The sequence below is a fragment of the Engystomops pustulosus genome, chromosome 3, assembly GCF_040894005.1.
Source record: "Engystomops pustulosus chromosome 3, aEngPut4.maternal, whole genome shotgun sequence".
Classification (NCBI taxonomy): Eukaryota; Metazoa; Chordata; class Amphibia; order Anura; family Leptodactylidae; genus Engystomops; species Engystomops pustulosus.
This window is the reverse complement of record NC_092413.1, coordinates 233955594-234088327: the sequence shown is the minus strand read 5'-3', so window position 1 is coordinate 234088327 and position 132734 is coordinate 233955594. Positions and strand designations below refer to the sequence as shown.

The window sequence follows — 132734 nt, the reverse complement described above, 5'->3', positions numbered from 1 at the left end:
GATCACCTTTGCTGGCTGGACCATCAACTTTATTACTCGAGGTATACCCCGTTATTCCCTGTTACACCCTGTTATTCCCCGTTATACCCTGTTATACCCTGTTACACCCCGTCACACCCTGTTATACCCTGTCACACCCTGTTATACCCTGTCACACCCTGTTATACCCTGTCACACCCTCTTACGCCCTGTCACACCCTGCTACACCCTGTTATACCCTGTCACACCCTCTTACGCCCTGTCACGCCCTGTTATACCGTCACGCCCTGTTATACCCTCTTACGCCCTGTTATACCCTCTTACGCCCTGTTATACCCTGTTACACCCTATTATACCCTGTTACACCCTGTGATTCCCTGTCACACCCTCTTACACCCAGTCACACCCTCTTACGCCCTGTCACGCCCTGTTATACCGTCACGCCCTGTTATACCCTGTCATGCCCTGTTATACCCTCTTACGCCCTGTTATACCCTCTTACGCCCTGTTATACCCTGTTACACCCTGCTATACCCTGTCACACCCTGTTACACCCTATTATACCCTGTTACACCCTGTGATTCCCTGTCACACTCTCTTACACACTGTTAAACCCTCTTACAACCTGCTCTACCCTGTTATAATACCATAAAAAGAACCAGAGCGGCAAAAGATTTCTATATAAACAAATATGTAATATTCTTTATTGAAAGTACATAAACAATACATGTATAACCCTCAAATGGGAAAAAGATACAGTAAATACAGTATATGGGGGACACAAGTAGCCCCTGATGGAAAAAAGGGCAACACCGGAGACCAAAGGCTACCCCTATTAGTCCAGAGTCCAAATGTAATACAAAGTAAACATGATAGAATCAAAGTATTAGACTGAAGTACATAGGGCAGAAAAAGTGGCAGTAGTGCAGTAATAAATGTATGAACCGTACACAACACTGGAGGTACCATCCAGTGTTAGTGATGAGTATATCAAAATACTATTGCACACTTACCCGACAACATAGTGAACAGACGCTGGACAATATAGGGGGAAGCCGAATGATACACCCCAACGCGCGTTTCGCACGAATGCTTCGTCAGGAGGTGATAGCGTAGTGCTGCATCTAACCTTTTGTAGTTTCCCAAGGCATCCCTGCGTGTAGACGCGCCCACCACGTGACGCGCGCGTAGCCCTGAGGTCGCGCACCGGAAATGCGTCAACCGGAAACGCCAACCCGCATCACATGATCGGGGAGACGTTACCACGGAGACGCATCCCGCAACTGTGCACTTCCCCATGCCCGCGCATAGGCGCGTCAGCAGGATATACTCATGAGGTAGGTATTTAACAATGGTTTAAAAACACAAATTATCAAAATTAAAACATACAGTGTAAGGAATAGAAATTCATGATTAAAAAAACGGACCGCACATAAGAAGTATATGCATAATATATAACATGATCATACCCAATAATAATCATATGCATAAAGAAATAACATAATCATAGACGATGATGGTCATTTGAATACAGACGTGATCTAAAAACATTAATTAGGGTCCACCATGTATCATCTATATCCATAAAGTCTCTATAGGTCGTAATTGATATCAAAGCATGCTAATATTTTGGGGTCATGAATTTGTATGCGTGATTTTTTATGAATGTATATATTGCACTTTAGTACAGACTAACAGTGGGTAGTTTTGAATATGCACTTTACACTCAGTTTCGTCACCTTTCCATTTCCTATACACCTTTCCAGGATAAGATGACACCTTTAACCCTTGGCATCAACACTTTATTGCCGGCGCTGTCCGGCCATAGTCATTACTCACCCCCAAGCACGTTGCACTTTGTGCACTGTATACACTTTTACTAGGGCCTCCTCCCCCCCCCCTTTTTGGAATGTATATATGGCTGTACCCCTACATCCACTTTATAGTATACTTTCTATATATGAGCTATTATTCATATTTCTGTCACTAGGGTAACCTATTAGGTATACACGGGTATATATGACCGCATGATCTATTCTTGATACCATTTTGATACATATAGATTAGGTGATATCGGTCTATCTTAGAAATGGCGGTTAATATAGATATGTATGCATTGTCCCATGATTTGTGAAGCCTCAGCATGGGGTTTTCTGTCTTATTAGCATGCTTTGATATCAATTACGACCTATAGAGACTTTATGGATATAGATGATACATGGTGGACCCTAATTAATGTTTTTAGATCACGTCTGTATTCAAATGACCATCATCGTCTATGATTATGTTATTTCTTTATGCATATGATTATTATTGGGTATGATCATGTTATATATTATGCATATACTTCTTATGTGCGGTCCGGTTTTTTAATCATGAATTTCTATTCCTTACACTGTATGTTTTAATTTTGATAATTTGTGTTTTTAAACCATTGTTAAATACCTACCTCATGAGTATATCCTGCTGACGCGCCTATGCGCGGGCATGGGGAAGTGCACAGTTGCGGGATGCGTCTCCGTGGTAACGTCTCCCCGATCATGTGATGCGGGTGGGCGTTTCCGGTTGACGCATTTCCGGTGCGCGACCTCAGGGCTACGCGCGCGTCACGTGGTGGGCGCGTCTACACGCAGGGATGCCTTGGGAAACTACAAAAGGTTAGATGCAGCACTACGCTATCACCTCCTGACGAAGCATTCGTGCGAAACGCGCGTTGGGGTGTATCATTCGGCTTCCCCCTATATTGTCCAGCGTCTGTTCACTATGTTGTCGGGTAAGTGTGCAATAGTATTTTGATATACTCATCACTAACACTGGATGGTACCTCCAGTGTTGTGTACGGTTTATACATTTATTACTGCACTACTGCCACTTTTTCTGCCCTATGTACTTCAGTCTAATACTTTGATTCTATCATGTTTACTTTGTATTACATTTGGACTCTGGACTAATAGGGGTAGCCTTTGGTCTCCGGTGTTGCCCTTTTTTCCATCAGGGGCTACTTGTGTCCCCCATATACTGTATTTACTGTATCTTTTTCCCATTTGAGGGTTATACATGTATTGTTTATGTACTTTCAATAAAGAATATTACATATTTGTTTATATAGAAATCTTTTGCCGCTCTGGTTCTTTTTATGGTATTTTGAGTATATTGTTGGAGAGGCTGAATATATAGGGGTATTTTTTGGTTTTGTATACCCTGTTATACCCTGTCACACCCTGTTAGACCCTGTTATACCCTCTTACACCCTGCTATACCCTGTCACACCCTGTTAGACCCCTTCACACCCTGTTATACCCCTTCACACCCTGTTATACCCCTTCACACCCTGTTATACCCTGTCATACCCCGTCACACCCTGTTATACCCCGTCACACCCTGTTACACCGTTATACCCTTTAGACTTTAGATATGGGCACAAAGCTGGCTGATTACGGCATCACCCTGAAGACTTTGTGAACATCTTTAGATCCAATCATGAACATTTATACTCTGGAGCACAGGACCCAACCCCTACCGGAGGACTGGTTGGGAATGTTTAGCAGGCCAACTGTTTCAGAGGAGGATTTCCAAAATCTGAATGCCCCCCTCTCCCTGGAGGAAGTGCTCTCGGCTATACAGGGATGAAAATCATGTAAGGCGCCGGCTCAGATGGATACATGGGAATTTTTTTTTTTTAAAACCTCCGAAAACAGGTAGCCCCGACTTTGGTTAATTTCTTTAATGCTCACCAAAAGAACTCACCCACACCGGATGTATCTAACACAGCGTGTATGAAAGTATTACCTAAAGAGGACAAGGACTCGCTGTCCCCGGCCTCCTATAGGCCAATTTCATTCATCAATGTTGACCTGAAGCTCCTATGGAAAATGATGTCTAAAATAATGGCCTCAATCCTCCCACATCTCCTAGATCCTGCTCTGTGGTCATCAACGTACAGAAGGTATTAACAATCTTGGATGATATAAAAGCACATCCTGGAGCCCTCCCATCCCCGGCCTATAGCGATAGACGCAGAGAAAACGCTTTGATGGCTGAGTCATGTTTTTGATCATGTTGGTATTTGAGAGTGTTTAGAACATTCCTTATATCTGCGAGGATTCACTTACCCGGCTTCATCTCAGACCCTTTTGATCAAGGGTGGATGCAACAAGGGTGCCCCCTAGCGCCCTTATTATTTAATTGCCAATAGGTTTCTGCTCCAGACCACAGGGTTGGAAGGGATTAAGATTCTATTATTAGACCTTTCCTGCTGGAATTCATTAGATTACCATTGAAGGTAATCAGGTCGTCAATGAGTTGGGCGTCCATTTACAGGCTTAACTATGCTCCGCTTTTTGGAAGGATTGTAGCGGAACTGAAGAGGTGGGAATCTCTCTCGTTATCTCTGTTGGGCCGCTCCCACCTACTCAAAATTATGACCTTCCCTAAAGGTCTTAACCAATGGAAACTATCCCTTTACTGATCAAACATATAGATGTGAACTCCCTGCATTCAGTCTTTACTTCATTTATATGGGCTCCTAAACGCCCAAGAATTGCACTGCACAAGCTTCAACTTCTTAGGGAGAAATGAGGACTAGACCTCCCTGATGTGAGGGCATAATATTGCCTGCCGACTACGCCAATAGACCGGCTGAGTGATTGAGAGTGCTATTCTAATACTTCCCTTGAGGGGGTGCTAGTGAAGCCAATACCACTGAAATCATTACTACATAGTTGTATACATTTTTTAGCAAGCATAAATATGCCTCTATGGGGCCACCCAGAATTCCCCCCGGCCAATGTCAATAAAGCTTTTATTGCCTGGAGCGAGAAAGGGATAAACACAGCAGCCCAATTGCTTCATCTGGATGAACGTAGACTTACTTTTACGGAAGTTGTCTCCACCTATGATCTATGGGCCAGGGATCTCGCCTTCTGCCAAGCACAGAATATCCTGGATTCTGCGGAAAGCTCTAACCCAGATCTTCCCTCTAGATGTTATTAATATTCTCATTTCAGAGATAAGATCAGTGAACAGCGCACAGAACCCTTCCTTAAAGCTTGGGAAAAGATGTGGGATCCCGGATATTACTCCATGAATCTTACAGGGCCAAAGTGCGCACAATGGTGAGACATGAGAGAAGGATCTTGGCTTCTTACAAAAAGTAATTTATGGCTTCCATAGAGCATCTCACCCCAATGCCCCACAACGCGTGATGTCCCAAGTGCAAACTACCAAGCGCCCATTTTTATCACTGGGTCTGGAGGTGCCGAGAGACTTATCAATTCTGGCAGCAGGTGCTGACACTGATTACAGATACTTCTCTAGCAGTAGAGCCACGCCTGTCTTTATTACATTGCAATGTATTGGACTTTTCCTTTCCAGGAGAACTTCATGTGTATCTATTAGCGGCCAAACGGGCATAATGGCAAAATGCCTGCAAAACAGCCCCAGCAGGTAGATGTGGTGCAACTGGTAAAGATATCTATACAATTGGAGAATATCGAGGTGGAAAATCGTAAGGAATCAACCACAGAAATTCTTCGATAAGTGTGGAGGCTTTATGTCCGGTTTATTCTCTGATGCAGAGATCAACAACTGGTTCAACCCTTTGTTAACAACCCCTGGTACTTGAAAGAAGATATAGCAGCGATTTGGGCTCAAAGTGACAGGATGTGTGGGTCCTCACTAGGGAGCTGATAGCTAAAATCACAAAGACAATTAATAAACAGGCTGTGAGTGGCGTAGACAGTCATATGTGACCTGTGAGATGGGGTGCCAGTTGGGGTGTTTTATGTGTACAATTGGCCTACAAAGTATATGTGTAGAGATACCTGTGTGCCATTCATATATGTACTTACTGCATTTATATATTATATACAGCATACCATGATCTCAATAAAAAGGGGATTTATCAGGGAAGGCGGCTGGCCAGCAGGAATTATCGGCACGCTGACCAGGGGCCCAGCGAGCCACATTGAGGAACACGGGTGCGCCTGCAACTCAAGACATGGGTCGCAGGGACACACATGACAGGACCTCCCCCTTCGGCCACCCCCTCTTCTTTGCCTGAAGGAACCTCTGAAGAACACTACGATCCAGAATGTTGTCTTAATGCTCCCAAGACCTCTCCTCTGGCCCAAACCCCATCCAGTCAACAAGAAAGAACCGCTTCATTCTGACTGAGTTCATACCCAGGACCTCTTTCACCTCATAGACATCGGTGGAATCAGCCTCAGGAGCCTGAGGCGGTACATGGCCGGGAGAAGCTGTTCAGGATGACAGGTTTCAGAAGGGAGACGTGGAAGGAATTTTGGATGGGCATGGTGGGAGGAAAGCGAAGCTTATTGGCCACAGGATTAATGCACTTGAGCACCTCAAAGGGACCAAGCTGGGAAACTTCAGCCAGAGGTATCTAGAAGACAACCACACCTTATCACCTGCAGAGAAGACTGGAGGAGACCTGCGTCTCTTGTCGGCCCAGGTTTTGGTGTGGGTGGACGCCCGAAGTAGGGACTGCAGTGTTTCCTCCCAGATGGACTTAAGATCTTGAACCAAAAACTCCACAGCAGGAACATCAGAAGGGATAGACAGAGGAAGAAGTGGGCGTGGATGTCGTCCAAAGACAACAAAGAAGGGAGCGGCAATGGCAGAGTCCAGAGAATTATATGATAATTCTACCAAAGGTAGGAGACCAACAGTCCAGACGAGCAGAAACAAAGTGCCATAGAGGGTGCTGTAGATAGCTGCCCAGAGTCTAGTTGACCCTCTCCACTTGACCATGATATGCTGAAGAGAAGTCCAGTTTAACTTGCAGTTGATCGCACAGACACCGCCAGAAATGTGAAACAAAATGGACCCCACGGTCTGAGACAATTTGCAGGGGAAGTTCATGTAGCCAGAAGATGTGAAGGAACAGGCAAGCAAGGCATGGAGCTGACGGCACACCTGACAGAGGAACAATGTGGGGTATCTTAGAGAAACGATCCGTTAACACCCAGATGACTGTGTTACCGGAAGATTGGAGATCCGTAATAAAAGTCCACGGCTATGCGAGTCAACGGGCAACTGGATATCGGCAATGGCAGGAGCAGACCTGCAGGCTTGAGACGTGACGACTTGTTACGGGCAAAGGAAGTGCAATAACCCACAAAATCTAGAACGTCCTTGACCAGATCTGGCCACCAGTGGTAATGAAATATGAGGACGGTAGATCTCTGCAGCCCAGGGTGCCCAGCAACACAAAAGCAATGTCCCCAAGTTAGTATCCTCTTCCAAAGAGCTGGTTGGACATAGGAGGAAGCTGCCATAGGTCCACAGGAGCAGCAACAACCAGTCGTTCCAGAGGAACGATATGATGAGGAGCGTATTCTTCCCCAACAACATCAGAGACACAAGAGAGGGCATCAGCTTTGACGTTCTTCTTGGCTGGATGGAAGTGAATTAGAAAATTGAATCGAGAAAAGAAGAGGGAACAACGAGCCTGACAAGGATTGAGATGCTGAGCAGCCTGGAGATACAGGAGATTCTTGTGGTCAGTGGCCGGATAATGAGCTCCTTCCAGAAGATAAAGCTAGCTTTGGAGGAATGGCGTTATGGGCAGAAGTTCCCGATCACCAATGGAATAATTCCTCTATGCAAAGAGAAGAAGCCGCAGGTGAGGTTTCGACCTTTGGGCCCTTTCTGGGTGAGAACAGCTCCAGCTCCAACGGATGAGGTGTCATACTCCAGCTGGAATGGCTTCTCCGTATCAGGCCGTGTGAGAACTGGGGCATAGGCAAAGGCAGACTTCAGCTTCGTGAAAGCTTCTTCAGCCACCGGAAGCCAAAGTATTGGATTGCCATTATTCTTGGTCAGGGTCACAATAGGATATACAAGAGAGAAGAATTGTGGAATAAACTGCCGGTAATAATTGGCGAAATCCAGAAATCTCTGTATGGCACGTCGTTCCACTGGGCGAGATCACTGAAGAACGGCAGACAACTTGGCAGGATCCATCTGTAGTTCTTTGTCAGAAATAATGTATCCCAAGAACGTAAGTCTACTCTGGTGAAATTGGCATTTCTCGAGCTTGGCATATAACCGATTGGCCCTTAGGCGCCTGAGAACCTGCCAGACATGGATCTGATGAGACTGTAGGTCATCCAAGTAGACAATAACACAAGTGTAGAGCAAGTCTCTGAAGATATTGTTAACAAATTCCTGAAACACCGCTGGAGCATTGCAGAGTCCAAAGGGTATTACCAGATACTCAAAATGCCCGTAATGAGTGTTGAAGGCCGTCTTCCATTCATCGCCTTCATGGATGTCGATGAGATAATATGCCCCCAGCAGATCAAGCTTGGTGAAAACCTTGGCACCCCGTACGCGATCAAAAAGTTGAGTGATGAGAGGCAAAGGGTAGCATTTTTTCACCCTTTGAGGCCGCAGTAATCAATGCACGGATGGAGGGAACCATCCTTCTTGGCCACATAGAAGAATCTGGCACTGGCAGGTCAGACGACTTGCAGATGAATCACTTCTGCAAATTCTCCTTAATGTAGACTGACGAAGCAGTGGTTTTGGGCAAAGATAACTGGTATACCCGACTTCGTGGAGATGTACACGATAGCAGGTCAATGGGGCACTCGTATGGACAGTGCGGAGGCAGAATCTCCGCTTCCTTCTCAGAGTAAACATCTGCATAGTCTTTATAAGTAGCTGGAAGACCTGCCAGCTGCTTGGAGGAGTCCACGGAAGACATGGAGGACACCGGATAGAGAGCCACAAGACACTCAGTTCCCCAGCAAAGGCTTTTCCAAATCTGCCAGTTGAACACCGAAGCGTGTTGATACAACCACAGGAGGCCCAAAAGCACTGAGGACGTAGAGCAGGGGAGCACATAAAATGACAGTTTCTCCTTGAGCACCACCCCAATTTGCCGAGGCTCAGTACGATACTGGATCGGGTCATGGAGAATCTGTCCTCTGAGAGATAACCAGCGGCTTCTGTAGGCGAACCACAGGAAAGTGATACTGGGAGACCAAGGAAACATCCATGAAATTCCCTGCAGATCCAGAGTTCCGGAAGGCTAAAACTTGAACCCGGGTTGCCTGTTCCAAAACAACTGGAAGAACAGAAACATTCAGACGAGGAGATGCTTTGCTCTCACCTAGGGACGCTTCTCCTAAGAATCCTAGGTGCAGGCTTTTCCCAGACGCTGTGGACGGACTGGACAAGAAGTAAGGAAGTGCTCCGGGCTTGCACAATAGAGTGAAAGGTTCTCCTGTCTTTGTCTGGAACAGTATAGGGAATAGAAATGAGCTTTATCTACCTGCATGGGCTCCTCTGCAGCAGGCACGGAAGATGGCTGAAGTGGTCTTTGGAAGACTGGAATCAGGCAGGGTCGACGTCGGGTCCTTGCAGTTGTTCCAGATGTAGCTCCTCAGTGCGCTCAGTAAACCGGATATCAAACCAAGTGGTCAGAGAGAGGAGACCACTCAGCATAGACGGGAGGTCCCTGCAGCAGGGAGTCTTTGATCTGATCAGACAGTCCCTTTTTTAAAGTTGCAAGCAAGGTCAGCTCATTCCAATCCAGCTCGGAGGCTAAGGTACGGAACTGGACCACGTAGTCTCCAACCGAGGAGTCCCCTTGATGCAGGTTCAGCAGTGCGGTCTCAGCAGAAAACGCCTTCTCAAAGACGGACCAGAATACAATGAGGAATGCAGTAAGAGTAGCCGGATCGTTCCTGTGCTAGATAGCCACCTTAGCCCACCCTGTGGTGAACTGTGTAGGCATCAGTTTGATATGTAGGGAGCACTGAGTAACGATGCCCTGGCATAACTTAGCCTCACCATCATATTTGGAGGGCAAGGAAAGATAGGCATGCAGCCTAGGCTCAGAAGTAGACAAAGCAGTCGTAGTAACGGGTGGTACCAGAGGCACTGGGTAGCCAACATTTGATGCAGGGTGGCATGAGTTGTCCAAGTTGCTGTCCTTGTGCGGCAATCTGTTGAGACTGCGGGACTAAGATGGTGGTAAAATCAGCCAGTTCAGGTAGAGGAACCTTGTCGGGATCCATGGCCGGATCCTACTATCAGGATCAGTGGTAGTGGATCCTCTGTACCACTGCAGACGATGACATAAGCTGACACCTGGGGCCAGAGTCTAAGTGGTATCTGGTTTTGACCAGAGCCAACTGCAAAGCAAATTAGACTTGTTGCAGCATGGTACCAAAAGGTTGTTCCACAGGCGTGATTTTGTCTGCGGTGGCGGCCAAGACAAAGTACATAATCCTAAGGTAACCATACAATCGTAAGGTTGTGATCAGAGACAGGCAGACGGTCAAGACAGACAGCACAGGATCAGAGTAGGGGACGTAGTGGAAGGTCAGGACGGGCAGCAAAGGAGCAAGGTCAGGAAGGGAATCAAGTTTACAATAGGAAATCAGGATAATCGTACAGGGCATCAGACAAGCTTTCTCTAAGGCACAAAGATCAGGCAGGGGACAAGGGGCAAGGAATTTATCAGGGAAGGCGGCAGGCCAGGGCCAATTATCATCACGCTAGCCCTTTAAATCACACAGAGGTGGTGCGTGCGCCACTGGAACCCGGTGTGTGGCATAGCGGGGCACATGGAGGAACACGGGAGCGCCTGCAACCCGAGACATGGGTTGCTTGGGCTCCCGTGACAATTTTTGATCCATTCCCTTATAAAAATGGCTGGACCATTATACAAGCTCTTATACATCTGGCATCACTCCCTCAACCCCATAGACTGTAAGCTCTTGTGTCCCCCCTCATCCTCATAGGCTGTAAGCTCGTGTCCCCCCTCATCCTCATAGGGTGTAAGCTCTTGTGTCACCCCCTCATCCTCATAGACTAAGCACTTGTGTCACCCCGTCATCCTCATAGACTGTTCCCCAAAATCTGTAAAGCTACGGCTATAGAAGGAAAATATAGAATACAGCGGCACTCACCAATTCGGTGCGAAGAAATCTTTATTGAGGTGCGTACAGAGGCAGAGCGGGGCCTGGCGACTGGCCGTTTCGCGCTAGTCTAGCGCATTATGAAGCCAAATGATGGCTTGATAATGCGCTAGACTAGTGTGAAACGGCCCGTCGCCAGGCCCTGCTCTGTACGCACCTCAATAAAGATTTCTTTGCACCGAATTGGTGAGTGCCACTGTATTCTATATTTGTTTTATGGACTGCTTTTGCTCTTGCTGAGCACCACCACTCATATATTTGTGCAAGAAGGCCAATCTACACTGCCAAGATCCGTGCCGGGCTTCACTGGGGATATGCCTTAATGGTCGGATGGTGCCAGGTCACTGCTTTCTCCGTTGATCATTCTACGGCTACAGAAGGATTATTATTATTATGCTCAGCCCCAGAGGATTCCTGCATGGACTCTCTAGCTAGAAATTTCTGCTAGTTCCCTATGGAGGGTCAGTCCTGGCCCCGGGATTATTAGATGGGTACATGGCACTTTATTATTCCCAGAGGACTTTGTTCGGGGCTAACAGGATCCTTGCCCAAGATGACTTCCAGATTCCCAAGAGCGGGAGGCTGTGCCGCGTCTCCTCTGCAGCATCTGGCGGTGGCCCGGTGGGGACATCCTGCCATCTAAGGGGTTCGGACCATCATGTGGCAGCCCTGTCCTCGCTGCCAGGAAAGTTTAGATGTCTAAGCCGGAGGCATTGAATATGACATCAGGAATCCTCATGGCTCTCTCTCTCCCTTCAGAGGAAACATATATAATATATGCACATTTCTCAGAATCCTGCAGTGGAGCGACCAATGGCTGCACAGGGCAAAGTCTTCAGACTTCCCTCATCTGGTCCCTGCACGGAGCGGCCGAGTGTCCGGCCCCTTCCGTCTGTATTTCTACTATTTGGCCTTTATCCTGCATCACGTCATTGCCTCGGAGTTGAATCAGGAGTTGGCGACCCCTAAATGACTGCGGGGGGCTCGATGCTTACAGGACACGACCAGGTGATCGCGCTAGAAAAACAACACTTATTTTTATTACATTTTTATTTCTAGTGTTTTTGTCCTGTTATTCGCCCTTATCTTGTAAATGAGACTCTGGAGTGTGACCACGAGATGCCAGATGGGGAAGAGGTCCTGCCCCAAGTCAGGGGTTCCAGCTATGAAGGGGAATAAAGTCTCCTCCAATCATCTGTGACTGGAACGTACAAGCTTCATGCATCAAATCAATCTACAATGAGGTTTCTCCTCTGTGTGAATTCTGCGATATGTTGTGATCTCCCTTTAGACTTCATCCACATATAGAAGATGAAAATGGCTTCTGTCCTGTGTGAATTCTCTCGTGTCTGAGCAGATGGGGTTTATTTGTGAAACTTTTGCCGCATTCTGAACATGCAAACAGCTTCTCTCCTGTGTGAATTCTCTGATGAACAACAAGATTTGATTTACTGACAAAACGTTTTCCACATTCTGAGCAGAGATACGGCTTCTGTCCTGTGTGAACGCTGTCATGCTTTTCGAGCTCGGATTTTGTAATAAAAGTTTTCTCACATTGTGTACATGAGTAAGGTCTCTCTCCGGTGTGAATTCTCTCATGCACCGCTAGACTGGATTTGTTGGAAAAACATTTCCCACATTCCAGGCATGAATATGGCTTCTCTCCTGTGTGAGTTCTCTGGTGATTCACGAGGTTTGATTTATTTACAAAGCATTTCCCACATTCCAGGCATGAGAATGGCTTCTCCCCCGTGTGAAGTCTCTCGTGTGTAATAAGAGCTGATTTATTGGTGAAACATCTCCCACATTCTGAACAGGAAAACGGCTTCTCCCCCGTGTGAATTTTCCTGTGTGTAAAAAGATTGGATTTATCTTTGAAACATTTCTCGCATTCAGAACATGAAAATGGCCTTTCCCCTGTGTGGACTCTCTGGTGTTTAACCAGACTTGATTTAATGGTGAAGCATTTCCCACACACGGAGCAGGAGTAAGGCATGGCCCCCGTGTGAGTTCTCTGATGGTCCCGGAGACTAGTTTTAGTAAGGTAACTTTTCTCACATTCAGAACATGAATACGGCATCGCACCAGTGTGAGTTCTCTGATGATCCCGGAGACTGGATTTAGTGAAGTAACATTTCCCGCATTCTGCACATGAATACGGCTTCTCTCCCGTGTGAATTTTTTTATGTGCATAAAGGTTTGATTTGTCTTTGAATCGTTTCCCACATTCTGCACACGAGTGCGGCTTCTCCCCCGCGTCAGCTCTTTCAGGTACCACAGGATCCGCTCTCTCGTATCCCACCATGGAATTTGGACTTTCTTCTTCTCTGTGGATTTTCTGATGTCTCACAAGAACTGATTTTAAAACAAAACTTTTCCCACATTCCAAACACGAATAAGGTTTCTCTCCCGTGTGGCTTCTCCAATGTTTAACAAGATCTGATTTATATGTAAAACGTTTGCCACATTCCACACATGGACACAGGTTCTCTCCGCTGTGAAGTTTTCTATGTTTGAGAAGACTTGACCTGAGTGTAAAGTGTTTCCCACATTCCCCGCACTGGAAACCTGTGGTGACAACGTGTGACGGGTCAGGGGAAGGATTAGATGATGGATCTGGACTGTGAGGACTCCAAGGTCCATTATCAAGATCTGCCCCTGTACAGTCCTCCGGGACATCTTCATCTTCTACTTTTACTGATAAAATTATGTTTTCTGAATTCTGATTTTCTAGGAATAGAAATGAATTTCATGATTGTTTTATCAGAAAAAACTGTAACACATGAAGATTATGGATCAAAAACTAAATCTCTACCAGTGGTCTCGTCTCTAAATAATGTGAGAGCATGGAGGGATCCACATCATCAGAAGTTCCACATCTCCCCTCCCCCGCCCAGAAAACACCCAACGTGTGATCAGTGAGAAGAATGACCTAGTCCTGTCCACCCTGCGTCTATTCCTGCACAGGTCACGCCGTGACTTCTGACAACAAATCAGGTGACACGGAATCTATGACCAAGAGCCTGGGAGATATTTCCTCCATCATTCCCCGATCCCTCCGCTCCTTCACTACACATAACAAATAATCTATCGCTGCCGAGGTGTCCTCCACCACTTCCCTCTTACACGGGTGATCGCCCCTCATCCTCTCTTCTCCCTCCATTATCACCTACCTGTGGTGTCACCTCCAGGAATGTCCTCCACCACTTCCCTCTTACACGGGTGATCGCCTCTCATCCTCTCTTCTCCCTCCATTATCACCTACCTGTGGTGTCACCTCCGGGAATGTCCTCCACCACTTCCCTCTTACACGGGTGATCGCCTCTCATCCTCTCTTCTCCCTCCATTATCACCTACCTGTGGTGTCACCTCCGGGAATGTCCTCCACCACTTCCCTCTTACACGGGTGATCGCCTCTCATCCTCTCTTCTCCCTCCATTATCACCTACCTGTGGTGTCACCTCCAGGAATGTCCTCCACCACTTCCCTCTTACACGGGTGATCGCCCCTCATCCTCTCTTCTCCCTCCATTATCACCTACCTGTGGTGTCACCTCCGGGAATGTCCTCCACCACTTCCCTCTTACACGGGTGATCGCCCCTCATCCTCTCTTCTCCCTCCATTATCACCTACCTGTGGTGTCACCTCCAGGAATGTCCTCCACCACTTCCCTCTTACACGGGTGATCGCCCCTCATCCTCTTCTCCATCCATTATCACCTACCTGTGGTGTCACCTCCGGGAATGTCCTCCTCCACTTCCCTCTTACACGGGTGATCGCCCCTCATCCTCTCTTCTCCATCCATTATCCCCTACCTGTGGTGTCACCTCCAGGAATGTCCTCCACCACTTCCCTCTTACACGGGTGATCGCCCCTCATCCTCTCTTCTCCATCAATTATCCCCTACCTGTGGTGTCACCTCCAGGAATGTCCTCCACCACTTCCCTCTTACACGGGTGATCGCCCCTCATCCTCTCTTCTCCCTCCATTATTACCTACCTGTGGTGTCACCTCCAGGAATGTCCTCCACCACTTCCCTCTTACACGGGTGATCGCTCCTCATCCTCTCTTCTCCCTCCATTATCACCTACCTGTGGTGTCACCTCCAGGAATGTCCTCCACCACTTCCCTCTTACACGGGTGATCGCCCCTCATCCTCTCTTCTCCCTCCATTATCACCTACCTGTGGTGTCACCTCCAGGAATGTCCTCCACCACTTCCCTCTTACACGGGTGATCGCCCCTCATCCTCTCTTCTCCCTCCATTATCACCTACCTGTGGTGTTACCTCCAGGAATGTCCTCCACCACTTCCCTGTTACACAGGTGATCGCCCCTCATCCTCTCTTCTCCCTCCATTATTACCTACCTGTGGTGTCACCTCCAGGAATGTCCTCCACCACTTCCCTCTTACACGGGTGATCGCCTCTCATCCTCTCTTCTCCATCCATTATCACCTACCTGTGGTGTCACCTCCAGGAATGTCCTCCACCACTTCCCTCTTACACGGGTGATCGCCCCTCATCCTCTTCTCCATCCATTATCACCTACCTGTGGTGTCACCTCCGGGAATGTCCTCCTCCACTTCCCTCTTACACGGGTGATCGCCCCTCATCCTCTCTTCTCCCTCCATTATCACCTACCTGTGGTGTCACCTCCAGGAATGTCCTCCACCACTTCCCTCTTACACGGGTGATCGCCCCTCATCCTCTCTTCTCCATCAATTATCCCCTACCTGTGGTGTCACCTCCAGGAATGTCCTCCACCACTTCCCTCTTACACGGGTGATCGCCCCTCATCCTCTCTTCTCCCTCCATTATCACCTACCTGTGGTGTCACCTCCAGGAATGTCCTCCACCACTTCCCTCTTACACGGGTGATCGCCCCTCATCCTCTCTTCTCCCTCCATTATCACCTACCTGTGGTGTCACCTCTGGGAATGTCCTCCACCACTTCCCTCTTACACGGGTGATTGCCCCTCATCCTCTCTTCTCCCTCCATTATTACCTACCTGTGGTGTCACCTCCAGGAATGTCCTCCACCACTTCCCTCTTACACTGGTGATCGCCCCTCATCCTCTCTTCTCCCTCCATTATCACCTACCTGTGGTGTCACCTCCAGGAATGTCCTCCACCACTTCCCTCTTACATGGGTGATCGCCCCTCATCCTCTCTTCTCCCTCCATTATTACCTACCTGTGGTGTCACCTCCAGGAATGTCCTGCACCACTTCCCTCTTACACGGGTGATCGCTCCTCATCCTCTCTTCTCCCTCCATTATCACCTACCTGTGGTGTCACCTCCAGGAATGTCCTCCACCACTTCCCTCTTACACGGGTGATCGCCCCTCATCCTCTCTTCTCCCTCCATTATCACCTACCTGTGGTGTCACCTCCAGGAATGTCCTCCACCACTTCCCTCTTACACGGGTGATCGCCCCTCATCCTCTCTTCTCCCTCCATTATCACCTACCTGTGGTGTCACCTCCGGGAATGTCCTCCACCACTTCCCTCTTACACGGGTGATCACCCCTCATCCTCTCTTCTCCCTCCATTATCACCTACCTGTGGTGTCACCTCCAGGAATGTCCTCCACCACTTCCCTCTTACACGGGTGATCGCCCCTCATCCTCTTCTCCATCCATTATCACCTACCTGTGGTGTCACCTCCGGGAATGTCCTCCACCACTTCCCTCTTACACGGGTGATCGCCCCTCATCCTCTCTTCTCCATCCATTATCCCCTACCTGTGGTGTCACCTCCAGGAATGTCCTCCACCACTTCCCTCTTACACTGGTGATCGCCCCTCATCCTCTCTTCTCCCTCCATTATCACCTACCTGTGGTGTCACCTCCAGGAATGTCCTCCTCCACTTCCCTCTTACACGGGTGATCGCCCCTCATCCTCTCTTCTCCATCCATTATCCCCTACCTGTGGTGTCACCTCCAGGAATGTCCTCCACCACTTCCCTCTTACATGGGTGATCGCCCCTCATCCTCTCTTCTCCATCCATTATCCCCTACCTGTGGTGTCACCTCCAGGAATGTCCTCCACCACTTCCCTCTTACACTGGTGATCGCCCCTCATCCTCTCTTCTCCCTCCATTATCACCTACCTGTGGTGTCACCTCCAGGAATGTCCTCCACCACTTCCCTCTTACATGGGTGATCGCCCCTCATCCTCTCTTCTCCCTCCATTATTACCTACCTGTGGTGTCACCTCCAGGAATGTCCTGCACCACTTCCCTCTTACACGGGTGATCGCTCCTCATCCTCTCTTCTCCCTCCATTATCACCTACCTGTGGTGTCACCTCCAGGAATGTCCTCCACCACTTCCCTCTTACACGGGTGATCGCCCCTCATCCTCTCTTCTCCCTCCATTATCACCTACCTGTGGTGTCACCTCCAGGAATGTCCTCCACCACCTCCCTCTTACACGGGTGATCGCCCCTCATCCTCTCTTCTCCCTCCATTATTACCTACCTGTGGTGTCACCTCCAGGAATGTCCTCCACCACTTCCCTTTTACACGGGTGATCGCCCCTCATCCTCTCTTCTCCCTCCATTATCACCTACCTGTGGTGTCACCTCCAGGAATGTCCTCCTCCACTTCCCTCTTACACTGGTGATCGCCCCTCATCCTCTCTTCTCCCTCCATTATCACCTACCTGTGGTGTCACCTCCAGGAATGTCCTCCTCCACTTCCCTCTTACACGGGTGATCGCCCCTCATCCTCTCTTCTCCCTCCATTATCACCTACCTGTGGTGTCACCTCCAGGAATGTCCTCCACCACTTCCCTCTTACACGGGTGATCGCCCCTCATCCTCTCTTCTCCCTCCATTATTACCTACCTGTGGTGTCACCTCCAGGAATATCCTCCACCACTTCCCTCTTACACCGGTGATCGCCCCTCATCCTCTCTTCTCCCTCCATTATCACCTACCTGTGGTGTCACCTCCAGGAATGTCCTCCACCACTTCCCTCTTACACGGGTGATCGCCCCTCATCCTCTCTTCTCCCTCCATTATTACCTACCTGTGGTGTCACCTCCAGGAATGTCCTCCACCACTTCCCTCTTACACGGGTGATCGCCCCTCATCCTCTCTTCTCCCTCCATTATCACCTACCTGTGGTGTCACCTCCAGGAATATCCTCCACCACTTCCCTCTTACACCGGTGATCGCCCCTCATCCTCTCTTCTCCCTCCATTATTACCTACCTGTGGTGTCACCTCCGGGAATGTCCTCCACCACTTCCCTCTTACACTGGTGATCACCCCTCATCCTCTCTTCTCCCTCCATTATCACCTACCTGTGGTGTCACCTCCAGGAATGTCCTCCACCACTTCCCTCTTACACAGGTGATCGCCCCTCATCCTCTCTTCTCCCTCCATTATTACCTACCTGTGGTGTCTCCTACAGGAATGTCCTCCACCACTTCCCTCTTACACGGGTGATCGCTCCTCATCCTCTCTTCTCCCTCCATTATTACCTACCTGTGGTGTCACCTCCGGGAATGTCCTCCACCACTTCCCTCTTACACGGGTGATCACCCCTCATCCTCTCTTCTCCATCCATTATCACCTACCTGTGGTGTCACCTCCAGGAATGTCCTCCACCACTTCCCTCTTACACTGGTGATCACCCCTCATCCTCTCTTCTCCCTCCATTATCACCTACCTGTGGTGTCACCTCCGGGAATGTCCTCCTCCACTTCCCTCTTACACTGGTGATCGCCCCTCATCCTCTCTTCTCCCTCCATTATCACCTACCTGTGGTGTCTCCTACAGGAATGTCCTCCACCACTTCCCTCTTACACGGGTGATCGTCCCTCATCCTCTCTTCTCCCTCCATTATCACCTACCTGTGGTGTCACCTCCAGGAATGTCCTCCACCACTTCCCTCTTACACGGGTGATCGCCCCTCATCCTCTCTTCTCCCTCCATTATCACCTACCTGTGGTGTCACCTCCGGGAATGTCCTCCACCACTTCCCTGTTACACGGGTGATCGCCCCTCATCCTCTCTTCTTCAGCCTCCGATATAATATAAGTCCCATCTTCTCCCTGATTTGTCAGTACATTACAGGAGACAGGAGGAACAGATGACACAAGAGCCCCCACAATCTATGAGCACAGGACCCTCCACCCCCTGTATAGATGAGGTCCCGGGCTCTGCTCCATCTACCTGATGACTCTCTGGGACATTGGGCGTCTCCTCTGGACCGTCCTGAGGATACAGAAGATTGGGACATCTCTCTGGTGGATTTCTATCAATGATTCCACCTGTAGGAGACACAGTGATGGATACAGGAGCTGCTGGAGACCGGGTCTGTATATTACACGTTGTTCTTAACATCTTCAGTTCTAGGATTAGTTGTAAGGGTCGTAATTAGTTATAGGATCATAACAATTATGATCCAATTACTGTAGCAGGACAAGTCCTAGAGACATCACACTTTTCACCAGCCGATCATTCACTTGTGGGCGCTCCCTCCACTTTTGCCCTAACACTGATGGACACATCCATATATGTATAATCATCTCCTCTTACCGTGTGATGTGCGGGGCCGGGGGTCCTCCATCATGACGTCCTGGTACCGGTCCTTGTGTCCCTCTATATACTCCCGCTCCTCCATGGAGAAATACATAGCCACATCCTGACACCTTATAGGAACCTGACACACACAATGATACAATCATCACCCAGAACCCTCCAGTGCCGGATAATTTCCCAGAATTCCCAGCAGTGTCACCTCTCCAGTCAGCAGCGTAGTCATCTTCATGGTCAGTTCTAGGATCCTCTGCTCATGGATCAGGGAGAGAGGGGGAGGCTCTGTGATGGGGCCCCGGGTCCTGCTCCATCCTTCTCCTCCTGGCTCTTGAAGATGGCTACTGGGGGTCACAGGGGCATCTGATGTCTTCTTTACTAACGTGTAATCCTGTGTATGTAGAGACACACGGATATATTAGTGCAACATCGCCCATCGGGGCCTTTTCTTGGGCCTGGAGGCAGCCGGGGCCCAGAATACCGGAGTGGCTGGCGGTTGCATCCTAGGGCACGCTGTGGTCACGGTGCTTGGTATGGGGACCAGAGGGCTGTCCTACAGCCTGGCAGCTCTCCAGCAGGTGGTGTGTGCAAGAAATATGGAGGGAGAGGCTGATGTACTGGTTCTCCCTGGGGCAGCCCTTAGAGTCTGTAGTATGTGTCCCTGGTAGATAGATGGGGCGCCCTTGATGGTGATACAGCCGTAGCAGGAACCAGATGGAGGCAATGTTGTGCATAAAAGTAACTTACAGTTCTTTATTCGAACCAACAGCAGCAACAGGCCAAACGATGCTGTACAAAAGCTACTGGTTACTGGAGTGATCTTGGAGAGGGAACCTCAGGAGTTTGGTCACCAGTCTGGATGCAGGGGCAGGCTGGGATGTAGCTGTGTCCAATGCTGGAAGCTGCAGCTTTGTCCTGGGTAGTTCTGTGTGAGCTCACTAGAGGTGTGAAGCACACGCTGTCTCTGTCACTCACTGTGGAGTTGATATGCTGAGGCCTAGGACGCCTGTGGTGAGAGCATGTGCTCTGAAGTGATGCTCCTCTATCAGGAGCTGGGCCTTGTTAAAGAGATCGCACTGGTTTCGGACACCATATTGACTTAAGAAATCCCAGAATAAAGGACTGGCCACCATCTTAGATACAGCGGCCATGTTTGCTGACCACTGTCAAGTTAGGCTGCATTCAAACGCGGTATGCCCGCCGTGCGAGCATACCGCCGTGTGCTGGAGAGGAGGAGGTGACCCCTCCTCCCTGCATAGGAAATAGCGGCACACGGCCGCACACCAGGCAAAAGATAGAGCATGTTCTATCTTTTCCTGGTGTGCGGTGTGGAACACATGTGCAGCACCGTTCCGTCGCCGTGCCGCCATTGCCGTTTATGGGGACGTACATGCGGCCGCAAATCTGCAGACGGCAGTGTGAATGAACCCTTAACCTTATCTCCTTCTTCTCAGGGAAATTAGTATAAACATGTCTGTGAACAAGGTCTATTAGCCTTTTCTGAGAAATGTGCTGGAAAATTCATTTGGGCCAATAGCATTGCAGGATTCTATTCACGCCTCTTTGGTCTGTGATATTATGCATTTGAGAGATTAAACGAGAGGGAGAAGATCTTTACATACACAAAGAGACTGACGTGTGTCTTGGTTTGTGTCCTAGCTCTGGGGCAGTCATGAAAGAGTTAATTTGAAAGTCACCTGTACAACATGAAGGGTGGTTAAGCCCTAGATAAAAATCTCTAACATTAATTGGCGCAACTGGGTGGCCATACTTTTGTGGACATCTGACCATCGAGATGACCTCCGCAGAAGTCCAGGCGGCCAGTGACCAGAACTGACAATGAGCGCTCGGGGTAAATCAAGTCTATTTTTGTCTACCTTGACTGTCACTTCTGTTTCACTGGCTGAAAGGACTGGGTAAGGCCATCTCCTCGTGTGATATTATGTACTTTGCCTTAAATGTCCATATATAACAGTATGTTCGCCAATTGTGGCAAAGGATCACTTGTACGGTGACTGACAGAGACTGGACAGTGACGGATGGTCAGACAGTCTTTGGTGTTAGCTGAAGCTGTGAGAAGGGAAGGATTAACCCTTAGATGTCTGCAGTGCTAGTGTGGGAGATATTCTATTGTGATTGTCAGATTATCATAGTGTCTATAGTACTGTTTGACTAGTGCCAATAGGGTTGCCCATAGAGGTAGAGAGCTCAATTTGTGCACGTTCAGCGGAAACCCGCCCTGATCAGGTGTGCGTCCAGCTCTTTTCGGGGAGTCTGAAGGGCCTTGTGGGACTGTAAGAACTAGTAGTGACGTAGTAAAGAGTCAGTAAGAGAGTTGACTTGGTGTAGAGTCCGTGAAAGAGTAGTGACAGGTCAGAGTTATCTAGTTTCTTTGGGGGTCAGTAAATCGAGGTGTTGGCACTTGCTGTGTCTGTGGGGACAAGTTTGGTTGTGTTGCAGTTGTAGACATTTATGATGAGTTGTGAATTGGAATTGAGCCAGGTGCATTGCAGACAAGGAGGGAGATTGTTTTCACATCAAGGGAAAGATGCACAGAGACAGAAGGTTGTTGAGTTAGGTAGGACTGATGGAAAAGTGTAAATTGATATGATGGAACAGAAGGGCTGGTAGTTTTGTGCTGAAATGAAAAGTAATATTGACGTTTTGAAGGTTTGGGGATGTGTTAGAGGATCTGATGATTGTACAAGTGAGAAAACTTGTTCAGATTTGCAAACAGACACTTAGTGCCCAATGAGGCAATAAGGGACATTTCCAAGTTTTTGATGTGGAAAGAATTTGAGAAAAAGAGATTTTATTATATTTTCTGCCTGGAATGCAGACTCCACCCCTTTATCTGGTGGTTAGAGACGATGACATGCCCTACCATCCTTCAGTGGCGGCCATCTTAAGTTATATTCCCTTCAAGTCCCTGAAAGTTAATTGCCTATGACTCTACTCTGTTGGTAGCCATAAAGGCTGGTTGTGGGGCTTTATTGTAGGATAGCAGCAACAGATGTTTGAAATAAACGCTGGCTTAGGTGATATTTCATTTAGTTTTCAGACTTTTGCTAAAGATCTTGGAGTGTGCGACGCTGTTTGTTTGGGTGGTCTACTTAAAACTTATTTGATCCTGACAATTAGAGAAAAATTACTATAAAAAGTGTCTCTGGTACCTGCTTTCTGGAGTTTAAAGAGTTAACGAGGGTCAGATTGTGGGGGCAGCTGTGCTGGGCTCTGCCTGAGCTGTGTTATCAGTGTGTGTAAGTACTGGCCTTGAAGCGATCTGTGTTGTGCTTAGGACAGAACAGACAGTGTCAATTGTTTACAAAAAGGGGGGCTGACCGCTGCGTTTAGAGTTCTTCCTGACAATCTAAAAAGACTTGAAGAATTTGCTTGTGATGATGTGACGTCCTCCTGTGTACCCCATGAACAGACTAAGCAAGAACAAGCCACCCAACTGTATTACAGAGCCTATGACTGACTTTTATTCCTTTTTGATTAAAAACCAACATAAGTGTATCTGGATTTTGTTGAGACGGAGTCTGGCCAGAACTTTATAGATAGTTCAGAGAATTCTATATGTCTGGATGAGATACAGCAGAGACGCACACGGTAATGGAAGAGTCCCACAGGACAGCTTTAGGACACATGGGAAGTTTACAGCTTTAGGACACATGGGGGATGATTGACGTACAGAGGGAATAGAGACCAGTGTCGGTAGTTTCACAGACCACACCAAAGTGAGACTAACAAGACTTCCGGTCCCTGACGAGCCCAGCTCAAGGGGGCGGGCTTCAACTGCGGGGAGGAGACATGACTGATGTGACTGTAGTGAGTGGCAGACAGAGTTAGCGACTTTCAATATAGAACTCTCCCCTGCTAGCCCAATGATGATTAACCCATTCCCTGTCAAGAAAAAGACCCGGAAAGAACAGCCGGATACATGTAGGATGGTCCAAGACTTCTAAGCTGCCAATGAGTGTACTGAAGCCCAGTGGTCCCTAGCCCACACTGGCAGCAGTCCCCAGAGTGACATATTATTCACGGTTATTGATTTGGCAAATGTTCTCCTCTCTGTGCCCCTACATGAAGATTGCCAGTACCTATTTGCCTTTACCAGTTCAGTATTCCAGTATACCTGATGCAGATTCCCACAAGGGGGGGGGGGGGGGGACTCATCTGGCCAGTACTCCACGGCCCTACAGGGAGTAGACTTGCAGACTAGCCCCTTACTGGATGTTCTCCTTTTCAGTATGCGGAGGACCTACTGTTGTTGTTTGCCAGGATGCATTTATTGACCTTATGTGTTTTCTGTTCCAGAAGGGTTGTAAAGTTTCCAAAGACAAGTACTGCCAGGAGAAGGTGGTCTTCCTAGGCCACTGCTTCTCAGCCACAGGCAGATACCTGACAGAGGGAAGAAAGCTGGCAGTCCAGAATGTGCCCCTGCCCTGAGGCCCTAAGCCTTTTCACATGTTTCTAGGACTGGCCAGCTCCTGCAGCCTGGGATAAGGTCTGCTGCCCCCAGCTTGATGCTGCCCCTTAGTGACTAAATTGCCTTTTCCACATTTGCCCTTAGTCAGGAGGCAATTGATGCATTCCATAGCCTTAAGCTGGCAAATCCTGTCTGCACCGGCCCTAGGCACATCCCACTGGATCAAACTTTTGTTTTATTTTGCACTGAGTATCTAGGCCACAGGTGTCGAGTCCAGGAACGTGGTGGCCTCCCCAGTGGCCCACTATTAGGCCCGGTTAGACTCAGTAATGAGGGGAGCTCCTCATGTGTCAGTAGCTGCAGCCAGCAATCTGCTCAGCAAGGCCAGTGAGTTATCCTAAGAGACCCTAGATCACTCAGTTACTGTGCAAACCCCACATACCTTGCACAGTGTCCTCACCACCCAAGTACAGCCCAAGCATCTGAGCAATGACCACACAGCTCAGACTCCAGTGTGCACTCCTGATGCCCCAGATACACTGATAAGGTGCACAGCTCTGAATCCTGCCGTTCTGTCCCCAGTATTCCAGGATTCAGAGAGGGAAATAGAAGGGTGTTTAACCCAGATGTTGAGTTTTTTTCTCATAGATGGCTCCAGGTCTGCAGGAGAAGACAGACGGTTCTACACTGGATATACAGTGGTCAGTGGTGCACATGAGGTAGTACAAGCAGAACCACTCCCTCCACACAGGTCAGCGCAGGAGGTGAAGTGATGGCACTCAGGGAAGTGCTACAGCTGGTGGAAGGTAAAAGGGCAAACATCTATACTCAAGGTATAGGTCTGGGGTCTTAACACGACTATGAACCCATATGGAAGGCTAGAGATTTGCTCACCTCTGCAGGGACCCCCGTTAAGCATGGCACGCTGGTTATAGAGCTCATGGATGCTCTCTTACTTCCACAAGAGGTGGGGATAGTAAAAGTAAAAGCACACACAATGTGGTAACTCCACAAGCCAAGGGCAATGATGTGGCTGACGGGATGGCGATGGCAGCTGCACAGATGGAGCCCGGAGACTGTCCTGAAGTCTCAGCGGTGAGTCATGAGCTAAAAGTTTGATCCACAGGTGTTCCAGTCCCTGGTGGCCCAAGAGTCATCAGAAGTGAAGGGAGTGTGGAGGAAAGCTGGAGCCCAGATGCCTATGGGACCTGGATGCTGGGAGATAGGGTGTGCCTGCCCGGAGCCCTGCACCCGACAGTAAGTCAAGTAGCCCACGGACACATACACATCCAAAATGGCCATGCTAGTGCACATAAACCGCAAGTGGTTTGCCCCGGGCATTACTACCCCTGTCACTAGACTAGTGAAAGCCTTTATAGTCTGTGCCCGCCACAACCCGGGTAAGGTGGTAAAGACCCCACAGAAGGTGACACTCAAGCCGCTGTATCCCTTCCAAAGACTGCAGATGGATTTTATCCAGCTACCAAAACGTGGTACGTAGAAGTACGTGCTTGTGTGCATTGATCTCTTTCCAGGGTGGCCAGAAGCTTTTCCCATGACCAAGGCTACTGCCAGAGCCGCAGCCAAGAAGGTGGTGAGTGAGATTTTTTTTTTTAGGTTTGGACTTCCGGAGACCATAGAGTCCGGTCGCAGAACCCACTTCACTGGAAAGCTAAAGACCTGAAGCCTTGTCCCTCCTGGGTGTAGAACAGGCCCTGCACGCCCCTTGCCCTTCCCAAGTTAGTGGTGGGATAGAAAGACTAAACGGCACCCAGGAGGCCATGGAAGTAACAAGGAAACCATGGCACGAGTGCCTTCCTGCTGCCCCCATTCAGTTAGGACCACCCTTAACAGAAAGATGGAATTGGCCCCGTTTGAGATACTTTTTGGCTGTGCACCCAGACTAGGCCCCTACTTACCACAGACCCTATAGCTGATGGCAGGAAACTAGGTGGAACATGCCACACAGCTGAGCCAGGCCTTGGAAAAGGTCGGCAAAAGTGTTTCTGATTCCTTTTCAGATCCAGACAGAGACCTCAGGATGCATAACCTGAAGCCTGGAGACTACAGGTGGTAAAGAGACACCAGGGAGAGGGTCCGGAGCCTCGCTACGACGGTCCTTTCCAAGTCCTGCTGACCAGTGACATGTCTGTGAAGCTAGAGGGAAGTCAGCATGCTTCCACGCTTTCTACTCCAAGCTTACTTATTACTTGGCTGGTCTCTTCTGACTGACTGTATGCTCAGGGACACCCCAACCATGACTATCACTGTAACTATAGGACTGACTGTATGTTCAGGGACACCCCAACCATGTCTATTACTGTATCTATAGGACTGACTGTATGCTCAGGGACACCCCAACCATCACTGTATCTATAGGACCGACTGTATGCTCAGGGACACCCTAACCATGACTATCACTGCATCTATAGGACCGACTGTATGCTCAGGGACACCCCAACCATGACTATCACTGTATCTATAGGACTGACTGTATGCTCAGAGACACCCCAACCATGACTATCACTGTATCTATAGGACTGACTGTATGCTCAGGGACACCCCAACCATGACTATCACTGTATCTATAGGACTGACTGTATGCTCAGAGACACCCCAACCATGACTATCACTGTATCTATAGGACTGACTGTATGCTCAGGGACACCCCAACCATGACTATCACTGTATCTATAGAACTGACTGTATGCTCAGGGACACCCCAACCACGACTATCACTGTATCTATAGGGCTGACTGTATGCTCAGAGACACCCCAACCATGACTATCACTGTAACTATAGGGCTGACTGTATGCTCAGGGACACCCCAACCATGACTATCACTGTATCTATAGGGGTGACCAGGATGCCCCCAGGGTAGGAGACTTTACCTACGGTTGGTGCAGGTAATGACCTTCTAGAACACTGACAGCACAGGTAACCCTGTATTAGCAGTGTCTGATGTACAGGATTTGTGGGGATAGGAGAGTCAGGTCAGGCCTAGAGGCTGGGAAGGTAAGTGTACGGTGATAACACTTGTGTATTCCTTCCTCGTGATCCCCAGGGATAAGGTTGATCGGACACATAAGAAAAGGTGGAGAATCCCAAAGGATTCTGGAGGTCTGAGAGAAGCACCCCTAGATGACAACGTTTATATAGATACAGTGGGAGCACCAGGGAAGGGTCCCAGATGAGTACAAGGCCCACAATCAGATATGGGCAGGTCTAGAGTCCATTATTCCCCAGAGAGCGATGAGCAAAGATGTTGGTTGGGTTAACTGGTTGTATTGTAATCAACAGAGATTTATGAATTATATCGGAGATGCTTCCCAGAACCGCACGGCTTTGGACATGATCCTTGCTGAGAAGGGAGGAGTCTGTAAGATGGTGGGAGTGGCTTGTTGCATGTACATCCCGGATGACATCGGCCCCTATGGATCCATTACCCATGCACTTGAAGAGATTGAAGGACTGTCCAGGGACCTCAAGAGAAACTCTGGGGTGGACACTTTGTCCTTCACTTTGTAGTTGGGGGATTGGAAGGGTTTCCTATAAGTGGGGGTGATATTGGGGATTGTGATTTTGCTCTCGTCACTTATTGCGTGTTGTGTGGTCCCCCTCATCAAGTCCACCATGTCCCAGATGGCCGTCCAGGTGGTAAGAACCACGACTGGAGAAGAGCCCGGAGCGGAGGAGGATGCTGCCTGTGTACAAACCTGTGAACTATGGGAACTCAGTGATGTGAGTGTGCAGACCTGTAACCCCCGAGTGACTGGCCTCCAGGGGGTCATAGGCTTAGCCTACCTGTGGGTACCTGGAGTTTGAGGAGGTCACCCTGGACAAAGTTACAGGCCAGTAAGACTCAAAAGGGGGGAAATGTTAAAGAGATCGCACTGGTTTCAGACGCCATCTTGACTTAAGAAATCGCAGAATAAGGGACTGTCCGCCATCTTAGATACAGCGGCCATGTTCGCTGACCACTGTAAGTTAACCTCATGATTCATACTTCATTTTATGTAACGTGTTTCCTCGCCTGTCAGCCAATTCCCCCTGACATGTAATGAGAGGCCGGTCCGTCCTTCATGCTGCATTATATTATGATTCTGGAGTCACTTATCTCCATCTTCTCAGGGAATTAGTATAAACATGTCTGTGATGAGGTCTATTGTGCTGGTAAATTCATTATAGCCAATAGCATTGCAGGATTCTATTCTCGCCTCTTCTGTCTGTGAGGGAGAAGATCTTTACATTCACTAAGAGACTGACGCGTGTCCGGGGCAGTCATGAAAGGGTTAATATGAAGTCGCCTGTACAACATGAAGGGCGGTAACAGCCTCAACACTAAAACTGTCACTTCCTGTCCCGGGGTTGGTTACTCCCTCTGGTCAGGTGACCTCACTCTCCAATCACACTCCAGTTACAATAGTGAAACATCATTGGATGATAAACATTAACCAGAATTAACCCTTGCCTGTCCAGGTAGTATCTGCCGCTGCACAATTACCTCTATGTGCACCGAATGGAACAATAGGCTTATTCACATCCACTCCTCTGCCATCAGTATATACACAATGTATCCCTGGTGTATGGAGAGTCCTGGATAAGATGTGGAGCCTCCCCCGATGATAAAAATGTGGAGGCCATTACCTCTCCGCTCAGCAGGGAGATGATCTCCAGGGCGAGGCTGAATATTCTTCTGGAGATCTCGTCCTTGTCCATCCTTGGTGGTCACTCAGGAGAAGGAGCGTCTGGAGGAGAAGATGAGGAAACTGGATGAGCTGGAGGGTCTAGTACTGCGGGGCCCTCACACATACAGGGGCCACATCAGCCGGGACATCAGTGACTGAGGAGCCGCCGATTACAGGGAGACTCCTGACACTGACTTCAGGGAAAGGCGGAGCTCAGCAGTGAGAGGAGAGGATGCAGGACCTGTGATGATGTCACCACCATGTGACCAGTACAGGGGCGGTGCTCAGCAGTGATAGGAGATGCTGCAGGACCTGTGATGATGTCACCACCATGTGACCAGTACTAGGGGGCGGAACTCAGCAGTGAGAGGAGAGGCTGAAGGACCTGTGATGATGTCACCACCATGTGATCAGTACAGGGGCGGTGCTCAGCAGTGATAGGAGAGGCTGAAGGACCTGTGATGATGTCAGCACCATGTGACCAGTACATGGGGGCGGAGCTCAGCAGTGAGAGGAGAGGCTGAAGGACCTGTGATGATGTCAGCACCATGTGACCAGTACATGAGGCGCGGAGGTTTTATTTTATGCCAATTCAGGAGCCCATACTTTGTAGGCGCTATCCTCACGTCACTCTTGAGCTCCGCCTCCTGTACTGGTCACATGGTGATGACATCATCACAGGTCCTTCAGCCTCTCCTCTCACTGCTTAGCTCCGCCCCCTGTACTGGTCACATGGTGGTGACATCATCACAGGTCCTTCAGCCTCTCCTCTCACTGCTTAGCTCCGCCCCCTGTACTGGTCACATGGTGGTGACATCATCACAGGTCCTTCAGCCTCTGCTCACACTGCTGAGCTCCGCCCCCTGTTCTGGTCACATGGTGGTGACATAATCACAGGTCCTGCAGCCTCTCCTGTCACTGCTGAGCTCCGCCCCCTGTACTGGTCACATGGTGGTGACATCATCACAGGTCCTTCAGCTGTTGCAGTGCAGGTCCTGGTGGGTGGTCGGGGCTGTTGTCTCTCTGTTATCAGCCATTATCAGAGGATATATATATATACAAATATACAGCACTGGCTGCCGGCGCCACTCACACTCACACCTGCCCCCAGTGACCCCGCTATAAGGTAAGAAGACACCGGGGGAGGGGATATTATACACCGGGGAGGGGCTGAAGGGGGAGGATATTATACACCGGGGAGGGGCTGGAGGATATTATACATCGGGGAGGCGCTGGAGGATATTATACACCGGGGAGGGGCTGGAGGGGGTAGGATATTATACACTGGGGAGGGGCTGGAGGGGGAGGATATTATACACCGGGGAGGAGCTGGAGGATATTATACACCGGGGAGGTGCTGGAGGGGAGGATATTATACACCGGGGAGGGGCTGGAGGGGGAGGATATTATACACCGGGGAGGGGCTGGAGGGGGAGGATATTATACAACGGGGAGGGGCTGGAGGGGGAGGATATTATACACCGGGGAAGGGGAGGATATTATACACCGGGGAGGAGAGGTAAGGATATTATACACCGGGGAGGAGGGGGAAGGATATTATACAACGGGGAGGGGCTGGAGGGGGAGGATATTATACACCGGGGAGGAGGGGTAAGGATATTATACACCGGGGAGGGGCTGGAGGGGGAGGATATTATACACCGGGGAGGGGCTGGAGGGGGGAGGATATTATACACCAGGGAGGTGCTGGAGGGGAGGATATTATACACCGGGGAGGGGCTGGAGGGGGAGGATATTATACACCGGGGAGGGGCTGGAGGGGGAGGATATTATACACCGGGGAGGAGGGGGAAGGATATTATACAACGGGGAGGGGCTGGAGGGGGAGGATATTATACACCGGGGAGGAGGGGTAAGGATATTATACACCGGGGAGGGGCTGGAGGGGGAGGATATTATACACCGGGGAGGGGCTGGAGGGGGGAGGATATTATACACTGGGGAGGGGCTGGAGGGGGAGGATATTATACACCGGGGAGGAGCTGGAGGATATTATACACCGGGGAGGTGCTGGAGGGGAGGATATTATACACCGGGGAGGGGCTGGAGGGGGAGGATATTATACACCGGGGAGGGGCTGGAGGGGGAGGATATTATACAACGGGGAGGGGCTGGAGGGGGAGGATATTATACACCGGGGAAGGGGAGGATATTATACACCGGGGAGGAGGGGGAAGGATATTATACAACGGGGAGGGGCTGGAGGGGGAGGATATTATACACCGGGGAGGAGGGGTAAGGATATTATACACCGGGGAGGGGCTGGAGGGGGAGGATATTATACACCGGGGAGGGGCTGGAGGGGGGAGGATATTATACACCAGGGAGGTGCTGGAGGGGAGGATATTATACACCGGGGAGGGGCTGGAGGGGGAGGATATTATACACCGGGGAGGGGCTGGAGGGGGAGGATATTATACAACGGGGAGGGGCTGGAGGGGGAGGATATTATACACCGGGGAGGAGGGGGAAGGATATTATACAACGGGGAGGGGCTGGAGGGGGAGGATATTATACACCGGGGAGGAGGGGTAAGGATATTATACACCGGGGAGGGGCTGGAGGGGGAGGATATTATACACCGGGGAGGGGCTGGAGGGGGGAGGATATTATACACTGGGGAGGGGCTGGAGGAGGGGAGGATATTATACACCGGGGAGGGGCTGGAGGGGGATGATATTATACACCGGGGAGGAGGGGGGAGGATATTATACACCGGGGAGGGGCTGGAGGAGGGGAGGATATTATACACCGGGGAGGGGCTGGAGGGGGAGGATATTATACACCGGGGAGGAGGGGGGAGGATATTATACACAGGGGAGGGGCTGGAGGATATTATACACCGGGGAGGAGGGGGAAGGATATTATACACCGGGGAGGGGCTGGAGGGGGAGGATATTATACACCGGGGAGGGGCTGGAGGGGGGAGGATATTATACACCGGGGAGGGGTTGGAGGGGGGTGATATTATACACCGGGGAGGGGCTGGAGGGGGATGATATTATACACCGGGGAGGAGGGGGAAGGATATTATACACCGGGGAGGGGCTGGAGGGGGAGGATATTATACACCGGGGAGGGGCTGGAGGGGGAGGATATAATACACCGGGGAGGGGCTGGAGGGGGGAGGATATTATACACCGGGGAGGGGCTGGAGGGGGAGGATATTATACACCGGGGAAGGGGAGGATATTATACACTGGGGAGGGGAGGATATTATACACCGGGGAGGGGCTGGAGGGGGGAGGATATTATACACCGGGGAGGGGCTGGAGGGGGGAGGATATTATACACCGGGGAGGGGCTGGAGGGGGGAGGATATTATACACCGGGGAGGGGCTGGAGGGGGAGGATATTATACACCGGGGAGGAGGGGGAAGGATATTATACACCGTGGAGGGGCTGGAGGGGGAGGATATTATACACCGGGGAGGGGCTGGAGGGGGAGGATATTATACACCGGGGAGGGGCTGGAGGGGGAGGATATTATACACCGGGGAGGGGCTGGAGGTGGAGGATATTATACACCGGGGAGGGGCTGGAGGGGGAGGATATTATACACCGGGGAGGGGCTGGAGGATATTATACACCGGGGAGGGGAGGATATTATACACCGGGAAGGGGCTGGAGGGGGGGATATTATACACTGGGGAGGGGCTGGAGCGGGAGGATATTATACACCGGGGAGGGGCTGGAGGGGGAGGATATTATACACCGGGAAGGGGCTGGAGGGGGGGATATTATACACCGGGAAGGGGCTGGAGGTGGAGGATATTATACACCGGGGAGGGGCTGGAGGGGGAGGATATTATACACCGGGGAGGGGCTGGAGGGGGGGGATATTATACACCGGGGAGGGGCTGGAGGGGGAGGATATTATACACCGGGAAGGGGCTGGAGGGGGGGATATTATACACCGGGGAGGGGCTGGAGGGGGGGGATATTATACACCGGGGAGGGGCTGGTGGGGGAGGATATTATACACCGGGGAGGGGCTGGAGGGGGGAGGATATTATACACCGGGGAGGGGCTGGAGGATATTATACACAGGGGAGGGGCTGGAGGATATTATACACCGGGGAGGGGCTGGAGGGGAGGATATTATACACCGGGGAGGGGCTGGAGGGGGGAGGATATTATACAATGGGGAGGGGCTGGAGGGGGGAGGATATTATACACAGGGGAGGGGCTGGAGGGGGAGGATATTATACACCGGGGAGGGGCTGGAGGGGGAGGATATTATACACTGGGGAGGGGCTGGAGGGGGAGGATATTATACACAGGGGAGGGGCTGGAGGATATTATACACCGGGGAGGGGCTGGAGGATATTATACACCGGGGAGGGGCTGGAGGGGGGAGGATATTATACAATGGGGAGGGGCTGGAGGGGGGAGGATATTATACACAGGGGAGGGGCTGGAGGGGGGAGGATATTATACACAGGGGAGGGGCTGGAGGGGGAGGATATTATACACCGGGGAGGGGCTGGAGGGGAGGATATTATACACCGGGGAGGGGCTGGAGGGGAGGATATTATACACCGGGGAGGGGCTGGAGGGGGAGGATATTATACACAGGGGAGGGGCTGGAGGGGGAGGATATTATACACCGGGGAGGGGCTGGAGGGGAGGATATTATACACCGGGGAGGGGCTGAAGGGGGAGGATATTATACACCGGGGAGGGGCTGGAGGATATTATACACCGGGGAGGGGGCTGGAGGATATTATACACTGGGGAGGGGCTGGAGGGGGGAGGATATTATACACAGGGGAGGGGCTGAAGGGGGGAGGATATTATACACAGGGGAGGGGCTGAAGGGGGGAGGATATTATACACAGGGGAGGGGCTGGAGTGGGGGGATATTATACACTGGGGAGGGGCTGGAGGGGGGGGATATTATACACTGGGGAGGGGCTGGAGGGGGGGGATATTATACACTGGGGAGGGGCTTGAGGGGGGGGATATTATACACTGGGGAGGGGCTGGAGGGGGGGGATATTATACACTGGGGAGGGGCTGGAGGGGGGGGATATTATACACTGGGGAGGGGCTGGAGGGGGGGGATATTATACACTGGGGAGGGGCTGGAGGGGGGGATATTATACACTGGAGAGGGGCTGGAGGGGGGGGATATTATACACTGGGGAGGGGCTGGAGGGGGGGGATATTATACACTGGGGAGCGGCTGAAGGGGGGGGATATTATACACCGGGGAGGGGCTGGAGGGGGGAATATTATACACTGGGGAGGGGCTGGAGGGGGGGGATATTATACACTGGGGAGGGGCTGGAGGGGGGGATATTATACACTGGGGAGGGGCTGGAGGGGGGGGATATTATACACTGGGGAGGGGCTGGAGGGGGGGGATATTATACACCGGGGAGGGGCTGGAGGGGGGGGATATTATACACCGGGGAGGGGCTGGAGGGGGGGGATATTATACACTGGGGAGGGGCTGGAGGGGGGGATATTATACACCGGGGAGGGGCTGGAGGATATTATACACCGGGGAGGGGCTGGAGGGGGAGGATATTATACACCGGGGAGGGGCTGGAGGGGGAGGATATTATACACCGGGGAGGGGCTGGAGGATATTATACACCGGGGAGGGGCTGGAGGATATTATACACCGGGAAGGGCTGGAGGGGGGAGGATATTATACACCGGGGAGGGGCTGGAGGGGAGGATATTATACCCCGGGGAGGGGCTGGAGGGGAGGATATTATACACCGGGGAGGGGCTGGAGGATATTATACACCGGGGAGGGGCTGGAGGGGGAGGATATTATACACCGGGGAGGGGCTGGAGGGGGGAGGATATTATACACCGGGGAGGGGCTGGAGGGGAGGATATTATACACCGGGGAGGGGCTGGAGGGGGAGGATATTATACACCGGGGAGGGGCTGGAGGGGGGAGGATATTATACACCGGGGAGAGGGAGGATATTATACACTGGGGAGGGGCTGGAGGGGGAGGATATTATACACCGGGGAGGGGCTGGAGGGGGAGGATATTATACACCGGGGAGGGGCTGGAGGGGGAGGATATTATACACCGAGGAGGGGCTGGAGGGGGAGGATATTATACACCGGGGAGGGGCTGGAGGGGGAGGATATTATACACCGAGGAGGGGCTGGAGGGGGAGGATATTATACACCGGGGAGGGGCTGGAGGGGGAGGATATTATACACCGGGGAGGGGCTGGAGGGGGGAGGATATTATACACCGGGGAGGGGCTGGAGGGGGGAGGATATTATACACCGGGGAGGGGGTGAGGATATTATACACCGGGGAGGGGCTGGAGGGGGTAGGATATTATACACTGGGGAGGGGCTGGAGGATATTATACACTGGGGAGGGGCTGGAGGGGGGAGGATATTATATACTGGGGAGGGGCTGGAGGATATTATACACCGGGGAGGGGCTGGAGGATATTATACACCGGGGAGGGGCTGGAGGTGGAGGATATTATACACCGGGGAGGGGCTGGAGGTGGAGGATATTATACACCCTGGAGGGGGGGAGGATTTTATACACCGTGGAGGGGGGGAGGATATTATACACCGTGGAGGGGGGAGGATATTATACACCGGGGAGGGGCTGGAGGGGGTAGGATATTATACACCGGGGAGGGGCTGGAGGGGGTAGGATATTATACACCGGGGAGGGGCTGGAGGGGGGAGGATATTATACACCGGGGAGGGGCAGGAGGGGGGAGGATATTATACACCGGGGAGGGGCTGGAGGGGGAGGATATTATACACCGGGGAGGGGCTGGAGGGGGAGGATATTATACACCGGGGAGGGGCTGGAGGGGGAGGTTATTATACACCGGGGAGGGGCTGGAGGGGGGAGGATATTATACACCGGGGAGGGGCTGGAGGGGAGGATATTATACCCCGGGGAGGGGCTGGAGGGGAGGATATTATACACCGGGGAGGGGCTGGAGGATATTATACACCGGGGAGGGGCTGGAGGGGGAGGATATTATACACCGGGGAGGGGCTGGAGGGGGAGGATATTATACATTGGGGAGGGGCTGGAGGGGGAGGATATTATACACCGGGGAGGGGCTGGAGGGGGGAGGATATTATACACCGGGGAGGGGCTGGAGGGGGAGGATATTATACACCGGGGAGGGGCTGGAGGGGGGGAGGATATTATACACCGGGGAGGGGCTGGAGGGGGGGAGGATATTATACACCGGGGAGGGGCTGGAGGGGAGGATATTATACACCGGGGAGGGGCTGGAGGGGGAGGATATTATACACCGGGGAGGGGGGAGGGTATTATACACCGGGGAGGGGCTGGAGGGGGAGGATATTATACACCGGGGAGGGGCTGGAGGGGGAGGATATTATACACCGGGGAGGGGCTGGAGGGGGAGGATATTATACACCGGGGAGGGGCTGGAGGGGGTAGGATATTATACACCGGGGAGGGGCTGGAGGGGGAGGATATTATACACCGGGGAGGGGCTGGAGGGGGAGGATATTATACACCGGGGAGGGGCTGGAGGGGGAGGATATTATACACTGAGGAGGGGCTGGAGGGGGGAGGATATTATACACCGGGGAGGGGCTGGAGGGGGGAGGATATTATACACCGGGGAGGGGCTGGAGGGGGGAGGATATTATACACCGGGGAGGGGGGGAGGATATTATACACCGGGGAGGGGCTGGAGGGGGTAGGATATTATACACCGGGGAGGGGCTGGAGGATATTATACACTATGGAGGGGCTGGAGGGGGGAGGATATTATATACTGGGGAGGGGCTGGAGGATATTATACACCGGGGAGGGGCTGGAGGATATTATACACCGGGGAGGGGCTGGAGGTGGAGGATATTATACACCGGGGAGGGGCTGGAGGTGGAGGATATTATACACCCTGGAGGGGGGGAGGATTTCATACACCGGGGAGGGGCTGGAGGGGGGGAGGATATTATACACCGTGGAGGGGGGAGGATATTATACACCGGGGAGGGGCTGGAGGGGGTAGGATATTATACACCGGGGAGGGGCTGGAGGGGGGAGGATATTATACACCGGGGAGGGGCTGGAGGGGGGAGGATATTATACACCGGGGAGGGGCAGGAGGGGGGAGGATATTATACACCGGGGAGGGGCTGGAGGGGGAGGATATTATACACCGGGGAGGGGCTGGAGGGGGAGGATATTATACACCGGGGAGGGGCTGGAGGGGGAGGATATTATACACCGGGGAGGGGCTGGAGGGGGAGGATATTATACACCGGGGAGGGGCTGGGCAGGGAGGGCACTTACACTGTCCGTTTTTTGAGGAAGGGTCCATGTACCCAAATGCGTTAAAGGGAACCTGTCACCGCTGTTCCAAAAAAATGAAACTCAGACGGGTTCCCATAGAGCCCTTTAGTCCTAAGAGCCCCCATTTATCAACTAACACTGGTGATAAATGGGAGAACCCAGCGAGTCCACGTGGGAGGATCACCGCGGCTCGAGTCCTCGCCCTCCTCTGTGCACAGCAGCCAGCGCAGCCTCCATCTTTCCTACGTCACGCGGCTCCTTGGCTTCCTGCTCGCTGATAAGCAGTGACACAGCTGGGAGCAGCCGGTGCGCGGGACTCTGCGATGTACAGGGGGCGGGCGCGGGACTCTGCGATGTACAGGGGGCGTGTGCGGGACTCTGCGATGTACAGGGGGCGTGCGCGGGACTCTGCGATGTACAGGGGGCGTGCGCGGGACTCTGCGATGTACAGGGGGCGTGCGCGGGACTCTGCGATGTACAGGGGGCGTGCGCGGGACTCTGCGATGTACAGGGGGCGGGCGCGGGACTCTGCGATGTACAGGGGGCGTGCGCGGGACTCTGCGATGTACAGGGGGCGTGCGCGGGACTCTGCGATGTACAGGGGGCGTGCGCGGGACTCTGCGATGTACAGGGGGCATGCGCGGGACTCTGCGATGTACAGGGGGCGGGCGCGGGACTCTGCGATGTACAGGGGGCGGGCGCGGGACTCTGCGATGTACAGGGGGCGTGCGCGGGACTCTGCGATGTACAGGGGGCGGGCGCGGGACTCTGCGATGTACAGGGGGCGTGCGCGGGACTCTGCGATGTACAGGGGGCGGGCGCGGGACTCTGCGATGTACAGGGGGCGTGCGCGGGACTCTGCGATGTACAGGGGGCGTGCGCTGGCTGCTGTGCAGAGAGGAGGGCGAGGACTCGAGCCGCGGTGATCCTCCCACGTGGACTCGCTGGGTTCTCCCTGGTTCTCCCTGCTTTTCTAAGCATCGCCAGTGTTAGTTGATAAATGGGGGCCCTTAGGTTCCCATAGAGCCCTTTAGTCCTGTCTGAGTTTCATTTTTTTGGAACAGCGGTGACAGGTTCCCTTTGAAGGGACTGTTTTATTATAAGGTACTTCTTGTATAATATACGGAGGTTTTATCGGTATTATAGACTCCTATTCTCGCTCCTCTGGATTGTCAGTCTGGGGCCCCATTAGTGCTCAAGTTTTTCCTTTTCCATTGCTATATTCTCTAGTCTAGTGACAGGGGTAGTGACGCCCGGGGAAACCACTGGTGGTAGCTGGATAAAATCCATCTGCAGTCTCTGGAAGGGATACAGCGGCTTGGGTGTCACCTTCTGTGGGGTCTTTACCACCTTACCCGGGTTGTGGCGGGCACAGACTATACAGGCTTTCACTAGTCTAGTGACAGGGGTAGTAATGCCCGGGGCAAACCACTGGTGGTTTATGAGCACTAGCATGGCCATTTTGGATGTGTGTGTGTCCGTAGGCTACTCGACTTACTGTCGGGTGCAGGGCTCTGGGCAGGCACACCCTCTCTCCCAGCATCCAGGTCCCATCGGCATCTGGGCTCCAGCTTTCCTCCACACTCCCTTCACTTCTGATGACTCTCGGGCCACCAGGGACTGGAACACCTGTGGATCAAACTTTCCAACTCAGAACTCAGCGCTGAGACTTCAGGACAGTCTCTGGGCTCCATCTGTGCAGCTGCCATCGCCATCCCGTCAGCCACATACTTGCCCTTGGCTTGTGGAGTTACCACATTGTGTGTGCTTTTACTTTTACTATCCCCACCTCTTGTGGAAGTAAGAGAGTATCCATGAGCTCTATAACCAGCGCGCCATGTTTAACCCCTTAACGCCGAAGCCACTTTTCACCTTCCTGACACGGCCCATTTTTTCCGATCTTCCCTGTGTCACTATAAATGGTTATAATTTCGGAAGCTTTAACATCTCCAAGTGATTTTCTCGTGACACTTTGTACTTTATGTTAGTTGAAATATTTTGTTGGTATGTTTTGCATTTATTTATGAGAAAATCTGATATTTGGTGAAAATTTGGAAAAATTCTCAATTTTCGAAATTCCAAATGTTCTACTTTTTCCACACAAAGTCATAACAGCAAAAACCATAATGACTAACATTCCCCGAACGCCTAGTTTATGTCTCCGTGGTTCTTTATGCATACTCTCATGTTTGTAGGATGTTCTGGGGCTTTGAACGTTCGGTGCAATTTTTCACATTTTTATAAAAAACGCAAAATCCTGAGGGACCTGCTCTGGTTTCAGGTCACTGTGAGAGGCCTAAATAATAGTGACACCCCATAAATTACCCCATTATAGAAACTACACCCCTCAACGTACGTAAAACAACTTTTATGAAGTTTGTTAACCCTTTAATTGTTTTACAGGGGATAAAACAAAATCGGGGGCAATTTCGAAATTTAAATTTTTTGGCTAAATGAATGTGTTTTTCATAAAATGTACAAATTCTCATTGGATACAATACTAAAACGCTCCACAAAGTTTGATCCCCAATCCCTCCCGCATATAATAATCCCCCATATGTGGTGGTGACTGCTGTATGGGCACACGCCAGGGCATGGGGGGAGCTGCGCCATTCACAGCAGATTATGCATTGTCACTTTTTATTGGCTATACAGGCAGTCCCCGGGTTACATACAAGATGGGGTCCGGAGGTTTGTACTTAAGTTGAATTTGTATGTAAGTCGAAACTGTATATTTTATAATGGTAGATCCAGACAAAAAATTTTTTTGCCCCATTGACAATTGTAGTTCCAAAATTTTTTGTTCTAATGGGACCAAGAATTATCAATAAAGCTTCATTACAGACACCTTACAGCTGATCATTACAGTCTGGGACTATAGCAACATCCAGAGAGGTCACCAGAGGTCACAGGGGGCAGAGGGGTCCGTCTGTAACTATGGGTTGTCTGTAAGTCGGGTGTCCTTAAGTAGGGGGCCGCCTGTACAATCTTTATTTTTTTGGTAATTTGCATATATAAGGGGCTTATTATCTGTGACATGAGATGTACTTTACAAATACTTCATTTTAGTAGGTCATTAGCTTATTGATGAGATTTTATTAACTCTTAAATGTATGGAGGAAAAGAAAATTGTCAATTTTGGGTTTCCTTTTTTTATTTTTTGGGGGTCGTTCGCCGTACACTAAAAATACTATATTATCTTTATTCTACAGATCACTACGATTACGGTGACACCTCATTTATTTAGGGTTAGGGTTACAATTACTGGATAAAAACTAATATAGAGGAAATCTCATTTGTTTTTGCATCGCCATCTATTCGGAGACGTAACTGTAATATTTTTTGGTTGCCAGAGCTGGTTTAGGGCTTATTTTTTACGTGTTGAGTTGTTCTTTTCAGTGGTACCATTTTGGCGCACATAACTTTTTTTGATCACTTTTTAGAACATTTTTGTGTAGAGATTTTATGAAAAATTTACATTTTTGCCATGTTTTTCGGGTTTTGTTTTTACGGCGTTCACCGAGCGGGTCCAATAATGTTTCTGAGTTATTGTACGGATTTGTGTTTTTTTCACTTATTGCATGTGTATAGGGAATGTTTGTGTTTAGGGGACTCTAACTTTATTTAATTATTTTTATTTAAAAATTATTTTATGTAGTGTTTTTAACATTTTTATTAACTTTTACAGGTTAGCTTGATCCACTGATCACTTGTTTAAGCTCTTCTTCACATTACACAGTGTAATACCGATGCTGCGCATGCTCAGTGTGTTATAGCCGGGTCCTGTCAGGAGGCAGGGACCCGGCACACAGAGGAGGATAGCACAGCCCCGGGCACCGGCAGTCCCGGGCTGCGATCGGAGCAGCAGACCCCCCCGGTAAGCGCCGCGGGGGGGGGGGGGGTCCAATTCTTCTGAAATGCCACTTGCCAGCGCGACCGCGGCGTGTCAGGGGTTAACACCCGCGATCGGAGAAATCTCCGATCGTGGGTGTTATAGGCAGGTGTCGGCTATAATATATAGCCGACACCCGCAGCTTCTGGCCCCGGCTCCATTCAGGAGCCGGTGCCAGAAGCATGACGTAATAGTACTGCATTTTGCGGGAACGCACCTCCCGCGATGCAGTACTATTACGTCAAATGTCGGGAAGGGGTTAAAGGGGTTCCCTGCAGAGATGAGGAAATCTCTAGCCTTCCATATGGGTTCATAGTCGTGTTTAGACCCCAGGACTACACCTTGAGTATAGATGTTCGCCCTTTTACCTTCCACCCGCTGTAGCACTTCCCTGAGTGCCGTCACTTCACCCCCTGCGCTGACCTGTGTGGAGGGAGTGGTTCTGCTTGTACTACCTCATGTGCGCCACTGACCACTGTATATCCAGTGTAGAACCGTCTGTCTTCTCCTGCAGACCTGGAGCCATCTATGAGAAAAAACTCAACATCTGTGTTACTCACCCTTCTCTCCCCCCTCTCTGAATCCTGGAAGACTGGTGACAGAATGAAGGATTCAGAGCTGTGCACCTTATCAGTGTATCTGGGGCATCAGGACTGCACACTGGAGTCTGAGCTGTCTGGCCTTGGCTCAGATGCTTGGGCTGTACTTGGGTGAGGACACTGTGCAAGGTATGTGGGGTTTGCACTGTAACTGAGTGATCTAGGGTCTAGGATCAACTCACTGACCTTGCTGAGCAGATTGCTGGCTGCAGCTACTGACACATGAGGGGCTCCCCTCACGACTGAGTCTAACCGGGCCTAATAGTGGGCCACTTGGGAGGCCACCACGTTCCTGGACTCGACACCTGTGGCGTGGCCTAGATACTCAGTGCAAAATAAAACAAAAGGTTTGGTTCAGTGGGATGTGCCTAAGGCCGGGGCACATTCTGGACTGCCAGCTTTCTTTCCTCTGTCAGGTATCTGCCTGTGGCTGAGAAGCAGTGGCCTAGGAGGACCACCTTCTCCTGGCAGTACTGGAGTTTGTCTCTGGGAACTTTACAACCCTTCTGGAACAGAAAACACATAAGGTCAATAAATGCATCCTGGCAAACAACAGTAGGTCCTCCGCATACTGAAAAGGAGAACATCCAGTAAGGGGCTAGTCTGCCAGTCTACTCCCTATAGGGCCGTGTAGTATGGAGTACTGGCTGGGTGAGTTTTACCCCCCTTGTGGGAATCGGCACCAGGTATACTGGAATACTACACTGGTAAAGGCAAATAGGTCCTGGTAATCTTCATGTAGGGGCACAGAGAGGAAAACATTTGCCAAATGAAAAATAGTGAAGAACTCTCGGGGACTGCTGCCTGTGAGGGACACTCATTGGCAGCTTGGAGGTCATGGACCATCCTCCATGTATCTTTCTGGGTCTTTTTCTTGACCAGGAACAGGTTAAATCTTCCCTGGGCTAGCAGGGGAGGAGTTCTACAATGGAAGGAGCTAACTCTGTCTTGGGGAGGGTGTACTTGCTGACGTCCTCGTCCGTTAACACCCCCCCCCCCCCCTAGTCCCACCCTGTTGAGGGCGTCTCCATTTCCTAGAATGTGGCCACTCACTTCGGTCACTTAGTAATGTCTCCTCCCCGTAAGTTGAAGCACGCCCCACTTGGGTCTATCGGCTGGTACTTCCGGACTGTTGTCAGTCTCCCTCTTGTCAGTGGTCTGTGCGACTACCGATCCTGGTCTCTGTTCCTCCTGTCTTATCAGTCCCTCTGTAAGTCAGTCTGGCAGAAATGTCTCTAGTCCGTTCTATCTGCTTACGTCTCCGCTTTATCTCCTCTAGACGTATGGGATTCCCCCTTCACTTTCTCCAGCCCAGTGTTCTGTGCCATCTATAAAGTTCTGGCCAGACTGCAATGTCTCAAACAAAAGTCAGGTACAGAGGAAACAGAAGTCCAAGGTTGTGTCACAGGACTGGGGGCTTGTCCTTGCTTAGTCTGATCATGTTGGTCTTATGTGGCATACAGGGCATACTGCCTTCTGGCCTCACCAACAGCTCAGTATGGAGAAATTCTCCTCTCTCTACACTTCAAGGTCACACCCTGCCTGTCAGCTGTGAGCACAACACAGACACAGCATAAAGCAGCCCAGATTACTGGAGCCCCCGCCATCTCCCTTTTCAACATAACCCTGAAAAAATCACTTCTAAGCCACATGATTTTATTTGCAGGTGATACACGTGAAATTGGCAACCTCGTTGATCACGGCGCTGCTATGTCCAGAAGCCACTCACAAGTGATTCAATACTTTTAAAAAAAAGAACTCACCTATATTTTGCGAGTGGCTTCTGGACATAGCAGCGCCGTGATCAACGAGGTTGCCAATTTCACGTGTATCACCTGCATTTGCCTGTCGGTCCATCTTCCTGGGAGAACGGACCATCACCTGAACCTCGTGGCTGTCAGCTCTCCAGATACCCGAAAACATCGAAATACTTCTAAGAGCAGAATTGCTCACCTTTACGCTTAGACTCCTCCGAACATCAGGTGAGAGTCATTATCTTTTATCTCATCACTGTTACATCAAAGAAACACTTGAGTCTTTTTGCGCTTTTGTCTTCCCTTGACCCTCCTACCACCTCCGAGAGGAAACACTCGGACCCAGCATCTACCCACATGATTTTATTTGTAATCATCAGAATCAAATAAGTTTTAACTGGACCAGAAGCAAAACAAACAACCTCCCACTCCAAGAATTCTCTTAGCAGAAATCCGGAATCAGGTGAAATCACCGGTTGCCGGCGTTTATTCCAGACATCTTTCAAGATTCTCCAAGGGTGCTCAACCAAAAACCAGGTGTTTTCTACAACTATTATCCTCAACCAGCCTTTATGGCTGGTAGAGGATATAGGCAAGTAATTTTCAGGGACTTGAGAAAATATAAGATGGCCGCCACTGAGAATTGGAAGGGAGTGTCATCTTCAGGGGTGTGACCAGTGACATGGTCTGGGGAGAAACTGGGGGGCACCACAGTATCAAGCCTTGCCTGACTCTCTGAATCCACCCCTCTGCTGATATGGGTTAAGGGGATGCTGGTTAGGATCCTGGACGCAATTTTTTTTTCTTTTTGCAAGGAGGAAAATACATAAAATCCCTTTTCCTCAAATTCTCTCCACATCAAAAACTTTGAAATGTCCCTTATTGCCTGTCTCTTTTCTTCGATGGGCACTCTGTAGGATTCCTGTCACTCTGTCCTGGTCCGTCAGCTCGTCACTGGTCTAAGTCTCCAGTAAACAACCCCATCCCTTCCTTTCCTTTAACTTTCTTTTCCAATATCAACAACATCATGCCAACCTTCTGCCTGGGTGCGCCACTTCTTGTCTTTGAGCCAGCCACTGTTTTTATCAATTGCTGTCTCTCACCTCAGGTGATCATCTAACATAACCAAAGCCTTCAATACTTCCTTTCACTTCCTGGTGAGCAAAGTGTGACCTGTGGAATACCTGTTTTGTTCAATACAGCTCCAGACTACCCCGCTACCTATCAGTAAGTACAAATTAGAGACCTTCACACAATGTTTAAGAAATCAAGGAGATAACGCTCAACTGTAAAATCTCTGTCATTGTCCCCGAGTCTCTACTGTCCCTTACCGCATCACGGGGCCGATCCCAATCCCGGAGGAAAGGTACGTTTGTCTCTGCAAACTTCCAGATTCCATACACCGCTTACAGAACAAAAACTCAACACAGTCACAAAAGCTCGCTGAACTGCCTCAACAATCCACAATAGGGCACTGCAGACCTTTTTCTACAACATATATGGTCACTGTCAGGTCTCAAAGGTCGGTCATCTCACCTTGCAAGGGTTCTTTGCCATCAGAATGAGCCCAGAAGTGACATATCAAGGTAGACAATAAAATTTGCTTACCTTTGTAGCACCGTTGTCAATTCCATTCACAAGAGCGGCACAGACTAATATGAAGCTTGCCTAATTGGTCAGCTGTCCACAACCGAGCCCCACATTCAAAGGGCGCCAGAAATTGTAAAAGATGACCATAAGGGTCTTTGCATACACAAGGCTTTTAACCGTCCTTGTCCGCGTTGCAAAGTGATTTTCGGATTATATGAATTTTTGTTTCCAGTGCTGGAATGAGGTGAGTAACACAGAAAAGACAGAAGATTAGCTCAATACAAAAAACTGTGTATCTTTGGCACTGAGACACTTGTATAGAAAATCATGAGGCGAGTAAGTAAAAAAGCAGCAACTACAATTTGGTGTCCTGACCCAGGAAATGCAACACAAAGGAGTCTAATACTATTGGCTGTTTGCAAATACGGAAACCTCCCAGGTGTTCACCTGTATACCTTCCTCTGGGTGGTGCTAGCGAGCACTAAGTCTTTGTGTTTTCTACCTTATTTTGTTTGAACAGAAACTTAACCCAAACTTTAGTTTTCGCTATACAAGTTGTGTGAAATGAATGCTGTGTCCTTAAAATGGCTGAAAGTATGTAAGATGGCGTCCAAGACCAGTGTGATATCCTTAACAGCGGGGTTGTAGAGCGTGACGGCGGGGGCCGCGGAGCGTGACGGCGGGGGCCGCGGAGCGTGGCGGCGGGGCCGCGGAGTGTGGCGGCGGGGCCGCGGAGTGTGGCGGCGGGGCCGCGGAGCGTGACGGCGGGGGCCGCGGAGCGTGACGGCGGGGGCCGCGGAGTGTGGCGGCGGGGCCGCGGAGTGTGGCGGCGGGGCCGCGGAGCGTGACGGCGGGGGCCGCGGAGCGTGGCGGCGGGGCCGCGGAGCGTGACGGCAGGGTGTAGACAATAGACTGGTCTGTAGTTAGTAGCACTGGGATGGTCCAGGGATGGTTTCTTTTTTTATAGTTGAGGGGTTACAGGTGCGTGGGATGAGGGAAGAGGGACTGTACAAGGTAGTGGGGAAAATAGAGGAGAGGAGCCTGCACATTCTCCCTCCCCTCCATTGTTCTCCATTCTCAGACTGTAGATCTCCACTGTCTAGACGCAGCAGATCCCTGCACCACAGTCCTCCCGGGCATCAGCTCTTTTCTTGTCTTTCCTTTATATTTCCTGCACATTTCTGTCATCATCATTGTCATCTTCTCACCTTGTGCATGAGTTTTATCTTCATATATCTTGTGGAAGCTTTGTGAGGTACAGTACAGTGATGACCTGAGTGTCACAGATAATGTGGCCCCTGCATGATTTAGGGCCCATCCTCTCTGTGCAGCTGCCTCATGATGTGGCCCCTGTATGGGTGAGGGCCCCGCAGTACTAGACCCTCCAGCTCATCCAGTTTCCTCATCTTCTCCTCCAGACGCTCCTTCTCCTGAGTGACCACCAAGGATGGACAAGGACGAGATCTCCAGAAGAATATTCAGCCTCGCCCTGGAGATCATCTCCCTGCTGAGCGGAGAGGTAATGGCCTCCACATTTCTATCATCTTTATGGGAGGATGTAACCAGTCAGACATCAGGGAAGACTCCTTAACAGAGGCGATAGTGACAGAGCGGGCCCAGACCCCATTGATGGAGCAGAGAAATGCAGGATCACAAGGAAAGAAATACGTGAGAGACTACAAGGAGATGGAGTAACACATGGGAGACTGGAGGGAAACAGATGAGACCGGGCTGTGATAGGACAGGGCAGAGTTACAGGGTGAGAGGAGCTATGGGAGAGTCCACCCTGGACAATAGAACATATACCCCGGTGTGTGAGGAGTCGGAGAGTCCTGGGGGATATTCTATGTGAAGACTATTGTGTAGACATAATGGGACAAGTGTTTACTGGCGCAGCTGAGACTGGTTGGTGCTGCAATATACTGAATACCCCCTATCGTGGTATTAATAAAAGTATAAGTAAATATGGGTTATGTATATCGCGCTCCTCCAATATGATAAAATGCTTTTACAATGGTTTTTACCATTGATGCAGATTCTTAATACAAAACAGTTACAATAAAAATATTTAGGATACAACAGAAACAAATTGCCGCCCCCCAAACTCCCTTCTTGTCATCCACCAAAAAAAAAGATTTGTCTTACTGGCTCTAGGAACGGCCCAACTGCATCCCCAGAACCGGTCCTGTCCCAACTCCCGAATGTTCTTCCGTTTCCTGGGGGAGCCCAGCCACCAGCTGAGGCCTTTTGTCAGGATCAGTGGATCCTCTGGACCACCGCGGGAGGTGGAACTAGCCAACACCCGGGACCGGAGCCTAGCGGCACCTGAGCCCGCCGCAAAGCGGGTTGGACTTGCTGCGGCAGGATAGCCCCAGGACGTTCCCAAGTGTGACTAGCCCGCGGTGGCAGCCGAGGTCGAGGTACCTTAGCGGATGACGATCACGTAGTCAGGTCCAGGCACAGGGTCAGGGCAGGCGGCAGAGATGCAACGTCAAGTCCAAGTCTGTGGTCAGCAACAGGAGGTCCAGGCAGGCGGGAACGGGAACACAGGCACACGGAGGAACTTGGGAAACACGGCAACATAGGACTCAGGAGCGGGGACACACAGGAACGCAGGAATACACAGGAATACTCGCTTGGAAGTCTTATAGATTTTTATCTGGGGCTCAAACCCCTAATCATTGTAAGGCGACTTTCAAATTAAATGAGTCTGTGTCCAGCGCTGGCCTGATGAAAGCTCTAGTCCAGAGCTGAAACGCGTCGCACTGTATTTTTAATACGTTATGCATATGCTCATTTTATGAGATAAACATTTTTAACAATAATAAAAGAGATTCCTTTATCCATTGGATCTCTACGTCTGCTGTTTGCACCAAGCGCCTTCCTGAACCTCTCGTCGGGCTCTTCCTACATGCAAATACTGAAACTTCCCAGGTGCTCGCCTGGATACCTTCCACTAGGTGGTGCTAGTGAGCACTAAGCCTTTGTGTGCAGAGGGAAACACCCAAACTTAGTTATCACTACACAAAGTTATATGAAATGAATGCTGAGTCTTTAAAATATCCGACAATACGTAAGATGGGTCTGAGTCCAGTGTAATATCTTTAACATTTCCCCCCTTTTGAGCTTTGCATGGCCTGTAACTTTTGTCCAGGGTGACCTCCTCAAACTCCAGGTACCCACAGGTAGGCTAAGCCCTTACCTGCTGGACTTGTTAACTCTTCACCAGATCCCCTGGAAGCCAGTCACTCGGGGGTTACAGGCCTGCACACTCAAATTACATAATTGTGTTTCCATAGTTTATGGGTTTATTAACAGGCTGGTTCTTCAACAAGACGGTATCCTCCACACCGGGACTTCTCCTGTCATGGTTCTTACCGCCTGGACGGCCATCTGGGACATGGTGGACTTGATGAGGGGGACCACACAACACGTAATAAGTGACGAGAGCAAAATCACAATCCCCAATATCCCCCCCACTTAAAGGAAACCCTTCCAATCCCCCAACTACAAAGTGAAGGACAAAGTGTCCACCCCAGAGTTTCTCTCGAGTTCCCTGGACAGTCCTTCAATCTCTTCAAGTGCATGGGTAATGGATCCATAGGGGGCGATGTCATCCTGGATGTACATGCGACAAGCCACTCCCACCATCTTACAGACTCCTCCCTTCTCAGTAAGGATCATGTCCAAAGCCGTGTGGGTCTGGAAAGCATCTCGGATATAATTCATAAATCTCTGTTGATTACAATAACACCAGTTATAACCCAACCAACATCTTTACTCATAGCTCTCTGGGGAATAATGGACTCTAGACCTGCACATATCTGATTGTGGGCCTTGTACTCATCTGGGACCCCCCTTGGTGCTCCCACTGTATCTATATAAAAGTTGTCATCTAGGGGCTTCTCTCAGACCTCCAGAATCCTTTGGGATTCTCCACCTTTTCTTATGTGTCTGATCAACCTTATCCCTGGGGATCACGAGGAAGGAATACACAAGTGTTATCACCGTACACTCACCTTCCCAGCCTCTAGGCCTGACCTGACTCTCCTATCCCCACAAATCTTGTACACATCAGACACTGCTAATACAGGGTTACCTGTGCTGTCAGTGTTCTAGAAGGTCATTGTCTTGTTGCACCAACCGTAGGTAAAGTCTCCTACCCTGGGGGCATCCTGGTCACCCCTATAGATCCAGTGATAGTCATAGTTGGGGTGTCCCTGAGCATACAGTCAGTCAGAAGAGACCAGCTAGCAAGAAGAATCAGTAAGTTTGCAACAGTAAGTGTGGGAAGCGTGGTGACTTCCCTCTAGCTTCACAGACGTGGCACTGATCAGCAGGACTTGGAAAGGACCGTCATAGCGAGGCTCCAGACTCTCTCTCTGGTGTCTTTACCATCACGTAGTCTTCGGGCTTCAGGTTATGCATTCTGAGGTCTCTTTTTGGATCTGAAAAAGGAATCAGAAACACTTTTGCGGACCTTTTCCAAGGCCTGGCTCAACTATATGGCATGTTCCACCTTGTTTCCTAGTAAGGGCCTAGTCTGGGTGCATAGCCAAAAAATACTTCAGAGGGGGACAATCCCATCTTTCTGTTGGGGGTGTTTCCTAACTGTATAGTGGGCAGCAGGAAAGCACTCGCTCCATGGTTTCCCTGCTTCCATGGCCTCCCGGATCTCTAACTTAAGAGTGCCGTTTAGTCTCTCAAACCCACAACTAATTCGGGAAGGGGTGTGCAGGGCCTGTTCTACACCCAGGAGGGACAAGGCTTTAGGTCTTTACCTGTCCAGTGAAGTTGGTTCTGCGACTGGACTCTATGGTCTCTGGAAGTCCAAACCTGCAGAAAAATCTCACTCACCACCTTCTTGGCTGCGGCTCTGGCAGTAGCCTTGGTCATGGGAGAAGCTTCTGGCCACCCTGGAAAGAGATCAATGCACACAAGCACGTACTCCTACGTGCCACTTTTGGTAGCTGGATAAAATGCATCTGCAGTCTCTGGAAGGGATACAGCAGCTTGGGTGTCACCTTCTGTGGGGTATCATAGTATATAAGGCTGGAAGGAGACGCAAATCCATCTTACCCGGGTTGTGGCGGGCACAGACTATAAAGGCTTTCACTAGTCTAGTGACAGGGGTAGTAATGCCCGGGGCAAACCACTTATGGTTTATGAGCACTAGCATGGCCATTTTGGATGTGTGTGTGTCCGTGGGCTACTTGACTTACTGTCGGGTGCAGGGCTCTGGGCAGGCACACCCTCTCTCCCAGCATCCAGGTCCCATCGGCATCTGGGCTCCAGCTTTCCTCCACACTCCCTTATCTTCTGATGACTCTCGGGCCACCAGGGACTGGAACACCTGTGGATCAAACTTTTAGCTCAGAACTCACCGCTGAGACTTCAGGACAGTCTCCGGGCTCCATCTGTGCAGCTGCCATCGCCATCCCGTCAGCCACATACTTGCCCTTGGCTCTTGGAGTTACCAAATTGTGTGTGCTTTTACTATCCCCACCTCTTGTGGAAGTAAGAGAGCATCCATGAGCTCTATAACCAGCTTGCCATGCTTAAAGGGGTTCCCTGCAGAGATGAGGAAATCTCTAGCCTTCCATATGGGTTCATAGTCATGTTTAGACCCCAGGACTATACCTTGAGTATAGATGTTTGCCCTTTTACCTTCCACCAGCTGTAGCACTTCCCTGAGTGCCGTCACTTCACCTCCTGCGCTGACCTGTGTGGAGGGAGTGGTTCTGCTTGTACTACCTCATGTGCACCACTGACCACTGTATATCCAGTGTAGAACCGTCTGTCTTCTCCTGCAGACCTGGAGCCATCTATGAGAAAAAACTCAACATCTGGGTTAATCACCCTTCTCCCCCCCCCCCCCTCTCTGAATCCTGGAATACTGGGGACAGAATGAAGGATTCAGAGCTGTGCACCTTATCAGTGTATCTGGGGCATCAGGAGTGCACACTGGAGTCTGAGCTGTCTGGCCTTTGCTCAGATGCTTGGGCTGTACTTGGGTGAGGACACTGTGCAAGGTATGTGGGGTTTGCACAGTAACTGAGTGATCTAGGGTCTCTTAGGATAACTCACTGGCCTTGCTGAGGAGATTGCTGGCTGCAGCTACTGACACATGAGGGGCTCCCCTCACGACTGAGTCTAACCGGGCCTAATAGTGGGCCACTGGGGAGGCCACCACATTCCTGGACTCGACACCTGTGGCGTGGCCTAGATACTGCAAAATAAAACATAAGTTTGATCCAGTGGGATGTGCCTAGGGCCGGTGCAGACAGGATTTGCCACCTTAAGGCTATAGAATGCATCAATTGCCTCCTGACTAAGGGCAAATGGGGAAGAGGCAATTCAATTATCAAGGGGCAACATCAGGCTGGAGGCAGCAGACCTTATCCCAGGCTGCAGGAGCTGGCCAGTCCTAGAAACATGTGAAGAGGCTTAGGGCCTCAGGGCAGGGGCACATTCTGGACTGCCAGCTTTCTTTCTGGTATCTCCCTGTGGCTGAGAAGCAGTGGCCTAGGAAGACCACCTTCTCCTGGCAGTACCGGAGTTTGTCTCAGGAAACTTTACAACCCTTCTGGAACAGAAAACACATAAGGTCAATAAATGCATTCTGGCAAACAAAAACAGTAGGTCCTCTGCATACTGATAAGGAGAACATCCAGTAAGGGGCTAGTCTGCCAGTCTACTCCCTGTAGGGTCGTGTAGTATGGAGTACTGGCTGGGGGAGTTTTACCCCCCTTGTGGGAATCTGCATCAGATATACTGGAATACTACACTGGTAAAGGCAAATAGGTCCTGGTAATCTTCATGTAGGGGCACAGAGAGGAGAACATTTGCCAACAGGGAAGAGTTCTACAATGAAAGGCACTAACTCTATTTGGGGGGGCTTTCAGAAGAGGGGGACTGTTCTTGCTGACATCCTTGTCCATTACCACCCCCTTGTCCCGCCCTGTTGGGGCCGTCTACGTTTCTTAGAGTGGGTCTCTTTGTATTCTTATCACAAGCAAATTCCTTTAAGTCTTTTAGATTGTCAGCTCTGTTTCCCCCACTCAACAAAGATGCTTTCTGTGTGCTTCAAGGCCACTTCTCACAGACATAGATAAGACAAAGCAAAGCCCAGCTGCACAGAGATCTCCCCCTGATTAACTCTTTCAACTCCAGAAAGCAGGTACCAGAGACTGCAACACTTTTTCTAGTAATTTTTCTGCAATTGTCAAGATCAAATAAGTTTAAAAATAAAATAAACAAAATAAACAAACAGCGTTGCACACTCAAGACCCTTAGCAAATGTTTGAAATTGATGAAAATATTCACCTGCCGGCATTTATTTCAAACATCCGCCAGGACACCTCAAGGGTGACTCAGCTGCTATCCTACAACCAGCCTACAGTGTAGAATCATAGGCAATTAACTTTCAGGGACTTGAAAATAATATACTGTCTTAAGATGGCCGCCACTGAAAAATGGTAGGGCGAGTCATCTTCTCTAACCCCCCAGATACGGGGGTGGAGTCTAAGAGGGTGCTGGTCTGCATTCCAAACGATTTTTTTTTTTTTTTTAATGAGCACTCTCTAGGATTCCTGTCCCTCTGTCCTGGTCCGTCCTTTTAGTCACTGGTCTAAGTCTCCAGTAATCAACCCCATCCACTTTCCCTTGTCATTAACTCTCTACTTACATCAAAACAACCTTCTGCCTGGGTGTGCCACTTTTTGTCTTTGAGCCAGCCACCATTTACATCAAGTGCTGTCTCCCACCTTTGCACACTCAGGGGATCATCTAACATACCCAAAAACTTCAATACCTCATAACTTCCTTTTACCCACTCTTTACCTTTCCTGTGTGACACTATGTCAGTTGCCTTTTTAGGTCTGCAGTGTCCAGCTACAGTCTTACTTTGCTCACTACCCATTTTGTGGAATCTGTGGAATACCTGATTTTGTTCAAGGGCTATAGATATCCTCCGTACATACAGCTCCAGACTACCCCGCTAACTATCAGTAAGTACAAATTAGAGACCTTCACACAATATTTCAGAAATCAAGGAGATAACGCTCAACTGTAAAATTCCCGTCAGTGTCCCTCTTGTCTCTACTGTCCTTTCCGCATCACGGGGCCGCATCAATCCCGAAGGAACGATACGTAAATTTGGCCAGAATTTGTCTCTGCAAACTTCCAGATTCTATCCGCGCTTACATGAACAAAATCTCAACACCATCACAAACTTTCTGAACTACATCAACAATCCACAAGAGGGCACTGCAGACCTTTTTCTACAACATACATTGTCACGTCCAGTCTCTGTGGGTCACCGTACAAGTGATCCTTTGCCGAAATCATCGTGAACATACTATTATATATGGACATTTAAGGCAAAGTACATAATATCACACAAGGAGATGACCTTACCCAGTCCCTTTCAGCCAGTGAAACAGAACTACAGTCAAGGTAGACAAAAATAGACTTGACTTACCCCGACGAGCGCTCATTGTCAGTTCTGGTCACTGGCCGCCTGGACTCTTGCGGAGGTCACCTCGATGGTTAGATGTCCATAAAAGTATGGCCACCCAGGAAGACGCCAATTCTTATAGATTTATATCTGGGGCTCAAACCCCTAATCATTGTAAGGTGACTTTCAAATTAAATGAGTCTGTGTCCAGCGCTGGAATTTGACTAACTTGAAGAAAAGACAAGACCTGTCCTTGCAGGAAGTTAGCAAACAAGACTGATAAGTTTATTGAGGGACTGACATTTATAGAAAACCATAAGGCACTTTACATAAGGCGTGTAATTAGGAAAGCAACAACTATAATTGGGTTTTCTCACCCAGGAAATGTAACACTATTGGATGTAAGCACACAAACGAGTCTAATACTATTGGCTACATGCAAATACTGAAACTTCACATAAACCAAATGTCCAGATGTCCACCTGGATACCTTCCACTAGGTGGTGCTAGTGAGCACTAAGTCTTTGTTTGAAGAGGGAAACACCCAAACTTAGTTATCACTACACAAAGTTATGTGAAATAATGCTGAATCTTTAAAATGTCCGACAATATGTAAGATGGCGTCTGAGTCCAGTGTAATATCTTTAACAGAAGCTTTCTCTAAGGCTATGAGGCACAAAGATCTGGCAGGGGATGATGGGAGACATGGGAGGGTTAAATACCAAACAGGAAATGACCAGCACCACTCACCTGCGCGCTGGCCCTTTAAATCTGGAGACACTGCCGCACGCGCGCCCTAGGGGAGCGGGGCCGCGCGCGGGACCTAGTCCGGACGGGAGCGGGAGCCAGGAGAGGTGAGTGCACGGGAGCGGGACCGGGGCAGCGGAGAGAGACGCGGTGCACCCGCGATCCGTGGTATGGATCGCGGTGGTGCCCGTGACAGTACCCCCCCCCTTGGCCTCCCCCTCTTCTTCTTGGTCCCAAGAAACCTCTGGAGGAGAGTCCGATCAAGAATATTCTCTTCAGGCTCCCAGGATCTCTCCTCAGGCCCGAACCCCTTCCAGTCTACAAGGAAGAACCGCTTGCCTCTAACGAACTTCATGTCCAGAACCTCCTTGACTTCATATACATCTGGAGAATCAGCCTCAGGGGCAGGAGGAGGGGATTGCTGGGTGAAGCGGTTCAAGACGACTGGCTTCAGGAGGGACACATGGAAGGAGTTCGGGATGCGCATTGATGGAGGAAGGCGGAGCTTGTAGGCCACTTGATTGATGCGCTTGATTACCTCGAAGGGACCAAGGAACCGGGGCCCAAGTTTGTAGCTGGGTATCTTAAGCCGGACGTATCTGAAGGATAGCCATACTTTGTCACCAGGAGAGAAGACAGGGGGAGCTCGACGTCTCTTATCAGCCTGGGTCTTGGTACGGTCAGTAGCTCGTAGAAGAGACTGGCGGGTCTGGTCCCAAATAGCCTTGAGATCCTGCACCAGATTCTCCACCGCAGGGACCACAGAGGGAGTAGGCAGCAGGAGAGGAGGGCGAGGAATACGTCCATAGACCACAAAGAATGGAGCCGAACCAGTAGATCCCGAGTCCAGTGAATTGTAAGAGAACTCAGCCCAAGGTAGAAGATTAGTCCAATTGTCTTGACGGGCTGAGACGAAGTGGCGCAGGTAGCAGCCCAAAGTCTGGTTCACCCTCTCCACTTGACCATTAGACTGCGGATGGTAGGCAGAGGAAAAGTCAAGGATGACCTGCAGCTGGTTACATAAGGAACGCCAGAACTTTGACACAAAATGGACTCCTCGATCGGACACAATGTGAAGCGGAAGGCCATGCAGCTGGAAGATATGTTTGAAAAACAAACTGTAGTAGTAGCGGGAGATGAGAGCCACGGAGCGTTGCACCCCAGGGTGCCCAGCCAGACTAGAAGAATGTCCCCAAGACAGAATCCTCTTCCGGAGAGCAGGTCTAACATACGTCTTGCCAGGAGGTAGCTGCCGAAGGTCCACCGGAGCTGCAACAACAAGCTGGTTTGGAGAAATTATGTGCCGAGGAACTGGTTCATCTCCGGACGAAAATGAATCAGCAGGTCAAAACGGGAGAAGAACAATGACCACCGGGCCTGCCTGGGATTCAGGCGCTGGGCTGTCTGGAGGTAGAGTAGATTCTTGTGGTCAGTGTACACACAAACGGGATGGAGAGCTCTCTCCAGAAGATATCGCCATTCCTCAAGAGCAAGTTTGATGGCTAACAATTCTCTGTCTCCAATAGAATAATTTTTCTCAGCTGGGGAAAAAGTTTTGGAAAAGAAACCACAAGTCAAAGTTTGGCTCTTGGGCCCTATCTGATTGTGCACCACTCCAGCTCCTACGGAGGATGCGTCCACCTCCAGAAGAAAGGGTTTGTTCGTATCTGGCCTGGTGAGCACGGGAGCCGAGGCAAAAGCGGACTTCAACTTGGATAAGGCCATTTCAGCAGCCGGAGACCAGCCACGTGGATTGGCACTCTACTTGGTGAGCACCACGATGGGAGACACCAGAGTGGAGAAATGGGGAATAAACTGACGGTAATAGTTCGCAAACCCCAGGAATCTCTGTATGGCTCGGAGACCCTCTGGACGTGGCCACTTAAGAACTGCAGACAGCTTCGCGGGATCCATCTGGAGGCCTCTATCGGAAATTATGTAACCGAGGAAAGGAAGGCAGTGCTGGTGAAACAGGCATTTCTCTAACTTGGCGTAGAGATGATTGGCCCTAAGTCGACCTAGAACTTGTCGTACGTGTGCCTGGTGGGACTCAAGGTCTGGAGAGTAGACTAAGATGTCAGAGCCAGCCGGAGAGGAGGACTTGCGTATGAAACCCCTCTGCAGATTTTCCCTGATGTAGTCGGACATGGCTATAGTCTCAGGTACAGAAAGAGGATAGACACGACCTCTGGGAGGAGTGGCACCTGGCAAAATCTCCGCCTGCTTCTTGGAAAAAACATCAGAAAAGTCCCGATAACAAGCTGGCAGACCCTCCAAAGACTTGGGAGACAGAGTCGAAGTCCTGACGGGTAGCGGACGAGGAATCTGCATACAGCGTGAAGCACAGTTCGGTCCCCAATGGAGGATTTGCCCGGAGGACCAGTCCAGTACAGGGGCGTGATGCTGCAACCAAGGGAGACCCAGCAGGAGAGCAGAAGTGCAGTGGGGTAGCACGAACAAAGAAAGTCTCTCTTTGTGTAGAGCACCAACTTGAAGGAGTAGAGGTTCAGTGCGGAACCAAATGGGTACGGAGAGAATCTGGCCACTGACAGAGGCGATAGACAATGGCTTTTCTAGACGAACCACCAGGAAGTGATGCTGAGAGACCAGGGCAGCATTCACAAAATTCGCTGTAGAGCCAGAATCCAGGAACGCAGAAACCTGGATCAGATCATCAGAACCAGAGCCGAGCAATACGGGAATGTTCAATCTCGGAGAGGCCTCTCTCTCACCTAGGGACGACTCCCCTATAAAACCAAGGTGAGAACGTCCTCCTGGACGCTGGGGACGAATAAGACACGTCTTGAGAAGATGTCCAGGAGAAGCACAATATAGGCAGAGGTTCTCCAGCCGACGCCAGGAACGTTCTTGCGGGGAGAGCCGGGATTTATCCTCCCGTCTGGGTTCCTCAGCAGCAGGGAGAACCGGAAGCTGGGCTGGTCTTTGAAAAACCGGGGCCAATCGAAATGAGCATTGGGCCCGAGGTTGGGTATGTTCCAAACGTAATTCCTCGGAACGTTCGGAAAAACGAATATCTATCCGAGTGGCCAGAGAGATGAGACCACTCAGTGAAGATGGCAAGTCCCGGGCAGACAGAGCGTCCTTAATGTGACCAGAAAGTCCCTTTTTAAAAGATGCCATCAAAGCTGCTTCATTCCATGATAATTCAGAAGCCAGGGTTCGAAAACGGACAGCATAGTCACCCACAGAAGCGTCTCCTTGCGTTAGATTCAGCAGTGCCGTCTCTGCTGACGATGCACGGGCTGGTTCCTCAAAGACTGACCGGAATTCCGTGAGGAAGGAAGAGAAGTCAGTTGTAATGGGGTTCTTCTTGTCCCAGAGGGGTGTCACCCATGCCAGGGGCTTCCCAGACAGAAGACTGATAAAAAACGCCACCTTGGACCGCTCAGAGAAGAACTGCGACGGCATAAATTCAATATGCAGGGTGCACTGGGTGATGAAGCCTCTGCACAGTTCGGGATCCCTGTCATATTTAGACGGTAAGGAAAGTCGCAACCTGGGTTCAGCAGGAGGCAAGCAAACAGAAGGAGCAGAAGACGCCTGCTGTGGCGGATGCAGCTGAGAAGTCCAGAGATGTCGCAGCATGGCGGTGATCTGGTCGAGCAGCTGACCTTGCACGTTGATCCGCTGGGACTGTCGAGCCAGAAGCGTGGTGATATCAGTTAAATCAGGGAGTGAAACCTCAGCGGGATCCATGGCCGAATCTTACTGTCAGGATCAGTGGATCCTCTGGACCACCGCGGGAGGTGGAACTAGCCAACACCCGGGACCGGAGCCTAGCTGCACCTGGTATTCACCAGAGCCCTCCGCAAAGCGGGTTGGACTTGCTGCGGCAGGATACCACCAGGACGTTCCCAAGTGTGACTAGCCCGCGGTGGCAACCGAGGACGAGGTACCTCAGCGGATGACGATCACGTAGTCAGGTCCAGGCACAGGGTCAGGGCAGGCGGCAGAGATGCAACGTCAAGTCCAAGTCCGGGTTCAGCAACAGGAGGTCCAGGCAGGCGGGAACGGGAACACAGGCACACGGAGGAACTTGGGAAACACGGCAACACAGGACTCAGGAGCGGGGACACACAGGAACGCGGGGACACACAGGAACGCAGGAATACACAGCAACGCAGGAATACACAGGAATACTCGCTTGGAAGCTTTCTCTAAGGCTATGAGGCACAAAGATCCGGCAGGGAATGATGGGAGACATAGGGTTAAATACCAAACAGGAAATGACCAGCACCACTCACCTGCGCGTTGGCCCTTTAAATCTGGAGACACCGCCGCGCGCGCGCCCTAGGGAGCTGGGCCGCGCACGGGACCTAGTCCGGACGGGAGCGGGAGCCAGGAGAGGTGAGTGCGCGGGAGCGGGGCAGCGGAGAGAGACACAGGTGCACCCGCGATCCGTGGTATGGATCGCGGTGGTGCCCGTGACACCTTTTCAGGTGTTTTTTTTTATCTTTCTCTAGAAGTTGGTAAAGCGTTTACTTCCTCATTACTAGGAGTCACAAGACCCAACACAGATTCTTCTACTGAATTGCCCCAAGACTCTAATGACTAAATAATGTGCAAAAATGTGCAAAAAATCTGGTCCCTCCGGAGAACATCTCAAACACCTCGTATCTGCCTGACCCTCACAGTATTCAATACTCCCCATAACCACTTCCCGAAAAGGTTCCCCCACCTCCCTAAGTGCAGCACCCCAGAAAACCTACAGGCGACCCCTTGCTTCAGGACACCCCACTCCTAGAGGACCCCTAGTTACAGGCGACCTCTCTGCCCTGTGAACTCCGGTGAAGTTTCTGGATGCAATGATCATCTGTACGGTGTCTGGGATGAAGCTTTATTGATAATCCTTCCCATGACAGCAAAAAAATGTGAAAATGCAATAGTTATTGGAGCCACAATAATAAACGTACAAACCTAAAGAACCGATCTGGAAGGTAACGCAGGGGCGGGCTCTATTCACTACATTCATGCGTCTCTAAAATCAGAAGCTTCAGAAATCTGCGATCCCGCAATTGTGCAATTAACTATTTATACAAATCTGTACAACACTTTCTACCTCCAGTGTTTATCATCAGGTAGAGTCCAAAAATCCAAAATTATCCCAAATCGTACACAAAAGATTCCCTCTACGATGAAGAAATAGACCTGTAGATCCCTTCCATCAATTCAGCGCTTTCCAATACATGGAGTCTCATGTCCCGTTACCCTACACTTCTTCCCATCAGCCCAACAAATGTCTCCATAAGCAGAGGCCTCATCACTTTCCTACGGGGAGACTCTCCAGAGAAATAGAAAAGAAATCAATAGTCCCAACTATTACTCTGAGCCGAGGGAATCTAATCCCTTACAGAAAATCCTCCAAGTTCTCATCTCAATAATCTGTCTGCAATAATGCCCCCGATCCAGTACCAGAATCCCATCCGGCCTCCTAATATCAAACATACCAGAAGTGTGACTATCTCGTTCTCTGTACTGTCAGGTTACTGCTCTCCCTCTGTGGAGTTTTTTCAGTGCTTTCTCCTGAGCCTGAGGTTTTCCATTAACACCTATGGATCTGGGAGCTTTTTGGGCTCATTTGCATATGGTCTGTCATCCTGGTGGTAGATGTCCTTTAATGAGCCCCCAAAGAAAAAACTTTAACCTGAAAGCGATCCATCAGTGGGAGCAGATTATTCTGTATATAGTCCTTGTGGTCTGTTAATGCCACCACCCCAAGATATTTGAATTCACCGACCACTTTAAGGGAATACAAGTCAAGAGTCCATCTATCGGGAGTAAGTCTGACTTGTCCCAATTCATCTTGAGACGAGAGTGTCTACCGTATTCTTTGATGAGCTGTATCACCGGGTGCAAGGAGCTATACACTTCTCCAAAGAACAGAAGTAGGTCATCTGCTTAAAGCTCACCTCGTTCCTTCACGGTGCTACATTAAATCCTATACTATATTGGGAGCCATAGAGCCAGTGGCTCTATGGCCAGTGCGAAGAGATGGGGGGACAGAGGGCAGCCCTGTCTTGTCCCCCTCTCCATTACAAAACTGTGGGATAGTCTTCCATTCGCCCTAATACGCGCCCTAGTTTCTGCATATAAAAGTTGAATCAGCGCCACAAACCTAGGCCCAAAGCCCATTCTGTGCAGAACTGCCCACAAGAATCCCCACTCAACGCTGTCAAAAGCTTTGGCTGAGAGGACCGTCCTTTTTCCCGATCTCCCCAGAGGAAACCTGTACAGCAGTGTACAATCTGCGTATATTAATGGAGGTACAAACCTGGACTGACCGGATTCACAAGGTCCTGCACTACCCACGATAAGTGACCTGACCAATAAGTAATACGCCTTAAGGATTCTGGATACTTCAGGTCCTTGCTTGGCTTTGGCAGTACCACCACCATGGCCTTGCGCATGTAAGCATAAAGTTTTCCCTCCTCCACTGCCTCTTCTAGTACTTTTAGCAAATGGGACAACAAGAAGTCCTGATATATATTTTTTTTAATTCCCTCGGTAACCCATCCACCCCACGGGCCTTTGTCATTTGGAAGGGCTTGTACTGCCTCCTCCAGCTCAGAAAGCATTATTGGATCCTCCAAACTTTCTGTGGCCTGCTCCATCAGAACCGGCACATTAATTCCTACCACAAACTCCCTCACAGTGTCCGACGATACTTCCAATTTCGAGCTATATAACTGTCCATAGGACTCATAGATACCTGTATCCTCCGTTACCTCCTGGCTCTCTGCAGAGCATAAGCATTGAATTTGGAAGCTACTCACCACTGTAGGTAATAGATCCCCTGAGGCCTCACCTTCAACAAAGTATTGTTGTTTCAAAAAGAACCTCTTGTAGGAGGCCCTATCCATTAGATGGTCTTTACATAAGGCCTGAGCTTCCTCCCAGCCGGGCCCTCAATGAAATCTCTTTCTGTGTCAAGTACTCGCCTCTGTGATCCCACAGATAACTCCCTGGACTTGGTCTCATATTTAGGTTAAAGTTGCAGAGTGCAGCCAGGACATTCTGCAGTGTAGGTTCAGGGTTTGACTGCTCCTGCTCTCCTGCAGCTGTCCCTGGTGAGTTGGGAAGAGAGCTGCCCTCAGCATTTGCAGTAGCCTTATCTGGGGTCATCTGTCCCTGTGGAGGCAGGAGGCTCTGCAACTGCAAGGTATACATGGGCTGGTGGCTATGCTGGTGGAGGAGTATGAGCGAACCCGTTGAGCTTCCTCGCGGCATGCTTGTTTCTCTCCTTTTAGTTTGGGATTGTGCGTTGGTGCAATCTTGGTTGCACGATCCGCCTGCTTCCCCTTGTCCTTATCTCCTCTCCTGCGGGTCTCAGATAATTGGGAAGGCACTCAAATGTGCAGGCTGTATACCGGACACTGCCGGGCTAAGCTGTGTGGCTTCCAGCTGGAGATTGTACCAGGGATCAGCGTGCGATCAGGATAATGCACCGGAGCTGTCTCGCAGGTCAGGCCACACCCCATGATAACTACTTTACCTTCTACTTACAACAGCCTTTTTACCAATTCCAATTTACTATTATGTTATTTTATGTGACTGATCGGTTAAGGTCATCACAGTCATTTCTACTGTTGTTACTCTGGAGACTTCTTCATCAGCGGTGACGGGATTGGCTGACTTTGACGTTAAAGTGCCTTAAAGATGATAGAAATTTGAGGCTTTGTACATTTTGATACGGATGTAATTAAAGAATATTTCAGTAAAGTAAGAACAAAGAAATGCAGGTACTGTCACTGCACTATAGGACCGTATGAAGATATAGATGAAATTTGTACTGGTTTATCAGTATACACATGTAGTTCTTCAGACTGCCCTGAAAAGGGCAATTATTGATTATCCCTGACTGACCTGTCTACATCAGAATCCTCACTCGAACTTTGTTTTGACCACATGAGGATGAAGATGATATTATTCCTGCACTATTAGTCCTGCACTATTGCAGCTTATACACATGCATTCTTCAGACTGCCATAAAAAGGTCAATTATTTCAGATTTCTAGCTGTCCCTCACTATAGCAGCCTCCTCTACTGCCCTGCCCTGAAAATGATCTCCTACAGCAGTCTATCCCTCTCTATCTCTTAGATTGGTGCAGGACATATGAAACCTGCCTCCTATACAGCAGGGTCACATGACCTGCCTCTCCAATCACAGCCATGGCCATAGTGGGCCAATTTGTGGGTTCGGGTTTGCTTATCACTATATGGATGGATGGAAAAAGGTAGAAGGATTGGACAACCATGTGGCCATTTAGCCATGGACTGTGCAGAGGTGAAATCGCATTCCACTCGCTTCATACATCAGCTATATATCATATGTTTAATAACATGTCATTGTCTTTTCATATATAGGAATACACCATAGTAAAGAGGACATTAGATGATTGTGTGGCCCCCAGCAACCATCTCCAAGAATCTGCAGAATGGAAACGGGGCCCCATCACAGAGCGAGGAAGAAAATGGAGCAGGGGCTGGGGCCCCATCACAGAGCCAGGAGGAGGAGGGAGCAGGAGCTGGGGCCCCATCACAGGGCGAGGAAGAAAATGGAGCAGGAGCCGGGGCCCCATCACAGAGCCAGGAGGAGGAGGGAGCAGGAGTCGAGGCCCCATCACAGAGCCAGGAGGAGGAGGGAGCAGGAGCCGGGGCCCCATCCCAGAGCCTCCCCCTCTCTCCCTGATCCATGAGCAGAGGATCCTAGAACTGACCATGAAGATGACTGCGCTGCTGACTGGAGAGGTGACACTGCTGGGGATGCTGGGAAATGATCCAGTAACGGCACTGGAGGGGTCCGGGTGATGACTGTGTCATTGTGTGTGTCAGGTTCCTATAAGGTGTCAGGATGTGGCTGTGTATTTCTCCATGGAGGAGCGGGAGTATATAGAGGGACACAAGGACCGGTACCAGGACGTCATGATGGAGGACCCCCGGCCCTACACATCACACGGTAAGAGGGGACACTGGCCCTGGAGCACGAGTTGAAGCTTCATACTGTTTTTTGTAGGACATTGACAGTAATGTACACTGCTCCCACATCACATCTCTACACTTTACATCATTGTTACTGACAAAATGGTGGAAAATCCTGGTCCCTAGATCTTTGTTTTGAATCCAGGCATATCCTTCTGCTCATTGCTCCTAGTGTATAATATTCCAGTGGAGTGCGGCTGAGAATGTGCTGAGTGTTTCTATTGATTCTCGCCGCACCCATCACTCTCCTGCAGCTGTGCTCTAGTTCATCAATCGTTGTACCCACTATTATTGACAGATTCTCCCTCCACTCACATCAATCCTTGCTCTTCTACTTTATCTGGAGTTCCGACCCGACCACTTTCTGGGCCTGGGACTCTAATATCACAAATTTCTAATATCACAAATTTGTCTCAGCTGACTCAAGATGATCTTGTTCTGGTCTTTTTCCTGGTATTATTTTGATGTTGGGCTCATGTCCAGGCTATTCTCTGTGTTTGTGATTTTATACCACATATGTCCTTTTGGTTCTGACCCAGCTATGGTGACTTTGTTTATATTGGCAAAGTGAGGGAATGTCTCCCAGTTGCCCTTTACTGCTTAGGGTAAGTGAGGTAAGTAGGCAGTGACAGCATTGGGGCCCACTGTCTCTATTCCCAGAACTTGCATTATAGTGCTTTATTTAATGATATGGCCACTCTACAATCGTCCAGGACGTCTTGTGAAACTGAGCTTTAGTGGACTGTGTGATATGGCGGGGATCATTGTCCTTCAGCTCCATGACTGAAAACTTATCATCTTCATCTCCTAAGGTTTCCTGAAATAAGACTTTAATTATCCCCAAAGGGCAATATTTTTGCTACAGTAATACAAGTAATAAAGCACAAATCTAAAACATGTTGTCACGGGTGGTTCCATGACCCATATCACGGGTCGCAGGCTCACCCGTGCCGTGTCGCTGACTCTTAGGGCTTCTCCAGATTTAAAGGGCCAGCGCGCTGTTTATTGGCGCTGCCCTTTTCAGGAAGAGCATATAAGCCTGCCTCTTCCTGCATACCCTGCCGGATCTTTGTGCCTTGCGCCCTAGAGAAAGCTGTGGTTGATGCCTTGCGCTATTATTGTGATTTCCCGTTGAACCCTCCTCCGCTGCCTGACTTGACCTATTGCTACGTCCCCGAATCTGATACCGTGCTTCCTGACCTCCTGTCTTTCCTCAACTACGAGATTGCGGAACGACCTGGTGGTACAACCAGCAAGACCATCCTGCTTTGTGTCATCGTCCGCGGTGGTTCAGAGGATCCACTACCTCCGATCCTGACAGTAAGATCCGGCCATGGATCCCGCCAAGGTTCCGCTACCTATTCGGTCCGATCTTGCCATCATCGTGGTCCAGTAGTCCCTGCAGATTGAACACCTAGGACGGGTCACCGCCATATTGCAGCAATTGATGGCAACTCAGCTACAGCACCAAGCTCCAACGGCTCCTCCTGCTGCTCTGGTTAGCCCGCCTGCCGCTGAACCTAGGCTATGACTATCTATGCCTGATAAGTATGATGGGGACCCCAACCTATGCAGGGGTTTTATTAGCCAGTGCTCCCTGCACATTGAACTCATGCCGTCTCAAATTGTCATGGAGCGATCCACGGTGGCATTTGTCATCAGCCTCCTCTCTGGGAAGGCCCTGACCTGGGCTTCCCCTCTTTGGGACAGAGACGATCCGGTCATGACTACTCACATGGCATTCCTGGCAGAATTCCGGTTCGTGTTTGAGGAACCTGCACGGGCCTCCTCTGCTGAGACTGTGTTGCTGAATCTGTGCAAGGGGAACTCGTCTGTGGGAGAATATGCTGTCCAGTTCTGTACCCTGGCCCCGTAACTCTCCTGGAACAATGCGGCCCTGTCCGCAACATTTAAAAAGAGACTCTCCTCTCATGTTAAGGACGCTTGGCCACTTGTGACCTGCCATCTACCCTGAGTGGTCTCATCACCCTAGCCACCCGGATTGACGTGCGGGCCTCTGGCCGTACTATCTTTAGAGGAACCTATGCAGGTGGACAGAGCCAGACTCTCCTCCCAGGAAAGCTCCAGGGGATGTCAGGAGAATCTTTGCCTATATTGTGTCAGTCCTAAACACTTTATTGGGGCTTGTCCGGTCCGTCCCCAGTGTCTGGGAAACGGCAGCCCCTAGGGTTCTTGGGAGAAGCGTCCCTAGGTGTAGGAAAGCTTCTCCATGCCTGACTTTCCTGTGTTTCTCAGCATTGGCACCTGCATCCAGATCCAGGTCTCTGCTTTTGTGGATGTCACTTTAATCTCCCGGCATCATATCCCTGGGGTCCTTCTCGAGAAGCCTCTGGTACCGTTCAGCGGACAAATCCTCTCCGATCTGGGCCGGTACTTAAGGAGAAACTGTCTTCCTACTTGCAGTTATAGAGCATCAGCTCTATAGGGCAGTCGTAGGAATTATGTGGCGGCAAGGTCTCTGCCTGCTTCTTGGAGAACACGTCAGCAAAGTCCCAGTAACACGTTGGAAGGCCCTCCAAAGACTTGGCAATCACAGAGGAGGCCAAGACAGGTACTGGTAGAGAAGCCACCAAGCAGAGGGACTGACACTCTGTACTCCCAACAAAGAATTTCCCCTGTCATCCAGTTGAGGACAGGTGCATGGAGCTGCAGCCATGAAAGACCCAGCAGGAGAGACGAGGTAGAGCATGGTAGCTCTACCTCGTCTCTCCTGCTGGGTCTTTCATGTCGTTGGAGAAGAGCCGGTTCCTTAGCATATTATTTCTCTGGAACAATTGGTTGTTGCCGCTCCAGTGGATCTTCGGCAGCTTCGCCCTGTAGAGACGTATGTCCGACCTGCTCTGCGGAAGAGGATTTTGTCTTGGACATTCTTCACGCCCTCATCTCCCGCTACTACTCGTGGCTTGACTTGATCAAAGATGTTCGGGACTTTGTGGGATCCTGCAATTCCTGTGCCCGTAATAAGTCTTCCCTCCTGAAACTGGCTGGTCTCTTGCTTCCATTACTGATACCCAATCGCTAGTGGTCGCACATCGCTATGGACTGACCTTCCACCTTCCTCGGGCAATACCGTCATTTGGGTGGCGACGGACAGGTTTTCTAAGATGTCCCATTTTGTCCCTCTTCCAGGTCTTCCGTCTGCTCCCCGTCTTGCCAGCTTGTTCTTTCAACATATCTTCTGGCTGCATGGTCTCCCTCTACACATCGTGTCTGATCAAGGGGTTCAATTTGTTTCAATTTTAAGTTCTGGAGATCCCCCTGTAACCAGTTCCAAATAAAATTGGACTTTTCCTCTGCCTTTTACCCACAGTCTAATGGTCAGGTGGAGAGAGTGAACCAGACTCTGGGCTGCTGTCTTTGTCATTTTGTTTCCTCCAGTCAAGATGACTGGTGCACTTTGTTGCCATGGGCGGAGTTTTTCTAAAACTCCCTGGATTCTGCATCTGCCGGCTCTGCACCATTTATTATCAATTATGGACTGCATCCATGCCCTCCTCTTCCTCTGCCTGTGTCCTCGGACGTTCCTGCTGTTTAGGAGTTGGTACGAGATCTGAAGTCCATCTGGGAGCAGACTCTTTCCTTGTTACAGGCTTCTGCCGGAACCAAGCTCCAGGCTGACAAGAGACACAGGCCTCCTCCTGTCTTCTCTCCTGGTGACAAGGTCTGGTTGTTACAAGCTTTGTCCACAATTCCTGGGTCCTGTCGAGGTGCTGACATCAATCCGGTGTCCTACAAGCTGCGCTTTCCACCCACCATGTGGATCCCGAAACTCCCTCCATGTCTCCCTGCTCAAGCTTGTCATCCTGAACCACTTCTCCCACCAAGTACCGCCTCCTGCTCCTGTGGCTGACTCCTCCGACATCTATGAGGTAAAGGAGATCCTTGATATGAGAACGGTGAGGGGTAAGCGGTTCTTCTTGGTTGACTGGAAGGGGTTCGGGCTGGAGGAGAGATCTTGGGAGCCCGAGGACAGTATCCTGGACCATGATCTCCTGCAGAGATTCCTCTAGTCCAATAAGAGGGGGAGGCCAAAGTGGGGGTTATTGACTACGCTCCATGGCTGCCTGCATTGACCTATTGCCTATTGATACCCCGCTGCCTGTCCTGACTTCCTGCCTGTCCCCGACTACGTGTTTGGCTGCCGTTCCTGTACCTCGACCTTATCTGCCATCGCGGACAAGTCACGCCTGTGGATCGATCTGGTGGTACCATGCTGCAGCAAGACCATCCTGCTTTGCGGCAGGCTCTGTTGAAGAACGGGTGCCACTTAGACTCCGGACCCAGGTGTTGGCTTGTGTCATCGTCTGTGATGGTTCAGTGGGTCCACAGACTCCGATCCTGACACATGTAAACATAGCAATAAAAACACAATAAAACCCACTCTCTTCATTCTGGCCCCAGTAACTTGCCACCATGGTAGTATTTGCTATTAGGCACTTAAAGCTTGTGTCTAGGGCATCCAGTTACGGAGAACCATCCTCGGGAGAAGCGATTTCCCCCATCAATTCATTTATTTTTGTTATTTTACTGGGAAGTGACCCAAAAAATCTTTAGGAGTGACAGTAGAGGGTGTTATAATGTATAGAAACATTATAGGGTATCAGTCTGTTAACGTGTGGACAGAGTGGTAAATGGTCTATAGGGAAAAGGGGTCTCAATGTATGGGAGCGGAGTCATAGTTGGGTCATAGTAGAGAGGACTGGAAACACAAGTTTTAGGGGTTCCTTGTCTAGTTTCCATTTTGGTCCTCTGAAGGTTTCTCTCTGACCTTTTGTAGGGAAATTGAGAGGTTAAAAAGGCCCACAACCTCCCACCAGTGTTTTCCTGTCCCTACAGGGGTAAGGATTGAGGGTAAAATCCTCTACCTCCAGAAGGGAGTGGGGATGTGGAGCTCATACTTCACTGCTGGTACCTCCCTCAGCTCCTTCCTGGGTTCCTCCATTGATTCTGAGGTCCTCCGGATCTCCTACTGGCCACCTACTGTCCTCGCAAATATCCTGGCATAGACTTTGGTGGTCTCTGAATTATTATTATTATTAATTTCTAGAGCTCCATTAAATTAATGGTGCTGTACAATCATTAAGGGGTCCACATACACTAAAAGGGTTTTCCCACAAACAAAAGTTAGGCCCTATCCTTGCGACCCCCACAGATCACGAAAATATGGGGTCCCACCTACACTGGACTGCTTTGAGCACGGTCCGGAGTTTCTATTGAACTTCGCAGCAGTGTTTGCAGTGTTATCGGAAGGTTCTGAAAATGCTAACACTGCACCTAGTGCTTTTGTTATGGGTAACACCTTAAAGGACAACTACCACCAGATTTACTGGTGGTAGACTGTACCCACCGTCATGCTCATTACCTTCTTCTGCATCGGTTTTGGGCTCCTTTGTAAGGTCAGAAAATTATTTTATAAAAATATATAAAAATGAGCTGGAGGAGCTCTTGCATACATCAGCTGAGCGTTTCCTGGCTCCACCCGCTAATAAATTATGCACGCCCCCGTAATAAAATTTCATATAATGTCCCTCCTGCAAGCACAGAAGACAGCCGGAGACGTCTTGCGTCTCGCATGCGGTACCACTTTTCTTTGGAGACCAGCGGAGTTTCCTTGCGCAGCCGCACTGGGGTTCTCCCCCAGGAATAACCTTTTTTATGTTTTGATCGGACATTTTGGGACACAGGGATATCTAAAACATTTGTGATTTCTACTGTTTGTTTGTTTTATATTAGGTTTATTTAATTTAAAAAATATATTTTTTACTATTTTTTACACCATCTTGGGTAGATTAACCCTAGACAGTCTGATCGTTCCCACCATACCCTGCAATACTAATGTATTGCAGTATGTGACATTTTTACATAGGACTCAATACAATGTGCCACTGGCACACTGTAACGAATCTGCAGAAGCCATACAGCCTCAAGTCTTACAGAGGCAACCTATAGCTGCTCCCCGATGATGTCACAGGGAGCGCTGATCGCAACAAAGATGGCGACGCCCGCTTTCCCCTGTCTTTTAAATGCAACCAGCGTCTGTGCCCTTGAGCGCTCTTCATACAGTGTCTGCAGCTCTGTGAAATACATGTTACGATGCAGAGCACGAAGCGGTTAATGATAATCTCTATATACTACCATCATATTCCATAGCTAAAGATAAATGTTTTCTCTATTTCTGTAAATTTAAAATCCTTCAACAACAAAGCGACAGATCCCCTAAGCAGAGTCACCAAAGACCCCAACATATGGAGCCTGAATATCGAGGTCATCCAGCAAATCGTGCAGAAGCGGGGACTTCCTTTGATGGATTTGTTTGCGACAAGACTAAACAGATGGACTCTTCTCCCTGAACCCAAAGGCTTGGGGCTCGATGTCTTTCCACAGGATAGAAACCAGGGTTTGGTGTCTTTGCTTTTCCTCCACCAATCACCAAAGTCCTGCAGAAACGCTGATCAGCACTTCCATAATTATGTTAATCCTCCACGTTTGGCCCAAGAAATCTTGGTTTCCTCTCCTCCTCAAACTAGCCATAGGTTCTATTTCCCGGGAAGTGAAGATCATCTTCAGAAACCAAAGTTCCATCTTTCTGAAATGATCGGCTTGGATCCTGAGAGAAGGTTCCAGAACTAAGGTAATAAATAGACTCACATCAAACTGTAACACCTTCCATTCACCTCGAAATATGGAAAGGGGTTGTTCATGGAGTAAGGATTATCCGAATATTTCCCAGATTCTTGACTTCACAATGGAATTGAAAAGGGTCTTGAACCAAGACCCTTCTGACTGTCAAACAATAACCTCCTCTAAAAGGCTGGAGGAGCTACAAGCCCTAAATATAGGATCATTTTAAGACTAAAATTGCTTTCCATAGGTTGTGTCGGATTTTATATGATGTCAAGAAATTGTCTTGCCATGTTCTTGTGACAACTGTAAGAGAAGAGACCGGGCACGTTCTGGATGTAAGGAGAATGGTTTCGAGCCCCTGGAACCTTGTTCTTTCCTGCAAACTGCATAAAAGGATGTAAAGCGTCAACCACTTATTGATTACTAACTCTACTGAGTGATACTACGAGCAGGAAAGTATCACAAAACTTCTAGGCTCATAGAGCTGTCTCCACCTCTCGGGCTGAAAGGGCAGGGGCCTCCTCGGAACAGATCTGTAAGGCCTTGCCTATTATTTGGCAGAGGGTTGTTTTAGACTCTCTAATTTTTATGTACATTTGGGCTATCCACCACGAGCCCATATAATTCTATCCCTTCATGTCACTTCTCCGGTTTCCTTTTTGATCTGTGATCTATGTGGCCAAACCTGGTGAACTCTGCTAGGCTAGATGGGAAAGAGGCTTAGGGCTGCCACAGAAAGCAATAGCCAAGTGTTCCTACAGCGGAGGCGATAATGGGCAGCCCTGTTGAGTCCCGTTTCATATAGAGAACGAGTCTGGGAGGGTTTTGTTCATCCAGACTTGGCTCGTAGGATCAGAGTATAGGGCCTTAGACATACGTGTTGTTTTGCTGATTTGGCCTTGTAGACTAGAAGAAGAGTCTTGTTGCTGTTGTCTTGAGTCTCCCTCCCATGTAGGAATCCCACTTGGTCACTGTGTATTAACGAAGTAGAGACCAGTTGGTCCAGGATCAAGGAGGACTTTGGGATAGGACTAGAAGGACTTTGTGGTACATCTGAATTTGGCCTCGATTGGGCATGTACTGGGAAGCTAGGGGAATCTGGTGTTCCCACACTCTTAACTTAATGAAGACACTCCAGTCTTCTTGGTTGATTTTGGTGTCCTAAACCTCATGAACCAGCCTCTGTGGATGGCAATGGAGACTCCTGGAGAAATGGCCGATGCTATGGGACCGTATCCTGAAGAGCAGGGGCAAAACAACAGCCTTAAGCTTAGGCATTCAGTACAGAGAGGTAAAAGGAGGAAGTGGCACGCACTAAGGGCAGATAAACAAAGGGGAAGAACAGGAGGGTAGGGGGTAATTAAAGAAAAGATCAGGCAAAGAAGCCCGGAATGTTCTTTCCCCACCTCCCTATCCTCAGTCGTCTACCATGTCATGTGGCTAGGAGGTTTCATGGCAGTTGAACGTGTCCACAGATGCAGTAATGGAGGCCTCATTCCCAGATACACGTTCCTGTATCTGGGAATGAGGCCAGCAATGAGGCCAATTCAGCTTTGTATGCTGCCTCGAGCCTGGACTCTGATGACCTTACATCCTCCCTTGTGGGGACCACAGCCATGTGTCCACGTAAGTCACTAATATCAGCCAGAGCTCTGGCCACATTTAGAATATTTTGAGAGAGGTGCATATCAATTTGGAGCAGGGGGAGCTGGCAGCCGAAGAACGGAAAGCATCTGGTGAAGAGAGAGCGGACAGGAACGGAACCTGGAACAATGCGGCACATGCAGTCCTGATGTATTTTCCTGGCCTGTAGGGGGGACATAATACGAGCGGGTCCCCCTGGAGGGGAATAGGGTGGTCGTGGGGGACAGAATGCTCTGCTCTGATGGCCGGTGCTGTGGAGAAAGCGATGTCCCCAGGAGCAGGCGTCCAGTGCCTCATCCGGAGGTGGGGGAGGTGGATGGATGTAGGCTCCGTCCGGAGCTCAGAGCGAGCCCTCTGGTATTGGTAGTACAGGAGGGGCCATCCGAGGAGGGGAGAGATGCACGCTGAGGCAGACGCAGTGGCCATCTTGGATTTTCCCCAACGGTATCTCCACCACCGAGAAGAAGCACTGAATCCTGGGCGCAGGAGCAGCAGTCGGGGTGTCCACTGGGGCCTTGGGGGCCCTTCTTCTACTTCTTCTTCTTTATTCTGATGGATGCTCTGGTCAGGCAGACTGGTAGCAGCGAGGAGTATACATGTCCTGCCTCCTCCTCCTCCGCAGCGAGGAGTATACATGTCCTCCCTCCTCCTCCTCCTCCGCAGCGAGGAGTATACATGTCCTCCCTCCTCCTCCTCCTCCGCAGCGAGGAGTATACATGTCCTCCCTCCTCCTCCTCCGCAGCGAGGAGTATACATGTCCTCCCTCCTCCTCCTCCTCCGCAGCGAGGAGTATACATGTCCTCCCTCCTCCTCCTCCTCCTCCTCCTCCTCCTCCTCCTCCTCCTCCGCAGCGAGGAGTATACATGTCCTCCCTCCTCCTCCTCCTCCTCCGCAGCGAGGAGTATACATGTCCTCCCTCCTCCTCCTCCTCCTCCGCAGCGAGGAGTATACATGTCCTCCCTCCTCCTCCTCCTCCGCAGCGAGGAGTATACATGTCCTCCCTCCTCCTCCTCCTCCGCAGCGAGGAGTATACATGTCCTCCCTCCTCCTCCTCCTCCTCCGCAGCGAGGAGTATACATGTCCTCCCTCCTCCTCCTCCGCAGCGAGGAGTATACATGTCCTCCCTCCTCCTCCGCAGCGAGGAGTATACATGTCCTCCCTCCTCCTCCTCCTCCTCCGCAGCGAGGAGTATACATGTCCTCCCTCCTCCTCCTCCTCCGCAGCGAGGAGTATACATGTCCTCCCTCCTCCTCCTCCTCCGCAGCGAGGAGTATACATGTCCTCCCTCCTCCTCCTCCTCCTCCGCAGCGAGGAGTATACATGTCCTCCCTCCTCCTCCTCCTCCTCCGCAGCGAGGAGTATACATGTCCTCCCTCCTCCTCCTCCTCCGCAGCGAGGAGTATACATGTCCTCCCTCCTCCTCCTCCTCCGCAGCGAGGAGTATACATGTCCTGCCTCCTCCTCCTCCTCCGCAACGAGGAGCATACATGTCCTGCCTCCTCCTCCTCCTCCGCAGCGAGGAGTATACATGTCCTGCCTCCTCCTCCTCCTCCGCAGCGAGGAGTATACATGTCCTGCCTCCTCCTCCTCCTCCGCAGCGAGGAGTATACATGTCCTCCCTCCTCCTCCTCCTCCGCAGCGAGGAGTATACATGTCCTCCCTCCTCCTCCTCCTCCGCAGCGAGGAGTATACATGTCCTGCCTCCTCCTCCGCGAGGAGTATACATGTCCTGCCTCTTCCTCCTCCTCCTCCGCAGCGAGGAGTATACATGTCCTCCCTCCTCCTATTCTGCAGCGAGGAGTATACATGTCCTCCCTCCTCCTCCTCCGCAGCGAGGAGTATACATGTCCTCCCTCCTCCTCCTCCTCCGCAGCGAGGAGTATACATGTCGTCCCTCCTCCTCCTCCGCAGCTAGGAGTATACATGTCCTGCCTCCTCCTCCTCCTCCGCAGCGAGGAGTATACATGTCCTGCCTCCTCCTCCTCCTCCTCCGCAGCGAGGAGTATACATGTCCTCCCTCCTCCTCCTCCGCAGCGAGGAGTATACATGTCGTCCCTCCTCCTCCTCCGCAGCGAGGAGTATACATGTCCTCCCTCCTCCTCCTCCGCAGCGAGGAGTATACATGTCCTCCCTCCCTCCTCCTCCTCCGCAGCGAGGAGTATACATGTCCTCCCTCCTCCTCCTCCTCCGCAGCGAGGAGTATACATGTCCTCCCTCCTCCTCCTCCTCCGCAGCGAGGAGTATACATGTCGTCCCTCCTCCTCCTCCGCAGCGAGGAGTATACATGTCCTCCCTCCTCCTACTCCTCCGCAGCGAGGAGTATACATGTCCTCCCTCCTCCATAGCCAGGTCACGCCCCCATTCTTACTTAGTTACATAATTTCTTTCAATCAGTACAATTAAAATCTTGTTTTTAAATGTTTTACTATTTTAACCCCTTACTGACATGTGTGAATGAATGAGGAGGAAAATCTCCATGTATTGCCATCCTGTATTAGAGTAAAAATCATGAACCTGTTCGGTGTCGCGTGTCTGAAAGTGTCCGATCTATCGATAGATATTAACCCCGTAACGGAAAATAGAGCCCAAAGTTGAAAACGGTCTTGTTTGCCATTTTGAAAAATATAAATAATTCAAAAATAATAAAAAGTGATCAAAAGTTCTTACAGTCCTAAAAATAGAAGTCGCAAAAAATGACTCCACCCACACAGCACCGAAGTATGAAAAGTTATGAGCGCTCCCCAGTACATGGCAGGAATATTACATATCATCGCTATAAAGTCCAATGTGTTACACGGAAAACCAGCCCCCGCACCGCTCACCGCTCTGTACACGGAAAACAAGCCCCCGCACAGCTCTGTACACAGAAAACAAGCCCCCGCACCGCTCTGTACACGGAAAACCAGCCCCCGCACAGCTCTGTACACAGAAAACAAGCCCCCGCACAGCTCTGTACACAGAAAACAAGCCCCCGCACAGCTCTGTACACAGAAAACAAGCCCCCGCACTGCTCTGTACACAGGAAACAAGCCCCCGCACCGCTCTGCACACAGAGAACAAGCCCTCGCACAGCTCTGTACACAGAAAACAAGCTCCCGCACTGCTCTGTACACAGAAAACAAGCCCCGCACAGCTCTGTACACAGAGAACAAGCCCTCGCACAGCTCTGTACACAGAAAACAAGCCCCCGCACAGCTCCGTACACAGAAAACAAGCCCCGCACAGCTCTGTACACAGAAAACAAGCCCCCGCACAGCTCTGTACACAGAAAACAAGCCCCCGCACTGCTCTGTACACAGAAAACAAGCCCCCGCACAGCTCTGTACACAGAAAACAAGCCCCCGCACTGCTCTGTACACAGGAAACAAGCCCCCGCACCGCTCTGCACACAGAGAACAAGCCCTCGCACAGCTCTGTACACAGAAAACAAGCTCCCGCACTGCTCTGTACACAGAAAACAAGCCCCGCACAGCTCTGTACACAGAGAACAAGCCCTCGCACAGCTCTGTACACAGAAAACAAGCCCCCGCACAGCTCCGTACACAGAAAACAAGCCCCGCACAGCTCCGTACACAGAAAACAAGCCCCCGCACAGCTCTGTACACAGAAAACAAGCCCCCGCACTGCTCTGTACACAGAAAACAAGCCCCCGCACCGCTCTGTACACGGAAAACCAGCCCCCGCACAGCTCTGTACACGGAAAACAAGCCCCTGCACCGCTCTGTACACAGAAAACAAGCCCCCGCACTGCTCTGTACACAGAAAACAAGCCCCTGCACCGCTCTGTACACAGAAAACAAGCCCCCGCACAGCTCTGTACACAGAAAACAAGCTCCCGCACTGCTCTGTACACAGAAAACAAGCCCCGCACAGCTCTGTACACAGAGAACAAGCCCTCGCACAGCTCTGTACACAGAAAACAAGCCCCCGCACAGCTCCGTACACAGAAAACAAGCCCCGCACAGCTCTGTACACAGAAAACAAGCCCCCGCACAGCTCTGTACACAGAAAACAAGCCCCCGCACTGCTCTGTACACAGAAAACAAGCCCCCGCACCGCTCTGTACACGGAAAACCAGCCCCCGCACAGCTCTGTACACGGAAAACAAGCCCCTGCACCGCTCTGTACACAGAAAACAAGCCCCCGCACTGCTCTGTACACAGAAAACAAGCCCCTGCACCGCTCTGTACACAGAAAACAAGCCCCCGCACTGCTCTGTACACAGAAAACAAGCCCCCGCACCGCTCTGTACACGGAAAACCAGCCCCCGCACAGCTCTGTACACGGAAAACAAGCCCCCGCACAGCTCTGTACACAGAAAACAAGCCCCCGCACTGCTCTGTACACAGGAAACAAGCCCCCGCACCGCTCTGTACACAGAAAACAAGCCCCCGCACCGCTCTGTACACAGAAAACAAGCCCCCGCACTGCTCTGTACACAGAAAACAAGCCCCCGCACCGCTCTGTACACGGAAAACCAGCCCCCGCACAGCTCTGTACACGGAAAACAAGCCCCCGCACAGCTCTGTACACAGAAAACAAGCCCCCGCACTGCTCTGTACACGGAAAACCAGCCCCCGCACAGCTCTGTACACGGAAAACAAGCCCCCGCACAGCTCTGTACACAGAAAACAAGCCCCCGCACTGCTCTGTACACGGAAAACCAGCCCCCGCACAGCTCTGTACACGGAAAACCAGCCCCCGCGCAGGGGGTGACACAAGATCTTACAGCCTATGAGGATGAGGGGGTGACACAAGAGCTTACAGCCTATGAGGATGAGGGGGTGACACAAGAGCTTACAGCCTATGAGGATGAGGGGGTGACACAGGAGCTTACAGCCTATGAGGATGAGGTGAAACAGAAGAGCTTACAGTCTATGAGGATGAGGGGGTGACACAAGAGCTTACAGTCTATGAGGATGAGGGGGGACACAAGAGCTTACAGTCTATGAGGATGAGGGGGTGACACAAGAGATTACAGTCTATGAGGATGAGGGGGGACACAAGAGCTTACAGTCTATGAGGATGAGGGGAGGACACAAGAGCTTACAGACTATGAGGATGAGGGGGAGACACAAGAGCTTACAGTCTATGAGGATGAGGGGGCGACACAAGAGCTTACAGTCTATGAGGATGAGGAGGTGACACAAGAGCTTACAGTCTATGAGGATGAGGAGGTGACACAAGAGCTTACAGTCTATGAGGATGAGGGGAGGACACAAGAGCTTACAGTCTATGAGGATGAGGGTGACACAAGAGCTTACAGCCTATGAGGATGAGGGGGTGACACAAGAGCTTACAGTCTATGAGGATGAGGGGGTGACACAAGAGCTTACAGTCTATGAGGATGAGGGGGTGACACAAGAGCTTACAGTCTATGAGGATGAGGGGAGGACACAAGAGCTTACAGTCTATGAGGATGAGGGTGACACAAGAGCTTACAGCCTATGAGGATGAGGGGGTGACACAAGAGCTTACAGTCTATGAGGATGAGGGGGTGACACAAGAGCTTACAGTCTATGAGGATGAGAGGAGACACAAGAGCTTGCGGTCTATGAGGATGAGGAGGACACAAGAGCTTACAGTCTATGTGGATGAGGGGGAGACAAGAGCTTACAGTCTTTGAGGATGAGGGGGGACACAAGAGCTTACACTCTATGAGGATAAGGGAGTGACACAAGAGCTTACAGTCTATGAGGATGAGGGGGGGCACAAGAGCTTACAGTCTATGATGATGAGGGGAGGACACAAGAGCTTACAGTCTATGAGGATGAGGGGGTGACACAAGAGCTTACAGTCTATGAGGATGAGGAGGTGACACAAGAGCTTACAGTCTATGAGGATGAGGGGGACACAAGAGCTTACAGTCTATGAGGATGAGGGGGGACACAAGAGCTTACAGTCTATGAGGATGAGGGGGGGGGGCACAAGAGCTTACAGTCTATGAGGATGAGGAGGGACACAAGAGCTTACAGTCTATGAGGATGAGGAGGGACACAAGAGCTTACAGTCTATGAGGATGAGGAGGGACACAAGAGCTTACAGTCTATGAGGATGAGGGGGTGACACAAGAGCTTACAGTCTATGAGGATGAGGAGGGACACAAGAGCTTACAGTCTATGAGGATGAGGAGGGACACAAGAGCTTACAGTCTATGAGGATGAGGGGGTGACACAAGAGCTTACAGTCTATGAGGATGAGGGGGTGACACAAGAGCTTACAGTCTATGAGGATGAGGGGGACACAAGAGCTTACAGTCTATGAGGGGGGGGGGGACACAAGAGCTTACAGTCTATGAGGATGAGGGAGGACACAAGAGCTTACAGTCTATGAGGATGAGGGGGGACACAAGAGCTTACAGTCTATGAGGATGAGGGGGGGACACAAGAGCTTACAGTCTATGAGGATGAGGGAGGACACAAGAGCTTACAGTCTATGAGGATGAGGGGGTGACATAAGAGCTTACAGTCTATGAAGATGAGGGAGGACACAAGAGCTTACAGTCTATGAGGGTGAGGGGGGATACAAGAGCTTACAGTCTATGTGGATGAGGGGAGGACACAAGAGCTTACAGTCTATGAGGATGAGGGGGTGACACAAGAGCTTACAGTCTATGAGGATGAGGGGGACACAAGAGCTTACAGTCTATGAGGATGAGGGGGGACACAAGAGCTTACAGTCTATGAGGATGAGGGGGGACACAAGAGCTTACAGTCTATGAGGATGAGGGGGTGACACAAGAGCTTACAGTCTATGAGGATGAGGGAGGACACAAGAGCTTACAGTCTATGAGGATGAGGGGGGACACAAGAGCTTACAGTCTATGAGGATGAGGGGGACACATGAGCTTACAGTCTATGAGGATGAGGAGGTGACACAAGAGCTTACAGTCTATGAGGATGAGGGGTGACACAAGAGCTTACAGTCTATGAGGATGAGGGGGGGACACAAGAGCTTACAGTCTATGAGGATGAGGGGTGACACAAGAGCTTACAGTCTATGAGGATGAGGGGGGGGACACAAGAGCTTACAGTCTATGAGGATGAGGGGTGACACAAGAGCTTACAGTCTATGAGGATGAGGGGGTGACACAAGAGCTTACAGTCTATGAGGATGAGGGGGGGACACAAGAGCTTACAGTCTATGAGGATGAGGGGGGGACACAAGAGCTTACAGTCTATGAGGATGAGGGGGGACACAAGAGGTGTAAGAGATTGTATGAAGGTCCTGCTATTCTTTTTAAGGGAACAATATAAAATAATTTAATAAATAAATAAAAATTCTGCTGCTTGAACCAGTCATCAGCCGCATCTTATATACAAGCTTCAAGGTGAAAGTGACTGCGGAGAAGCCGGGAGCATGGTATAAATCTGGTGTATACCCGAATAACAGACGGGTGGAGGACATAGGATGGATTCCACATAGCCGCTAACGTAGAAGCATTGGTGGTTAGACAATGATAAAGCTACAACCGCTCCCATCTACTCAATCAGATGTTCACCACCTGCCGGAGGACAAATCCTCCTAAAACATTCTGATACGCACAGCAGATTGGGCTCCTCCACCCAAAACACAGAGAAAATCCCCCTACCGACAGAACTGGAAAGATAAAGGAATATCAAACACCGGTGATAACAATGGTCTACTCTAAGCTTCTATTAACGACTTCCTATCAACCGGAAACAAAGGAGAGTAAAAAGGCTTCTCCTTCTGTCACAGCAAACTGGGTCAGAATAGTCCAGTTACTACTAGTCCACGGCTGGGGACGGGGGTCATGGTTGTTGCAGTTTCTTCGCTCAGTTGGTTAAAAAAAACTGGAATTTCCTTTTGTCTGGATCCAAATGCTGAAATTGTAAGAAGAAGGAAGTCGTAGAATTCAGGAAACCCCAATAGAATGACAAGTAGAGGGATGGATGGAGGTGCCATACGCTGTGCCCTACACCAGTGATGGCGACACACAGGGGCCAAACTACAACCAAAACCTAGTTTTATGTCGCAAAGTGCCAAGATGACAATTTAAGCAGTAACCTAGTGATCCCAACTGTATCATAAGTCTTAATCATATCGGTGTTCTGAGGACACCAATACAATAGAAAGAACATTTGGATTGTAGCTTATTCCAGGGTCCCCTGAAGAGGAAGAATCAGGGGACCCAACCGGAATCCATCTCTATCCTATCCCGCTTCTTGTGTAGTCCTGGAAGCCAAGAAGGTGTTGCCAAGAATAGTTTTGGATCGCAGGAGGAAACCTTGAGTCATGCCTAGAAAATTTTGTGCTGGGGTGAAGGGTTGTGGCTGCCGACAGAAAGGGTTCTGAGTGCCATAGGTTCGCCACCACTGCCCTACTCCATAGTCCCAGGGGGAAGAGCCGACATGATTTTTTATTTGTTTTACTTTGTTGTCTTCATAACCATCTCCGATACTGAAGTGGGTTCATTGATGAAGAGGATTGACCTCCATTCCAGCCTCCTTTACTGTTTTGTTGTTCACCATGATAGTCTTTAAGAGCAACCTACCTGCAGCATTGACCGGTTCTCTGCCTACAAACATAATGATGCATCAGAGATAAACCAAGGTCTCTCTGTTCCAGGATTCAGGACAGTAGTGACATTGTAAGACTTCAAGCAGGAAGTTCTAAAATGTAAGTGACCCCTGAGCTTAGAGAGTCGCAGAGGGTCATCGGCAGGTGCTACCAGAGATACCAAAGAGCTACAGAGGACTGGCAGAGTCACAGGAAGGCACAGAAATTGACCTCTTTTGGTTATTACTGTGAACTATTTCCTTTTTGAACAAAATGATATATGTCACACACCTCCGGGCCCATGTAAGGGAGGTATGGACCAGGGAGCATCTGTACTGATTGAGGGGGCAAGAGCCTTTGCGCTGTTCCCTGATGAAAGTCGATTCACACTAAGCAGAAATGATGGCACCAAGGTTTTGGGAGAAATCAAAGAAAGCCCTATGGATTGTCCACTGTTGTCCCCAGATTAGGGTTCAGTGGTGGTGGCAGTGATACAGTGTGCACAGCGTGACTAGTCAATACAGAACCGCCCTACACTGTGTGAATGGTAGAGACCTATTGTCATCTGCGTGGCGGATGATGCTCCAGATCTTCAAGTTCCAGTGGCTGCTGGAGACTATGGAAATGACTTCAAAATGGGTGGGAGATGCTTTAGCAAACAATAACTAGACATGTGAACAACAGGAGAAGTCGTTGTTAGGTGTGTGGAGCCATTTTGGTGGGGTGCATCTACCACTATTGTACAGATAAGGTCATCAAAAATGAAGCTTCCACTTAACTGCCCGACTTTCATGATATAATATCTGCAATGGGAAGTTCTTGATTTCCATAAATTTTACCTGAAAGCCAAATATCCGTAACTTTTTGTGAGTAGCGTATTATAAAGATCCACCACAAGGAATAAATAAAAATATATTTATGTATTTCTGAAGAAACAGAGGAATCCAATAGGAAAAATCCACCAGAGAGATGTCCCAGTCTTCTGTATCCCCAGGACGACCCAGAGGACACGTCCAATGTCCCAGAGAGTCACCAGGTAGATGGAGCTTAAGTCTCACCAACATCTCACCATAAAGTGATTGAAGCAAAGGTCATTTTATGTTTTCTACTTTTTTGTTTAGGCTGAAGATCTGACTGATATTAAGATTGAGGTTAAAGAAGAAGAAGAGGAGACGGATCCATGGACTGATCACCAGTGTAAGGAGGGGACTATGTTTGTGATGTCTCCCCCCCCATCACCTACAGTTCATCTATCCCATCACTGTGTGTCTCCTACAGGTGGAATCATTGATGGAAATCCACCAGAGAGATGTCCCAGTCTTCCGTATCCCCAGGACAGTCCAGAGGAGACGCCCAATGTCCCAGAGAGTCATCAGGTAGATGGAGCTGAGCCTGGGACCTCATCTATACAGGGGGTAGAGGGTCCTGTGCTCATAGATTGTGGGGGCTCTTGTGTCATCTGTTCCTCCTGTCTCCTGTAATGTACTGACAAATCAGGGAGAAGATGGGACTTATATTATATCGGAGGCTGAAGAAGAGAGGATTATGGGCGATCACCCGTGTAACAGAGCAGTGGTGGAGGACATTCCTGGAGGTGACACCACAGGTAGGTGATAATGGAGGGAGAAGAGAGGATGAGGGGCGATCACCCGTGTAAGAGGGAAGTGGTGGAGGACATTCCTGGAGGTGACACCACAGGTAGGTGATAATGGAGGGAGAAGAGAGGATGAGGGGCGATCACCCGTGTAAGAGGGAAGTGGTGGAGGACATTCCTGGAGGTGACACCACAGGTAGGTGATAATGGAGGGAGAAGAGAGGATGAGGGGTGATCACCCGTGTAAGAGGGAAGTGGTGGAGGACATTCCCAGAGGTGACGCCACAGGTAGGTGATAATGGAGGGAGAAGAGAGTATGAGGGGCGATCACCCGTGTAAGAGGGAAGTGGTGGAGGACATTCTCGGAGGTGACACCACAGGTAGGTGATAATGGAGGGAGAAGAGAGGATGAGGGGCGATCACCCGTGTAAGAGGGAAGTGGTGGAGGACATTCCTGGAGGTGACACCACAGGTAGGTAATAATGGAGGGAGAAGAGAGGATGAGGGGCGATCACCCGTGTAAGAGGGAAGTGGTGGAGGACATTCCCGGAGGTGACACCACAGGTAGGTGATAATGGAGGGAGAAGAGAGGATGAGGAGCGATCACCTGTGTAAGAGGGAAGTGGTGGAGGACATTCCTGGAGGTGACACCACAGGTAGGTAATAATGGAGGGAGAAGAGAGGATGAGGGACGATCACCCGTGTAAGAGGGAAGTGGTGGAGGACAATCCTGGAGGTGACACCACAGGTAGGTGATAATGGAGGGAGAAGAGAGGATGAGGGGCGATCACCCGTGTAAGAGGGAAGTGGTGGAGGACATTCCTGGAGGTGACACCACAGGTAGGTGATAATGGAGGGAGAAGAGAGGATGAGGGGTGATCACCAGTGTAAGAGGGAAGTGGTGGAGGACATTCCTGGAGGTGACACCACAGGTAGGTGATAATGGAGGGAGAAGAGAGGATGAGGGGCGGTCACCAGTGTAAGAGGGAAGTGGTGGAGGATATTCCCGGAGGTGACACCACAGGTAGGTAATAATGGAGGGAGAAGAGAGGATGAGGGGCGATCACCCGTGTAAGAGGGAAGTGGAGGAGGACATTCCTGTAGGAGACACCACAGGTAGGTGATAATGGAGGGAGAAGAGAGGATGAGGGGCGATCACCCGTGTAACAGGGAAGTGGAGGAGGACATTCCCGGCGGTGACACCACAGGTAGGTGATAATGGAGGGAGAAGAGAGGATGAGGGGCGATCACCCGTGTAAGAGGGAAGTGGTGGAGGACATTCCTGGAGGTGACACCACAGGTAGGTGATAATGGAAGGAGAAGAGGATGAGGGGCGATCACCCGTGTAAGAGGGAAGTGGTGGAGGACATTCCCGGAGGTGACACCACAGGTAGGTGATAATGGAGGGAGAAGAGAGGATGAGGGGCAATCACCCGTGTAAGAGGGAAGTGGTGGAGGACATTCCTGGAGGTGACACCACAGGTAGGTGATAATGGAGGGAGAAGAGAGGATGGGGGGCGATCACCCATGTAAGAGGGAAGTGGTGGAGGACATTCCTGGAGGTGACACCACAGGTAGGTGATAATGGAGGGAGAAGAGAGGATGAGGGGAGATCACCCATGTAAGAGGGAAGTGGTGGGGGACATTCCTGGAGGTGACACCACAGGTAGGTGATAATGGAGGGAGAAGAGAGGATGAGGGGCGATCACCAGTGTAAGAGGGAAGTGGTGGAGGACATTCCCGGAGGTGACACCACAGGTAGGTGATAATGGAGGGAGAAGAGAGGATGAGGGGCGATCACCCGTGTAAGAGGGAAGTGGTGGAGGACATTCCTGGAGGAGACACCACAGGTAGGTAATAATGGATGGAGAAGAGAGGATGAGGGGCGATCACCCGTGTAAGAGGGAAGTGGTGGAGGACATTCCTGGAGGTGACACCACAGGTAGGTGATAATGGAGGGAGAAGAGAGGATGAGGGGCGATCACCCGTGTAAGAGGGAAGTGGTGGAGGACATTCCTGGAGGTGACACCACAGGTAGGTGATAATGGAGGGAGAAGAGAGGATGAGGGGCGATCACCTGTGTAAGAGGGAAGTGGTGGAGGACATTCCTGGAGGTGACACCACAGGTAGGTGATAATGGAGGGAGAAGAGAGGATGAGGGGCGATCACCCGTGTAAGAGGGAAGTGGTGGAGGACATTCCTGGAGGTGACACCACAGGTAGGTGATAATGGAGGGAGAAGAGAGGATGAGGGGCGATCACCCGTGTAAGAGGGAAGTGGTGGAGGACATTCCCGGAGGTGACACCACAGGTAGGTGATAATGGAGAGAGAAGAGAGGATGAGGGGCAATCACCCGTGCAAGAGGGAAGTGGTGGAGGACATTCCTGGAGGTGACACCACAGGTAGGTGATAATGGAGGGAGAAGAGAGGATGAGGGGCGATCACTCGTGTAAGAGGGAAGTGGTGGAGGACATTCCTGGAGGTGACACCACAGGTACGTGATAATGGAGGGAGAAGAGAGGATGGGGGGCGATCACCCGTGTAAGAGGGAAGTGGTGGAGGACATTCCTGGAGGTGACACCACAGGTAGGTGATAATGGATGGAGAAGAGAGGATGAGGGGCGATCACCCGTGTAAGATGGAAGTGGTGGAGGACATTCCCGGAGGTGACACCACAGGTAGGTGATAATGGAGGGAGAAGAGAGGATGAGGGGCGATCACCAGTGTAAGAGGGAAGTGGTGGAGGACATTCCCGGAGGTGACACCACAGGTAGGTGATAATGGAGGGAGAAGAGAGGATGAGGGGCGATCACCCGTGTAAGAGGGAAGTGGTGGAGGACAATCCTGGAGGTGACACCACAGGTAGGTGATAATGGAGGGAAAAGAGAGGATGAGGAGCGATCACCCGTGTAAGAGGGAAGTGGTGGGGGACATTCCTGGAGGTGACACCACAGGTAGGTGATAATGGAGGGAGAAGAGAGGATGAGGGGCGATCACCCGTGTAAGAGGGAAGTGGTGGAGGACATTCCTGGAGGTGACACCACAGGTAGGTGATAATGGATGGAGAAGAGAGGATGAGGGGCGATCACCTGTGTAAGAGGGAAGTGGTGGAGGACATTCCCGGAGGTGACACCACAGGTAGGTGATAATGGAGGGAGAAGAGAGGATGAGGGACGATCACCCGTGTAAGAGGGAAGTGGTGGAGGACAATCCTGGAGGTGACACCACAGGTAGGTGATAATGGATGGAGAAGAGAGGATGAGGGGCGATCACCTGTGTAAGAGGGAAGTGGTGGAGGACATTCCCGGAGGTGACACCACAGGTAGGTGATAATGGAGGGAGGTGAGAGGATGAGGGACGATCACCCGTGTAAGAGGGAAGTGGTGGAGGACATTCTCGGAGGTGACACCACAGGTAGGTGATAATGAAGGGAGAAGAGAGGATGAGGGGCGGTCACCAGTGTAAGAGGGAAGTGGTGGAGGATATTCCCGGAGGTGACACCACAGGTAGGTAATAATGGAGGGAGAAGAGAGGATGAGGGGCGATCACCCGTGTAAGAGGGAAGTGGAGGAGGACATTCCTGTAGGAGACACCACAGGTAGGTGATAATGGAGGGAGAAGAGAGGATGAGGGGCGATCACCCGTGTAACAGGGAAGTGGAGGAGGACATTCCCGGCGGTGACACCACAGGTAGGTAATAATGGAGGGAGAAGAGAGGATGAGGGGCGATCACCCGTGTAAGAGGGAAGTGGTGGAGGACATTCCCGGAGGTGACACCACAGGTAGGTGATAATGGAGGGAGAAGAGAGGATGAGGGGCGATCACCCGTATAAGAGGGAAGTGGTGGAGGACATTCCCGGAGGTGACACCACAGGTAGGTGATAATGGAGGGAGAAGAGAGGATGAGGGGCAATCACCCGTGTAAGAGGGAAGTGGTGGAGGACATTCCTGGAGGTGACACCACAGGTAGGTGATAATGGAGGGAGAAGAGAGGATGGGGGGCGATCACCCGTGTAAGAGGGAAGTGGTGGAGGACATTCCTGGAGGTGACACCACAGGTAGGTGATAATGGAGGGAGAAGAGAGGATGAGGGGAGATCACCCATGTAAGAGGGAAGTGGTGGGGGACATTCCTGGAGGTGACACCACAGGTAGGTGATAATGGAGGGAGAAGAGAGGATGAGGGGCGATCACCAGTGTAAGAGGGAAGTGGTGGAGGACATTCCCGGAGGTGACACCACAGGTAGGTGATAATGGAGGGAGAAGAGAGGATGAGGGGCGATCACCCGTGTAAGAGGGAAGTGGTGGAGGACATTCCTGGAGGAGACACCACAGGTAGGTAATAATGGATGGAGAAGAGAGGATGAGGGGCGATCACCCGTGTAAGAGGGAAGTGGTGGAGGACATTCCTGGAGGTGACACCACAGGTAGGTGATAATGGAGGGAGAAGAGAGGATGAGGGGCGATCACCCGTGTAAGAGGGAAGTGGTGGAGGACATTCCCGGAGGTGACACCACAGATAGGTGATAATGGAGGGAGAAGAGAGGATATGGGGTGATCACCCGTGTAACAGGGAAGTGGTGGAGGACATTCCCGGAGGTGACACCACAGGTAGGTGATAATGGAGGGAGAAGAGAGGATGAGGGGCGGTCACCAGTGTAAGAGGGAAGTGGTGGAGGACATTCCTGGAGGTGACACCACAGGTAGGTAATAATGGAGGGAGAAGAGAGGATGAGGGGCGATCACCTGTGTAAGAGGGAAGTGGTGGAGGACATTCCCGGAGGTGACACCACAGGTAGGTGATAATGGAGGGAGAAGAGAGGATGAGGGGCGATCACCCGTGTAAGAGGGAAGTGGTGGAGGACATTCCTGGAGGTGACACCACAGGTAGGTGATAATGGAGGGAGAAGAGAGGATGAGGGGCGATCACCCGTGTAACAGGGAAGTGGTGGAGGACATTCCTGGAGGTGACACCACAGGTAGGTGATAATGGAGGGAGAAGAGAGGATGAGGGGCGGTCACCAGTGTAAGAGGGAAGTGGTGGAGGACATTCCTGGAGGTGACACCACAGGTAGGTGATAATGGATGGAGAAGAGAGGATGAGGGGCGATCACTCGTGTAAGAGGGAAGTGGTGGAGGACATTCCCGGAGGTGACACCACAGATAGGTAATAATGGAGGGAGAAGAAAGGATGAGGGGCGATCACCCGTGTAACAGGGAAGTGGTGGAGGACATTCCTGGAGGTGACACCACAGGTAGGTGATAATGGAGGGAGAAGAGAGGATGAGGGGCGATCACCCGTGTAACAGGGAAGTGGTGGAGGACATTCCTGGAGGTGACACCACAGGTAGGTAATAATGGAGGGAGAAGAGAGGATGAGGGGCGATCACCCGTGTAAGAGGGAAGTGGTGGAGGACATTCCTGGAGGTGACACCACAGGTAGGGGATAATGGATGGAGAAGGATTCTGGGATTTCTTGAGGTCGGGTTCCCGCTTAGGGAGACGTCCTAGTAATGGATTGCCTTGCTGCAAAAACCTGGGCACAGTGACGATGCTCAGGTACCTGATCCTTCAGCTACCGTGGGGATTGCAGGGCAATACAATTATGCTGAAGATTTATCCTCTAGACAAACTTATCTAGAGATGGGAAACCTACAGCAGCTAAATCGGGGATATTTGTCCTTGACCATCAGTCAATCTGCTGTATGTGGAACTGAATCAATGCCATTGCTAATATCCAAGGCCTCAGCTCCATTGTATTGTTGTCGATCCATGTGTTGGGCCTGTGAAGGTTTAATGAATTGACATCTATGTGTTTCAATATGTAAGTGGAAGTTCCTCCAGCAGCTGAACATAAGAAAGAAGAAGGTCGCATTAACGCCTCTCCAAGTGTCATAGATGCATTATCAGTCTCCATTACTCCCCAAAATAAAAGCCAAGTGTAAAAATGCGCTTGTCAATTATCCCCTGTAGTGCACTGCACCCTGGACCGGACGTGTGGGTGCTAAAGCAGAAAAGGCTCCACTCTTCGGGTGGCTGCAGGGCATAATCATGGCTGCGCTGCTCTCCCTGTTCGACATCTTAAGCACCCTCAACCTGAGGCTTATTGCCCCAGACCCCATGGAGCTGCGGGTGGTGCAGTGCTGCAGCCCCAAGTAGGAGAGGAGGTACATGGCCAAGATGGACCCCGGAAGTGTCGGGCCAGGGATGCACAACGGGTGAGGACAGTGAGGTCATCCTGGGGATGAGTATATGCTCAGGTACAGCTCCTTCCCAGCCAGGCTCCACCGGCAGATGCGGGAGGATGGAACGGGGGATGTTCTCCTTTGGCTACGACATGAGATTTGCCTTCCCGGAGGATGAGCTCAACCTCATCCTGTGCCAAGGTCGCGGGCCAGACAACGGGAACCCGTGAGTAACTAAGACAGTGGCTATTTAAGCAGAGAACAGTGGTATAAACAGACATCTATGAATACTATATATGCCTAGGAGCTATGAATTTGTATAACTGAAAATGTCCTACTCCTCCGCGGCTAAAAGTACTCCTCAAAAATTGTGAAAGGATTATTATTACCCTTCTGGAAAACCGTTGGTGCGACCTCCGCTCCAGCCCATCAACGGTAAGCTTTGAAATGAAAAACTTTATTGTCTTCTTCAAATCCTCTACAGTTATAGCCCGGGCACCCGGCCCACTGATAGATCACATTGTAGTGTCAAGGTCTTGTAATCCAGGGATCAGGCAACAAAGCCCCGACCTGTGCATCGGCTCAATTACCAAAATAAGTGTGAAATAAAAACATTTGTAGAAGAAAGGCGGAGTAAATATATCATCAGAAATACTCATTTAAACTTTGCTCCATTGATTCCCTATATTCTGCATTACAACTATAACATCATGGAGACAAAGGCTCAACATCAGGAACACAGGAAAAGGTAAAAGGTAAGTATCCTGAAAAGGAGATAGAAAATACAGACTCCTACCAAAAATAAGAAGGTAGGTGACTTATTATAATATAAGAGTAATAATTATACTGATAGCATTGAGGTCTCTCCTCCCGTCTAAAACATCCAATATGTCGCCCTACGATCTCCTCTCCGGGGGGACCGTTTCTATACCTCTGCACACAAGGGAGGAGGTGTCACCATCTTGTACCTATCAAAAGTGTCTAGAAATGATAAACGAAAGAAATATTTGTAGCATCTGATACAGACAACCCACGCACTAGCGGCCAATCACGCTGCATAAGGTGTGTAGCAACTAATAGAAGTTTTTATATCATAATTCCTGTTGGGGAGATTCCACTGCCAGGAAAATATAGCCGGGAATAATTACCGGATCGAATACTATCTGGGAGAAATCTGGGACTCCTCATCTTGTTCTATTCATTATATTTTTCATTTTATGTCATAACAAAAAGCCCAATAGTTTAATTTGTAAATCAAGACCCCCAGGCTCTAATCTGGTGTATATGGATTTTCAGAAAATAACATTGGCCGTGCTGGGCCAACGACAAGGAACTTTTGGGAGGCTTTACCGTGTAGACCAGGTCCCCCTCAGCGCCTTCCCTCCAGGCATCGGCATTATCTACCAGACGGTGCAACTTTATTGTGTTTATTTGTTTCTATAAAGCACAAATGTCATGTCATACGTGTCTCCACTTTGGGGTTAGAAAATGTTACAAAATTGATTTTCAATCTTAACAGGAAATCCCAAGAAGAGCCCAAAGAAAAATGTCCTATTCTCACGAAACATAGAAGATGAAGATGTCCCTGAGGACTGTACAGAAGACGACCTCAGTAATGATCCTCCAGGACCTTACAGTCCAGATCCATCATCTACTCCTGAGGGACCTTCTCCTGACCCGTCACACGCGGTCCCCACAAGCACCGGACACAAAGGGGGGAAAAGGTTCCAGTGCGGAGAATGTGGGAAACAGTTCACACAAAGCTCGAATCTTTATGCCCACAGAAGAATCCACGCAGAAGACAAGCCCTATACATGTTCACAATGCGGGAAAAGTTTTACGCAGAAATGGCATCTGGATAAACATTTTAGAATTCACATCGGAGAAAAACCTTATTCATGTTCACTTTGTGGAAAACGTTTTACTTCCTTATCTTATTTTGTTGTTCACATGACAATTCATACAGAACACAAGACATTGACGTGTTTAGAATGTGGGGAAAGTTTTCAGCAGAAAGCAGATCTCGTCAAACACGTGAGAATTCACACAGAAGAGAAGCCCTACCCATGCCCAGAATGTGGGAGGTGCTTTATAAATACATCCCATCTGGCCGTGCACCAGAGAAGCCACAAAGGAGAGAAGCCCTATTCATGTTCAGAATGTGGGAAGTGTTTCACCGCTAAGTCCAATCTCCTGGATCACTGGAAACATCACACGGGGCAGAAGCCATATTCATGTTCTGAGTGTGGGAGATGTTTTACCAAAAAATTAACTCTTGTTAAACATCAGATAGAACACACAGAGGTGAAAACATTTACATGCTCCGAATGTGGCAAATGTTTTAGAAATAAAGCCGACCTCATCATCCATGAGAGAAGTCACACAGGAGAGAAGCCCTATCTGTGTCCAGTGTGCGGGAAGGGCTTCACGAGTAAATCAGGTTGTGTCAGACATGTGAGAAGCCACACGGGGGAGAAGCCATTTCCATGTTCAGAATGTGGGAAATGTTTTATTACGAAAGCCAATCTCCGTTATCACCAGAGAATTCACACAGGAGAGAAGCCTTTTTTATGCTCCGAATGTGGCAGATGTTTTGCAGATAAATCCAATCTTATAAGACATGTGAGAAGTCACACAGGGGAGAAGCCGTATCCGTGCTCCGTGTGTGGAAGATGCTTCACGCATAAACCTGATCTCGCTGCTCATAGAAAAATTCACACAAGAGAGAAACAACATTGATTTTTAAAGAAACCCTATTTACATGTTCTAAAAGTAGAAAATGTTTTAGAAGTTATTTTTGGTTTTGTTAAACCTGAGTGAATCCACCCCGGGGAGAAGCCATATTCATGCTCAGTGTGACATAGCGAGAAGGTAAAGAAGGTCTCGTCTTGTAATAGACGTGGACACGTGGCTGATCTCTGTGTAATAAGATACAGTTGTTATATTCCCTTGTTCACGCTGCTACATTTAATTTAGTGTTTCTGTATTGCAACTCTAGCCACGTGGTGATCCTTCCCCCGGCTAAACATATCAGATATTTTACCATTTTCCAAAAATTTACCAAAATGTATCGTACTTATTTATTACTTATTTATTTATCGTTTCTGTAGTAACTGGCACCAAAAACTGGTCACATTTTATGTTCCCTGTTGAACAGAAAAATCAAGAGTAATCAGCAGAAAAATATAAGAACCTCCTACCGCAAAAGAAAAGTTTTTTTAAAGGAGCAATAACAAGCATTATTTGGGAGAGAAATGGCCGCCTCGCCAAGACCTTTCGCTATACAACTTACCGTCAGATTTAACTTGACAAAGGTCGGGATGACCGAAACGTCGTCATTGTTCTCTGTTACTTAAAATTTACTCTTTATCGTTGTTTTGTGGTGAAGACAATACTATGTGAAATACTCACTGAAAAATAAAGAGAAAAAGAATAGAGAATGTGTGAGCCACGTTTTCTGATACAGATTGGATGGAGAATCCCACATTGAGCACCACCACTACAAGAGTGTGCGGCTCCTACTGCTCCAGAGACCGCGTTGTCCAGTCACTCTCCGCTGCTTAGGATGAGTTTGAGTTAAGTAGGTAGGGACAAAATTTCCCTGTCTGTCTCCATCTCTCTGCTTCTGCCACTATTACATTATAATAAGCTCAGTTCTACCCTCCTGCGTTCTGGTTCATTATGGTCTCCATTCCGGATCTTGTGAACCGAATGGAGGTTTTAGCTAACCAGGCCCGAGCTCCACCACAACTTCAAGCTCAAACCACTGCAGCACCTCTTGCAGCCCAGCAACCTTCTCCCCCTTGTAAGCATAAGGTAAACATGTTGCTCTCTGATCATTTCTCATGCGATGGTGAAAAATATAAAATGTTCTGGGAGTCCTGTTAATCCTCGAGCCTCCCAAGCCCAGATGGTAGATGTAGTAATCTCCTTACTCCAAGTGTTGAGGAATAGACGTCTCTGGATCCATTTTTTTCAATCCTTAGGGGTTATTTATTCTGAACCCGACCATGTAGGACTTGAGGAATCCAAACTGCAGATGGGAATGGCTGGGGATGGTATTGGACATTATTGGGATAAGCGGGAGAGTCTGCACGTATGGGTGTATACCATTACCCCACTACAAGAATTAGTACATCGGATTTCCTATCGCTTCCCCTTTTCCCTGCAAAATGGATCTAGCCAGTGATGTCCCCTCTCTCCTTTGCTTTTCGATATTGCATTGGAACCCCTAGCTCGCTTCTTTAAGGATATATGAGGGAATACGTACTAGGGAAGAAGTAGTTAAAATTTTCCTTTTTTGCGGATGATGGGATATCATTTCAATCGGACCCCATGGGGCAACTCCCCAATGTGTTCGCAGCCATACGAGACTTTGGGGAATTTTCAGGGCACAGAGTCGATGTGGGAAAAAGTGAGGTGCTAGAACTAAATGCGTCTGGTAACCTCGGGGACTGGCACGACCATCCTTTCTGGAGATAACATGTCTGGGTACGAACCCGGGATAACTTGAACTATTGAAAATAGTGGCAGAATTGGAAAGATGGCATAATCTACACACTGATGTCACTCCACTCAATAGGGCATTTATGTGATTTATTTATTAGCTGGGGGCAAAGAGTGATTAGAACCACAAAAGTTGTTGCTCAGAAGGGTGGAAAGGGGTTTCAATGTTCCAAACGTGAGAGGATATAAGTTGTGCCTGTTTAGGCATATATTAGAATGGTTTCACAGCACCTCTTCTCACTCTAACTGGGACTTAGAAAGGGATCAAGCTGCTCCATGGGATTTGATGGCCTTGGTACACACTAGATCAGTGATGGCTAACCTATGGCACTGGTGCCAGAGGTGGCACTCGGAGCCCTTTCTGTGGGCACTCAGGGCATCACCAGAGATGACTCCAGGTATCTTCCTGCAGTCCCAGACAGCCCAGGACTTGCTGTGCACAGAGGTATTTTAAAGTGACAGCTCTACCTGGGACTATTTTCTGCTTTATTGGAGCCTCAGGGACTGGTATCAATGAAAACTGTGACACAGAAGGGAGTATAAATCACACATTACATTTCTGTGTTGGCACTTTGCGATAAATAAGCGGGTCTTTGTTGTAGTTTGGGCACTCGGTCTCTAAAAGGTTTGCCATCACTGCACTAGATGGTCTAGAAAGCCAAAGGAGGTGAAATCCTCCATCCTGTTACCATACCATAATGGTACCATAATTGGGGATCTGTAAACCCCAAATTTAAATTATTTTTTGTTGCTAAAGTTGAAATCTGTGTCAAATCAACATAGTCGGGGTGTTAGTTTTTGGGGTTCTCTATTCCCCAAATTCAACATAGTTGATTAACCAATATGTCAGAAAGAGAGGTGGCAGGTGGAGCAGGCAGAGGTCGCAGCAAAGCAAGGGGACATCGCAGCAGGGGTGTATTTGTGTGGCCAGAACTGCTGGTGTCATCTAGCATCGGTTTGTTGATGAAAAACCCAAAGGTTCTTGATTGGTTGATTAGGTCATCCACTTCCTCCCATATGACATCTGACAACCCCAGCCAAGAGTCTGTGGGTTCGTCAGATACAACCCTTAGTTGGCATGGCCCAGGAGCAGGTCAGCAGCCCTCACCTGTCCTCAACCAGGCTCTGTCCTGTTTATTTCCACCCGCCTGATGCCACACATATGCTGCCAGTTGATCCATCTGCTTCCCACCATCTTTACCAGGGACTTGAATTGTCACCCACCTCCACACTCAATGTGCCACTTTCTGACCTCATGCTGCTGCTGCCGGCACCTCCACACTCATTGTGCCACACTGTGGCCTACCGTGTTGCTGCCACCACCAGAATTTATCATTGTGCCACTCTCTGGCCTCATGCTGCTTCTACTACTGCAGCCTACCCACACACACTGTGATTGTGCCACTCTCTGACCTCCTGCTGCTGCCGCCACCTCCAAACTCTGTCATTGTGCCACACTGTGGCCTACCATGTTGCTGCCAACTGACCACTGTCTCCCTTGAACACCCTGTGATTTCCATAATGCTTATGCATATTTAAGCATGGCACAACGTTCTATTACGGGCTCTCTGCAGCCCGTAAATACCTGTTTTTTAATGTGATTTGCCATGATTCGATTCAAGTCGAATAGAATTTTGTTGGAAACTTGAATTTTGGCAAATCGAATTTTTGAAAAATTTGCCCATCTCTAATTACAACTCTACAAGATAGAGTGTAAGACAGGAGGCAAGTGAAAGAAAACTTTGGGAAGGAAGGGGAGATAAGGAGGGGGAGATGGGTCCTGTTGAGAATAGGGATATCATCCTTTTGGTTGATAAGGTGACAAGGATCTCTAATCTCCTCTTTTTAGTGTGTCAGTTATGTGTTCCAAATTATTGAAGCATGTGTGCATGTCGCAAGGAATGAATCAGACAACTGGTGATTGAAGTCTCGCTCATGCTACCGCCTTGGGTAAATCAGCACTGCGCAAGTTTATTTGGTTAACCAGTCTAAATAGAAAAGTAGAAAAAAAGTAGAAAAGGATAGTAGAGAGTACAAAGCATAACATATCAGTGTAGTCTCTTGATAGGAGAGTTTCCTGCTGTCTCACGCTCACGTCACCATAGGGTTGTACATGGAATTCCTGAAATTCCCCAACCTCCAGATTTTAGGTGCAGTCCAGGATGCTGGCGCATATCAGTATCTGTGGGCACATGATCAGAGGTCTCTCCCAGGGCAGGGCATCTATCGGTATCTGTGGGCACATGATCAGAGGTCTCTCCCTGGGTCTCAGCCAGGGCACGGCGTCTATCGGTATCTGTGGGCACATGATCAGAGGTCTCTCCTTGGGTCTCAGCCAGGGTAGGGCATCTGTTGGTATCTGTCGGCACATGATCAGAGGTCTCTCCCTGGGTCTCAGCCAGGGTATGGCATCTATCGGTATCTGTGGGCACATGATCAGAGGTCTCTCCCAGGGTAGGGCATCTATCGGTATCTGTGGGCACATGATCAGAGGTCTCTCCTTGGGTCTCAGCCAGGGCACTGCGTCTATCGGTATCTGCGGGCACATGATCAGAGGTCTCTCCCTGGGTCTCAGCCAGGGTAGGGCATCTATCGGTATCTGTGGGCACATGATCAGAGGTCTCTCCCTGGCTCTCAGCCAGGGTAGGGCATCTATCGGTATCTGTGGGCACATGATCAGAGGTCTCTCCCTGGGTCTCTCCCAGGGCACGGCGTCTATCGGTATCTGTGGGCACATGATCAGAGGTCTCTCCTTGGGTCTCAGCCAGGGCACTGCGTCTATCGGTATCTGCGGGCACATGATCAGAGGTCTCTCCCTGGGTCTCAGCCAGGGTAGGGCATCTATCGGTATCTGTGGGCACATGATCAGAGGTCTCTCCCTGGCTCTCAGCCAGGGTAGGGCATCTATCGGTATCTGTGGGCACATGATCAGAGGTCTCTCCCAGGGCAGGGCGTCTATCGGTATCTGTGGGCACATGATCAGAGGTCTCTCCTTGGGTCTCAGCCAGGGCACTGTGTCTATCGGTATCTGCGGGCACATGATCAGAGGTCTCTCCCTGGGTCTCAGCCAGGGTAGGGCATCTATCGGTTTCTGTGGGCACATGATCAGAGGTGTCTCCCTGGGTCTCAGCCAGGGTAGGGCATCTATCGGTATCTGTGGGCACATGATCAGAGGTCTCTCCCTGGGTCTCAGCCAGGGTAGGGCATCTATCGGTATCTGTGGGCACATGATCAGAGGTCTCTCCCAGGGCAGGGCGTCTATCGGTATCTGTGGACACATGATCAGAGGTCTCTCCCTGGGTCTCAGCCAGGATAGGGCGTCTATCGGTAGCTCCCCCTGTATAATCACAATCTGCCCCCATATAAATATATACAGCTCCCCCTGTATAATCACAATCTGCCCCATATAAATATATACAGCTCCCCCTGTATAATCACAATCTGCCCCCATATAAATATATACAGCTCCCCCTGTATAATCACAATCTGCCCCAATATGAATATATACAGCTCCCCCCTGTATAATCACAATCTGCCCCATATAAATATATACAGCTCCCCCTATATAATCACAATCTGCCCCCATATAAATGTATACAGCTCCCCCCTGTATAATGACAATCTGCCTCCATATAAATATATACAGCTCCCCCCTGTATAATCACAACCTGCCTCCATATAAATATATACAGCTCCCCCCTGTATAATCACAATCTGCCCCCATATAAATATATACAGCTCCCTCCCTGTATAATCACAATCTGCCCCCATATAAATGTATACAGCCCCCCCCCTGTATAATCACAATCTGCCTCCATATAAATATATACAGCTCTCCCCTGTATAATCACAGTCTGCCCCCATATAAATATATACAGCTCCCCCTGTATAATCACAATCTGCCTCCATATAAATATATACAGCTCCCCCCCTTTAAATTCACAATCTGCCCCCATATAAATATATACAGCCCCCCCTTTATAATCACAATCTGCCCCCATATAAATATATATAGCTCTCCCCTGTATAATCACAATCTGCCCCCATATAAATATATACAGCTCCCCCTGTATAATCACAATCTGCCCCCATATAAATATATACAGCTCCCCCTGTATAATCACAATCTGCCTCCATATAATTATATACAGCTCCCCCCTGTATAATCACAATCTGCCTCCATATAATTATATACAGCTCCCCCTGTATAATCACAATCTGCCTCCATATAAATATATACAGCTCCCCCTGTATAATCACAATCTGCCTCCATATAAATATATACAGCTCCCTCCCTGTATAATCACAATTTGCCCCCATATAAATATATACAGCTCCCCCCTGTATAATCATAATCTGCCCCCATATAAATATATACAGCTCCCTCCCTGTATAATCTCAATTTGCCCCCATATAAATGTATACAGCTCCCCCTGTATAATCACAATCTGCCCCCATATAAATATATACAGCTCCCCCCCTGTATAATCACAATCTGCCCCCATATAAATATATACAGCTCCCCCCTGTATAATCACAATCTGCCTCCATATAAATATATACAGCCCCCCCCCTGTATAATCACAATCTGCCCCCATATAAATATATACAGCTCCCCCCTGTATAATCACAACCTGCCTCCATATAAATATATACAGCTCCCCCCTGTATAATCACAATCTGCCCCCATATAAATATATACAGCTCCCCCTGTATAATCACAATCTGCCCCCATATAAATATATACAGCTCCCCCTGTATAATCACAATCTGCCTCCATATAAATATATACAGCTCCCCCCTGTATAATCACAATCTGCCCCATATAAATATATACAGCCCCCCCCTGTATAATCAAAATCTGCCCCATGTAAATGTATACAGCTCCCCCCTGTATAATCACAATCTGCCCCCATATAAATATATACAGCTCCCCCCTGTATAATCACAATCTGCCTCCATATAAATATATACAGCTCCCCCCTGTATAATCACAATCTGCCCCATATAAATATATACAGCTCCCCCTGTATAATCACAATCTGCCCCCATATAAATATATACAGCTCCCCCTGTATAATCACAATCTGCCCCCATATAAATATATACAGCTCCCCCCTGTATAATCACAATCTGCCCCATATAAATATATACAGCTCCCCCCTGTATAATCACAATCTGCCCCCATATAAATATATACAGCTCCCCCTGTATAATCACAATCTGCCCCCATATAAATATATACAGCTCCCCCTGTATAATCACAATCTGCCCCCATATAAATATATACAGCTCCCCCTGTATAATCACAACCTGCCCCCATATAAATATATACAGCTCCCCCTGTATAATCACAATCTGCCTCCATATAAATATATACAGCTCCCCCTGTATAATCACAATCTGCCTCCATATAAATATATACAGCTCCCCCCTGTATAATCACAATCTGCCCCCATATAAATATATACAGCTCCCCCTGTATAATCACAATCTGCCCCCATATAAATATATACAGCTCCCCCCTGTATAATCACAACCTGCCTCCATATAAATATATACAGCTCCCCCTGTATAATCACAATCTGCCCCCATATAAATATATACAGCTCCCCCTGTATAATCACAACCTGCCCCCATATAAATATATACAGCTCCCCCTGTATAATGACAATCTGCCTCCATATAAATATATACAGCTCCCCCTGTATAATGACAATCTGCCCCCATATAAATATATACAGCTCCCCCCCTGTATAATCACAATCTGCCCCCATATAAATATATACAGCTCCCCCCTGTATAATCACAACCTGCCTCCATATAAATATATACAGCTCCCCCCTGTATAATCACAACCTGCCTCCATATAAATATATACAGCTCCCCCCTGTATAATCACAACCTGCCTCCATATAAATATATACAGTTCCCCCCTGTATAATCACAACCTGCCTCCATATAAATATATACAGCTCCCCCCCCTGTATAATCACAATCTGCCCCATATAAATGTATGCAGCTCCCCCTTTATAATCACAATCTGCCCCATGTAAATATATACAGCTCCCCCTGTATAATCACAATCTGCCCCCATATAAATATATACAGCTCCCCCTGTATAATCACAATCTGCCCCATGTAAATATATACAGCTCCCCCTGTATAATCACAATCTGCCCCCATATAAATATATACAGCTCCCCCTATATAATCACAATCTGCCCCCATATAAATATATACAGCTCCCCCTGTATAATCACAATCTGCCTCCATATAAATATATACAGCTCCCCCTGTATAATCACAATCTGCCTCCATCTAAATATATACAGCTCTCCCCTGTATAATCACAACCTGCCTCCATATAAATATATACAGCTCCCCCTGTATAATCACAATCTGCCTCCATATAAATATATACAGCTCCCCCTGTATAATCACAATCTGCCTCCATATAAATATATACAGCTCTCCTCTGTATAATCACAACCTGCCTCCATATAAATATATACAGCTCCCCCCTGTATAATCACAATCTGCCCCCATATAATTATATACAGCTCCCCCCTGTATAATCACAATCTGCCCCCATATAAATATATACAGCTCCCTCCCTGTATAATCACAATCTGCCCCCATATAAATGTATACAGCCCCCCCCTGTATAATCACAATCTGCCTCCATATAAATATATACAGCTCTCCCCTGTATAATCACAGTCTGCCCCCATATAAATATATACAGCTCCCCCTGTATAATCACAATCTGCCTCCATATAAATATATACAGCTCCCCCCCTTTAAATTCACAATCTGCCCCCATATAAATATATACAGCCCCCCCTTTATAATCACAATCTGCCCCCATATAAATATATACAGCTCTCCCCTGTATAATCACAATCTGCCCCCATATAAATATATACAGCTCCCCCTGTATAATCACAATCTGCCCCCATATAAATATATACAGCTCCCCCTGTATAATCACAATCTGCCTCCATATAATTATATACAGCTCCCCCCTGTATAATCACAATCTGCCTCCATATAATTATATACAGCTCCCCCCTGTATAATCACAATCTGCCTCCATATAAATATATACAGCTCCCCCTGTATAATCACAATCTGCCTCCATATAAATATATACAGCTCCCCCTGTATAATCACAATCTGCCTCCATATAAATATATACAGCTCCCTCCCTGTATAATCACAATTTGCCCCCATATAAATATATACAGCTCCCCCCTGTATAATCATAATCTGCCCCCATATAAATATATACAGCTCCCTCCCTGTATAATCACAATTTGCCCCCATATAAATGTATACAGCTCCCCCTGTATAATCACAATCTGCCCCCATATAAATATATACAGCTCCCCCCCTGTATAATCACAATCTGCCCCCATATAAATATATACAGCTCCCCCCTGTATAATCACAATCTGCCTCCATATAAATATATACAGCCCCCCCCCCCTGTATAATCACAATCTGCCCCCATATAAATATATACAGCTCCCCCCTGTATAATCACAACCTGCCTCCATATAAATATATACAGCTCCCCCCTGTATAATCACAATCTGCCCCCATATAAATATATACAGCTCCCCCTGTATAATCACAATCTGCCCCCATATAAATATATACAGCTCCCCCTGTATAATCACAATCTGCCCCCATATAAATATATACAGCCCCCCCCTGTATAATCAAAATCTGCCCCATGTAAATGTATACAGCTCCCCCCTGTATAATCACAATCTGCCCCCATATAAATATATACAGCTCCCCCCTGTATAATCACAATCTGCCTCCATATAAATATATACAGCTCCCCCCTGTATAATCACAATCTGCCCCATATAAATATATACAGCTCCCCCTGTATAATCACAATCTGCCCCCATATAAATATATACAGCTCCCCCTGTATAATCACAATCTGCCCCCATATAAATATATACAGCTCCCCCCTGTATAATCACAATCTGCCCCATATAAATATATACAGCTCCCCCCTGTATAATCACAATCTGCCCCCATATAAATATATACAGCTCCCCCTGTATAATCACAATCTGCCCCCATATAAATATATACAGCTCCCCCTGTATAATCACAATCTGCCCCCATATAAATATATACAGCTCCCCCTGTATAATCACAACCTGCCCCCATATAAATATATACAGCTCCCCCTGTATAATCACAATCTGCCTCCATATAAATATATACAGCTCCCCCTGTATAATCACAATCTGCCTCCATATAAATATATACAGCTCCCCCCTGTATAATCACAATCTGCCCCCATATAAATATATACAGCTCCCCCTGTATAATCACAATCTGCCCCCATATAAATATATACAGCTCCCCCCTGTATAATCACAACCTGCCTCCATATAAATATATACAGCTCCCCCTGTATAATCACAATCTGCCCCCATATAAATATATACAGCTCCCCCTGTATAATCACAACCTGCCCCCATATAAATATATACAGCTCCCCCTGTATAATGACAATCTGCCTCCATATAAATATATACAGCTCCCCCTGTATAATGACAATCTGCCCCCATATAAATATATACAGCTCCCCCCCTGTATAATCACAATCTGCCCCCATATAAATATATACAGCTCCCCCCTGTATAATCACAACCTGCCTCCATATAAATATATACAGCTCCCCCCTGTATAATCACAACCTGCCTCCATATAAATATATACAGCTCCCCCCTGTATAATCACAACCTGCCTCCATATAAATATATACAGTTCCCCCCTGTATAATCACAATCTGCCTCCATATAAATATATACAGCTCCCCCCCCTGTATAATCACAATCTGCCCCATATAAATGTATGCAGCTCCCCCTTTATAATCACAATCTGCCCCATGTAAATATATACAGCTCCCCCTGTATAATCACAATCTGCCCCCATATAAATATATACAGCTCCCCCTGTATAATCACAATCTGCCCCATGTAAATATATACAGCTCCCCCTGTATAATCACAATCTGCCCCCATATAAATATATACAGCTCCCCCTATATAATCACAATCTGCCCCCATATAAATATATACAGCTCCCCCTGTATAATCACAATCTGCCTCCATATAAATATATACAGCTCCCCCTGTATAATCACAATCTGCCTCCATCTAAATATATACAGCTCTCCCCTGTATAATCACAACCTGCCTCCATATAAATATATACAGCTCCCCCTGTATAATCACAATCTGCCTCCATATAAATATATACAGCTCCACCTGTATAATCACAATCTGCCCCCATATAAATATATACAGCTCCCCCCTGTATAATCACAATCTGCCCTCATATAAATATATACAGCTCCCCCTGTATAATCACAATCTGCCCCCATATAAATATATACAGCTCTCCCCTGTATAATCACAACCTGCCTCCATATAAATATATACAGCTCCCCCTGTATAATCACAATCTGCCCCCATATAAATATATACAGCTCCCCCTGTATAATCACAATCTGCCTCCATATAAATATATACAGCTCTCCTCTGTATAATCACAACCTGCCTCCATATAAATATATACAGCTCCCCCCTGTATAATCACAATCTGCCCCCATATAATTATATACAGCTCCCCCCTGTATAATCACAATCTGCCTCCATATAAATATATACAGCTCCCCCCTGTATAATCACAATCTGCCCCCATATAAATAAATACAGCTCTCCCCTGTATAATCACAATCTGCCCCCATATAAATATATACAGCTCCCCCTGTATAATCACAATCTGCCCCCATATAAATATATACAGCTCCCCCTGTATAATCACAATCTGCCCCCATATAAATATATACAGCTCCCCCTGTATAATCACAATCTGCCCCCATATAAATATATACAGCTCCCCCCCTGTATAATCACAATCTGCCCCCATATAAATATATACAGCTCCCCCTGTATAATCACAATCTGCCCCCATATAAATATATACAGCTCCCCCCTGTGTAATCACAATCTGCCCCCATATAAATATATACAGCTCCCCCTGTATAATCACAATCTGCCTCCATATAAATATATACAGCTCCCCCCTGTATAATCACAATCTGCCCCATATAAATATATACAGCTCCCCCTGTATAATCACAATCTGCCCCCATATAAATATATCCAGCTCCCCCCCTGTATAATCACAATCTGCCCCCATATAAATATATACAGCTCTCCCCTGTATAATCACAATCTGCCCCATATAAATATATACAGCTCCCCCTGTATAATCACAATCTGCCTCCATATAAATATATACAGCTCCCCCTGTATAATCACAATCTGTCCCCATATAAATATATACAGCTCCCCCTGTATAATCACAATCTGCCTCCATATAAATATATACAGCTCCCCCTGTATAATCACAATCTGCCCCATATAAATATATACAGCTCCCCCTGTATAATCACAATCTGCCCCCATATAAATATATCCAGCTCCCCCCCTGTATAATCACAATCTGCCCCCATATAAATATATACAGCTCTCCCCTGTATAATCACAACCTGCCTCCATATAAATATATACAACTCCCCCTGTATAATCACAATCTGCCCCATATAAATATATACAGCTCTCCCCTGTATAATCACAACCTGCCTCCATATAAATATATACAACTCCCCCTGTATAATCACAATCTGCCCCATATAAATATATACAGCTCCCCCTGTATAATCACAATCTGCCCCCATATAAATATATACAGCTCCCCCCTGTATAATCACAATCTGCCCCCATATAAATATATACAGCTCCCCCTGTATAATCACAATCTGCCCCCATATAAATATATACAGCTCCCCCTGTATAATCACAATCTGCCCCCATATAAATATATACAGCTCCCCCTGTATAATCACAATCTGCCCCCATATAAATATATACAGCTCCCCCTGTATAATCACAATCTGCCCCCATATAAATATATACAGCTCCCCCCTGTATAATCACAATCTGCCCCCATATAAATATATACAGATCCCCCTGTATAATCACAATCTGCCTCCATATAAATATATACAACTCCCCCTGTATAATCACAATCTGCCCCCATATAAATATATACAGCTCCCCCTGTATAATCACAATCTGCCTCCATATAAATATATACAGCTCCCCCCTGTATAATCACAACCTGCCTCCATATAAATATATACAACTCCCCCTGTATAATCACAATCTGCCCCATATAAATATATACAGCTCTCCCCTGTATAATCACAACCTGCCTCCATATAAATATATACAACTCCCCCTGTATAATCACAATCTGCCCCATATAAATATATACATCTCCCCCTGTGTAATCACAATCTGCCTCCATATAAATATATACAGCTCCCCCTGTATAATCACAATCTGCCCCCATATAAATATATACAGCTCCCCCTGTATAATCACAATCTGCCCCATATAAATATATACAGCTCCCCCTGTATAATCACAATCTGCCCCCATATAAATATATACAGGTCCCCCCCCCCCTGTATAATCACAATCTGCCTCCATATAAATATATACAGCTCCCCCTGTATAATCACAATCTGCCCCATATAAATATATACAGCTCCCCCTGTATAATCACAATCTGCCCCCATATAAATATATCCAGCTCCCCCCCTGTATAATCACAATCTGCCCCCATATAAATATATACAGCTCTCCCCTGTATAATCACAACCTGCCTCTATATAAATATATACAACTCCCCCTGTATAATCACAATCTGCCCCATATAAATATATACAGCTCCCCCTGTATAATCACAATCTGCCTCCATATAAATATATACAGCTCCCCCCTGTATAATCACAATCTGCCCCATATAAATATATACAGCTCCCCCCTGTATAATCACAATCTGCCCCCATATAAATATATACAGCTCCCCCTGTATAATCACAATCTGCCCCCATATAAATATATACAGCTCCCCCTGTATAATCACAATCTGCCCCATATAAATATATACAGCTCCCCCTGTATAATCACAATCTGCCCCCATATAAATATATACAGGTTCCCCCCCCCTGTATAATCACAATCTGCCTCCATATAAATATATACAGCTCCCCCTGTATAATCACAATCTGCCTCCATATAAATATATACAGCTCCCCCCTGTATAATCACAATCTGCCCCATATAAATATATACAGCTCCCCCTGTGTAATCACAATCTGCCTCCATATAAATATATACAGCTCCCCCTGTATAATCACAATCTGCCTCCATATAAATATATACAGCTCTCCCCTGTATAATCACAATCTGCCTCCATATAAATATATACAGCTCCCCCCTGTATAATCACAATCTGCCCCATATAAATATATACAGCAGGGCTTTATAAAAATAAATTATATATACTGTATATATTCATTAATTAGGGGGTGCTATATATTCACATTGGTCAGGGTTGCACTGTATGTAAAATCATGTAACATAATAACAGGGTGGGATATATTAGTTATAGGATACAGATTACTTTGCATCATGTAAGCCAAATGTTGGGGGGGGGGGGGGGTCTGTAATAATAAATTGGGGGTGTTGTATATTGATTGGTGCTTAGCATGCTATAATTCCAGTAGACTAATATATATATATAATGAATGGAAGTTTTATATGTGGGGAGAGTGCGGTCAGTTGTGTTGTGAGGGGTATATATTATTTAGGAGCGCAGTGTTGTTATCCAGGAGACTTTATACTGTAAGTGACTGTGGTATTTTTAGGGACGCAGGGTGGAGATGGACACCTAGCTGAAGATATCCGGCTGTGAATTCACCTGTGATACGTCATGGATTGGAGAACCCAGAATAAAGTCCTCCTGATGGAAGAGATTGTCATCTATAAGGTACTAGATGTCACCAATGACTCTCAGATCCTGTAGTCAGTCACAGCGTCAGTGACACAGCGTCAGTCGCACAGCGTCAGTCGCACAGCGTCAGTCGCACAGCGTCAGTCGCACCGCGTCAGTCGCACAGCGTCAGTCACACAGCGTCAGTCACACAGCGTCAGTCACACAGCGTCAGTCACACAGCGTCAGGGAGCTGTCTGTAGGGTTGTTAATTGTTACTAAAGTTTTTAGCATTTACTGAACAGGGAGCGGGGGGGGGGGCTCAGGCAGCAGATATGCTAGAATCGGCCCTGCTAGTGGCCATAATCTTTGTCAATATCTTAATATCTACGTTAGTCAAAGATATAGGCCTAAAATTGTGACATGAGGAATGGGCTCTATCGGGCTTGGGTATGACCGAGATCATTGCCTGCAGGGGAAGACGGCCTTCAAACAATTGATTATAGGATCTCACATTATGGGGTCCCAGGATTGCACCATCTGGGCCCGGGGCCTTGGAGGGCTGGAGGACTTTAATAGCTTCTTCTACCTCTTGTACTGTAACCGGGCAGGGGAGTCACAGCCCAGGACCAGCTTAAGGCCATGAGACCCTTCTGATATCCCAAGAGAGAGCATGCGCCCCCGAGGGGCCGAACAGAAATGTTACAACAATTAAACATTCTGTAAGGGAAGAATGATATCTCATCTTATCTGAAGCCTAATCAGGACTTCAATGGTGATCTGCGCCTCTGGATGGTCCGCGGTGCTGGGTCACAGAAGATTTGGAATCAAACAACTGTAAAGATTCCAGATCCCGGGATTCACTACAATGTCCCCAGGAGACCGACCGATAAACCCCCCCCCCCCCCGGCGCAGTCAGGGCGCAGCGCACTCACTCCACTTCATAGAAAGGATCGGATTACTGTAAAGCATTGCGTGACCCTCACTCATCCTGGTGGAGACAACCCACCCCCGTCCCCCACCCCCGTTCTCTTCCTCCCATACCCTTATCCAATTCTCCCCCTGCACCTTCCCGGCTTCTGCTTCTTATTCTTCGTGCCCCTGGCAGGCCACTATGGGGCCACGGGGGCCCACTGTTCTAGCTCTCCCCTCGCTGGAGAATAACAGACGGACGGACAGGCAGATTCAGCGTGATTGCACAATTCCTGATACTAAACCTCTTCCAGTGTTACGTCCCATCGTCATTACTCCTCCTATGGCACTTTGAGAGTTTCCTCTACCTGACAGCTTCTGTCAACTCCTGTGATTGTAATCTGTTCTGTAGTTCGTCAAATAAAGAAAATTATAAAAAAGAAAAAAAGAATGAGAAGTCCGGAATGAGCAGTGGAAATAAATCTTGGACCCCTTAGATGCTTCGGTATAAGATTCAGGGACACCCCTAAGGTTCTCTAGGTCTTCTGTTTTAAGTTGCGCTTTTTCCAGTTGGGTAGATATATCAGCAAAGCGATCACAACTCTGGTTCTAGTTTCATCAACTTTACTCTCCATTGCCTCTATTCTGGACCTTATAGACTGAAAGTCGCCTTTAAGATGAGAAGTTATCAGCCGGATATCTGCAGAATACAGAGGGGCTTCCACGCCTGCCGGGGCCTGGTGTTGGTTCTCCACTGACTTAGAGGACTGCCGGCTTAGAATGGCGCCGCCATAGCATGGTTCAGGCAGGAGGCTGTAGTGGCCGGGGAGGCTATAAATAAATCTGGGCTACTTGGGTTCCTCCAGACCCCATTAGCAGGTCCTCCTCCGGGTGTGCTGAGGCTGGATTGAGCACGTCGCTCTGTAGGAGATGCTGCTGAGCTGCCCTCACACTGCGGCAGGAGCGCTGGGATGGAGTCCGCAGTATGGTGCCGGCTCCCTGCTCCTATTTTTCTGCCTCCACCAGGCATGATATTGTGCCCGTAGCTGTCCGAACCCTGTGTGGGTGCCTCTGGTGCCTCTGGAGTCTGTTCGGAGCTGGTGGTGGCTCGTGTACAGCGAGGGGCTGTCAGAGATAGTGGAGCTCAGCAAGCTGCCTCCACCATCGAGCTCGTGTGCATGCGGACCCCTCTGATCAGGCTTTTAAAGATCTACGTATTTCATAGAAGAGGAAACTCCAGCATTCCAACCAAGTCATTGATTAAAAGTCCACGTTTTATTTCAGAAAAATTAAAAAATTCACAGCATAAGGTCAGAAAACTGACGCGTTTCGGACGGTTGCCGTCCTTAGTCGTAGCATAAAACATAATTACCAGTGCAGGAAATATTTCGGAGGAGAAGAAGTTAACACCAGCACATGACTCCACCCTCCTCCGGTTAACAATATGACAAATAGTAACAAAGAAAAGGGAAACAACGTTACCAGTGTGAGTATGTGTCATTAGATGAAAAGACGGAGATAAATTAATATAGATATAACAGGTCGCTTTTATACTTCAAACCCAATGGCGACCGTGTTTGTAATGCCAAAATCCAAAAGGCCTCCCTTGTTTCTGGCCGCCAAAAATCACAACGGCGGGAGATGCCATTTTCTCGAGCTGGCGAACATACTCGTCCGAGCTTGATGCTGGTTGGAGCATTAGCGTACTCGAAACTGCTCGTTGCTCGGACGAGTATTTCGCCCGCTCGAGAAAATGGCAGCTCCCGCCGTTGTGATTTTTGGCGGCCAGAAACAGAGCCAATCACAAGCCAGGAGACTCTCCACTCCACCCAGCATGACGTGGTACCCTCACACGTCGATAGCAGTGGTTGGCTGGCCAGATCAGGTGACCCTGGGATAGACTAGCCGCTGCCCGCGCTGCTCGGATCATTCTGTGTCTGGATGCCGCTAGGGAGAGAGCTGCTGCTGGTCAGGGAAAGCGTTAGGGTGTTCTATTAGAATAGTGTTAGGCAGGAGTGATTCTACAAGAACCCAACAGCCCTTCTTAGGGCTACAATAACGTTTTATTTTACTTTTTTTTGTTTGCTTGTGGCTGGGCTTGCTGGCACTAGTAGTGCAGCTAGTACCATATTGTGAGTAATTTGCAGGGGGACTTGCGACCGTTGTGTTTAGCTCTTAGTGACGCACATATCCATCTCAAACACTGAAGTGGGACAATTTATTAGGGGTTTGATTTGAATTACGCCGAGTCTGCTGATTTATTTTTTTTTACGTTTATTTCTGTTATAACTCAAAGTCATCTTGCACAGCACAAAATCCAGTTGTGTGCTGTCAGTGTAGGTTAGAAACTAGCCATAGCAATAGGATAGCATCGTTTTAAAAAAAGTTTACACTTTAATTTTGAAAATGTTGAACCCGAGGGCTAGGGGTAGAGGACGAGGGTGTGGACGTGGGCGTCCAACTACTGCAGGGGTCAGAGGCCGTGGTCCTGGGCGGGGTGAGACACCACCTGCTGATGAGGGAGCAGGGGAACGCCGCAGAGCTACACTCCCTAGGTTCATCATGTCTGAAGTTACTGGGACTCGTGGTAGAGCACTGTTGAGGCCAGAACAGTGCGAAGAGGTGATGTCGTGGATTGCGGCCAATGCTTCTAGCCATTTGTCCACCAGTCAGTCTTCCACGCAGTTCACCCATGTCACCGAAATCAGCACTCCTCCAGCTCCTCCACCTCAGCCTCCTTCCCCCCAGTCTGCCCCCTCCCAGCAAAATTTGGCATTTGAACCGGCATACTCTGAGGAACTGTTTTCTGGACCCTTCCCAGAGTCACAAACCACTTATCCGGTTGGTGCTGAGCTATTTTCCGATGCCCAGGTTTTCCACCGGTCGCAGTCTGTGGGTGATGATGACATTATTGACGTAGTGGAAGAAGTGTGTAAAGAGGTGTCGGACGATGAGGAGACACGGTTGTCAGACAGTGGTGAAGTTGTTGTCAGGGCAGGAAGTCCGAGGGGGGAGCAGACTGAGGGATCGGAGGATGATGAGGTGACAGACCCAAGCTGGGTTGATAGGCCGGGTGAACACAGTGCTTCTGAGACGGAGGCGAGTCCTATAGCAGAACAGGTTGGAAGAGCCAGGGCCAGAGCTGGTGCATCAGCATCAAATGTTTCACATAGTCAAGCTCCCGTGGCGAGGGCTAGATTTTCAGAAGTCTGGAGGTTCTTTAAAGAAACACCGGATGACCAACGGACTGTGGTGTGCAACCTGTGCCAAACCAGGATCAGCAGGGGTTCCACCACTACTAGCTTAACTACCACCAGTAGGCACAGGCAGATGAATGCTAAACACCCCACTCAATGGCACCAAGCCTGTTCACCTCCGGCCGGGCACACCACTGCTCCTTCCCCTGTGTCATCTGCTAGTCAGCCCCCTGCCCAGGACCCCGGCCCAAACACCTCCCGTGCGAAAACCCCATCTTCGCCTCCACGATCCTCCACAGCATCCACCAGCGTTCAGCTCTCCATACCCCAGACGCTGGAGCGCAAAAGGAAGTATAGCGCAACCCACCCACACGCCCAAGCCCTCAACGTCCACATCTCCAAACTGCTTAGCCTGGAGATGCTGCCCTATAGGCTAGTAGAGACCGAGGCCTTTTGAAACCTCATGGCGGTGGCCGCCCCTCGCTATTCGGTCCCCAGCCGCCACTACTTTTCCCGATGTGCCGTCTCAGCCCTGCACAAGCACGTGTCAGACAACATCATCCGTGCCCTGACCAACGCCGTTTCTGACAAGGTCCACCTGACCACGGACACGTGGACGAGTGCTGCCGGGTAGGGCCACTATATATAGCGCTGACGGCACATTGGGTTAACTTGGTGGAGGCTGGGACCGAGTCTGACCCTGGGGCTGGTCATATACTGCCGACGCCGAGGATTGCGGGGCCTACCTCGGTCCAGGTCTCAAAGGCCTACTATGCCTCCTCCTCCTCCCACCCCTCCTCCACCTCCTCCTCCGAATTACCATCCGTGGGCATGGCGCCATCAGTCGGTAGCTCTAGGCACAGCAGCAGTGCCATCGCTAAGCGACAGCAGGTGCTCAAACTGCTGAGCCTAGGCGATAAAAGGCACACCGCCCAAGAACTATTACAGGGCATCACGGCACAGACTGATCTGTGGCTGGCACCGCTGAACCTGAAGCCAGGCATGGTTGTGTGTGACAACGGCCGTAACCTGGTGGCGGCTCTGCAACTCAGCAGACTGACACATGTGCCATGCCTGGCCCATGTGTTAAATCTGATAGTTCAGCGTTTCCTCAAGACATACCCCAATCTGTCTGATTTGCTCACGAAGGTGCGCCACATCTGTGCGCATTTCAGGAAGTCCAGCACAGATGCTGCTACTCTCAGGGCAGCGCAGCGCCGCCTCCAACTGCCCGCTCACCGACTGTTGTGTGACGTGCCCACGAGGTGGAATTCAACATTAACCATGTTATCCAGAGTTTACCAGCAGCGCAGAGCGATTGTAGACTGCCAGATGTCACCTTCCACCAGAACTGGTAGTCAGGTCAGTCAGCTTCCTCAAGTCTACAATGAGGAGTGGACGTGGATGTCTGATATCTGTCAGGTGCTGAGTAACTTTGAGGAGTCAAAACAGATGGTCAGTGGCGATGCCGCCATCATCAGCCTCACCATCCCGCTGCTTGGCCTGTTGAAAAACTCTCTGGTCAGCATGAAGTCGGAAGCTTTGCGCTCGTCACAAGAGACGGGGGAAGAAGATTCCCTTGTTGATAGCCAAAGCACCCTTAGGTCTGTTTCTCAGCGCATATCGGAGGAGGTGGAGGAGGATGAGGAGGAAGAGGAGGAGAATGTTGGCGAGACAGAAGAGGGGACCATTGTTCAGTCCTTCACTGTTCAGCGTGTATGGGCAGAAGAAGAGGAGTTGGAGGAGGAGGAAATGGGCAGTCAGGCCAGTGAGGGGAGTGAATTCTTGCGCGTTGGGACTCTGGCGCATATGGCAGATTTCATGCTAGGCTGCCTATCCCGTGACCCTCTCGTTCAAAGAATTTATTCCAGCACCGATTACTGGGTGTTCACTCTCCTGGACCCACGGTACAAGCAAAATCTTTCCACTCTCATCCCTGCAGAGGAAAGGAGTGTGAGAATGCATGAATACCAGCAGGCCCTGGTGCACAAGCTGAAACAGTATTTCCCTTCTGACAGCGCTAGCGGCAGAGGGCGTACTTCTGCGGGACAAGTAGCGATGGAGAGAAGGCGAGCAGGCAGCTTGTCTAGCACTGGTAGGGGTACGCTTTACAAGGCCTTTGCCAGTTTTATGTCACCCCAGCAAGACACTGTCACCTGTCCCCAGTCTCGGCAGAGTAGGGCTGATCTTTACAGAAAGATGGTGAGGGAGTACGTAGCTGACCATACCATCGTCCTAAATGATCACACAGCTCCCTACAACTACTGGGTTTCAAAGCTGGACATGTGGCACGAACTGGCGCTGTACGCCTTGGAGGTTCTTGCCTGCCCTGCCGCTAGCGTGTTGTCCGAGCGAGTTTTCAGTGCAGCTGGTGGCATCATCACCGATAAGCGTACACGCCTGTCGACTGACAGCGCTGACAGGCTGATGCTTATCAAGATGAATAAAGCCTGGATTTCTCAGGATTTCCATTCTCCACCAGGTGAAAGAAGCTCAACCTGAATAATGTATGCACTCCTCCTCCTCATTGTCCTCCTTCTCCTCCTCTTTGTACACTAAAGCAGAGGAAACTGGCTATTTTTTGCCAGGGCCAACTGGCTCTAGCTATAGTACTCTATGTATTTAATTTTTCTGGAGGACCACCTACCTGCTCCTCTGGTTTGAAAACTTTTTTGGACTGCCACATACAGGCACTATCCAAATTAAATTGTCTCCATAGCTGCCTCCACACATTGGGGCAGATTTACTTACCCGGTCCAGTCGCGATCCAGCGGCGCGTTCTCTGCACTGGATTCGGGTCCGGCCGGGATTTAATAAGGTAGTTCCTCCGCCGTCCACCAGGTGGCGCTGCTGCGCTGAAAAGCATTTTAACGCGCCGGAATTCACCGAGGCCGTCTGAGTGAAGGTAAGCGGGTCCCGAGCGACACATTTTCGGTTCTTAAATGCGGCGGTTTTTCCGAATACGTCGGGTTTTCGTTCGGCCACGCCCCCCGATTTCCGTCGCGCGCATGCCGGCGCCGATGCGCCACAATCCGATCACGTGCGCCAAAATCCCGGGGCAATTCAGGTACAATCGGCGCAAATCGGAAATATTCGGGTAACACGTCGGGAAAACGCGAATCGGGCCCTTAGTAAATGACCCCCATTGTCTCCATTGCTACCTCCACACGTCATCGCCATAGCTGCCTCCAAAAGTCGTCCATATAGCTGCCTCCATACATGGTCCCCTTATCAAACGAGCTGTGTCAGGCAGAATTTTGGGTTGTTTTCATGGATTCCACATTAAACTTGTTAACTTTGTCGCCACCCTGCTGTGTAATCCACAAAATATACTGGCAAACTTTTATCATTTACTGATATTATTTCAGCGCTTCTTGCGCATCTGTTTACATTCCCCTCACCCGCCATATCCTAAACTTATAAGAACACTACTACACTTGATCTTATACAAAAGGTTCTTAGAAGTGCTGTTTGGGGAGTAGCCTAGAGACAGGGGCTTGGACAGGAGAAAGCTCGCCTGGCAGCGGAGCGCCAGCTCCATCCCAAGATCCAACTAACATAGTTTTAACTGCAGCACCTTTAATCTACTACTAGTTCACTGCCTCCATACATCGTCCCCTTATCAAACGAGCTGTGTCAGGCAGAATTTTCAGGTGTTTCACCAGATACATAGTGGAACTCGGCTCATCTGTCGCCGCCATGCTGGAGACCTGAAGTTGCAATCATAGAAGCGCAATATGAATGCCCCATACTGTCGCTCTTAATCATGGAAGTCGTCTCCATGGCTGCCTCCACATGTCGTCCCCTTATCAAAAGAGCTGTGTCAGGCTAATTTTTCGGGTGTTTCACCAGATACGTTATGGAACTTGGTCACTATGTCGCCACCATGCTGTGTTATCGACTAAATATACCGTCAACCTTTTGTTCACATAGGAAATCATTTCACCTCCTTTGGAGAAGCCTGAGTCCATTTAGGGTATGTCGCCATGACACTCTCTAGCCTGCTGCCGCTGCTGCCGCTGCCTCTGCATGCCGTCCCCTATAGTGTCAGGGTCAATTATTGGATGTTTTAGATGCTATCTAGCCTCATTCAGTCACTCTGTCATGGCCATGCTGTTGCCCATAATTTTGGCATAATGGTGCGATTAAGCAGCCTCAGAGGCATCCATGCATGCTGCCCCTGCTGTTTCCTGTCCATTTCCGTGGTGTTTCCATCCTTTTCTGAGGTTCAGGGCCGCATCTGCCATGAGGCGAGATGAAAATCTCGCTTCAGGCGGCAGAATGCGGGTCCCTGTAAAGGGCGGCGAAATTCGCCGCTCTAAAGTGGGCGATTCGGGCGTCCATTAACGCCCGAATCGCCCACCAGCTAAATAAATCGCGCCTGTCTCTTTAAGACACAGGCGCGATTTATATGCGGAGCGACGCAGCGCCTTTCCGGCAGCTGCGTCGCTCCGTTCTAAGCAGTGACACAGGCGCCATGACGTCATGGCGCGGCGCCTGTGTCACAGGAGAGCCGCGTGAACACCGGAGCCGCGCCGAGGGAGCAGCTGCCTGCAGGTGAGTATGATTTTTATTATTTTTCATGTATTTAATTAATTGTGGCTAATAATTAATACTGCGGGGGGGGGGGCTATATATATCATATGGGGCCAGAATTATTTTAAACTGGGGGGGGGATCATGGAATGCTATTTTATTTGGGGCTATAATTATTTCTTTATTACTGGGGGGGATGCAATATATATATTTATATTATTTGGGGCTATAATTATTTTATACTGGGGGGGGTGCTATAGATATTATTTGGGGCTATAATTATTTTATACTGGGGGGGTGCTATAGATATTATTTGGGGCTATAATTATTTTATACTGGGGGGGGTGCTATATATATTATTTGGGGCTATAATTATCTTATACTGGGGGGGTGCTATAGATATTATTTGGGGCTATAATTATTTTATACTGGGGGGGGGATGCTATAGATATTATTTGGGGCTATAATTATTTTATACTGGGGGGGGATGCTATATATATTATTTGGGGCTATAATTATTTTATACTGGGGGGGTGCTATAGATATTATTTGGGGCTATAATTATTTTATACTGGGGGGGATGCTATAGATATTATTTGGGGCTATAATTATTTTATACTGGGGGGGGATGCTATAGATATTATTTGGGGCTATAATTATTTTATACTGGGGGGGTGCTATATATATTATTTGGGGCTATAATTATTTTATACTGGGGGGGATGCTATAGATATTATTTGGGGCTATAATTATTTTATACTGGGGGGGTGCTATATATATTATTTGGGGCTATAATTATTTTATACTGGGGGGGGGGGTGCTATATATATATTATTTGGGGCTATAATTATTTTATACTGGGGGGGGATGCTATAGATATTATTTGGGGCTATAATTATTTTATACTGGGGGGGATGCTATATATATTATTTGGGGCTATAATTATTTTATACTGGGGGGGAGGCTATATATATTATTTGGGGCTATAATTATTTTATACTGGGGGGGGATGCTATAGATATTATTGGGGTTATAATTATTTTATACTGGGGGGGGTGCTATAGATATTATTTGGGGCTATAATTATTTTATACTGGGGGGGGGGATGCTATAGATATTATTTGGGGCTATAATTATTTTATACTGGGGGGGGGTGCTATAGATATTATTTGGGGCTATAATTATTTTATACAGGGGGGGGGGATGCTATAGATATTATTTGGGGCTATAATTATTTTATACTGGGGGGGATGCTATATATATTATTTGGGGCTATAATTATTTTATACTGGGGGGTGCTATATATATTATTTGGGGCTATAATTATTTTATACTGGGGGGGATACTATAGATATTATTTGGGGCTATAATTATTTTATACTGGGGGGGGTGCTATATATATTATTTGGGGCTATAATTATTTTATACTGGGGGGGGATGCTATATATATTATTTGGGGCTATAATTATTTTATACTGGGGGGTGCTATATATATTATTTGGGGCTATAATTATTTTATACTGGGGGGGGATACTATAGATATTATTTGGGGCTATAATTATTTTATACTGGGGGGGTGCTATATATATTATTTGGGGCTATAATTATTTTATACTGGGGGGGGTGCTATATATATTATTTGGGGCTATAATTATTTTATACTGGGGGGGGATGCTATATATATTATTTGGGGCTATAATTATTTTATACTGGGGGGGGAGGCTATATATATTATTTGGGGCTATAATTATTTTATACTGGGGGGGGGTGCTATAGATATTATTTGGGGATATAATTATTTTATACTGGGGGGGATGCTATAGATATTATTTGGGGCTATAATTATTTTATACTGGGGGGGGATGCTATAGATATTATTTGGGGCTATAATTATTTTATACTGGGGGGGGATACTATAGATATTATTTGGGGCTATAATTATTTTATACTGGGGGGGGTGCTATATATATTATTTGGGGCTATAATTATTTTATACTGGGGGGGGATGCTATATATATTATTTGGGGCAATAATTATTTTATACTGGGGGGGGATGCTATAGATATTATTTGGGGCTATAATTATTTTATACTGGGGGGTGCTATATATATTATTTGGGGCTATAATTATTTTATACTGGGGGGGGATGCTATATATATTATTTGGGGCTATAATTATTTTATACTGGGGGGGGATGCTATATATATTATTTGGGGCTATAATTATTTTATACTGGGGGGGGCTATAGATATTATTTGGGGCTATAATTATTTTATACTGGGGGGGGATGCTATATATATTATTTGGGGCTATAATTATTTTATACTGGGGGGGATGCTATATATATATTATTTGGGGCTATAATTATTTTATACTGGGGGGGGATGCTATATATATATTATTTGGGGCTATAATTATTTTATACTGGGGGGTGCTATAGATATTATTTGGGGCTATAATTATTTTATACTGGGGGGGGATGCTATATATATTATTTGGGGCTATAATTATTTTATACTGGGGGGGATGCTATAGATATTATTTGGGGCTATAAATATTTTATACTGGGGGGGTTGCTATATATATTATTTGGGGCTATAATTATTTTATACTGGGGGGGGGATGCTATAGATATTATTTGGGGCTATAATTATTTTATACTGGGGGGGGATGCTATAGATATTATTTGGGGCTATAATTATTTTATACTGGGGGGTGCTATATATATATTATTTGGGGCTATAATTATTTTATACTGGGGGGGATGCTATAGATATTATTTGGGGCTATAATTATTTTATACTGGGGGGGGATGCTATAGATATTATTTGGGGGTATAATTATTTTATACTGGGGGGATGCTATAGATATTATTTGGGGCTATAATTATTTTATACTGGGGGGGGATACTATAGATATTATTTGGGGCTATAATTATTTTATACTGGGGGGGGTGCTATATATATTATTTGGGGCTATAATTATTTTATACTGGGGGGGATGCTATATATATTATTTGGGGCTATAATTATTTTATACTGGGGGGGGATACTATATATATTATTTGGGGCTATAATTATTTTATACTGGGGGGGGTGCTATATATATTATTTGGGGCTATAATTATTTTATACTGGGGGGGATGCTATATATATTATTTGGGGCTATAATTATTTTATACTGGGGGGGGATGCTATAGATATTATTTGGGGCTATAATTATTTTATACTGGGGGGGGATGCTATATATATTATTTGGGGCAATAATTATTTTATACTGGGGGGGGATGCTATAGATATTATTTGGGGCTATAATTATTTTATACTGGGGGGGTGCTATATATATTATTTGGGGCTATAATTATTTTATACTGGGGGGGGATGCTATATATATTATTTGGGGCTATAATTATTTTATACTGGGGGGGGATGCTATATATATTATTTGGGGCTATAATTATTTTATACTAGGGGGGGGCTATAGATATTATTTGGGGCTATAATTATTTTATACTGGGGGGGATGCTATATATATTATTTGGGGCTATAATTATTTTATACTGGGGGGGATGCTATATATATTATTTGGGGTTATAATTATTTTATACTGGGGGGGGGATGCTATATATATATTATTTGGGGCTATAATTATTTTATACTGGGGGGGGATGCTATATATATATTATTTGGGGCTATAATTATTTTATACTGGGGGGTGCTATAGATATTATTTGGGGCTATAATTATTTTATACTGGGGGGGGTGCTATAGATATTATTTGGGGCTATAATTATTTTATACTGGGGGGGATGCTATAGATATTATTTGGGGCTATAAATATTTTATACTGGGGGGGTTGCTATATATATTATTTGGGGCTATAATTATTTTATACTGGGGGGGGATGCTATAGATATTATTTGGGGCTATAATTATTTTATACTGGGGGGGATGCTATAGATATTATTTGGGGCTATAATTATTTTATACTGGGGGGGATGCTATATATATTATTTGGGGCTATAATTATCTTATACTGGGGGGGGATGCTATAGATATTATTTGGGGCTATAATTATTTTATACTGGGGGGGGATGCTATATATATATTATTTGGGGCTATAATTATTTTATACTGGGGGGGGGTGCTATATATATATTATTTGGGGCTATAATTATTTTATACTGGGGGGTGCTATAGATATTATTTGGGGCTATAATTATTTTATACTGGGGGGGGATGCTATATATATTATTTGGGGCTATAATTATTTTATACTGGGGGGGATGCTATAGATATTATTTGGGGCTATAAATATTTTATACTGGGGGGGATGCTATAGATATTATTTGGGGCTATAATTATTTTATACTGGGGGGCGGTGCTATATATATTATTTGGGGCTATAATTATTTTATACTGGGGGGGGTGCTATATATATTATTTGGGGCTATAATTATTTTATACTGGGGGGGGGTGCTATATATATTATTTGGGGCTATAATTATTTTATACTGGGGGGCGGTGCTATATATATTATTTGGGGCTATAATTATTTTATACTGGGGGGGGGTGCTATAGATATTATTTGGGGCTATAATTATTTTATACTGGGGGGGGTGCTATATATATTATTTGGGGCTATAATTATTTTATACTGGGGGGCGGTGCTATATATATTATTTGGGGCTATAATTATTTTATACTGGGGGGGGGTGCTATAGATATTATTTGGGGCTATAATTATTTTATACTGGGGGGGTGCTATATATATTATTTGGGGCTATAATTATTTTATACTGGGGGGGGTGCTATATATATATTATTTGGGGCTATAATTATTTTATACTGGGGGGGGGGCGCTATAGATATTATTTGGGGCTATAATTATTTTATACTGGGGGGTGCTATATATATTATTTGGGGCTATAATTATTTTATACTGGGGGGGATGCTATAGATATTATTTGGGGCTATAATTATTTTATACTGGGGGGGATGCTATAGATATTATTTGGGGGTATAATTATTTTATACTGGGGGGGGTGCTATAGATATTATTTGGGGCTATAATTATTTTATACTGGGGGGGGTGCTATATATATTATTTGGGGCTATAATTATTTTATACTGGGGGGGTGCTATAGATATTATTTGGGGCTATAATTATTTTATACTGGGGGGGGGTGCTATATATATTATTTGGGGCTATAATTATTTTATACTGGGGGGGTGCTATAGATATTATTTGGGGTTATAATTATTTTATACTGGGGGGTGCTATAGATATTATTTGGGGCTATAATTATTTTATACTGGGGGGGGATGCTATATATATTATTTGGGGCTATAATTATTTTATACTGGGGGGGTGCTATAGATATTATTTGGGGCTATAAATATTTTATACTGGGGGGGTTGCTATATATATTATTTGGGGCTATAATTATTTTATACTGGGGGGGATGCTATATATATTATTTGGGGCTATAATTATTTTATACTGGGGGGGGGCTATATATATATTATTTGGGGCTATAATTATTTTATACTGGGGGGGGCGCTATAGATATTATTTGGGGCTATAATTATTTTATACTGGGGGGATGCTATAGATATTATTTGGGGCTATAATTATTTTATACTGGGGGGGGGTGCTATAGATATTATTTGGGGCTATAATTATTTTATACTGGGGGGGGATGCTATATATATTATTTGGGGCTATAATTATTTTATACTGGGGGGGATGCTATAGATATTATTTGGGGCTATAATTATTTTATACTGGGGGGGGGGATGCTATAGATATTATTTGGGGCTATAATTATTTTATACTGGGGGGGGGATGCTATAGATATTATTTGGGGTTATAATTATTTTATACTGGGGGGGATGCTATAGATATTATTTGGGGCTATAATTATTTTATACTGGGGGGGTGCTATAGATATTATTTGGGGCTATAATTATTTTATACTGGGGGGGGATACTATAGATATTATTTGGGGCTATAATTATTTTATACTGGGGGGGATGCTATAGATATTATTTGGGGATATAATTATTTTATACTGGGGGGGATGCTATAGATATTATTTGGGGCTATAATTATTTTATACTGGGGGGGGTGCTATAGATATTATTTGGGGCTATAATTATTTTATACTGGGGGGGGGATGCTATAGATATTATTTGGGGCTATAATTATTTTATACTGGGGGGTGCTATATATATTATTTGGGGCTATAATTATTTTATACTGGGGGGTGCTATATATATTATTTGGGGCTATAATTATTTTATACTGGGGGGTGCTATAGATATTATTTGGGGCTATAATTATTTTATACTGGGGGGGTGCTATATATATTATTTGGGGCTATAATTATTTTATACTGGGGGGATGCTATATATATTATTTGGGGCTATAATTATTTTATACTGGGGGGGATGCTATATATATTATTTGGGGCTATAATTATTTTATACTGGGGGGGATGCTATAGATATTATTTGGGGTTATAATTATTTTATACTGGGGGGGTGCTATAGATATTATTTGGGGGTATAATTATTTTATACTGGGGGGGTGCTATATATATTATTTGGGGCTATAATTATTTTATACTGGGGGGGGGCTATATATATATTATTTGGGGCTATAATTATTTTATACTGGGGGGGGGCGCTATAGATATTATTTGGGGCTATAATTATTTTATACTGGGGGGGATGATATAGATATTATTTGGGGCTATAATTATTTTATACTGGGGGGGGATGCTATAGATATTATTTGGGGCTATAATTATTTTATACTGGGGGGGGATACTATAGATATTATTTGGGGCTATAATTATTTTATACTGGGGGGGGTGCTATATATATTATTTGGGGCTATAATTATTTTATACTGGGGGGGGATGCTATATATATTATTTGGGGCAATAATTATTTTATACTGGGGGGGGATGCTATAGATATTATTTGGGGCTATAATTATTTTATACTGGGGGGGTGCTATATATATTATTTGGGGCTATAATTATTTTATACTGGGGGGGGATGCTATATATATTATTTGGGGCTATAATTATTTTATACTGGGGGGGGATGCTATATATATTATTTGGGGCTATAATTATTTTATACTGGGGGGGGCTATAGATATTATTTGGGGCTATAATTATTTTATACTGGGGGGGGATGCTATATATATTATTTGGGGCTATAATTATTTTATACTGGGGGGGATGCTATATATATATTATTTGGGGCTATAATTATTTTATACTGGGGGGGGATGCTATATATATATTATTTGGGGCTATAATTATTTTATACTGGGGGGTGCTATAGATATTATTTGGGGCTATAATTATTTTATACTGGGGGGGGATGCTATATATATTATTTGGGGCTATAATTATTTTATACTGGGGGGGATGCTATAGATATTATTTGGGGCTATAAATATTTTATACTGGGGGGGTTGCTATATATATTATTTGGGGCTATAATTATTTTATACTGGGGGGGGGATGCTATAGATATTATTTGGGGCTATAATTATTTTATACTGGGGGGGATGCTATAGATATTATTTGGGGCTATAATTATTTTATACTGGGGGGGGATGCTATAGATATTATTTGGGGGTATAATTATTTTATACTGGGGGGATGCTATAGATATTATTTGGGGCTATAATTATTTTATACTGGGGGGGGATACTATAGATATTATTTGGGGCTATAATTATTTTATACTGGGGGGGGTGCTATATATATTATTTGGGGCTATAATTATTTTATACTGGGGGGGATGCTATATATATTATTTGGGGCTATAATTATTTTATACTGGGGGGGGATACTATATATATTATTTGGGGCTATAATTATTTTATACTGGGGGGGGTGCTATATATATTATTTGGGGCTATAATTATTTTATACTGGGGGGGATGCTATATATATTATTTGGGGCTATAATTATTTTATACTGGGGGGGGATGCTATAGATATTATTTGGGGCTATAATTATTTTATACTGGGGGGGGATGCTATATATATTATTTGGGGCAATAATTATTTTATACTGGGGGGGGATGCTATAGATATTATTTGGGGCTATAATTATTTTATACTGGGGGGGTGCTATATATATTATTTGGGGCTATAATTATTTTATACTGGGGGGGGATGCTATATATATTATTTGGGGCTATAATTATTTTATACTGGGGGGGGATGCTATATATATTATTTGGGGCTATAATTATTTTATACTAGGGGGGGGCTATAGATATTATTTGGGGCTATAATTATTTTATACTGGGGGGGATGCTATATATATTATTTGGGGCTATAATTATTTTATACTGGGGGGGATGCTATATATATTATTTGGGGTTATAATTATTTTATACTGGGGGGGGGATGCTATATATATATTATTTGGGGCTATAATTATTTTATACTGGGGGGGGATGCTATATATATATTATTTGGGGCTATAATTATTTTATACTGGGGGGTGCTATAGATATTATTTGGGGCTATAATTATTTTATACTGGGGGGGGTGCTATAGATATTATTTGGGGCTATAATTATTTTATACTGGGGGGGATGCTATAGATATTATTTGGGGCTATAAATATTTTATACTGGGGGGGTTGCTATATATATTATTTGGGGCTATAATTATTTTATACTGGGGGGGGATGCTATAGATATTATTTGGGGCTATAATTATTTTATACTGGGGGGGATGCTATAGATATTATTTGGGGCTATAATTATTTTATACTGGGGGGGATGCTATATATATTATTTGGGGCTATAATTATCTTATACTGGGGGGGGATGCTATAGATATTATTTGGGGCTATAATTATTTTATACTGGGGGGGGATGCTATATATATATTATTTGGGGCTATAATTATTTTATACTGGGGGGGGGTGCTATATATATATTATTTGGGGCTATAATTATTTTATACTGGGGGGTGCTATAGATATTATTTGGGGCTATAATTATTTTATACTGGGGGGGGATGCTATATATATTATTTGGGGCTATAATTATTTTATACTGGGGGGGATGCTATAGATATTATTTGGGGCTATAAATATTTTATACTGGGGGGGATGCTATAGATATTATTTGGGGCTATAATTATTTTATACTGGGGGGCGGTGCTATATATATTATTTGGGGCTATAATTATTTTATACTGGGGGGGGTGCTATATATATTATTTGGGGCTATAATTATTTTATACTGGGGGGGGGTGCTATATATATTATTTGGGGCTATAATTATTTTATACTGGGGGGCGGTGCTATATATATTATTTGGGGCTATAATTATTTTATACTGGGGGGGGGTGCTATAGATATTATTTGGGGCTATAATTATTTTATACTGGGGGGGGTGCTATATATATTATTTGGGGCTATAATTATTTTATACTGGGGGGCGGTGCTATATATATTATTTGGGGCTATAATTATTTTATACTGGGGGGGGGTGCTATAGATATTATTTGGGGCTATAATTATTTTATACTGGGGGGGTGCTATATATATTATTTGGGGCTATAATTATTTTATACTGGGGGGGGTGCTATATATATATTATTTGGGGCTATAATTATTTTATACTGGGGGGGGGGCGCTATAGATATTATTTGGGGCTATAATTATTTTATACTGGGGGGTGCTATATATATTATTTGGGGCTATAATTATTTTATACTGGGGGGGATGCTATAGATATTATTTGGGGCTATAATTATTTTATACTGGGGGGGATGCTATAGATATTATTTGGGGGTATAATTATTTTATACTGGGGGGGGTGCTATAGATATTATTTGGGGCTATAATTATTTTATACTGGGGGGGGGTGCTATATATATTATTTGGGGCTATAATTATTTTATACTGGGGGGGTGCTATAGATATTATTTGGGGCTATAATTATTTTATACTGGGGGGGGTGCTATATATATTATTTGGGGCTATAATTATTTTATACTGGGGGGGTGCTATAGATATTATTTGGGGTTATAATTATTTTATACTGGGGGGTGCTATAGATATTATTTGGGGCTATAATTATTTTATACTGGGGGGGGATGCTATATATATTATTTGGGGCTATAATTATTTTATACTGGGGGGGTGCTATAGATATTATTTGGGGCTATAAATATTTTATACTGGGGGGGTTGCTATATATATTATTTGGGGCTATAATTATTTTATACTGGGGGGGATGCTATATATATTATTTGGGGCTATAATTATTTTATACTGGGGGGGGGCTATATATATATTATTTGGGGCTATAATTATTTTATACTGGGGGGGGCGCTATAGATATTATTTGGGGCTATAATTATTTTATACTGGGGGGATGCTATAGATATTATTTGGGGCTATAATTATTTTATACTGGGGGGGGGTGCTATAGATATTATTTGGGGCTATAATTATTTTATACTGGGGGGGGATGCTATATATATTATTTGGGGCTATAATTATTTTATACTGGGGGGGATGCTATAGATATTATTTGGGGCTATAATTATTTTATACTGGGGGGGGGGATGCTATAGATATTATTTGGGGCTATAATTATTTTATACTGGGGGGGGGATGCTATAGATATTATTTGGGGTTATAATTATTTTATACTGGGGGGGATGCTATAGATATTATTTGGGGCTATAATTATTTTATACTGGGGGGGTGCTATAGATATTATTTGGGGCTATAATTATTTTATACTGGGGGGGGATACTATAGATATTATTTGGGGCTATAATTATTTTATACTGGGGGGGATGCTATAGATATTATTTGGGGATATAATTATTTTATACTGGGGGGGATGCTATAGATATTATTTGGGGCTATAATTATTTTATACTGGGGGGGGTGCTATAGATATTATTTGGGGCTATAATTATTTTATACTGGGGGGGGGATGCTATAGATATTATTTGGGGCTATAATTATTTTATACTGGGGGGTGCTATATATATTATTTGGGGCTATAATTATTTTATACTGGGGGGTGCTATATATATTATTTGGGGCTATAATTATTTTATACTGGGGGGTGCTATAGATATTATTTGGGGCTATAATTATTTTATACTGGGGGGGTGCTATATATATTATTTGGGGCTATAATTATTTTATACTGGGGGGATGCTATATATATTATTTGGGGCTATAATTATTTTATACTGGGGGGGATGCTATATATATTATTTGGGGCTATAATTATTTTATACTGGGGGGGATGCTATAGATATTATTTGGGGTTATAATTATTTTATACTGGGGGGGGTGCTATAGATATTATTTGGGGGTATAATTATTTTATACTGGGGGGGTGCTATATATATTATTTGGGGCTATAATTATTTTATACTGGGGGGGGGCTATATATATATTATTTGGGGCTATAATTATTTTATACTGGGGGGGGGCGCTATAGATATTATTTGGGGCTATAATTATTTTATACTGGGGGGGATGATATAGATATTATTTGGGGCTATAATTATTTTATACTGGGGGGGGGGGCTATAGATATTATTTGGGGCTATAATTATTTTATACTGGGGGGGTGCTATAGATATTATTTGGGGCTATAATTATTTTATACTGGGGGGGGGGTGCTATAGATATTATTTGGGGCTATAATTATTTTATACTGGGGGGGATGCTATATATATTATTTGGGGCTATAATTATTTTATACTGGGGGGGGGGATGCTATAGATATTATTTGGGGCTATAATTATTTTATACTGGGGGGGGGTGCTATAGATATTATTTGGGGCTATAATTATTTTATACTGGGGGGGGTGCTATAGATATTATTTGGGGCTATAATTATTTTATACTGGGGGGGGGTGCTATATATATATTTGGGGGTATAATTATTTTATACTGGGGGGGGATGCTATATATATATTTGGGGGTATAATTATTTTATACTGGGGGGGGTGCTATATATATTATTTGGGGCTATAATTATTTTATACTGGGGGGGGTGCTATATATATTATTTGGGGCTATAATTATTTTATACTGGGGGGTGCTATATATATATTTGGGGGTATAATTATTTTATACTGGGGGGGGATGCTATATATATTATTTGGGGCTATAATTATTTTATACTGGGGGGGGTGCTATATATATTATTTGGGGCTATAATTATTTTATACTGGGGGGGGGATGCTATAGATATTATTTGGGGCTATAATTATTTTATACTGGGGGGGATGCTATAGATATTATTTGGGACTATAATTATTTTATACTGGGGGGGTGCTATATATATTATTTGGGGCTATAATTATTTTATACTGGGGGGGGGGGCGCTATAGATATTATTTGGGACTATAATTATTTTATACTGGGGGGGATGCTATAGATATTATTTGGGGCTATAATTATTTTATACTGGGGGGGGGGCTATAGATATTATTTGGGGCTATAATTATTTTATACTGGGGGGGGTGCTATATATATTATTTGGGGATATAATTATTTTATACTGGGGGGGTGCTATATATATTATTTGGGGCTATAATTATTTTATACTGGGGGGGGGATGCTATATATATATTATTTGGGGCTATAATTATTTTATACTGGGGGGGATGCTATAGATATTATTTGGGGCTATAATTATTTTATACTGGGGGGGGATGCTATAGATATTATTTGGGGCTATAATTATTTTATACTGGGGGGGGGATGCTATAGATATTATTTGGGGCTATAATTATTTTATACTAGGGGGGGGGAGGCTATATATATTATTTGGGGTTATAATTATTTTATACTGGGGGGGAGGCTATATATATTATTTGGGGCTATAATTATTTTATACTGGGGGGGATGCTATAGATATTATTTGGGGCTATAATTATTTTATACTGGGGGGGGATGCTATATATATTATTTGGGGCTATAATTATTTTATACTGGGGGGGTGCTATATATATTATTTGGGGCTATAATTATTTTATACTGGGGGGGTGCTATATATATTATTTGGGGCTATAATTATTTTATACTGGGGGGGTGCTATATATATTATTTGGGGCTATAATTATTTTATACTGGGGGGGGATGCTATAGATATTATTTGGGGCTATAATTATTTTACACTGGGGGGGATGCTATAGATATTATTTGGGGCTATAATTATTTTATACTGGGGGGGGGATGCTATAGATATTATTTGGGGCTATAATTATTTTACACTGGGGGGGATGCTATAGATATTATTTGGGGCTATAATTATTTTATACTGGGGGGGGGATGCTATAGATATTATTTGGGGCTATAATTATTTTACACTGGGGGGGATGCTATAGATATTATTTGGGGCTATAATTATTTTATACTGGGGGGGGGATGCTATAGATATTATTTGGGGCTATAATTATCTTATACTGGGGGGGGATGCTATATATATTATTTGGGGCTATAATTATTTTATACTGGGGGGGGATGCTATATATATATTATTTGGGGCTATAATTATTTTATACTGGGGGGGGATGCTATAGATATTATTTGGGGCTATAATTATTTTATACTGGGGGGATGCTATAGATATTATTTGGGGCTATAATTATTTTATACTGGGGGGGGATGCTATAGATATTATTTGGGGCTATAATTATTTTATACTGGGGGGGTGCTATATATATTATTTGGGGCTATAATTATTTTATACTGGGGGGGGGATGCTATAGATATTATTTGGGGCTATAATTATTTTATACTGGGGGGGATGCTATAGATATTATTTGGGGCTATAATTATTTTATACTGGGTGGGGGTGCTATAGATATTATTTGGGGCTATAATTATTTTATACTGGGGGGGGGTGCTATAGATATTATTTGGGGCTATAATTATTTTATACTGGGGGGGGGATGCTATAGATATTATTTGGGGCTATAATTATTTTATACTGGGGGGGATGCTATAGATATTATTTGGGGCTATAATTATTTTATACTGGGGGGGGATGCTATAGATATTATTTGGGGCTATAATTATTTTATACTGGGGGGGGTGCTATAGATATTATTTGGGGCTATAATTATTTTATACTGGGGGGGTACTATATATATTATTTGGGGCTATAATTATTTTATACTGGGGGGGTGCTATATATATTATTTGGGGCTATAATTATTTTATACTGGGGGGGATGCTATATATATTATTTGGGGCTATAAGTATTTTATACTGGGGGGGGATGCTATATATATTATTTGGGGCTATAATTATTTTATACTGGGGGGGATGCTATATATATTATTTGGGGCTATAATTATTTTATACTGGGGGGGTGCTATAGATATTATTTGGGGCTATAATTATTTTATACTGGGGGGGGATGCTATATATATTATTTGGGGCTATAATTATTTTATTCTGGGGGGGGATGCTATAGATATTATTTGGGGATATAATTATTTTATACTGGGGGGGTGCTATATATATTATTTGGGGCTATAATTATTTTATACTGGGGGGGATGCTATAGATATTATTTGGGGCTATAATTATTTTATACTGGGGGGGTGCTATATATATTATTTGGGGCTATAATTATTTTATACTGGGGGGGCTGCTATAGATATTATTTGGGGCTATAATTATTTTATACTGGGGGGTGCTATATATATTATTTGGGGCTATAATTATTTTATACTGGGGGGGGTGCTATAGATATTATTTGGGGCTATAATTATTTTATACTGGGGGGGTGCTATAGATATTATTTGGGGCTATAATTATTTTATACTGGGGGGGGGATACTATAGATATTATTTGGGGCTATAATTATTTTATACTGGGGGGGTGCTATAGATATTATTTGGGGTTATAATTATTTTATACTGGGGGGGGATACTATAGATATTATTTGGGGCTATAATTATTTTATACTGGGGGGGGGATGCTATAGATATTATTTGGGGTTATAATTATTTTATACTGGGGGGGGATACTATAGATATTATTTGGGGCTATAATTATTTTATACTGGGGGGGGATGCTATAGATATTATTTGGGGCTATAATTATTTTATACTGGGGGGGTGCTATATATATTATTTGGGGCTATCATTATTTTATACTGGGGGGGGTGCTATATATATTATTTGGGGTTATAATTATTTTATACCGGGGGGGGGGTGCTATAGATATTATTTGGGGCTATAATTATTTTATACTGGGGGGGTGCTATATATATTATTTGGGGCTATAATTATTTTATACTGGGGGGGTGCTATATATATTATTTGGGGCTATAATTATTTTATACTGGGGGGGTGCTATATATATTATTTGGGGCTATAATTATTTTATACTGGGGGGGTGCTATAGATATTATTTGGGGCTATAATTATTTTATACTGGGGGGATGCTATAGATATTATTTGGGGCTATAATTATTTTATACTGGGGGGGTGCTATATATATTATTTGGGGCTATAATTATTTTATACTGGGGGGGTGCTATAGATATTATTTGGGGCTATAATTATTTTATACTGGGGGGATGCTATAGATATTATTTGGGGCTATAATTATTTTATACTGGGGGGGTGCTATATATATTATTTGGGGCTATAATTATTTTATACTGGGGGGGATGCTATAGATATTATTTGGGGCTATAATTATTTTATACTGGGGGGGTGCTATAGATATTATTTGGGGCTATAATTATTTTATACTGGGGGGGTGCTATATATATTATTGGGGCTATAATTATTTTATACTGGGGGGGTGCTATAGATATTATTTGGGGCTATAATTATTTTATACTGGGGGGGAAGCTATATATATTATTTGGGGCTATAATTATTTTATACTGGGGGGGGGATGCTATAGATATTATTTGGGGCTATAATTATTTTATACTGGGGGGGTGCTATATATATTATTTGGGGCTATAATTATTTTATACTGGGGGGGGATGCTATAGATATTATTTGGGGCTATAATTATTTTATACTGGGGGGGTGCTATATATATTATTTGGGGCTATAATTATTTTATACTGGGGGGGTGCTATATATATTATTGGGGCTATAATTATTTTATACTGGGGGGGTGCTATAGATATTATTTGGGGCTATAATTATTTTATACTGGGGGGGGTGCTATAGATATTATTTGGGGCTATAATTATTTTATACTGGGGGGGGGATGCTATAGATTTTATTTGGGGCTATAATTATTTTTTACTGGGGGGGTGCTATATATATTATTTGGGGCTATAATTATTTTATACTGGGGGGGTGCTATATATATTATTTGGGGCTATAATTATTTTATACTGGGGGGGTGCTATAGATATTATTTGGGGCTATAATTATTTTATACTGGGGGGGGGATGCTATAGATATTATTTGGGGCTATAATTATTTTATACTGGGGGGATGCTATAGATATTATTTGGGGCTATAATTATTTTATACTGGGGGGATGCTATAGATATTATTTGGGGCTATAATTATTTTATACTGGGGGGGGGATGCTATAGATATTATTTGGGGCTATAATTATTTTATACTGGGGGGGTGCTATAGATATTATTTGGGGCTATAATTATTTTATACTGGGGGGATGCTATAGATATTATTTGGGGCTATAATTATTTTATACTGGGGGGGGTGCTATAGATATTATTTGGGGCTATAATTATTTTATACTGGGGGGGGTGCTATATATATATTATTTGGGGCTATAATTATTTTATACTGGGGGGGATGCTATAGATAGTATTTGGGGCTATAATTATTTTATACTGGGGGGGGTGCTATATATATATTATTTGGGGCTATAATTATTTTATACTGGGGGGGGTGCTATAGATATTATTTGGGGCTATAATTATTTTATACTGGGGGGGGTGCTATAGATATTATTTGGGGCTATAATTATTTTATACTGGGGGGGTGCTATATATATTATTTGGGGCTATAATTATTTTATACTGGGGGGGGATACTATAGATATTATTTGGGGCTATAATTATTTTATACTGGGGGGGGGATGCTATAGATATTATTTGGGGTTATAATTATTTTATACTGGGGGGGGATACTATAGATATTATTTGGGGCTATAATTATTTTATACTGGGGGGGTGCTATAGGTATTATTTGGGGCTATAATTATTTTATACTGGGGGGTGCTATATATATATTATTTGGGGCTATAATTATTTTATACTGGGGGGGTGCTATAGATATTATTTGGGGCTATAATTATTTTATACTGGGGGGGTGCTATATATATTATTTGGGGCTATAATTATTTTATACTGGGGGGGGGTGCTATAGATATTATTTGGGGCTATAATTATTTTATACTGGGGGGGGATGCTATAGATATTATTTGGGGCTATAATTATTTTATACTGGGGGGGGGGTGCTATAGATATTATTTGGGGATATAATTATTTTATACTGGGGGGGTGCTATATATATTATTTGGGGCTATAATTATTTTATACTGGGGGGGTGCTATATATATTATTTGGGGCTATAATTATTTTATACTGGGGGGGGATGCTATATATATTATTTGGGGCTATAATTATTTTATACTGGGGGGGGATGCTATAGATATTATTTGAGGATATAATTATTTTATACTGGGTGGGGGTGCTATAGATATTATTTGGGGCTATAATTATTTTATACTGGGGGGGGGATGCTATATATATTATTTGGGGCTATAATTATTTTATACTGGGGGGGGTGCTATAGATATTATTTGGGGCTATAATTATTTTATACTGGGTGGGGGTGCTATATATATTATTTGGGGCTATAATTATTTTATACTGGGGGGTGCTATAGATATTATTTGGGGCTATAATTATTTTATACTGGGGGGGATGCTATATATATTATTTGGGGCTATAATTATTTTATACTGGGGGGGTGCTATAGATATTATTTGGGGCTATAATTATTTTATACTGGGGGGGGTGCTATAGATATTATTTGGGGCTATAATTATTTTATACTGGGGGGGGGATGCTATAGATATTATTTGGGGCTATAATTATTTTATACTGGGGGGGTGCTATAGATATTATTTGGGGCTATAATTATTTTATACTGGGGGGGGGTGCTATAGATATTATTTGGGGCTATAATTATTTTATACTGGGGGGGGGATGCTATAGATATTATTTGAGGATATAATTATTTTATACTGGGTGGGGGTGCTATATATATTATTTGGGGCTATAATTATTTTATACTGGGTGGGGGTGCTATATATATTATTTGGGGCTATAATTATTTTATACTGGGGGGGATGCTATAGATATTATTTGGGGCTATAATTATTTTATACTGGGGGGGGGATGCTATATATATTATTTGGGGCTATAATTATTTTATACTGGGGGGATGCTATATATATTATTTGGGGCTATAATTATTTTATACTGGGGGGGTGCTATATATATTATTTGGGGCTATAATTATTTTATACTGGGGGGGGATGCTATAGGTATTATTTGGGGCTATAATTATTTTATACTGGGGGGGATGCTATAGATATTATTTGGGGCTATAATTATTTTATACTGGGGGGGTGCTATAGATATTATTTGGGGCTATAATTATTTTATACTGGGGGGGGGTGCTATAGATATTATTTAAGGCTATAATTATTTTATACTGGGGGGTGCTATAGGTATTATTTGGGGCTATAATTATTTTATACTGGGGGGGGATGCTATATATATTATTTGGGGTTATAATTATTTTATACTGGGGGGTGCTATATATATATTATTTGGGGCTATAATTATTTTATACTGGGGGGTGCTATAGATATTATTTGGGGCTATAATTATTTTATACTGGGGGGGGTGCTATATATATTATTTGGGGCTATAATTATTTTATACTGGGGGGGGATGCTATATATATTATTTGGGGTTATAATTATTTTATACTGGGGGGGTGCTATAGATATTATTTGGGGCTATAATTATTTTATACTGGGGGGGGGGTGCTATAGATATTATTTGGGACTATAATTATTTTATACTGGGG

The 132734-nt window shown here is 47.2% G+C and overlaps 2 protein-coding genes across 6 annotated transcripts; one reads left to right on the top strand and one right to left on the bottom strand.

The window, feature by feature from the left end:
* Window positions 1–11143: 11143 nt before the first annotated feature.
* Window positions 11144–28844, bottom strand: LOC140122802 (uncharacterized). Of its 2 annotated transcripts, none has more exons than XM_072144008.1 (6): window positions 28559–28844; window positions 19684–19869; window positions 19482–19605; window positions 19116–19294; window positions 18886–18994; window positions 11144–13664 (listed from the first exon to the last, which is right to left on the bottom strand). In XM_072144008.1, exons 1-6 carry the CDS (start codon window positions 28628–28630, stop codon window positions 12229–12231), a joined length of 2106 nt encoding a protein of 701 aa, XP_072000109.1. In that variant the 5' UTR covers window positions 28631–28844; the 3' UTR covers window positions 11144–12228. The 2 variants fall into 2 exon arrangements, with proteins under 2 accessions (XP_072000109.1, XP_072000110.1); XM_072144009.1 differs by having other exon boundaries at window positions 11146–13664; window positions 19116–19213; window positions 28559–28843.
* Window positions 28845–29538: 694 nt separating this feature from the next.
* LOC140122801 (uncharacterized) lies at window positions 29539–90945 on the top strand. Of its 4 annotated transcripts, none has more exons than XM_072144006.1 (9): window positions 29539–29725; window positions 46164–46264; window positions 62336–62719; window positions 62804–62927; window positions 80698–80795; window positions 80881–80956; window positions 81038–81135; window positions 81257–81365; window positions 89057–90945. In XM_072144006.1, exons 2-9 carry the CDS (start codon window positions 46193–46195, stop codon window positions 90274–90276), a joined length of 2181 nt encoding a protein of 726 aa, XP_072000107.1. In that variant the 5' UTR covers window positions 29539–29725; window positions 46164–46192; the 3' UTR covers window positions 90277–90945. The 4 variants fall into 4 exon arrangements, with proteins under 4 accessions (XP_072000107.1, XP_072000106.1, XP_072000105.1 ...); XM_072144005.1 differs by having other exon boundaries at window positions 80692–80795; XM_072144004.1 differs by having other exon boundaries at window positions 80689–80795.
* Window positions 90946–132734: the final 41789 nt, after the last annotated feature.

Bases quoted from the DNA above. Each gene is read 5' to 3' on its own strand.
- LOC140122802 (XM_072144008.1), bottom strand. From the start codon at position 28,630: ATGGACAAGGACGAGATCTCCAGAAGAATATTCAGCCTCGCCCTGGAG. The intron at 19,606-19,683 runs GTGACACTGCTG...TGTGTGTGTCAG, and splicing joins CTACGCTGCTGACTGGAGAG to GTTCCTATAAGGTGTCAGGA. The intron at 19,295-19,481 runs GTAAGAGGAGAT...AACTAATCCTAG, and splicing joins CCGGCCCCGCACATCACACG to AACTGAAGATGTTAAGAACA.
- LOC140122801 (XM_072144004.1), top strand. From the start codon at position 46,193: ATGGACAAGGACGAGATCTCCAGAAGAATATTCAGCCTCGCCCTGGAG. The intron at 62,720-62,803 runs GTGACACTGCTG...TGTGTGTGTCAG, and splicing joins CTGCGCTGCTGACTGGAGAG to GTTCCTATAAGGTGTCAGGA. The intron at 81,136-81,256 runs GTAGATGGAGCT...CTGACAAATCAG, and splicing joins ATGTCCCAGAGAGTCATCAG to GGAGAAGATGGGACTTATAT.